Source organism: Hyla sarda, chromosome 11 (assembly GCF_029499605.1).
Source record: "Hyla sarda isolate aHylSar1 chromosome 11, aHylSar1.hap1, whole genome shotgun sequence".
Lineage (NCBI taxonomy): Eukaryota > Metazoa > Chordata > Amphibia > Anura > Hylidae > Hyla > Hyla sarda.
This window is the reverse complement of record NC_079199.1, coordinates 50265704-50409882: the sequence shown is the minus strand read 5'-3', so window position 1 is coordinate 50409882 and position 144179 is coordinate 50265704. Positions and strand designations below refer to the sequence as shown.

The 144179-nt window shown below is 43.2% G+C and overlaps 1 protein-coding gene across 2 annotated transcripts; it reads left to right on the top strand.

Annotated features, from left to right (window-relative positions):
* The first annotated feature begins 23312 nt into the window (after window positions 1–23312).
* INF2 (inverted formin 2) lies at window positions 23313–129074 on the top strand. Of its 2 annotated transcripts, none has more exons than XM_056544942.1 (23): window positions 23313–23699; window positions 65873–66266; window positions 67154–67269; window positions 83661–83820; window positions 94487–94520; window positions 95859–96000; window positions 102361–102502; window positions 102591–103496; window positions 103586–103728; window positions 103806–103867; window positions 104601–104703; window positions 105635–105720; window positions 107379–107479; window positions 108027–108097; window positions 108338–108445; window positions 109391–109461; window positions 111883–112003; window positions 113421–113585; window positions 113991–114093; window positions 115403–115549; window positions 117413–118528; window positions 121167–121220; window positions 126774–129074. In XM_056544942.1, exons 1-22 carry the CDS (start codon window positions 23673–23675, stop codon window positions 121217–121219), a joined length of 4371 nt encoding a protein of 1456 aa, XP_056400917.1. In that variant the 5' UTR covers window positions 23313–23672; the 3' UTR covers window position 121220; window positions 126774–129074. The 2 variants fall into 2 exon arrangements, with proteins under 2 accessions (XP_056400917.1, XP_056400918.1); XM_056544943.1 differs by lacking the exon at window positions 23313–23699 and adding an exon at window positions 59500–59549.
* The last annotated feature ends 15105 nt before the right edge of the window (window positions 129075–144179 follow it).

Below are 144179 nucleotides of genomic sequence, written 5' to 3'. Positions count from 1 at the left end.
GTGTCAGTGGACCGGTTCTAAGTTGCTACTGGTATTCACCAGAGCCCGCCGCAAAGCGGGATGGTCTTGCAGCGGCGGTAGCAACCAGGTCGTATCCACTGGCAACGGCTCAACCTCTCTGACTGCTGAGATAAGCGCGGTACAAGGGAGTAGACAAGAGCAAGGTCAGACGTACCAGAAGGTCGGGACAGGCGGCAAGGTTCGTAGTCAATGGAGGTCTGGAACACAGTATGGGTAACACAGTAAAGCTTTCTCAAGGCACAAGGCAACAAGATCCGGCCAGGGAGTGCAGGGGAAGTGAGGTATAAGTAGGGAGTGCACAGGTGGAAACTAATCAGGGTGATTGGGCCAGGCACCATCATTGGTGCACTGGCCCTTTAAATCTCAGAGCGCTGGCGCGCGCGCGCGCCCTAGAGAGCGGAGCCGCGCACGCCAGAGCATGACAGCCGGGGACCGGGACAGGTAAGTGACCTGGGGTGCGATTCGCGGGCGGGCGCGTCCCGCTATGCGAATCGCATCCCTGCCGGCCATGTCAGTGCAGCGCTCCCGGTCAGCGGGTCTGACCGGGGCGCTACAGGGAGAGAAACGCCGCGAGCGCTTCGGGGAGGAGCGGGGACCCGGAGCGCTCGGCGTAACAGTAATTTTTACCCATAAAAGGTACTGTGTAGAAACGGAAGCCCCCAAAAGTTACAAAATTGAGTTTTTTCTTCAATTTTGTCACACATTGATTTTCTTTCCATTTTGCCGTAGATTTTTGGGTAAAATGATTGATGTCATTACAAGGTAGAATTGGTGGTGCAAAAAATAGGCCATCATATGGATTTCCTAGGTGTAAAATTGAAATAATTATGATTTCTTAAAGATAAGTAGGAAAAAACGAAGGTGCAAAAACTGAAAAACCCTGAGTCCTTAAGGGGTTAATTCACTTCTTGGCAAGTGTTACTCGCACTAAAAAGGTGGCCCCACACAGGAAACGCTCCCTATTTCCAAATAAAAACCCTGTGAAATGGCAGTGTTTGTAGGTGGAAATAGGGAGAGGTTCCTGTTTCTAAGGGCGAGTAACATTTGCCAAGAAGGGAATTAATAATGTGAGAGTAGGGCCTTACAGGGGAAGTTTTTTACCCCCACTGGTCACAATGGACCATATGTTGTTCCCTTCCACCTTTTAGAGGTCTTTGCATCACATCATTACTTGGTGGTGTAGGTGGCATATGGTGTTTTTTGCACACCTTTCCTTTTGTTTGATTTCCAAAACATTTTGGGTACATATATTTTATCCTAAGAAAAGTTACGTTTTAGCTAATGCATATCCTCAATACTTACTTGTGGTCTGATGCGGAGGAATGTCTGTAACTGGGGAGTAGTACCTTAAATATGTTTTATGCTATCCATATTTGTGAAGTGTTGGTGTGGCACCATGGTCAATCTACTTTGATGCATCAGGCATTGGTGAGTGGAAATCCTGGCTGATTCATCTTCACAAAAGGTCAGTCTCTCCATATTTTTCGTGGACAGATGAGTTCTCCTTGGGGTGACTATGGCTCCCGCCACACTAAACACCCACTCTGATGGCACACTACTGGCCGGGCAGAACAGCTTTTTCAGGGCAAACTGCTAGTTGCGGCCACAAATCAAGTTTAGCTTCCCAGAAGTCCAGCGGATCTTCAAGGTGTGTTGGCATGGTATGCCATCACCTGCTGGTTCAGGTCCTGCTCCAGGTCTACCTGCTGCTGAAGAGTTGCTTCACTATGCAGGTGAAGAAAGCTACTCATCAACGACTGTAGACTCAGGCTGCTGCTGATGGAACTGGTACTGCTCCTGCCACCCCACCCCTCCCCAGCAGCCATGGCAATGGAAGGTGAGCGCAGAGGGGCCACCCCGAGTCAGACCTGCGAGAGGATGGACGATGGCGCAGATAGGCATCGGCCCACTGACTATGTAGGATGTCTCTGTAGTAGGTCAGTTTGTCCTCCCTCTCAGTGGGTATAAAAAAAGGCCCCCCATTTTGTGCCAGTAGCGAGGGTCCAATAAGGTGGAGAGACAGAAGTCATCCCTCAGCCAAATGGTGACAATTCGGTGTTCACTACGCAAGCAAGTAAGCATGCATCATGCCATTTGTGCAAGTGACTCGGAGGGACTCCCTGCCTGCGTCTCCACTGCATATTGCCACGGTGTGTCTGGGTCCTTTGTCTGATTTATAACCCTCTAGCTCCTCTGGTTGCTCCTGCTCCTCCCCTCCTGTCAGAGTACTAGAAAATCCACCCATCTCGCGAAACCTAAAAATTGCCCTCCTCCTCCAGTTCAGCCCCCACAGGGCTCATGTAGCAGTAAGATGTAGGCACCACGTCTCCATTGCCCTGACCAGCCATTGTTTCCAACACATGTTGTAGGAAATTAAGCAGTGGAATGACATTGTTCATCCAGTAATCCAGGCGACTTACTAATTATGTGGCTTCCTCAAAGGGCCTAACCAAACGGCAGGTGTCACATATGAGCTGCCACTGGTTTACATTGAAGTTACAAAAGGGGAGTGCCCCTAACCGCTTGGATCATCAAGAAATCTGTGATAGCTTTTCTCTGTTCGTATAGTTGGTCCAACATATGGAGGGTGGAATTGCAACGTGTGGAAACGTCACAAATCAGACTATGTTGATTGATACCGTTCTGATGCTGCAGCTCAAGGAGGGTGTGCTTTGTGGTGTACGAGTGGCGGAAGTGCATGCAAAGTTTCCTTCCCATTGTTAGGATGTTTTGCAGATGGGGTGAACACTTCAGGAACAGCTTGACAACCAGATTGAACATGTGTGCCATGCAGGACGCATGTCTCAGGCTTCCTTGTCGCAGCGCAGACAAGATGCTCTTCACATTATCGGTCACCATGGTTCCCATTTCCAGTTTTCGTGGAGTAAACCATGATTCAATTTCTTAATGAATGACTTAGCAGTTCCTTCCCTGTGTGAATCTATTCACCAAGGCAAACCATGTGAAGACCAGCGTGACACCGCTGTGCCCTGCACACATGGTATGCTGGAGGGGCACTGAGACTTGTCTGTGCAGTGGAAGCTGAGGACACGGTGAAGGATGAGGAGGCGGTGTTGTACACTGTTACAGGACCAATGGCCTGAGAGCGTGGAGGCGGATGTGGCGTGACATGTCCAAGTTGCTGTTGTGGCTGTGCAGAAACCACATTCACCCAGTGGACCGTAATGGACATGTATTGTCCCTGACCATAGTTACAGCTTTACACATCGGCACTGCCGTGCACTTTGGTACACATCAACAGGCTCAAGACTGGCCCACCTTCTGTTCCACAAAATTGTGCAGGGCTGGTACTGCCTTCTTCGGAAAGAAATGATGGCTCGGGACTCTCAACCTTGGCTTGGCAAAAGCCATCAGTTCTCTGAAAGGTGCAGAGTCCACCACTTGCAAAGGGAGGGACTGCAGCACCAACAACTTGGACAGGAGCACATTCAGCTTCTGCGCAGTTGAATGAATGGGTGCATACTGTTGTCTCTTGGACATGGCTTTGCCGATGGATTGCTGGTGGAATGACTGACTCAAAGTAGGAGGAGCAGGAGCATCTGGAGTGACAGAAGATGGGTATGACACACAGCTCCCTTCCATTGAGGTGGTGGAGCCTTGTCTGGCTGAAAGAGGGAGCAGCGTGCCACTGGGTTCCACTGCCGCAGGCTGGACCCCCACATCGGAGCCACAGTCCTCCCAGGCCGCTTTATGGTGACGCTACATATGTTGACGTAGGGCCGTGGTGCCAACATTGGGACCCTGGCCACGCTTCACCTTCTGCCGACACATCTTGCATGTGGCTATGTTAACCTACTCTGGATGCTTGATGAAAAACTGCCACACCGCTGAGTAGCTGTTTTTCCCACCAACAGTTTGCACTGATTGACTTCTACGGCCGCTGACTCCAGAAACCCCTGTTCGACTACTTCCCGGGAAGGTAGGCTGCTGCGAAGCAGGAGGTCTACCCCAGGCATGTTTGGCTCCAGACATTCCACTTCTGCCACCATGCTGACTGCCAATCATGCTACCACCTTGCTGGCTCAGCTGCTGCCTCACGGACAAACTGCAACCCTTTTCTCCTGATGATGATGAAGCCCCTTCCACACTCGGCTCCCAAGTGCGATCCTCTTTATCATCATCAGAGTTGTGTCTGCACGTCACTGATGTCCTCCTCAGGTTCCTCAACAGTGCCTGCTTCAGGACCCTGATCGTTGGCAACACCACCTCCCACGTCACTCTCCTCATCACTACTTGCTCGCCTAGCGGAGGAAGCGGTGGATGTCTCTCCACTTGTTGGCTGGGCAATAGCTGTTGACTGTCCTCTAGTAGAATGTCCTCACTGTCACGATGCCGGCTGGCAGGTAGTGGATCCTCTGTGCCAGAGAGGGATTGGCGTGGACCGTGCTAGTGGATCGGTTCTAAGTCACTACTGGTTTTCACCAGAGCCCGCCGCAAAGCGGGATGGTCTTGCTGCGGCGGTAGTGACCAGGTCGTATCCACTAGCAACGGCTCAACCTCTCTGACTGCTGAAGATAGGCGCGGTACAAGGGAGTAGACAGAAGCAAGGTCGGACGTAGCAGAAGGTCGGGGCAGGCAGCAAGGATCGTAGTCAGGGGCAACGGCAGGAGGTCTGGAACACAGGCTAGGAACACACAAGGAAACGCTTTCACTGGCACGATGGCAACAAGATCCGGCGAGGGAGTGAAGGGGAAGTGAGGTGATATAGGGAAGTGCACAGGTGATAACACTAATTGGAACCACTGCGCCAATCAGCGGCGCAGTGGCCCTTTAAATCGCAAAGACCCGGCGCGCGCGCGCCCTAGGGAGCGGGGCCGCGCGCGCCGGGACAGGACTGACGGAGAGCGAGTCAGGTACGGGAGCCGGGGTGCGCATCGCGAGCGGGCGCTACCCGCATCGCGAATCGCATCCCGGCTGGAGGCGGTATCGCAGCGCCCCGGGTCAGTGGAACTGACCGGAGCGCTGCAGTGAGGAGAGTGTAGCGAGCGCTCCGGGGAGGAGCGGGGACCCGGAGCGCTCGGCGTAACACTCACTAAAAAGTGTAGCTGAACCCACAGCATAAGATACTTCTGTGGGATAGTGAACAGCATAGGACAGAGGCAATGGGAGGACAAGGACTGCTCCCGGGCCATGCCAACTGAGATTGGTGTCTCAGGAACCCACAGACTGTTGACTGGGGGTGTCAGGCATCACTTATGAGGAAGTGGATGAAGTGGAAGTGATGTTCACCAATCGATGATGGCAGATGGGTTGCTGGTCAAGACACGACCGCTAGCTGATACCAGTAGCTCAGACCTCTCACTGGGACTCCTGCTGCCACTCGCGCCTAGTCTGCTGCGGCCTCTGCCTGAGGAATTTAGGCCTCTGCCACTCCTCTGTGCACATCCTGGCACTTCTCTGCCTGACACACGCTCCACTACGGGAGTACAATACGCTCCACTACGCGTAAAACAGAATTTGTCTACAACAGCAGCAGGTGTGTAATTTTTGCTGGCCTTTCACAGTATCTGTGCCTTTTTGACTTTATAAGGAACAAAATGGTACACCACTTAGATGTACGCACAGGATACACTTAATAGAGGACAATACGCTTTTAGTTGTTGTACACACCAGTGCTGTAGCATACAGTCGCTGTGTACTATACACAAAATTGCACTCTCTCTCTCTCTCACTCTCAATCTCACTCCCTTCCCTATCAGTGCTTCTAGGCTGGATTTGGGCTTGAGGTGAATCGCTGCTGTAAAAAAGCTTTTCTGTGCAACACACTGCCCTCTGTCCCTCTCTCTCTGCAATAGAACGCTGATGTGACTGGCCGCAAGATGGCTGCTGATTATATAGGTCTGTGACATCACAGGGGTGGCTGGCTGCTATGCGATTCAGGGTCATCCCGCCGACCCTTGTTCCCGCCTTCCCAAGATTCCTTGCCCCATGTCCTCACATGTGGATCCACCAATTTAGATGCCTGGCCCCTGGACTGCACTAAATAGAGTTTAATTTTAATGAAGCAATTTGCCCGATCGAATCGCGGTGATATTCTCATTTGTTGTAAATCAAATTTCTCCTGAAATTCGTAACAAATTCGGATTTGTCAGATTTGATTCGCCAATCCCTAGATAAGATGTATTGTAAAAAACTGATAAAGAAACATTATAAAGAGCTGTTCAAATTTCATAAAAAAAGTCATACAAATGTTACAAAAGAATACAGTATATGTCTACAAACGTGACAAGCCCTCACTTGATAGAACTGCGTAATATATCAGAGACATTTCCTCCTGACCCAAGTGCTGCCTTCCAAGCAAACCACAGCCAAAAATATCGTAACAGGAAACCTTTCTGCGAACTTTAAGAAAAGGAAAAAAGACAAATGTTGTGCAACCCTACTCAATGACCTAGATAGGGACATAGGGGGAGATTTATCAAATCCTGTCCAGAGGACAAGTTGCTGAGTTGCCAATAGCAACCAATCAGATCACTTCTTTCATTTCTGAAAAGGCTTCTGAATGAAAGAGGCAAACTGATTGGTTGTTATGGGCAACTCAGCAACTTTTCCTCTCGACAGGTTTTGATAAATATCCACCTATAGAAACCAATTCTTGTGCAAAAGTGCAAAAAAAAACTAAGAGCAAAAATGCTAAGGGCATTTGACATTAAAGGCCTTCAAGTCATGGATAACCAACCATACTGCACTATTTATTGGTAGTTAAGGTCACTTTCAAGGTCATAAGTACTTTAAAAGGCAACTTGTGCCCATGACTGATATTAGGAGCACTCTCTATAAGCAAGGGCTTTTAATCTTAGCTGGTTAGCTGTATAAAAGACCAGAGAGATAGTAATCTTGCTGATTGATAGGAGTTTTTTGTTGTTATTATGTCTCTTACTTTTCAAGTAAACCTACCATTTCTGCAATGATTGAGACCCCACAAGTTCTTACCACAGGTCTGATCTTTCCTCCATGTAATGAGTAAAAAGATCACTGTCTGCCCATCCCATTTCTAAATAAATCACAACCCCTTGTGGGGAATACGCAGCAGACATCATATTCACATGGTTCCTACTGTCCAATAGGTCATCTACCCTCACCCTGAGTCGGCTGGGAGATTCAAATGCGCCTGCGCACTGAACTCTCTGTCACTGTAAGCCACTGGACCAATGATCTCTATTACTGCTGTGTGCCAACCCGCCTTCTAGATGCCCATGAGTACAATACTAGATGACATGTGGAGGTAGAAGGGGTTATTGAAGCGCTGGGTGAGGAAGGTGCTATGTGCGCAGAAAAGGATAGAAACAGCAGCAGGATCACAGCAAAGAAAGTGTACTGTGGATACACAGCAGTAGATGTATTGCTATTTATGCAAGGGATATCTGCCCTGAGTTTTATGGGTAGTGAGAGATTAGAGGGAGGCATTGTTTTAACTTTGAGGAGCAGTGTTGATTATATTCAGCAAGCAGACTGGGTTAGTGTGCAAGTACACAGCCCAGGTTCTCTCCAGCACATGGCACCTTCTGCATCCAGTCCACCCTTTCTCTAATTTGTCCTGGTCTAGTTGTTACTAGAGACAGATTTCCCCTGACAACAAACAGGAAAAGCATTTTGCAGAGAAGTGAGACACTAAATTGGCAGTTTTTCTGGAGAAGAGCAATATTTTGGTAAATATGGTAATCTACAAATATGTAAGGAATCACATTAGCTATCAAATGGAGGGAAGCTGTTGAAATAGGGACCCTATAGCAAAAATAAGACCTATGTATGACACCTAGTGACACTATGAGGCTGCCAAAAACAATGGCAGCCACCAGCCTTGGCAAAGGGTGAAGCTGAAGAAAATCCTAAAACCCTCAGAGAAAAATACCTTTAAGATATTGCTTCTGTATTTCGTGGTAGTTCTAGGCATGTGATGGGGTTTATCAATGACAACTATTATATAGGTATTATTGTTACACCAATCTAATTTGATTAGAGTTGAACACATTATTTTTAAAGGCTATAATTTATCTGGAAATAGAAACAGGGCACAATCTGTAACTATGGCAGCCGTGCCAGTCTTACATAATATGAACAAGCAGCTAGTGTTTTAACAGCTCTTTCAGAATTGCCATTTCCCTGCGTATCTGGAAGTTTAAAGCACAATTGAAGCCTGTTCTGTCAGACAAAAAGGTAGTGTTTTATAGTAAGCCCCTATATAATTCACAGCCAACATAGGAGTGCAGAGTATTGTTGTTGCTGTCAGTGCTGGCTCAGTATTGCCATGCGATTGTTTACCCCAGTTTATTGGAATTGCAACATTTTTGTTTTGTGAGATATATAATTGTTTAAAATGAATAAATAAAAGTCAAATAACCTATTAGGAAATTCTAAATGAAGTAGGAAGGGAGGGTAGGGGGACAGACAGCAGCTGTAAAGAGTTTTTCACACTTTAGAGAACCCAACCTGTCCACAACTGACTTGGATTTTAATGGGCACCATTTAATACTTAATTTCCCCTGTAGAAGAGATGCAGGGAAATTAAGCACTTGGTGTCAGGTTCCTACAGTGGATCTCTGATAGTCCTAGAAGTTAAACACTGATTAGTTTTGGAGACGCTATCAAATTGGGATTGTGCAAAGCAGACGACTCCTAGGGGCTTTGGGAATCATGACTGACCACTGCCAATTTTTGGGCAATTCAAGATTTAGCCATCTGCGACCTGCCTTGGTATACATTCATATACAAATAGCAATTGAATTGCTTAAAAAATTATTCCACTACAGTGTCTACAATGCAAGATCAGTATGCTAAGCAACACCCACCTATGGCCTACAAAGATATAGAAGGACACATGTCAACTCTGCAGAATATTTTAGTTACGGGCTGAATTGGGACTGGACTGAGTGAGTCACTTAATTCACCTAAAAAATAATCAGTTCTCGGTAGCAAATAACACTAAAGCAACCCTATCAGCCGTCTGGTGTGAGGGTGGTAAAAGATAACAGGAACATAGCAGAGAATGATGATATATTTAGGCTGCTGCAGTATTTCAACTTCAATACAGTTTCAATTCTTGGTGGAATGAGAATGCACCTGTGACTCCAGCGTTCCCTATACATAAAGCTGCTGATCACTTGTATCACCATCTAGAATTTAAAGAGATCTTGTTTTTTTAAGAAACAGTCTTCAACTTTAGCTGAATCTGGAATCCTAACTTAGCCTCATTCAATTAGATGCTGCAATACCAGACACAGCCATGGGACAGGAGAGAAGCCATTTCTGGAAAGACCCTTTTTTAATGTCATAAACCCTTTGCAACACCAAAGTATGCTATCTCCATATCTTCATATTCTGAGGCATGTCATCTATTCTGTGTTACCTTCACATAGGACTGCAGACTGGCATTCTGTAAACTGGCTATACAGAGGGTTAAGTAAGGGAAAAGAATGACAATATGTTAGTAAATCTTTATTAAAGACTCCTTCATCTCATAAACAAGGATGGAATGAGACTCTCACAATTTGCCCAAGACCCCAAAGGGCAGGTAGATGTTTTTACAGTAGTGGGAAATTTGCCAATGTATTTCCACCGGTACTGAAATCCAGATTAGAGGATAATGTGGAATTTCTCTGGAATCTCAGGAATTTCAATCTACATGATTAAACTTGGCAGAGGTCTATGTCTGACTGGGATAGCCAGAGTACTGAATGGAAAGGCTTCATTCACATCACAACTCTGCCGCTTACGTTGTATACGTTGTGAAATTGTCAAAATGGGATGCCGATGTATAAGAGCACAGACAAGAATGGGCCCCTCAAAGATGAAACTGTCCACAAATAAGAAAATTTAATCTATGAGCTATAAGCAACAATTTGTTTTACTATTTACTAATGGTTGTGAAAATTGTGCACCATGACTTTTTAGGGCATAATTTACCCAAAAACTGGTGTAAACTGATAAAAAAAAAAAGTGTGTACAAGAAGTGACAAGAACCATACAACTGTTCACATTTTTTGGGATTCTAAATCTAAAATAATTCTAGATAGATAAAAATGTCAGTTTCTAATTCTTTCCTGTTCCTTAGAGCTATAGCACCAACATACTCCACACTGCTGTACAGAAAATGTCTTCATTCATGTCAGTTACTTTCCCTAGACATTGTCCTCTGTTAGGTGTTTCTGTCGGATTTTCTAAATAAAAGCAAGCTTTTACCCGCAAACCCAGCGCTGGACATTTCTTCTTTCTACTATTGTACAAAGCCAAGGGCGGGACCGGCGTGTCCTTACGCAGGTGCTCCGGATTTGTTTGAAGGGGTGAGCGGCATTACTTGTTGCTTTCTAATTTAAAAATCTGTTTAACTTTCTGGAGCCAGTTGATATATAAAGAAAAGTTTTTTCCTGGAATACCCCTTTAAGGACTGAGCCCTTTTTTGCAATTCTGACCACTGTCACTTTAAGCATTAATAACTCTGGGATGCTCTTACCGATTATTCTGATTCCGAGATAGTTTTTTCGTGACATATTCTACTTTAACATAGTGGTAAATTTTTGTAGTTACTTGCATCCTTTCTTGGTGAAAAATCCCAAAATTTCATGAAAATTTTGAAAATTTTGCATTTTTCTAACTTTGAAGTTCTCTACTTGAAAATTTATATTCCAAAAAAAATTATATATTGATTCACATATACAATATGTCTACTTTATATTTGCATCATATAGTTGACATGTTTTTACTTTTGGAAGACATCAGAGAGCTTCAAAGTTCAGCAGCAATTTTCAAATTTTTCACGTAATTTTCAAAATCAGATTTTTTTCAGGGACCAGTTAAATTTTGAAGTGGATTTGAGGGGTCTTATTAGTAATACCCCATAAATGACCCCGTTATAAAAGCCGATTCCCCCAAAGTATTCAAAATGACATTCAGAAAGTGTGTTAACCCTTTAAGTGTTTCACAGAAATAGCAGCAAGGTGAAGGAGAAAATTCAAAATCTTCATTTTTAACACTCGTATGTTCTTGTAGACCTAGTTTTTGAAATTTTACAAGGGGTGAAAGGAAAAAAGGCCCCCAACAAAATGTGTAACCCAATTTCTCTTGAATAAGGAAATACCTCATATGTGGATGTCAAGTGCTCTGTGGATGCACTACAAGGCTCAGAAGGGAAGGAGCAACAATGGGATTTTGGAGAGTAAGTTTTTCTGAAATGGTTTTTGGGGGGCATGTCAAATTTAGGAAGCCTCTATGGTGCCAGTAGAGAAAAAAAAACAACATGGCATACTATTTTGGAAACTACACCCCTCAAGGAACGTAACAAGGGATCCAGTAAACCTTGACACCCCACAGGTGTTTGATGACTTTTCCTTCAAGTCGAATGTGTAAATGAATTTTTTATACTGGTTTTCCCCCAAATCTTTTATTTTTACAAGGGGTTATAGGAGAAAATGCCCCCCAAAATGTGTTACCCCATCTCTTCTGAGTATGGAAATACCCCATGTGTGGACGTCAAGTGCACTGCGGGTGCACTACAATGCTCAGAAGAGAAGAAGTCACATTTGGCTTTTGGAAAGCAAATTTTGCTGAAATGGTTTTTGGGGGGCATGTCGCATTTAGGAAGCCCCTATGGTGCCAGTACCGCAAAAAAAAAAAAAAAAAAAAAACACACATGGCATACTATTTTGGAAAATACAGCCCTCAAGGAACATATCAAGGGGTATAGTGAGCCTTAAAACCCCACAGATGCTTGACAAATTTCCGCTAATGTTGGACGTGAAAATGAAAAAAATAATTTTTTTCACTAAAAATGCTGGTGTTACCCCAAATTTTTCATTTTCACAAGGGCTAAGTGGAGAAAAAGCCTCCCAAAATGTGTAACCCCATTTCTTCTGAGTATGGAAATGCCCCATATATGGATGTAAAGTGCTTTGCGGGCGAACTACAATGCTCAGAAGATAAGGAGCACCATTGAGCTTTTGGTGAGAGAATTTGGTTGGAATAGAAGTAGGAGGCCATGTGCATTTACAAAGCCCCCTGTGGTGTCAGAACAGTGGACCCCCCCACATGTGACCCCATTTTGGGAACTACACCCCGCACAGAATTTCATAAGGGGTACAGTGAACATTTACACCCCACTGGCGTTTGACAGATCTTTGGAACAGTGAGCTGTGCAAATGAAAAATAAAGTTTTTCATTTTCATGGACCACTGTTCCAAAAATCTGTCAGACACCTGTGGGGTGTAAATGCTCACTGTACCCCTTATTACATTATGTGAGGGGGTAGTTTCCAAAATGGGGTTACATGTGTGGGGGTCCACTGTTCTGGCAGTATGGGGGCTTTGTAAACACACATGGCATTCAATTTCGGACACATTCTCTCTCCAAAAGCCCAAATGCGCTCCTTCTCTTCTGAGCATTGTAGTTCGCCCACAGAGCACTTTACATCCATATATGGGGTATATTCTGACTCAGAAGAAATGGGGCTACAAATTTTGGGGGGATTTTTTCCTATTTTCCCTTGTGAAAATGAAAAATGTAGGGTAACACCAGCATTTTAGTGAAACATTTTTTTTTTCTTTCTTTCATTTTCACATTCAACTTTAACGAAAATTCGTCAAACACCTGTGGGGTGTTAAGGCTCACTATACCCCTTGTTATGTTCCATGAGGGGTGTAGTTTTGGGTTTATGTCAGAACCGCCACCCCTGTGCAAATCACCAATTTAGACCATGTTGTGTGCCCGCAGAGCACTTTACGCCCACATATGGGGTAGTTCTGTACTCAGGAGAAATTGCGTTACAAATTTGGGGGGTCTTTTTTTCCTTTTACCGCTTGTGAAAATTAAAAGTATGGGGCAACACCAGCATGTTAATGTAAAAATTTAAATTTTTTACACTAACATGCTGGTGTAGACCCCAACTTTACCTTTTCATAAGGGGTACAAGCCTTTTTTTTTTATTCGGGGGTGGGGGGAGGCTGTGTAGGGGTATATGTATATGCAGCGTTTTACTTTTTATTTTGTGTAGATGTAGTGTAGTGTAGTGTTTTTAGGGTACATTCACATGGGCGGGGGTTTACAGTGAGTTTCTGGGAGTTTAAGCTGCGGCAGAAAATTTGCCGTATCTCAAACTTGCAGCAGAAAACTAGCTGTAAGCCCACCTGTGTGAGTGTACCCTGTACATTCACATGGGGGGCGGGTACCCTTCAGCTGTTGCAAAACTACAACTCCCAGCATGCATTGACAGACCATACATTCTGGGAGTTGTAGTTATGCAACAGCTGGAGGCACATTGGTTGCGAAACACAGAGTTTGTTACTTAACTCAGTGTTTCCCAACCAGTGTGCCTCCAACTGTTGAAAAACTAGAACTCTTAGCATGAACAGTCTCTCAGTGCATGCTGGGAGTTATATTTCTGCAACAGCTGGAGGCACACTGGTTGCAAACTCTGTTTTGCAACCAATATGTCTCCAGCTGTTGCAAAACTGCAACAATCAGCATGCATTGACAGCCGAAGGGCATGCTGAGAGTTGTAGTTTTGCAACAGCTGGAGGCGCACTGCTACAACTCCCAGCATGCCTTTGGTAGTCTGTGCATGTTGGGATTTGTAGTTCTGCAACAGCTGGATGCACACTTTTTCATTTAAAAAAATGTTCCTCCAGCTGTTGCATAACTACAACCCCTAGCATGCACAGGCTACCACAGGGCATGCTGGGAGTTGTAGTTGGAACTCCAGCTGTTGCAAAACTACGACTCCCAGCATGCCCTTTAACTTTGTATGCTGAGAGTAGTTGCTAAACAACAGCAGGAGGTGAACAGGCCTCACCTCCTGCTGTATCCGGCCGCCGGGACCGCCGCTGCTGCTGCCACCGATCCTGCTGCTCCTGTTGCCTTCCCGCCAGACCAGGGAAAGATAGGAGACCCCCGCCGGCCCCGATCATCACCATGATCACCGTCCCGATCACTGCCCAGCAGGGTCATGATTGGTCGGTCGTTCAGACCGATCAATCACGTGATCATGAGGCGGCACCCGTGTCTTGGACAGCCCCATTCACCCTTTTTTTTCGGGTCACCAGACACCCGACTTACCCAGAATCGCTGCAAATTGCCGGTCTCAGGACCCCCCTGGGCGATATGCCGGGTCCTTATGGACTCGAAAACGGGGGCATATGGATACGCCTTAAGGACTCGAAAACGGGGGCATATGTATACGCCCTGCGTCCTTAAGGGATTTAAAAATTTTTATTCCACTAGTGTACCCCTTTAAGCATTCTCGGAAATAATGGGCACCATATAAAAGGAACCAGGTTGCCACATTATTGCTCATCAAAGTGGGCCTTTTAATTTTTACGTTGAACAAATGCTAAGCAGTGGGGAACTGGGAGCCCTTGGGAGAACACACACCGATTTAGCTGGACTCCTCATGTACTTCCATGATGGTCTGCCGTGCACTCGTTGCATTATAATAGAGAAGGATTTGCATGCCAATTTTCCATATCCTTTTTTCTTGTTTGGAGATAAAGAGGCCCCCATACATACACGATCATCAGCCAATCCTTCAGAAGTCAGTGAGTTCAGTCACTTATGATTGCTACATTAATAACATTTTTATATTTCACCAATCTACAGACTATAATAAAGGAATGATACGGCTATTAATGACCAGTAAAAGTATAGTAGTAACTGTATAGTTGATTAGTTGGATACTGTTCTCAAGAACAAAGTAACAAAGAATGGGAGGAGCACAACAACAACAAAAAATCACTATTAGGTTTGTAGCTAAATCATTGTGACAATAGAGCCTTGGTTCCACCCTGAATGCATTTCCAGATTTGGATTGTAGCCAGTAAAAGGTGAAATCCTTTGTGTAGTCATCGAGGTTGGTTGTGTGGAGAATATTAACACCCTGATAATCACATCTCCTGTTCTAATAACGAGATATAGATAGTGGTTTATTGCCTCCTTTACAACTCAACATGTTTTTTTTTTTGTAGAAGATACACAAACCATGACAACAATGTCAGGCAGTATAAGAAAATTATAAAAATTAGCAATTTATATACATTTCCAAGGGGAATAATAGAGGAACAAAGTTTTATGAGCAGTCCAGAACTTTTGTTATTTTATAGGAAACTCAAAATTCACCAAACAGATATGACAGGTCCTTTTCAACCCCTTAAAGGGTTATTCTGGAGGAAAACAATTTTTTCATATTAACTTGTACCAGTAAGTTAGACAGATTTGTAAATTACTTATAATTAAAAAATCTTAACTCTTCCGGTACTTATCAGCTGCTGTATACTACAGAGGAAGTAAAGTTTTTATTTTCTTTCTGACCACAGTGCTCTCTGCTGTCACCTCTTTCCATTTCAGGAACTGTCCAGAGTAGGAGCAAATCCTCACAGCAAACCTCTCCTGCTCTGGACAGTTCCTGACACGGACAGAGGGGGCAGCAGAGAGCACTGTGGTCAGGCAGAAAATAACTATACGACTTCCTCTGTAGTATACAGCAGCTGATAATCATTCCAGTACTTAAGTTTTTTTTAATAGAGGTAGGATGAAGCGCATGTGCGCGAAATAGCCGGTTATCGACTCTGAGCGCACACAGCTATATCGTCTCTCTGATCCCGTGGCAGCCCCCACGTAGGAACGTTTGATGCCAAACCCGGTGGTGAGTGGGGATATATCTTTGCCTTCTCCCAACAAATGATATTGCTAGCTATCCTCTCTGTCTGTCCTAGCACAGCTTCCCGGCCTGTTTCTAGTTGATTGGTTCAGCTGGGTCGGATACCTCACTGAAAATACGTGTATTCTAGTCACGGACCGGCAGGAAGGGTAGTGGATCCTCTAGACTAGAGAGGCGATGGCGCGGGTTGTACTGGAGGACCGGTTCTAAGCAGTTACTGGTCTTCACCAGAGCCTGCCGCAAAGCGGGATGGATTTGCTGCGGCGGTAACTATCAGGTCGTATCCCCCAGTAACAACTCGACCTCTCTGGCAGCTGATAAAGCGTGGTACACAGGGAGTAGGCAGGAGTGTAGTCGGACGTAGCAGAGGTCAGGACAGGCAGCAAAGGTTCGAGGATGAGGAGTAGGTAGCAACGGGTTCGGCAACAGGCTAGGCAATACAACACAGTAGGGAACGCTTTCTCAAAGGCACAAGGGCACAAAGATCCGTCAAGGGCAGGAAGGGGCAGGTAACCTTTATTGGGAAGTGGCCAGAGGTCAGGGACCAGCGCACCAATCAAAGGCGCGCTGGCCCTTTAAATTTACAGAAGGCGGCGCGCACGCGCCCTAGAGAGCGGGGCCATGCGTGCCGGGAGGCAGAGGCTGACGGCGCAGGGAGCCAGGTAAGCCAGACAGGGACGCGGTGCTTGAGCGGGGACCAGCCGCCACGGCAGCCGCGTGCCCGACACAAGTGAACCCGTGCTCCCGGTCAGCGCGTCTGACTGGGAGGTGCCGGGATCCCGAACAAGGAGGCTGGGGGAGCAGGCGCTCCAGTCCGGGGGAGGGGACCGGAGCGCACGCTGTGACAATTCTGACTCATTCATAATAGTTTGGTGTGATCCGTACCTCCTCTACCTACACGTATATAATTTACAAATCTGTCTAACTTTCTGGCACCAGTTGATTTGAAAAAAAAAAAAATAATTTTACACCAGAGTTTTTAGGTCATGTGAAGATGAAGGTTATATAGTTTAGGCTTGGGACTAAAAGCTGACAGCGGCATTTGAACAGACTTACTGCTCATTGGGGGTGCCGTGGTTTGGATAGTGTACCTGCAACCTGATCGGGGGGAGGAAAATCCTCCTTGGCTGCCAGGACTATGCTATTGATACAGCCTACCTAAGGCAGACTGTATCAATAGAGCACTGATCTAATGGATCAGTGAAGTATATATGTACCGCAGTGATCTGTATGAGCAAGGAGTGCTAGGGGGACTAAAAAATATAACTAAATTTCTGCTATAATAATAGAAAAAAAAAGTTTGAACAACCACCCCCTCAATTTATTCATTTTTTTAAATAGAAAAGAGAAGACAAAAAAATAAAATAAAAAACACAACAACAACAAATTTATAATGACATATAGTGGAAATGTTACTTGAAATGTAACTGTGAATGAAAAAAAAATTCATTTTTTTTTCCACATCACATCCGAGAGAAAATGAAATAAGAAATGATCAAAAAGTCCAAATACCAAAAAAATTGTAAAAATATTTAACTCCTTCACAACCTTTTTAATTTAAATTTGTGGCTTAGGTTACCCTCCTCTTCACCTTCTAGGACCCAGTGACATCAGACTTACATAATTAATAAAAATAGAAATAAATATTTTAAATATATATATATATATATATATATATATATATATATATATATATATATATATATACATACATATATATACACACACACACACACACACACACACACACACACACACACACATACATACAGTCATGGTCACACCAAACTCCAAAAATGGGCTGGACAAAATTATTGGCACCCTTAACTTAATATTTGGTTGCACACCCTTCGGAAAAAATTACTGAAATCAGTCGCTTCCTATAACCATCCATAAGCTTCTTACACCTCTCAGCCGGAATGTTGGACCACTCTTCCTTTGCAAACTGCTCCAGGTCTCTCTTATTGGAAGGACGTCTTTTCCCAACAGCAATTTTAACCTGTTAAGGACGTAGAGCGTACCTGTACACAGTGACCCCGCATCACACCGGGTCGGTCCCGGCTGCTAATGATAGCCAAGACCCTGGGCTAACATTGTGCCGCGTGCTATTAACCCTTCAGACGTGGCGATCAAAGTTGACCGCCGAGTCTTAAAGTGAAAGTAAACGCTTCCCGGCAGCTCAGTCGGGCTGATCGGGACATCGTGATAAAATCGCCATGTCCCGATCAGCTAGGATGCGAGCGGAGACCCCCCCTTACCTTGCTCCGTCGCATCCGATCGGTGTTTGATTGCTCCAAGCCTGAGCTACAGGCTTGAGCAATTGAGCGCCTATCTCGCTGATCCATGCAAAGCTATGGCTTTGCAGGGATCAGAGTAAAAGATCAGTGTGTGCAGTGTTATAGCTCCCTATGGGAGCTATAGCACTGCAAAAAAAAAAGTGAACACAAAAAAAAAGTTAACAAAAAGGTCATTTAACACCTTCCTTAATAAAAGTTTGAATCACCCCCTTTTCCCATAAAAAACAAAAAAAACAAAACTGTGTAAATAAAAATAAACATATGTGGTATCGCCGCGTGCATAAATGTCCGAACTATAAAAATGTATTGTTAATTAAACCGCGCGGTCAATTGCGTACGTTCCAAAAAATTCCAAAGTCCAACATAGCGTATTTTGGTCACTTTTTATATCATGAAAAAAATAAAAAGAGATCAAAAAGTCAATACAAAAATAGTACCGATACAAACTTCAGAACACTGCGCAAAAGTGAGCCCTCATACCGGCCCGTACGCGGAAAAAGAAAAAAAAGTTATAGGGGTCAGAAGATGAGAATTTTTAAACGTATACATTTTCCTGCATGTAGTTATGATTTTTTTCCGAAGTACGACAAAATCAAACCTATATAAGTAGGATATCATTTTAACCGTATGGGCCTACAGAATAAAGATAAAGTGTCATTTTTACCGACAAATGCACTGCGTAGAAACGGAAGCCCCCAAAATTTACAAAATGACATTTTTTCTTCAAATTTTGTCGCACATTGAATTTTTTTTCCATTTCGCCGTGGATTTTTTGGTAAAATGACTGATGTCATTACAAAGTAGAATTGGTGGTGCAAAAAATAAGCCATCATATGGCGTTATGATTTTTAGAAGGTGATCAGAAAAAAATGAAATTGCAAAATCGGAAAAACCCTGCGTCCTTAAGGGGTTAAGATCTCTCCACAAGTGTTCAACGAGATTTAGATCTGGACTCATTGCTGCCACTTCAGAATTCTCCAGTGCTTTATTGCCATCCATTTCTGGGTGATTTCTGACATATGTTTGGTGTCATTGTCCTGCTGGAAGATCCAAAATCTCGGACGCAAACCCAGCTTTCTGACACTGGGCTGTACAGTGAGACCCAAAATCCATTGGTAATCCTCAGATTTCATGATGCTTTGCACACATTCAAGGCCCCCAGTGCCAGAGGCAGCAAAACAACCCCAAAACATCATTGACCTCCACCATATTTCACTGTAGGTACTGTGTTCTTTTCTTTGTAGGCCTCATTCCATTTTTGGTAAACAGTAGAATGATGTGCTTTACCAAAAAGCTCTATCTTGGTCTCATCTGTCCACAAGACGTTTTTCCAGAAGGATTTTGGCTTACTCAAGTTCATTTTGGGAATATGTATTCTTGCTTTTTTAGGTCTCTGTGTTAGCAGTGGGGTTCTTCTGGGTCTCCTGCCATAGCCTTTCATTTCATTTAAATGTCGATGGATAGTTCGCGCTGACACGGATGCTCCCTGAGCCTGCAGGGCAGCTCGAATACCTTTGGAACTTGTTTGGGGCTGCTTATCCACCATCTGGACTATTCTGCGTTGAAACCTTTCATCCATTTTTCTCTTCCGTCCATGCCCAGGGAGATTAGCTACAGTGTCATGGGTTCCAAACTTCTTGATAATGTTGCACATTGTGGACAAATCTAGATCTCTGGAGATGGACTTGTAACCTTGAGATTGTTGATATTTTTCCACAATTTTGGTTCTCAAGTCCTCAGACAGTACTCTTCTCCTCTTTCTGTTGTCCATGCTTAGTGTGGCACACACAGACACACAATGCAAAGACTAAGTGAACTTCTCTCCTTTTTATCTGCTTTTTGGTGTAATTTTTATATTGCCCACACCTGTTATTTGTCCAGCCCATTTTTGGAGTTTGGTGTGACATCATGTCTAATTTGCTTTTTTCCCTCCCTTTTTTGGTTTAGCTCCAATACACACAAAGGGAATAAACGTGTATAGCAAAACATGTGTTACTGCAATCCTTTTCTGTGAGAAACACTTCATTTTCTTGAAAAATTTCAGGGGTGCCAACATTTACGGCCTGTGTGTGTGTGTATATATATATATATATATATATACTTAAATAAAATCTGTCATTGCCATGTCCTGACCCTTTTAACTGTGAGTGTTGCAATACCCTTGAAATGCATAGTCCATTGCACACTTCTCTAATAAACCTTTTGCTCTACAGGATGTCCACAGAATGACTCATCTTCTTTGTGTGGCTACATTGGGGAGCACCAGGCTGACAAGTATTTTTTCTTCTACGCCGAATTGACGTTTTTCCACAATGTCTAGGATTCAGTCAATGGTTAATGCTGGCTGCCCCCATCCATTTGTGTCAGATTTGACTGATTGTATGATGGCATTGTATGATGTTGTGCCCACAACACAGCACTCAGGTGAGCATTCTACCTGCTTCTCACATACACGGATTTTACCTGGATAATGGCACTTAGTGCGTCCTATAGTGTTCCCTTTTTTCTCCTTTTTTTAAAGAATAGGTTGTTCAGATGGTACAATGTCTGAAGGTGCTCATACTCTTTAGACTAACGTTGTTCAACCCCCTTTGAGATGTTGTGTAGAGAAGGGTCAGTCGTGTTGAAATTTCACTATTGTTCTCTGTGGCGTTTCTAGGGTTGGTGTCACCCGGTGTGGTAGAAAATGGTGTCACCCCATACCTACCCCCTCCCCCCAGTAAGTTTTTAGCCTGTTGTGACAGACACCACTGTTGTAGCGCATTGTGAGAAATTCCAGTATAATAATCAGATATACCGGTTGCCACAGAATAGGAAAGTGTTAAAGAAGTTTTCACCATTTAAATATACAGCTCCCAGAATTACTTAAAGGGGTACTCAACTGGAGGGGGGGGGGAAAGAGTGCTGACGGACGGGCGCATTGCACAGCGCAGGTGAAGGCGGGGGGGGGGGAGAGTATGCTGACGGACGGGAGGCCGGTCGGGCACAGATGGGGGGTGTCGGTGTAGCTAGGGAGAGGCGGGGTGGGTGCTGCGGAGCGTCTTGGGGTCACCCCATTAGGTTGGTGTCACCTGGTGCGGGCCGCACACCCCGCACCCGGGTCGCAACGCCACTGATTGTTCTGGGAGAGACAAGCCAACACCAGCACTGTCTGGCTATGACTTACCCCTTGCCTCCCCGTATTGGATACATGAACGTTTGACCATGACGAAGATTCTTGTATAGGGAGGTCAGGAGAGATGACCACCGGCTGACCGTTATTGGAAGTTTATGGCCATCATTAGAAACCCGTTATAGTGGCACCCCTGATCACTACTTTTAAGAACATGACATACTATCTGTAGTAAATAAGACTTTTTGTATGCTTCTTATTAAAATGACAGGCTCAGATCTCATTTAGATTTGCAGGCAATAAACATACCATCTGTCCACCTCACCGTGTCATGTGCTGATAAATATCAGAGGCTATTATCACACAAGCAATTTTTCATGTCACGTTTAATAGTCAAGAAGATGATAAAATGATATCATAGTGACAAAAAGCAGCAAATGGGAATCAGCGTCACCTGCCATGGGGTTAATACAAAATACAGTTAAGAAAACAGCACTTTCACAACTAATACTTTTTATTCTAACATTAGGGATTGAGTGCATAAACTTACATTAAAGGAAGACTCCGCCCCAAGACATCTTATCCCCTATCCCAGCGGCTGGACCCCCGTGATCTCAGGGCCGGCATCACGCCATTCTAAACACGGAAGCTCCATGCTTCCGCAAACATCACACCACGCCCTTCCATTCATGTTTATGGGAGGGGGCGTGTCAGCTGTAGTATCCCGTCACCCTGAGACAAGACATCTTATCCCCTATACTTTATATAGGGGATAAGATGTCTCAGGGCCAGAGTACCCCTTTAAGCTGATCACAGCAGAAAGTGTTTAATTTCTCTACAGCACCACAGGAGGACAAATGAAGCATTACACAGACCCCATTAATATAATAGACTGTTAATATAATGCACAGGTCCTCCAAGAGGAATTTTGCTTTTGCAGCCATCCTTCTCTCGAGCTCAGTATTTCCCAACCAGTGTGCCTCCAGCTGTTTCAAAATGACAACTTTCAGCATACTGGGAGTTGTAGTTTTGCAACAGCTGGAGGCAACTTGGTTAGGAAACACTATTGTGGATGTTGTCTTTTGTACATTACCACTGCTCTTTTTCTAACTCCATAAAAATAATATATATGATATTCTCTCCAGTAGCCTAAGGCAGGCCATATAAGACAGATAGCTGTCGGCCAACATCGCTCTCTCAATCATGTCTTAAAGATGAATGCTCAGCTCGGCAGAGGGTGCATATTTTCTGAATAGGCTGAGAGGGGATAAAGCAACTGATGGGTACCTCTGTCAGCAACTTATTTCTCCGGGAAGTATTGGGCACATTGAAATCCAATCGCCACGTAGAAAGACTCAGGAGCCCAAATATATATAGCCCCCCCAGTCTGAGTGCTGGGGCCCCCCACAATCACCAGGAAAGGACCCGGCGTTCAGTGAGGAGCTCCTGTTGCAGCCGACACACACTCCATTTATTTCTATGGGAGTGCAGAAAAGACAGTACAGCTCTCGGGCATCATCAGTGTTCCCATAGAAATTAATGGAGTGTGTGCCATCTAGCGGTTGACTACACGCCCTCCTCACTGAGAGCGCTGGGGGGGGGGGGGGGGGGCAGCAATCAGACATATGCGGTCAGCTACTTATCCCTTATCCTGTGGATAGGGTATAAGTTCAATTTCACCGGAGAACTCCTTTAACCTACACAACAAGAGGGCTTGTTACAGTTTATTAGAACTCTGTCTTGTAACACACCGAAGGGTGTAGCTATAGGGGGTGTAGAGGTAGCAGTCGCACCGGGGCCCTGGTACCTAAGGGGGCCCCAAAGCACATCTCAGTATTATAATGGAGTCCCGTTGCAGATTTTGCATCGGGGCCCAGAAGCTCCAAGCTACACCTCTCAACACACCATGCATCTATATACACAGGATTACGTCAGTATCATTTTTTAGTCTCTGGCTTTAACATCAAGCAGAAATCTTAGAAATGTGAGCGACGAGAACATGACGTTCTTAAGAAAGTTGCAAAACTTCTCATTATGCAATCAAAAATCCCTTTTTTTTTTCTCTTTTACGTTCAGTTGCCATAGCAAAAAAAGAAATCCCTACGAGATGCATGGATGATGTATATACCGCTCTACCCTGTGCACATCTGTACGTGCACCCTAGCGTTGCTGCTGGCGGAGGCATTGCTTGCTTTAGGCAAGTTACCAGTTGAAGAAGTTTTGATGTCGCCTTCTTGGTGTCCTGAGCCCAGGCCTATCCCAAGAGGAAAAGGGGGAATGAACAGAGATTGGGAGCAGGGGAGGGAGAGCTGCTGCTGCTGCTGCTTTGGGCGGAACTCTCCAGTCTGCTGACACAAGCAATGTGTGATTCACTCTCACACCCACTATGCAATACATTCCTAAGGCTCTGAGCATTGCTGTCTCCAGTGGATCACTCTCGTGTCACTTGTTGATCAGGAAGCCACACGGTACGCTACGACAGGACCAATTTCTCTTTGGATACCTTAATACCGCACAGCTACCATTGAAGAGAATGAGAAGCAAGACTTAATAGCTCAAAAAAAAAAATAAGTACAAAATTATGGAGAAAAACGACAGTGAATCTGCGGTAAGTCAGCAATGCAATCTAGCGGAGACAAAATTATAATAATAATAATAATTATTATTATTAATAATAAGTTCTATACTTTTATGCTGCCAACTTCCTATCATTCATTCCATTCTGGATTTGGCTCATCTTTGCTTTATTCTGGGGGCCAGATAAACATTTGATCTGGTTTTACGCAAAGATACAGATGTAGCAGAGCTGAAATTGTAACTGAATGCGTCGCTGCTGTGATATTTAACTACTCTTGTAAAAGCAAGAGTGACAGATTCGGCTCTGCTACATGTGACGTTGTGGTGGGGAATTGGGTACATTATGTTCGGAGATGATAAGGGGTTTGGGAAGGAAAGTGCCCATTGGAATAAGAATGTGGATAAGTGTTTCCTGACCAGGGTGCTTCCAGCTGTTGCAAAACTACAACTCCCAGCATGCCCGGACAGCCGTTGGCTGTCCGGGCATGCTGGGAGTTGTAGTTTTGCAACAGCTGGAGGAGCCCTGGTCAAGAAACACTGTTGTGGGTGTTGTCTATTACACTCCAGTTATATAGCAAAATAGTCTTAAACTTTCATTCCTGAGAATAGATTAGGATAGTTAATAATGAGTTAAATAATGTACTTTTACATGATATAGTTAAGATGAGAAAAATCCAAAAAGAACAGGCTTTTAAAGATGTACATAGAGCGTTTTCCCCATTATACGGGTTTGGGTTTTTTAAGAGGACGACGACAACTTTGTAGGGCAGTGCTTTCCAGCCAGTTGCAAAAACAGGCTGCAACTGTCAGGGCATGATGGGAGTTGTAGTTTTGCAAAATCTGGAGAGCCACGGGACAAGGAATTCTTCTGCGGACCCCCTGCAGTAGTGTTCCCCATCCAGTGGCTTTTGCATAACTATAACTCCCATCATGCCCTGAAAGGAAGTGTTTGTTTACTAGCAGGTGTCTATAAGGCTATTGTGTGTGTCCTGCCCAAATGACCAATTGTATGGACGTGCATTTATAAACAAACTATGCTCCTCCCCCTTCATCAGTATATAAGTAAGTAGAAATATTGTAGCATTGTTTACCTACACTTTTAACACCTGGGGCCCATTACAATATGCTCCGGTTTTGTGTCCGATGGTTGCATACGGTATTATTTATTAACTGTACTGCACTTTTTTTTTTATATTCTTATATATTCATTGTATGGCACTGCTATGTAGACACCTTGGGGGAGATTTATCAATACCTGTGCAGAGGAAAATTTGCCTAGTTGCCCATAGAAACCAATCAGATCACTTCTTTCATTTTGCAAAGGCCTTGTTAAAAATGAAAGAAGAAATCTAATTGGTTGCTATGGGCAACTGGGCAATTTTACCTCTGCACAGGTTTTTGATAAATCTCCCCCTTATGGTTGTGTTATAGGACAGCGTATGGACGGTATTTTATATACATTATGGGGAAGATTTATCAAAACCTGTGCAAAGGAAAAGTTGCTGAGTTGCCCATAGCAACCAATCAGATCGCTTCGTTCATTTATGAAAAGGCCTCTGACAAAATGAAACAAGCGATGGGATTCGTTGCTATGGGCAACTCAGCAACCTTTTCTCTGGACAGGTTTGATAAATCTTCCCCTATATGACACTGTTTTTTAGGGCAGTATTTTAGCATTATTAAACACTTAAGCACCAGGGCGTTGAGGCGTACCTGTACCCCCTGGGTTCCTAAGGACGCCCATGGGAATTTTGGTCCCCGTCGCGCAGGACCGGTCCAGCATGACTGCTGATATCTATCAGCAGGCATCCCGTGCAAACCCCTGAGGGGGTCCTGAGACAGTCAGTAAATTCAGACTGGCGATCTTCGGCGATTCCGGGTGAGCTGGAAAATAAGCGGGGTTGGGGCTGTCTAAGACACCCACGATCCCCCTGAAGGGATAGGAGTGAGGTGGCAGGGGTGCCACCCCTCCTATCCCTGCTATTGGTCGGTCAGAAGCGACCGACCATTAGCAGGACGGGGGGGTTAAAATTCGGTTCACCCGTTCTGCCCACCCACAGTAGTCCGGGTAGAACAAGGGAACTGTCCTGTGACTGGCGCTGGAGGTTACTTGCCATCAGCAGTGGCAGCAGCGGGTGGCGATAATGTACGGCTGGCTCCCTGGTGCAGACTATGGAAGCCGGTGAGTTGCCTAGCAACAGCTGGAGGGCTGCAGTTTGGAGACCACTATACAGAGGCCTCTAAACTGTAGCCCTCCAGATGTTGCAAAACTACAACTCCCAGCATACCCAGACAGCTGGAGGGCTACAGTTTGGAGATCACTGTGCGGTGGTTTCTTAACTGTGGCCCTCTAAATCTTGCAAAACTACAACTCCCAGCATGCACGAACAGCAAACTGCCATGCTGGGAGTTGTAGTTGCGTACCTCCAGCTGTATAACTACATCTCCCAGAATGCCCTTCGGTGATCAGTACATGCTGGGAGTTGTAGTTTTGCAAAAGCTGGAGGCACACTGGTTGGAAAATACTGAGTTAGGTAACAGAACCTAACTGAAGGTTTTTCAATCATGGTGCCTCCAGCTGTTGCAAAAGTACAACTCCCAGCATGCACGGTCTGTCAAAACACTACATATACACCCCCTTACACTCCCCCCCCCCCACCCCCAATAAAAATGAAAAATATATTGTACTGCAGTGTTTCCAAAACGGAGCCTCCAGCTGTTGCATTCACGGGAGTTTAGCAACAGCTGGAGGCACCCTGTTTGGGAATTACTGGTGTAGAATACCCCTATGTAATCCCTAATTTAGTCCTCAAATGCGCATGGTGCTCTCTCACTTTAGAGGCCTGTTGTGTTTCAAGGAAACTGTTTAGGGCCACATGAGGTATTTCCATACTCGGGAGAAATTGAGTTACAAATTTTGGGGGGCTTTTTCTCCTTTTACCCCGTATGAAAAGGTAAAGTTGGGGTCTACACCAGCCTGTTAGTGTAAAAAAATTTAAAAAAATTACACTAACATGCTTGTGCTGCCCCATACTTTACATATTCGCAAGAGGTAAAAGGAAAAAAAAAGACCCCCAAAATTTGTAACGCAATTTCTCCTGAGTACGGAAATAACCCATATGTGGCCGTAACATACTCTGCGGACGCACAACAAGGCTCAGAAGTGAGAGCGCACTATGTACATTTGAGGCCTAAATGGGTGATTTGCACAGGGGTGGCTGATTTTACAGCGATTCTGACAAACGCAAAATAATAAATACTCACATGTGACCCCATTTTGGAAACTACACCCCTCACAGAACTGAACAAGGGGTACAGGGAGCCTTAACACCCCACCGGTGTTTGACAAATTTTTGTTAAAGTTGGTTGGGAAAATGAAAAAAATATATATATTTTTTTAACTAAAATGCTGGTGTTACCCTAAATTTTTAATTTTCACAAGGGGAAAAAAGGCCCCCCAAAATTTAACCCCATCTCCTCTGAGTAAGAACATACCCCATATGGAGATTTAAAGTGCTCTGCGGGCAAACTACAATGCTGAGAAGAGAGTGTGCGGCATTGGGCTTTTGGAGAGAAAATGTGTCCGGAATTGAAGGCCATGTGTGTTTACAAAGCCCCCATAGTGCAAGAACAATGGACCCCCCCCACATGTGACCCCATTTTGGAAACTACACCCCTCACGTAATGTAATATGGTGTAAATGGTCCGTGTCATTTTTCATTTGCTCAGCCCACTGTTCCAAAGATCTTTCAAATGCCAGTGGGGTGTAAATGCTCACTGCACCCCTTATTAAATTCTGTGAGGAGTGTAGTTTTAAAAATGCGTTCACATGTGGGGGGGTCCACGGTTCTGGCACCACGGGGACCCCGCTTTGTAAACGCACAAGGCCCCCGACTTCTATTCCAACCAAATTCTCTCTCCAAAAGCTCAATGGCGCTCCTTCTCTTCTGAGCCCTGTAGTGCGCCAGCAGAGCACTTGAAGTCCACACATGGGGTTACTTATTTTGGGTGGAATTTTCTCCTATTAGCCCTTGTAAAAATTTACAATTTGGGGAAAAACCCTTAGTGAAAAAAAAAATTTCTCTCAATAACACATCTGACTTTAACGAAAAGTCGTCAAACACCTGTGGGGTGCAATCATCAGATTTTACCCTATATAATGTCCTCACCATCCCCGGGGGACGCTCCTGCCCCAGGGATGGTGAAGATATGTAGTTATAAACTAGTCACTGCCACGGCCGTAAGTAGTCACCTGGGCGGGCAGCTCTTCTCACCTACTCCCGCTCTTCGGCCGGCAGCGACACCCCCTCCGCTTGATTGATGGGCCGCGTCATTGTTCCGCTCACTGAACAGACGGAGCAGAGCGATGACGCTGCCCATCAATCAAGCGGAGGGGGCGTCGCTCCCGGACGAAGAACGGGAGTAGGTGAGAAGAGCTCCCCGCCCAGGTGACTACTTACGGCAGCGGAGGTGACTAGTTTATAACATCATATCTTCACCATCCCTGGGGGCAGGAGCGTCCCCGGGAATGGTGAAAATAAAGATTTTACCCTACGTAACGCTTTGCCAAGCGTTATATAGTGTAAAATCTGATGATTGGTTCCCTTTAAGGCTCACTGTACCCTTTGTTACGTACCTTGAGGGATGTAGTTTCCCAAATAGTGTGCCATGTGTTTTTTTTTTATTTTATTTTTTTTGCTGTTCTGGGACCATAGGAGCTTCCTAGATGTGACATGCCCCCCAAGAACCATTTCAGCAAAATTTGCTTTTCCTCCTCTTCTGAGCATTGTAGTACGCCCGCAGTGCACGTGATGTCCACACATGGGGTATTTCCATACTCAGAAGAGAAGAGGTTACAAATTTTGGGGGGCATTTTCTCCTATTACCCCTTGTAAAAATTTTAAATTTGGGGGGAAAAAACTGCATTTTTGTGAAAAAGAAAAAAAAAATATTTACACATCCGAATTTAACGAAAAGTCGTCAAACACCTGTGGGTGTTAAGGCTCACTGGACCCCTTGTTACGTTCTTTGAGGGGTGTAGTTTCCAAAATAGTATGCCATGTGGGTTGTTGTTTTTTTTGTTTTTTTTTGCTGTTCTGGCACCATAAGGGCTTCCTAAATGTGACATATCCCACCCAGAAAACTTTTCAGATAAACTCACTCTCCAAGATCCCATTGTCGCACCTTCCCTTCGGAGCCTTGTCGTGCACCCACAGAGCACTTGACATCCACATGTGAGGTATTTCCTTACTCAAGAGAAATTGGGTTACAAATGTTAGGGTGATTTCTCTCCTTTTACCCCTTGTAAATGCAAAAACTGGGTCTACAAGAACATGAGAGTGTAAAAAATGAAGATTTTGAATTTTCGCCTTCACTTTGCTGCTATTCCTGAAACACCTGAAGGGTTAAACACAATTACTGAATGTTATTTTGAATACTTTGGAGGGGTGCAGTTTTTATAACGGGGTCATTTATGGGGTATTTCTAATATGAAGGCCCCTCAAATCCACTTAAAAACTGATCTGGTCCCTGAAAAATTCCGATTTTGAAAATTTTGTGAAAAATTGGAAAATTGCTGCTGAACTTTGAAGCCCTCTGATGTCTTCCAAAAGTAAAAACTTTATGATGCAAACATAAAGTAGACATATTCTATATGTGAATCAATATATAATTTATTTGGGATGTCCATTTTTCTTATAAGCAGAGAGTTTCAAAGTAAAAAAAAAAAAGCTAAATTTTCATCAAGAAATGATGCAGGTATCGACGAAAATTTACCACTAACATAAAAGTAGAATGTCACGATCACACCCTATAGGTCCAGCCAAGAAATTAGAGAGAGTGTGATGGTGCAAGGGTTAAGGCCACCAGACCTCTGGGTGTCCACTACTAGTCCCAGCAAGTCACCAAATTAACCCTTAGATAAACGTGTATACACCAGAGCTGCCTTCAGAAAGGTGAGCTCATATATTTTGAGATCAAAGACCAGAGCTGATTAATTAAACATTTAATCTGATAAAAGGTATCAGTGCTATGCATAAAAATTAACAAATGACATACAGGTACAAAAATATATAAAATAGTTTTGCAAGACAAGTTCAGAAAACAAAAGATGAAGTTCTTACAGCATTATGGTATAGCCGTCCTTTGTGAGTGAGAGTCCAGCTCTTGTCAGCTTTGGGCAAAGCCTTGAACACCCTGAGTCTAGCATTGTTAAGTATTATATATCTGCCTTTTTGGAGGGAGACTCCATTCCCCCTCCCCTCTGATCCCACCAGGGGGGCATCTCTGTTCCTGGCCCTCTTCTCTGGTTGATTATATGATGGGACCAGAGTCCCCTTACATCCTGCTGCTTCAAAGGGCCTCTGACTTCAAAGGAGATACGAACAAACAGCCAGACCCCCAATAAAATGCAATACACAAAAAGGATACACCGTCTGAATGACCCCTCACCCATGTCTTGGATAAGTGATTACACAGTTACAGTTATAATAAACATATAGGATTTTAATAATCAGGCCTTGGGCCTGACATAGAATATGTCAAGAAAAAACTCTCTCTGAATCAGAATGAAAAGTAAAAGCATCCCAGAGTTATTAATGCTTAACCTGTTCAGGACGCCGGACGTATGCATACACCCTGCATCCCGAGTCCTTAAGGATCTGGGGCGTATGCATAAGCCCGTGGGAATTCCGGTCCCCGCCGCTAGCCGGTAGGGGACCGGACCGGGATGCCTGCTGAAATCATTCAGCAGGCACCTCGGCACATTGCCCAGGGGATCCTGAGACCCCCCCCCCCCCCCATGTCGGCGATCACAGATGTCAATTCAGAATTGAAAGTGAAAGTAAAACGATCTTTACTGTGGCAACCACTAGGAAGGCCAAACTGCAACTCCCAGCATGCCCAGACAGCTTAAGGCTGTCTGGGCATGCTGGGAGTTGTAGTTTTGCTACATCTGGAGGGTCACAGTTTGGAGACCACTGTTACAGTGGTGCCCAAACGGTAGCCCTCCAGATGTTGCCAAACTACAACTCTCAGCATGCCTGGACTGCCCAGGCATGCTGGGAGCTGTAGTTCTGTAACATCTGTGACATCGGAAAATTGCTGCTCTACTTTGAAGCCCTCTAATTTTTTCAAAAAGCAAAAATATGTCCATTTTATGATGCCAACATAAGTGAAGAAAAATTAAATGTATTGGGAATATCCATTTTCCTTACAAGCAGAGAGCTTCAAAGTTAGAAAAATGCTAAAAAAGGATGCAAGTAACGCCAAAAATTTACAACCAAAATAAAGTAGAATATGTCACGAAAAAACTCTCAGAATCAGAATATTCGGTAAAAGCGTTTTCGCGTTATTAATTTGTAAAGCAACGGTGGTAAAAATTGCGAAAAAGGGTTCAGTCCTTTAGGTGAAAAAGGGCTGCGTCCTTAAGGGGTTAAAGGGACAGTGGTCAGATGTGTAAAAAAATGCCCAGTTCCTTAAGGTGAAAAAGGGCTGGGTTCTTAAGGGGTTAAACCATGTTCATGCGCTACAACAATGTGCATAATGTCCACCCAGACAACAGGGGCGGACATTTTGCACATTTAAAGAATACCACGGGCGCTAGGAATCCTCAGGAATGCGTCTAATAGATGGCAATGCATTTCAAAGCAAAATCTGGAATTTCCTTGCGGAATTCTGCACAGAGATTCTGCAGCAGTAGAGTCCCGTTGAATTCAAGGGGATGCTGCTGCGCTGTGCACACAGCAGAATTTCCATGCCAGATGTTTCTGGCACAGAACTTCAGAATTCCGTGTCTACAGAAAGAATGAACTGGATAAATTTTTTACAGCAGACTCCATATGGAATGCATAGCCATCTATGAGATGGCGCATTCCTGTGCGGTCCTAGTGCCAGCATATTATGACGGCACCCACAGTCTGCCAAATGTCTGCACAGAGATTTTCCATGCGAACATTCCGAAATGTGAATATTGCCTTACTCTCAATTTCCTTACATTCAGAAATAAAATAGCATGCCTGTAGATAGACAAACCTTAATTGATTCCTGATTCATATTCATATTACAGAATGAGTGCTGGGGCTAATCCATGTTCTGGCTACAAGACGTCACTTTTCCACAGCACAGATTTGTCAAATCATGGTGTAAAAAGTCTGAGCCATATGGAACTAAAGCTCAAATTCTTAAATAAATAATGGAACATGGTTTGCAGGCAAAATTCACATTCAGAGAATTTAGAGGGGATTCCATGCCAAGATCCACATAGAAGTCCACTGTGTAATTGGAACCCAATCTCATGAGTATAGGATATCTCCGATCAGGGAAATTAAGAATTATATAAGGTCTGAGTTTTATTTATCTGATGTTTTGGTTCTTCAGAAATAAGCAGTGACAGTGGTGCCTGACAGATGCTTATCTCCCTCACTCATTATATCCAGTATATTCTGTAGTGGGATTGAGTCCTAACTGTCACCCAACCAGGAGCAAGTTCCATTGACCCCAATCCTCTGCTAGAGCCAGTGCTAACCCATTTACATATATCCTCCCCTAGTCCCAGCATTCTCATTTAATGTACCAACCTTTTATGTGGCACAGTATCAAATGCCTTAGAAAAGTCCAGATATATATTATCCACAGTTTCACCCTGGTCCAGTCCATAATTGACCTCCTCATAGAAGCTGATCAGATTAGTCTGACAGACCCGATCCCGCATAAACCCATGTTGGTACTGTGTTAGAAGGTTATTTTTATTAGGATACTCGAAAAAAGCAGAAATCCCTCAAAAAAAATTGTACCCACAACAGGATGTTAAACTTACAGGCCTACAGTACCCAGGATCCCTTTAGAAAGAAAGAAAAACATTTAATAAAAAGTTTGTTACAAAGGGCCTAAGAAAATACGTTTATGACAGGGAGTCCTGGTACTGCGATCCTCAAAGATCTGCAGGGAGTTATGTAAGAAAGCCGTTGAATCCATGACATGAAAATAATCTAATGGAGCCCATTGTTTTCAAGGTCTGGTTATGTTAAGAGATCCCAGGTCCTCCAACACTCTTGACAGTCACTTTCCACTTCAGCTGACTGATGGAGAGCCCAAATCCTCTTTGTGAACATAAAAATCCCTTAATAGGCTATCGGAAAATTGGTTTTATAAACAGGACAACTCATTTAACTCCTCAACAGAACTTCAAACCGAAGGCAGTTTTTTTCTTCTTGTAATACTCAGGTCTTTAGCAACAAGGGAGTTAAAGCAGTTTGCTTGCTTTCTACATGAGTGTGTTATAGAGCACTCCCGGCTTGGTATGTGAGCTCTGCTTTGTGTATTCACAACTAGCTATTATGTCTGAAGTGCCAGAGCGATGAGCAAGAAGAGCAGATGGAAAAAAAATATAATCAACTCTAAAAGCTGAAGAAGTTTCCAAAATCCTAGTGGTATACCCTAGGAGGCAGTCCAGTGTTCTCTCCTCTGAGTCACTTTTCCATGTGGTTGAATGATGGCCCAAGAAAGGGAAAAAGCTTGACACATTAATGTCATCCTTAGAATTATGGAAGGAGAACTCTAGAATCAAGTATTGGCTGTACAACATGGGTATAAATTTGAATATCTTAAAAAAAGGTACACTGATGTATCCTGTGGTGCGCCGGTGTGTACCAGTAGCGTTCAATAGTCTGGAAAACTGTATTTACACTTTATAGTTGTGCAAAGAAATATAGCTCTGATATCTGGTACTTGGTAAACTCTACAGATTATCAGTGTAGGCTGGGACTTCTGGTCCCATTAGAGGAAAACAGCTACAGCTATAGAAGGGCTACCAGAAGTGTTATTTAAAATACTCTCTAGGTTAAAAGTGTACTTAAGAGGATAGATATGGGGTTAAAAGCGCCTCCTTCTACACTAACTCCTTCTGGCTCCTCTCCAGCTCTCCTTCTAGGGCTGTTAGGCTGGGTTCACACCACGTTTTTCAAATACGGTAACCGTATACAGTTTTCCACAAAAAAACGTATACGACCGTATCCAAAACCGTATGCATAGAGAATGCATTGTAAACCATATTCCAAATGTTGTGTACGGTTGCATCCGTTTTGCCTCGGATACGGTTTTGTCGATTTTTCAACCGTAGGCAAAAACGCTGTCGACCACGTTTTTGCCTCCGGTTGGAAAACCGTATGCGAACAGTATGCGGTTCTTTTAACATTGTTGTCTATGAGAACCATACACAGAATCTCAGAATACGGTTGCACATGGTTTTTCTAATCCGTTTTTGGAGTTGACACATGCGCAGATTGGAATTTCAATAGAACAATAGTAACTTTATTAAATTGCTGGAAAACTAATTCCAACAAAATAGCAAAACCGTTGGCAAAAACTGATGCAAACGGATAGAACCGTTGGAACTGTATACGGGGAAAAACCGTATGTGTTTTAATTTGGAGTCATACGGTTGCATACGGTTTTTGCCATACGTTTTTTAGCGGAAAACCTTATACGGTAACCGTATTTGAAAAACGTGGTGTGAACCCAGCCTTAGTTGGACAGTGGATGCCTGTCTGCTGTCTGAAAAGTAAACATAGCATTAAAGAGAGGGTTACCTTAGACCAGCGGATGGTAGACAACAGTGGAGTGTTCATCACTGCTGGCTGGAACAGTCTTGTTCTGCTGTGCCCAGTCATCTCTATAAAGCATATATGGCAAGTATAGGACTGCTGGGAAATGTTTTGTCTCATAAACGGCAATGCATTTTTGTGAGGAGTCCGCAGAAAGAATAGACATGTCTATTCCTTCTGCGAACACCGGAATCCGAAATTTCGCACCAGATGTTTCCGGCAAGGAAATTACGCTACGTTAACAGTACAGCAGAATCCCATTGCTGCTGTGGAATGTCTGTGCGGAATTCCAATGCAGAATTATGCACAGAAATTCCATTGTGTGAACATAGCCTAATATATGTTGGTGTGTGTATACACAGTATGTGTGTGGGTTTGTGTAAATTGAAATAGTAGTCCAGGATTCCAAAGCATCATAAAATCATTATATACCTTTAAAACATCAAAATACAGATGTCTCAAGCAGAAAACAAAGACTAACGCGTTTCAAGGTTCCGCTATGAAACCTCTGATTCGTTCAGGAGCTAGGAAAGTTTGTGATTATTAGGGGAATCTGTATTTGTTTAGGGTCAGGTCTGGGGGTACAATAAAATTTGCCATATGTACTATTTAATTTTCAAATTTAGCTTAGGAGCATCTGCTTTGTAAATGGGCAGACTGCCAGTTTCTCTCTAGCAAATATTACCAGCGCCAGCATTGTCCAGGGCTAGGGAATGAAAAGTAAAATGAATTTCTATGGCATGGGTCTACAGTCTGCTAAAACAGCTGTTCAGCCTGAAGATCCTGCCAAACAGCAGCTGGTATCTCAGCTCCCCCCATGTCAGCCTTTGATAAACCATTAAGAACTATATCCTAGGATAATAATAATAATAATAATAATAATCCATTAATAAGGAATTGATAGCCTAGAGATACAGGTTTGATTTCTCATGGGTCTGACACATTGTAGGATTACCGGCATATCTAAATACACATTGGCTTGTGTAGGGTGGGGCTCATGTACTTAACTGCATATTAGTCAGCATAAACAAACAGTGAGCATAGCCTCCTGAGAAACGACCCACAGACATTAACTTCCTATGCAGAAGCTATTGTCATCCGCTGGATTTCCTCCATGAGTCAGCTGCCGCCTGCGTCCTCTTCATATATTACAGAATGATGGTTGCATGGATGGCTGTAATATTGAGTCTTAATACCTCCCGCAGTGATATAATCATGGATGTTACCAGACCATATACAGACCAATATCCCCTCATACAGTGGTAGATAGCAGCTCTACACAGTTTCTAAAGACCATATCAGTGATTACAGTGCAGTTACATCCAGATGATGTCTCCTCTGATCATCTTGAGGTTGTCCATTCAGTTAAAATGGGCCCCAAGTGTGTGTGTGTGTGTGTGTGTGTGTGTTTAAAACAATGAAAATGGCTCCTTATGTATGCCCTTATTTTAATATTCCAGAATATACAGCCTGAAATGCATCCTGTAAGACATTTCACAAAAGAAATCAGAATGCAGAAAAGTTCATTATCATAAATATTTATATGTAGTGACAGCTCCGAGAGTTCTGTCTTTACCTGAATCTTCACAAAAATGTCTCTAAATTAGTCAATTATAACTCACTTCCTGTGATTCAGCAGGTGAGATGCATCTCCTACAATGACAATTAAATGGATTATCCAATGGAATTATTTAATTTGCTAAAGTCTCCACTTACTTACCTTCCTCCAGCTTACCTCCCTCATAGCTCTGGTTTTGGGGTGCCCCTCTCCAGACAGTCTGCTTTATCAGAGTTAGCTAGAGTTGTAGATGTGACGTCACAACACCACTCCACCAACCACTGGCTTCACCAGGACTCTCAGTTCCCCCAGCTATAGATGCTACACTCTGCAGCTCGGGAGACAGCAGAGCCACCAGACATGGACAGGGCACCCTGATACCCAGAGCACCGGAAGGTTAGTGAAACTGTTTATTTATTTTTAGGCTGGCTTTGTACAGTAACGACTAGCTCTAAAAAGGTGCAAAGACCTCTAAAAAGGTGGAAGGGAACAACGTATGGTCCATTGTAACAGGTGGGGGTAAAAACTTCCCCTGTAAGGCCCTACTCTCGCACTATTAATTCCCTTCTTGGCAAATGTTGCTCACCTTAAAATGGCGACCCCATACAGGAACCTCTCCTTATTTCCACCAAAACCACAGCCATTTCCCAGGGTTTTTAGTTGGAAATAGGGAGAGTTTCCTGTGTGGGGCAGCCCTTTTCAGGGCAAGTAACATTTGCCAAGAAAGGAATTAATAGGGCGAGAGTAGGGCCTTACAGGGGAAGTCTTCACCCCCACCTGCTACAATGGACAATACGTTGTTCCCTTCCACATTTTGGAGGCAAGTATTACTCGTCCTAAAAAGGGCAGCCCCACACAGGAAACTTTTTCCAACTAAAAACCCTGGGAAATGGCAGTGTTTGAAGGTGGAAATAGGGAGAGGTTGCTGTGTGGGGCTGCCCTTTTAGGGCGAGTAACACTTGCCAAGAAGGGAGTTAATAATGCGATAGTAGGGCCTTACAGGGGAAGTTTTTACCCCCACCAGTTACAATGGACCGTACGTTGTTCCCTTCCACCTTTAAGAGGTCTTTGTATCACATCAATACTTGGTGGTGTAGGTGGCACATGTTTTTTTTTTTGCACACCTTTTCTTCTGCTAAATAAAAAAAATATATATATTTGGGTACATATATTTTATCCTAAGAATAATATTAAAAGTTAAGTTTTGCGTAATACATATCCTCAATACTTACTTGAGCACACTAACACTTTTACAAAAGAGACCGTTTTCTTCTACCTACCTGCCTCAACTGCTATTCTTATCCTGACACCCGCCTGATGCCACACATCTGATGCCAAGTTCTCCTTTCACCCACCTTCGTCGACGGGTCCTGGTATTGCCACCCACCTCCCCACTCTGTCACCGGGTCACTTTCTGGACTCCTGATGCCAGTATTCAGGCTGTCTCATTCTGCCACCATATGTTCTCCTCATGCTGATGCCAGCTCCAGGTTGTCTCATTCTGCCACCATGTGTTCTTTTCATGCTGTTGCCACCTCCAGGCTGTGTTATTCAGCCACTATATGGTCTCCTCATGATGCTGGCACATTCAATAAAACTTTTTAGGTCCATCTATTTGAAATCTTCAATTTAAATGTTAAAAAAATATCTTTATTCTTTTCAGTTGTGAGGCCCTATGGTCTAGTCAGGCTGTTGCCAACTCAAAGCTGTGTCATCAGCCACTATTTTGTCTCCTCTTGCTGCCACCTCCAGGCTGTGACCCTGTGCTGCCACGTGGTCTGCTCATGCTGCTGACACATTAACCCCTTAAGGACCAGGGCTTTTTCCGCTTTTTCATTTTCAATTTTTCCTCAACTTTAAAAAATCATAACTTTTTAAAATTTTCACCTAAAATTCTATATGATGGCTTATTTTTTGCGCCACCAATTCTACTTTGTAATGACATCAGTCATTTTACCCAAAAATCTACGGCAAAACGGGAAAAAAAAATCATTGTGCGACAAAATTGAAAAAAAATATGCCATTTTGTAACTTTTAGGGGCTTCCATTTCTACGTATTACATTTTTCAGTAAAGATGACACCTTATCTTTATTCTCTAGGTCCATATGGTTAAAATGATATCCTACTTATATAGGTTTGATTTTGTATTACTACTGAAAAAAAATCAAATACATGCAGGAAAATTTATACGTTTAAAATTGTCATTTTCTGAGCCCTATAACTTTTTTATTTTTCCATGTTCAGGGGGCTATGAGGGCTAATTTTTTGCGCCGTGATCTGATGTTTTTGTTGGTATCATTTATGCATTGATTGGACTTTTTGATCGCTTTTTATTCATCTTTTCATGATATAAAAAGTGACCAAAAATACGCTATTTTGGACTTTGGAATTTTTTTGTGCGTACGCCATTGAACGTGCGGTTTAAAAAGGCGGTATATTTTTATAATTCGGACATTTCCGCACGCGGCGATACCACATAGGTTTATTTTTATTTACACTGTTCTTTTCTTAATTCTTGGAAATGCTGGGTGATTCAAACTTTTATTAGGGGAAGGGATCATTGAAAGGGTTAGTGATTTTTTTACACCATATTTTCTTATGCCATATTATAGCCCCTAGGGGGGGCTATAACATGGCATGTACTGATCTTTAACAATGATTGATGCATCTCCTTAGGAATGCATCAGTGTTTTCGGCGATTGAATGCTCAAGCCTGGATCTCAGGCTTGAATCATTCAATCGGCGATCGGACTTCAGGAAGCTGTTCGGGATGCCGCAATTTTACCGCGGCGATCCCGAACAGCTTCCTGAGATAACTGGCACATTTTACTTTCACTTTTAGCCGCGCGGCTCAGCTTTGAGCGCGCGGCTAAAGGGTTAATAGCGCGCGGCGCCGCGATCGGTGCCACGCGCTATTAGCAGCGGGTCCCGGCTTCACTATGACGCCGGGCCCACCGTGATATGATGCGGGGTTACCGTGTAACCCTGCGTTATATCACGGGAGCGGGACCAAGGGCGCAAGTTTACACCCTTGGTCCTTAACCTGTTGGGGACGAAAGGCGCATGCATACGCCCTTGCGTCCTGGTACTTAAGGACGAAGGGCGTATCCATACGCCCGTGGGAATTTCGGTCCCCGCCGCGCGCCGGGCGGGGACCAGACCGGGGTGACTGCTGATATCTATCAGCAGGCACCCCGTGCACATGCCCAGGGAGGTCATTAGACCCCCCCATGTCGGCGATCGGCGCAAATCGCAAGTGAATTCACACTTGCGATTTGTGCCGATTCTGGGTCATTATGGGTCTATTGTTGTCTAAGACACCCACGATCCCCCTGAAGCGATAGGAGTGAGGTGGCAGGGGTGCCACCCCTCCTATCCCTGCTATTTGTGGTCTAGACGCGACCACCAATAGCAGATCGGGGGCGGGGGGGGGCTTTACTTTCGTTTTCCCCGTCCTGTCCACCCACAATAGGCGGGGCAAAATGGGAAAAATGAAGAGGAAAGGGCGCCGACGTCCACTTACCCGTCCGGAGGCTGCGGAGCGACGGTGATCGGCGTGCGGCAGAAGAGGACGGCTCTGGATGTGACGGAAGCCGGTGAGTTGCCTAGCAACATCTAGAGGGCTACAGTCTGAGACCACTATAGTGGTCTCTAGACTGTAGCCCTCCAGAGGTTGCAAAACTATAACTCCCAGCATGCCCAGACAGCTGTTTGCTGTGCGGGCATGCTGGGATTTGTAATTTTGCAACATCTGGAGTGCTACAATTTAGAGACCACTGAACAGTGATCTCCAAACTGTGGACCTCCAGATGTTGCAAACTACAACTCCTAGCATGCCCACACAGCTGTTTGCTGTCTGGGCATGCTGGGAGTTGTAGTTTGCAACATCTGGAGGTCCACAGTTTGGAGATCACTGTTCAGTGGTCTCTAAATTGTAGCACTCCAGATGTTGCAAAACTGCAAATCGAAGCATGCCCAAACAGCAAACAGCTGTCTCGGCATGCTGGGAGTTGTAGTTGCGTACCTCCAGCTGTTGCATAACTACATCTCCCAGCATGCCCTTCTGTGATCAGTACATGCTGGGAATTGTAGTTTTGCAACAGCTGGAGACACGCTGGTTGGAAAATACTGAGTTAGGTAACAGGACCTAACTGAAGGTTTTCCAACCAGTGTGCCTCCAGCTGTTGCAAAACTACAACTCCCAGCATGCACAGTCTGTCAGTACATGCTGGGAGTTGTAGTTTTGCAACAGCTGGAGACACGCTGGTTGGAAAATACTGAGTTAGGTAACAGAACCTAACTGAAGGTTTCCCAAACAGTGTGCCTCCACCTGTTGCAAAACTACAACTCCCAGCATGCATGGTCTGTCAGTACATGCTGGGAGTTGTAGTTTTGAAACAGCTGGAGGTTTGCCCCCCCCCCCATATGAACGTACAGGGTACATTCACATAGGCGGGTTTACAGTAAGTTTCCTGCTTCAAGTATGAGCTGCGGCAAATTTTTCGCCGCAGCGCAAATTCCTAGCGGGAAACTCACCGTAACCCGCCACTGTGAATGTACCCTAAAAACACTACACTACACTAACACCTAATAAAGAGTAAAACACTACATATACACCCCCTTACACTGTCGTCGTCCCCCCCCCCCCCCCCCAATAAAAATGAAAACCGTATTGTACGGCAGTGTTTCCGAAACGGAGCCTCCAGCTGTTGCAAAACAACAACTCCACGCATTTCTGGACAGCCACTGACTGTCCAGGCATGCTGGGAGTTTAGCAACAGCTGGAGGAAACCTGTTTGGGAATCACTGGCGTAGAATACCCCTATGTCAACCCCTATGCAATCCCTAATTTAGTCCTCAAATGCGCATGGCGCTCTCTCACTTCGGAGCCCTGTCGTATTTCAAGGAAACAGTTTAGGGCCACATATGGGGTATCTCCGTACTTGGGAGAAATTACACTACAATTTATTTATTTTTTTCTCCTTTTACCCCATATGAAAAGGAAAAGTTGGGGTCTACACCAGCCTGTTAGTGTAAAAAAAAAATTTTTTACACTAACATGCTGGTGTTGCCCTTTACTTTTTATTTTCACAAGATGTAAAAGGAAAAAAAAGACCCCCAAAATTTGTAACGCAATTTCTCCTGAGTACGGAAATACCCCATATGTGGGCGTAAAATGTTCTGCGGGCGCACAAAAAGGCTCAGGAGTGAGAGCGCACCATGTGCCTTTGAGGCCTATATTGGTGATTTGCACAGGGGGTGGACGATTTTACAGCGGTTCCGACATAAACCCAAAAAAAGAAATAGCCACATGTGACCCCATTTTGGAAACTATACCTCTCACGGAATGTAACAAGGGGTACAGTGAGCATTTACGCCCCACAGGTGTCTGACAGATTTTTGGAACAGTGTTCAGTGAAAATGAAAATTATTTTTTTTTTTTTTGTTTGCACAGATCACTGTTCTGGCACCACGGGGGGCTTTGTAAATGCACATGGCCCCCGACTTCCATTCCAAACAAATTATCTCTATAAAAGCTCAATGGCGCTCCTTCTCTTCTGAGCATTGTAGTTCGCTCGCAGTGCACTTAATGTCCAAACATGGGGTATTTCCATACTCAGAAGAAATGGGGTCACAAATTTTGGGGGGCATTTTCTCCTGTTACCCCTTGTAAAAAAGTAACATTTGGGGAAAAAAAACAGTATTTTAATGAAAACATTTTTTTTTTTCATTTACACATGCGACTTTAACAAAAAGTTGTCAAACACCTGTGGGGTGTTAAGGCTCACCGTACCCCTTGTTATGTTCCTTGAGGGGTGTAGTTTCCATAATTGTGTGCGATGTGGGGTATGTGAATGTCATTTGGAATACTTTGAGGGGTGCAGTTTTTATAATGGGGTAATTTATGGGGTATTTTAAACCAGAAGACCCTTCAAATCCACTTCAAACCTGAACTGGTCCCTGAAAAATTCCGTTTTACAAAATTTTGCGAAAAATTGGAAAATTGCTTCTGAACTTTGAAGCCCTCTGATGTCTTCCAAAAGTAAAAACATGTCAATTTTATGATGCAAACGTAAAGTAGACATATTGTATTTGTGAATCAATATATAATTTATTTGGAATGTCTATTTTCCTTTCAAGCAGAGAGCTTCAAAGTTAGAAAAATGCAAAATTTTAATCAAATTTTTTAATTTTTCACCAAAAAATGATGCAAGTATCGACGAAAATGTACCACTATCATAAAGTAGAATATGTCACGAAAAAACAATCTCGGAATCAAATTTATAAGTAAAAGCATCCCAGAGTTATTAATGCTTAAAGTAACAGTGGTCAGATTTGCAAAAAATGCTCCCGTCCTTAGGGTCATAATGGGCTCTGTCCCCAAGGCGTTAAGGGGTTAAATAAAACTTTTTAGGTTCATAAATTTGAAATCTTCAATTTAAATGTTAAAAAATATCTTTATCCTTTTCAATTGTGAAGCCCTATGGTCTCGTCATGCTACCTCCACCTCCATGCTGTGTCATTCAGCCACTATATGATCTCCTCATGCTTCTGCCACCTAAAGGCTGTGTCATTCTTCCACTATATGGTCTCCCCATGCTGTCGCTACCTCCAGGCTGTGGGCAGGCTCCAGGCTCTGTCATTGTGCAGCTCTGCTACAGTGATTCTAATAGCGATGCCTGTAATCTGCATGTCATATTGAAATAATACTGTTATTCAGTAACACAGCACATTTCCTATGAGTGTTACCTATTGAAGCTCTCTGTAGCCCAGAAATAGCTCTTTTTAAAAGCGAATCGCCACAAATAAATTCAGACTGAACCAAATTCTTAAGAAGATTCGGCGAATCAGCTGAATCGAATTTTTCAAAAATTTGCTCATGTCTAGCAGTAACACATTAAATTATCCCACTGGATAACCCCTTTATTTATTTCATGCTGGTTATTTAAATACTAGACTAACCAGAGCTAATAGAAAAGGTAACTCAAGCAGGGCATCTTTTTCTATGATATCCATATGCCCTATGGTCTATCTGGACACAATCCCTAATAAAGGGGTTGGCCAGGTTCTAAGGCCTTTTATTATACATTCATTCTATTAATTGACTATGCATCAATACAGGGTGGGGTCCTCTTTACAGAATACTTATTTGTCCAAAGTGGAAAGAGGTTACAAAGAGTATCTCTTTCTGTAGAGGACCTGCTCTGTCCTGTTGATTTGAATGAGCACTGAGCAGTTTCACTTGTGGTGGCGCTGACAAGAAATTGAACACTTAGACTATGTTCACACCTCAAAATTTCCATGCAAAATTTAGTATTGGAATTCTGCATGGAGATTCTGGAGCAGCAGAGTCCCATTGAAATCACACAGAGGAATGTCTGTGCCAGGGGTTTCTGGCATGGAAATTCCAATTTCCATGTCTGCAGAAAGAATGAACCTATTCATTCTTTCAGCAGACTCCACACAGAATGTAAAGCCATCTATAAGATGGTGCAATCCTGTGCGGCCATAGTTCCCCCCAGTTTTCGGAATATCCACACAGATTTTCCGTGCGGACATTCTGAGGTGTGAACATAGCCTTACTTTTATATCTACTTACAGGTTACAGCTGATCCCTGGTTTTTCGTGCAGGAGAACATTGTCATAAGACCCCTCTAAAAGTAGGGATTCTCTAAAGTGGAGAACCCCATCAAGGGAGAAGGAACGTCCACATTCACTCTAATCAAAATGCTAAATTGCTATTGCAAAAAGTCATATTAGATCTGTTGGCTGGGATTTAAAACAGGGTTGTGGTACTGCAACTCAGCCCCATTTACCTTAATATAGCTGAACTGCATGGCTGTACAGTGATCCCTCAACTTACAATGGCCTCAACATACAATAGTTTCAACATACAATGGTCTTTTCTGGACCATTGTAAATTGAAACCAGACTCAACATACAATGCTACAGACAGTTCAGATCTGTGATACCTGTCAATGGCTGGAAGAACCGACCAATCTGAATGGATATTTCACTGGTAAAACCAGTGTATTCCTAAAGTGCATGCAGTGACTGGTGTCTGGTAGCGCCCCCTACAGTACAGGGAGGCATTACATGTTCTGTACACTTTACCTGTGCCAGGGTTAGCTGCTCCTTTGGCCATCAGGTGAGGGTGGCTCCATTTTCCTTTTTTTTTTTTAGGACACTGTGTACTGTACAGGACCCTGAAGAAGCTCCTGTCCTCTACATAAACCATTGTTTCCCAAAGAGGTTGCCTCAAGCTTTTGCAAAACTTTTGCAACAGCTGGAGGCACCCTGGTTGGGAAACACTGAAATAGACAGTGATTTACAGCTCCCAGCAGCTCTTTATTACTTTTATATGTAAGGATTTGCTTTATCTATATCAGTTATCTACTTATTTTGGTTTAATCTTCACATTTTCCTATTTTTGGATGACATTTTGGTGGCTTCAGAACCAATTACCAGGTTTCCATAGAGTTATGGTCTCAACATACAATGGTTTCAACATACAATGGTCGTCCTGGAACCAATTAATATTGTAACTTGAGGAACCACTGTACTTGGAATTTGATGGTTTTCCTCCAGCAAACAAGGATGAAATTTTGATAAAATTCTTTTGCCATTATTTCTGTTGTTCTTCCGTTAAAGTTATGTTGTTTTCATGATACAAGTTAATCTTTACACATTTATGTGGAAACTTTTATTCACTGTATATGTAGTACCCTTAGCGACAGGTCAGTGGCCTGGAAAATTCAGCTCCTTGTCAATCTCTATGAAAGAATCCTATATGCAGAACACATGAGACTACGACCTCCTGACATTGGTGGTTTGACTGGCATGTTATCTGCTAGGACCATGTGTGAGTGTTACTTGTATTTGATCCATTCAAAAGGAAACAGATTGCATAATATAAGTCCTGTTTATTGCAAGGAAACAATGTAACACAATGTCCCCTCAATGCCACAGACAGCAGTGTATGTAATAAAACCAGTATGTAGCGGGACAAAAAGGATCCTATACTTCTAGAAGAAGAAAACTATCACTCTAGCCGTCACTTCAGATAAGTCAACAAATTATAATATATATATTGTAGCCTGGTAGTCTTCAATATGTGACTCTCCAGATGTTACATAGTTAGTATGGTCGAAAAAAGACATATGTCCATCAAGTTCAACCAGGGAATTGAAGGGTAGGGGTGTGGCGCGATATTGGGGAAGGGATGGGATTTTATATTTCTTCATAAGCATTAATGTTATTTTGTTCCAGGAATGTATCTTTTTTTTTATTTTTTATATGATTTTTTTTTTTTTATTTTACATCACAAAACAGAACAGACAAAATGACAAACCATACAGTTATACAAAACAAGACAGAAATATAAAATACAGGGTTCTATTTATTATCCTATATCTCTCTATATTATTTATTAACAGCATAGAACCCAAAGGATACCTGTCTTATAGTTACCTATGTACATACCCACTTCATACCCCACCCACCCACCCCTTCCACACAATCCTTATTCTAGTGCCACACACACACACACACACACACACACACACACACACACACACTTCGTTCTCTTCCCTTGAGGATATTATACATCATTAAGCCAGCCTGACCATATTTGAGAAAACAAATCACTACATCCTCGCTTAAGATACATCGCCCGCTCCCAAGATATAGCTCTCTCCATTTTTTTATCGGAATTCCTCTATGGTTGGAGCTTTTGCTTCTTTCCAGTTCCTAGCTATAAGAACTCTAGCATTGAATAGTAATCTGCTTAAAATAGTTTGTGTAAATTGGCCTAGCTCATGAATATCAATACAACCCAAAACACAAATTTTTATATCTACCGGGACTTTAATTTAAATTTTTTGCTCAATAAATTCCAATATTTGCCTCCAATAACTCTGTATCTCTGGGCAATTCTAAAACATATGCTCAATGTCCGCGTTGCTGGCAGAACAACGCGGACATTTAGAATCTAAACCTGCAGCATACTTAGCTACCATAGAGGGGGTCTGGTAGGCTCTATATAGAATATATAACTGGGATAGCCGAGGGCCCTCACCTATCGACTGTAAAGTTACAGAACCCAAGACAGACCTCCATGCGACTTGATCCAGGCCCAAACTTATTTGCCATTTAGAGAAAGCGGGCACACTATACGCCTGAAGAATATATACCATCAGATTTTTATATATCTTTGATATCACCCCATTGGCACCATTTCTACCCACAATTAAATCTAACATAGGCTCTCTCTTAATTTCTAAGGGTATCTCTTTATTTTGAGAATGTATCTAATCCTGTTTTAAAGCTGTTAATTTTTCCTGCTGTGACCAGTTCTTGAGGTAGACTGTTCCATAAGTTCACAGTTCTCATGGTAAAGAAGGTGTGTCGCCCCTTGAGACTAAACTTTTTCTTCTCCAGACGGAGGGAGTGCCCCCTCGTCCTTTGGGGGGGGGGGGGGGGTTTAACCTGGAACAGTTTTTCTCCATATTTTTTGTATGGGCCATTAATATACTTATATACGTTTATCATATCCCCCCCTTAAACGTCTCTTCTCAAGACTAAACAATTGTAACCCCTAGTAGGGCTATAGCTACACAGAAGGCAAATGTGGCAGATGTACCCAAGCCTTGGTGCCTAAGGTGGCCCACAAGTCCTCTTTTTGCAAGACCCAGTAATATAAATAGCAAATGGTAGGTGGGGAGCCCTGCTTGACACTTTTCATGGGGACTAAATCTGGCACTACATTTCAGGTAGCAGCTATCTCTTCCAGTTCTTATATACAGATGCACGCTATGCGAATTCTAAAAAGACAGGAGGGGAAAAGGGGCAGCCTGTTACCCAGAGAACAAGAACATCTGTCTGATGTTGGGAGAGAGGAGCCCACCATACAATACCTGGCCTTCTGATCCTGTCAGAATTGGTGACCCACTTTGATCTAATGTGTATGACTATCTAAAGGGGTTATCCAGAATTATAAAAACAGCACAACGCCTGTCCTCAGGTTGTGTGAATTATTGCAGCTCAGTTCCATTGAAGTGAATTAAGCCAAGTTGTAATCCCGCAAACAACCCGAGGACAGGTGTGGGGCTGTTTTCGGAAAAAGTTAGCTCTGATTATGTATTCCTGTATATTCCCTCCAGAAAGTTAAACAGATTTGTAAATTACTTCTATAAAAAAATCTTAATCCTTCCAATAATTATCAGCTGCTGAAGTTGAGTTGTTCATTTCTGTCTGGCAACAGTGCTCTCTGCTGACATCTCTGCTTGTCTCAGGAACTGCACAGAGTAGAAGAGGTTTGCTATGGGGATTTGCTTCCACTCTGGACAGTTCCCGAGACACGTGTCATCAGAGAGCACTTAGACAGAAAAGAACAACTCAACTTCAGCAGCTCATAAGTACTGAAAGGAAAGATTGAAAGATTTTTTAATAGAAGTAATTTACAAATCTGTTTAACCTTCTGGAGCCAGTTGATTATATAAAGTTTTTTCCTCGATAACCCCTGCAATGGAGGTCCCAGTGGTTGGACCTCAAGGCCCACCAATAAGTTCTACTGTGCTTGGTTTTTACCTACTGTATTGTAATAGAAGAGAAAGGAAGAAATTAAATCCTGGACTGTTAGTGGGCCTTAAAGACTGGGTCGAGAACCTCTGATCTAACCTATAGATAGGGGATTACCCCTTTAAATATGGATGTCACTTTTCCCCTTAGATGAAACATACAGATCTGTCTGAACTAACATTTATCTCTTGCTCTGACAAGTCCTCCATGAGATTGTACTGGCAGAAACAGAGGAAATCTAATTAAAGTCGAGCAGCAGATGCAAGATGTAATTTAATGTACTCTTCAAGATTCAGCTTGTGTTATGAGCATGTGTGATGTACTTACTGGAAGCTGAGGAATGACATCCAAAAAAATCAAGACTCTTAAAAAACTATTTCTAAGGGCTTATGCACCCAAATCTGTGATTTGGCATCTGTAGACACCTATTTGCCCACATGATACCTCCCAATATTTGGTCTATTGTGCTCACTACATTAAGGGAGAGGAATGGCACCATATACCAGCCAAATATTAGTAAATTCCCTTCTACATGTCAGTATGAAAACTATTTCTAAGGGCTTACCCCTCCGAATCTGTGATGTGGCACTGTAGACACCTATGAGTCCACATTATACCTCCCAGTATCAGGTCCACTATGCTCAATACATTAAGTGAAAGGTGTGGCACCGTATACCAGCAAAACACATAGTGTTATGGCAAATGCTTTGCTATTGATAGTCTATAGGCAGGTAAGTTATAGATATACAGTGATCCCTCAACTTACAATGGCCTTAACATACAATAGTTTCAACATACAATGTTTTTTTCTGGACCATTGTAACTTGAAACCAGACTCAACATACAATGCTATGGACAGTCTAGATCTGTGAAACCTGTCACAACTGGAGTAACTGACCAATCAGAATGGGCATTTTACTGGTAAATCACCTGTATTACTGAAGTGTATGCACTGACTGTTGTCTGGTAAAGCCCCCTACAGTACAAGGAGGTATTACATGTTCTGTACTCTTTACCTGCATTACTGAAGCGTATGCACTGACTGTTGTCTGGTAGCGCCCCCTACAGTACAGGGAGGTATTACATGTTCTGTACTCTTTACCTGTGCCAGGGTTAGCTGCTCTTTTGGACACCAAGTAAGCTCCATTTGGGACACTGTGTGTTCTGTATAGGACCCTGAAGAAGCTCCAGTCCTCTACATAAACCATTGTTTCCCAACCAGGGTGCCTCCAGCTGTTGCAAAACTACAACTCCCAGCATCCCCGGACAGCCGACGACTGTCTGGGCATGCTGGGAGTTGTAGTTTTACAACAGCTGGAGGCACTCTGGTTGGGAAACACTGACATAAACAGTGATTATAGCTCCCAGCAGATCTTTCTTTTATATGTAAGGATTTGCTTTATCTGTATTAGTTATCTACTTATTTTTCTTTAATTCTCACCTTTTCCTCTTTTTGGATGACATTTTGGTGGCTTCAGAACCAATTACCAGTTTTCCATAGAGTTGTGGTCTCAACATACAATGGTTTCAACATACAATGGTCATCCTGGAACCGATTAATATTTTAACTTGAGGGACCACTGTATATATGTGTGTATATACTGAACATAAATTTAAGGTTTCAAGTAGTTAGCTGGATCTTGCTTTGCACCCAGTATATACAGTGGTGCAATACTGAAATATATATATATATATATATATATATATATATATATATATATATATATATATATATATATATATATATATATATATATATATATATATATATATATATATATATATATATATGAGAGGGCCCTGTAGTGGGGAACTGTAGCAGATAATTGGGCATTCCTGACTCAGGTTTACAAGTTTAATGCCAATTTTTTCAGCTGTAATTTTGCCCTGTTTTTCTGTAGTCTTTTAGCAGGTTTTCTGGACATTTTTTGAGCTATTTTACAATTTGCCGGTTTTCTGGCTGTATTCAGTTGTTTTTTTTTTTGTTTTGTTTTCTATAGCAGTTTTTTTAAATGTATTTTGGGGGGTATTTTGGACATTTTTGCAACTTATGCTGTTTTAAACACCATCCAACAATAATATGTGAACAATTGGGTTCCAAAATAGTAACACAAAAAAAATACACCACACACACAATGCAGTCGGCATGTGAGACAAGAGTACATTCCGTTCTGCATGTGAACATTAAAAAATATTTAAAAAATCTGACTAGACATAGAGCTCCAAAATGATGCGTGACATAGCCTCAGGCCATAAAACAAAGTATAATGGGGGTTGATTTATCAAAACCCGTGTAGAGAAAAGTTGACCAGTTGCCCATAGCAACCAGTCAGAATTTTTTTTAAATTTTTTTTTTTTTTTTAAAGACCTCTGCAAAATAAAACAACCAAACTGATTGGTTGTCCCAAGCAATTGGTTGACTTTTCCTCTGCATGGGTTTTGATAAATCTCCCAAATGGTGTTTTTCGTTTGCCAGCTGCGAATGGCCCAAAAAACATTCTAATTAAAAACAGACATCTTTGAGCTTTTGCTGTAGCCCAAAAATATGGCTTCAAAAATGGCCACAAAAACTGCAAAAAATAAAAAAAAAAAAGCCTGAAAATATGGCTACAATTTCACACTTTTTTTAAACCATAGATTAAAAAAAATGCCCAAAATACTGTGTGTGAACATAGCCTTATTGTTTATGTCTGAGAAAGCAGCTTCCCCATGGATATTGTAATTTTGCCCATATTGGTTGACACCCAGCTTTCTCATAAGCTAAGCAATTATTGTATATTGCTGCTAATAATATGACATTTATAGCGAACATATTTTCTGGTATTAATTATTCATTTTTTTGTGGAGCCTCAAAAAAATAAGCCACAATACCGATCATACACCACACGATCTGCTTTTTCAGCTGTATTTTATTTACTTTATGACTATTTTAGGGTAGAGTCACACATACTGCATCCGCAGTATATTTCAAGCAAGAGGACACACAAGCAGTATGCAGTAAAGTTTGGAGGCTGGCGCGCAAGCCAACAAATTTTATTTTTTGTTTTTTGTTTTTTTTTGTCCACAGCAAATGCTATTATGTATTTTGCAAGCAAACCATCGTTTGGAATGAAAACACTTGAATAACATAAAAAAAATAATAATTTTCTCAAAGAACAGGGCAAAATACAGTGCATTCATTGGCATCCTGCCAAAAAAACAAGATGACATGTACTCTTAATATTAGCTGCAGACCCCATTGCTTTCTATGACTTTCTAGTCAAATAGGATTTGCACTATTTTCAATGGACTCAAAAACACGGACTGCTGCACTTTTGAAATAGCACATATGTCCTGAACTGAGTCACCGAACGGCAGTAGAAAGCAATGGGATTCACTACTCCAGTTTATAATATACATCGTCATACCATTTTTGCCAGAATGCTGTTGGATACGACTAACGGGAGCATTAACATAGTGGGAACCTACTCTTAGGGTACGTTCACACGCGCAGATTTTGGTCGACATTTATCATTGTCTTTAGACAGTTTTTTGTGTCTACAAGAGGCACAAAAAGGCGCAAGCAGGGTTTATTTGCGCCTTTTTGTTTACACATTTCTGCTGATTTTGAGTTGCAATCCACTGATTTTGGTAATACACCTGATATGGAAGGGATTTATGAACTGCACCTTTTGTAAAAAGGCGCAAAAAAGGCGCAAAGCCACTGAAAAGTCTCTAAAACTACACCAGCACAGACATGGCGTAGCTTTTTAGTGTATGTGAAGAGAGAAATTTTTGAAAATGTGACCTGCACAAAATTTATCAAATGTCATGTGAACATTTAATAAATTTGGTAATCCTACGCATTATCAGCACACAAAAAAAAAGGTGTAATAAATGCTTCACTTACAATGATAAATGTGGGCCTTTCAGCGTATTTTATGCTACAGATCCGCTGGTGAAGGCCCGCTCTATGCTGGCTTTACATGTGCCTGCTCGTAGCGGCAATACACCGCTACCAGCAGGCACACTGCGATGTGAGAGTCGCAGTATACTCGCACATCGCGGGAGCTCTCTGCCTAGCTCAGAGCAGGGAGAGTGGCCGCGATGTGCCAGTACGCCGCGCACATCGCTTCAGTGTGTCTGCTCATAGCGGCTTATTGTCGCTACCAGCAGGCACATGTAAAGACAGCATAGAGCGGAGCCTTCACCAGCGGATCCGCAGCCAAATACTCTGCGAAAATCCGCGCGTGTGAACGTAACCTTATAGGTAGAAATGTCCAGAAATAATTACGTTCACAAACATTGCATTCAAACCAAATCGTAACTTAAAGCTCCAGGGTCCTGATGCAAAATCTGTAAATCAGGCACCAGGGCCTGGGAGACGCTGCCACCTTTGAACTCCATATAGATATGGCCCTGCATTCAATAGTAAAGTCATGGTAAAATGTTACCTGAGCTGTAATGATTCTGCCTCCATGCACCTCCCTTGACATACAGGGCTCTTTAAATGAAAAGCTTGGAGTCAATGGCAATGAACCTGAAGGACACCTGAGGGTGCAGGCGCTGGGTTTCCCAAGCTGTGTCTTCATCCTAATCCCAATACAATAAGTTCTACTGTGGTAAGATCGTTATTTCAGATACGGTAAAGCTCCTACAAGAAGATCGTTGTTTTACTAGGAAACTTGTACTTTAGGATATATTCTGAAGAGGTTACAATGAATGTAAAGTGCCAAAGGGAAGATTAAGTGCAGATCCTCAACTACATCAATAAAGTCATTGGGGAGATATAGGAAAACCTGTGCAGGGCAAAAGTGGTGCTGTCACCTATATTAACCAATCAGATTCATTCTTTTAATCTTCAGAGGCCTTTTTAAAAATAAAGAAGCAATCTGATTGGTTGCTATGGGCAACTGGTCAACTTTTCCTCTGCACAGGTTTTGATAAATCAACCCCATTATACTCATTTTTGACTTAAAGATAGTCTTATGATAGAGCAGTGGTCTTCAACCTGCAAACCTCCAGATGTTGCAAAACTACAACTCCCAGCATGCCCGGACAGCCGTTGGCTGTCCGGGCATGCTGGGAGTTGTAGTTTTGCAACATCTGGAGGTCCGCAGGTTGAAGACCACTGCGATAGAGGATCCACATGCTGCAGAGCTCAGACTGATGTCGGGGACGCTACCTGTAACATGTGAGGACATTAAAGGGTTACAGCTTATTGATTACAGTCCAGCAGGTCTGCTCTCCTAACTCACTAAAAAAGTGTTTCCCAACCAGGGTGCCACCAGCTATTGCAAAACTACAACTCCCAGCATCCTCGGACAGCCAAAGGCACTTTGCAGTGCAATATTGAATGTTATTGCAGCACACATGTTCTCCAAATCGCTGCGTCCATAAACGCTGTTTTAGGTGGACTGGGCAAGGCACCAAACCATGCACCTGAGTCCAACTAAACTAGTGTTTATGGCCTAAGGCTAGATTCAGACTATGGAATTTCCGCCTGCAATTCCGCTTTGAAATTGCAGGTGGAAATTCCGCTTGGTAAAATGTATAGTGTAGTGAATGGGTTTCCGTTCACAAATTCACACTTCGGAATTTGTGAAGCGGAATTTGTGAACGGAAAATCCGCTTGGAAATTTCTGCCTGAAGAATGGCGTTGCTCTTTCTTCAGGCGGAAATCCGCGCGGAACACATTGCAGTCTATTGGAGACTGCAGTGTCCGCGCGGTCCTAGCGCCGACTGATTCAGTCGTTGTTGGCCGCACTCGGAATCTCCGGGCGGAAATTTTCTGCCCGGAGATTCCGTAGTCTGAACCTAGCCTTACAGTTACAAGGTGACTCCATTACACCACTGAAATGAAAGGCATTAGAGATGAGCGAACTTACAGTAAATTCGATTCGTCACAAACTTCTCGGCTCGGCAGTTGATGACTTTTCCTGCGTAAATTAGTTCAGCCTTCAGGTGCTCCGGTGGGCTGGAAAAGGTGGATACATTGGGACGGATGAATACCTGTGACGAAAAACCTTGCCTTATCACCATGCACCAAATCAACACAAAATCTGGTTCAAATGGAGACAGGATCTTAGACTATTTGCATGCACCCCTTTTTTGAAACATGGTTAAAAAAAAAAAGGCTGTGTTTTTAAAACTTTAATTTTTGTGATCATTTCCCAGATGTTTTATCAAAAACTTATTTTATTTTGCAGTATTTTTAGATTTTTTTCTTTTCCGCTGACTAAAGAATGGACATTTTTTATTTAGTTTACAAATCAAATCAGATGAAAGAAAGTCCATATTTTGGGCAATAAACCAGAAATTCAGAAGTGTGAATGGGAGTGCGGAACTCCATAGAAGTCTATGGGGGAGATTTATCAAAACCTGTGCAGAGGAAAAGTTGCTCATATCAACCAATCAGATTGCTTCTTTCATTTTTGACAAGGTCTCTGCAAAATGAAAGAAGCAAGCTGATTGGTTGCTATGGTCAACTTTTCCTCAGCACAGGTTTTGATAAATCTCCCAATATGTGCTTTCATTTGAGGCGGAATTCAGCAAGCGGAAATTTTGACGTGTGAATAGACCCTTATTCCGCTTAGAAATTACACTTGAAACTTCCAGTGCAGCAGAATCCCATTGTCGTCTATGGGGCGACAATGTATGCACTGGTCACACTCGGAAACTCTGGCTGTCATTTTTTGGCCTGAAGAATGAACGTAGCCTACACACACACACAAAAAATTCAGGGCGGATATTCGACAGTGGGCATTGGCAAAACATGCTGGCGCTAGGATCGCTCAGAAATGCTTTTTTTTTTCTGCGGACGCCAGAATCAGGATTTTTTGGCTTGTGCACAGTGCAGCAGAATCCCATTAAAACCAATGGGACTCTGCTGCAGTGGAATGTCCATGCGGAATGTGTTTGTGGACATTCTTCCGTGTGAACATGGCCTAAGGGTACATTCACATGTGCATATTTTTATTCATATTTTGCTGCTGATTTTGCACTGCAGATTTGATTTCAGTGGGTAGCAAAATCTGCTGCAGAAAAAATACAGCAAACTCTGCAGGAAAATACGCGCGTGTGAATGTACCCTTAATTTTATGGCCATTTTACAGTTCAACAAACAGTCCAAAAACATCTAAATCAGTAATAAAATAGCTTACTTGTACAAACATATTAATTTTACAGTTGTAAAATTTAAATGTCGGTCTCTTTTCTGGGCATTTTGGGGGAGACTTATCAAAAACTGTGCAGAGGAAGAGTGGTGCAGTTGCCCATGGCAACCAATTAGATTGCTTTTTTTTTTTTCATTTTTAAAGAGACCTGGGAAAAATGAAATAAGCAATCTGATTGGTTGCCATGGGCAACCGCACCACTCTTCCTCTACACAGGTTTTGTCGTGCGGTAATAATTTAATTATGAATTATAAATTATGGTCATAAACGTATTGATTAAAATTATAAATTCATTAAAATTATAAGTTATGGTCATAAATGTAAAATTAAAATTTTTGAAAATTATCAAAATTATGACCTGGTAAATTGTGGACAAGCCTAATCAATACAATTCACATGTGTGTCCGACTATTTCCTCAGATGTCAAGTTCTTTTTATGACGGGAAGACATTAACACTTAAGAATGTAGTATTGCAATATACAATAATACAAAGGTACACTGCTCAAAAAAATAAAGGGAACACTAGATAGCACATCCTAGATCTGAATGAATGAATGAATGAACTAATCATATGAAATGCTTTCGTCTTTATATAGTTGAATGCGCTGACAACAAAATCACACAAAAATTATCAATGGAAATCAAATTTATCAACCCATGGAGGTCTGGATATGGAGTCACATTCTAAATCAAAGTGGAAAACCGCACTACAGACTGATCCAACTTTGATGTAATGTCCTTAAAACAAGTCAAAATGAGGCTCAGTAGTGTGTGTGTGGCCTCCACGTACCTGTATGACCTCCCTACAAAGCCTGGGCATGCTCCTGATGAGGTGGCATATGGTCTCCTGAGGGATGTCCTCCCAGACCTGGACTAAAGGATCCACTAACTTCTGGACAGTCTGGTGCAATGTGGCGTTGGTGGATGGAGCGAGACATGATGTCCCAGATGTGCTCAATCGGATTCAGGTCTGGGGAACGGGCGGGCCAGTCCATAGCATCAATGCCTTCCTCTTGCAGGAATTGCTGACATACTCCAGCCACATGAGGTCTAGCATTGTCTTGCATTATGAGGAACCCAGGGCCAACCGCACCCTCATATGGTCTCACAAGACTTCTGAGGATCTCATCTCAGTACCTAATGGTAGTCAGGCTACCATTGGCAATCACATGAAGGGCTGTGTGGCCCCCCAAAGAATAGCCACCGCACACCATTACTGACCCACCGCCAAACTGGTAATGCTGGGGGATGTTGTAGGCAGCAGAACGTTCTCCACGGCGTCTCCAGACTCTGTCACATGTGCTCAGTGTGAACCTGTTTCATCTGTGAAGAGCACAGGGCACCAGTGGCAAATTTGCCAATCTTGGTGTTCTCCTGCACGTTGTTGGTCTGTAAGCACAACCCCCACCTGTGGACGTCGGGCCCTCATGGAGTCGATTTCTGACCATTTGAGTGGACACATGCACATTTGTGGCCTGCTGGAGGTCATTTTGCAGGGCTCTGACAGTGCTCCTCCTTGCACAAAGGTGGAGGTAGCGGTCCTGCTGCTGTGTTGTTGCCCTCCTACGGCCTCCACCACATCTCCTGATGTACTGGCCTGTCTCCTGGTAGCGCCTCCATACTCTGGACACAACGCTGTCAGACACAGAAAACCTTCTTGCCACAGCTCACATTGATGTGCCATCCTGGATGAACTGCACTACCTGAGCCACTTGTGTGGGTTGTAGACTCCGTCTCATGCTACCACTAGAGTGAAAGCACCGCCAGCATTCAAAAGTGACCAAAACATCAGCCAGGAAGCATAGGGACTGAGAAGTGGTCTGTGGTCACCACCTTAAGAACCACTCCTTTATTGGTGGGTCTTGCTAATTTATAATTTCCACCTGTTGTCTATTTCATTTTCACAACAGCATGTGAAATTGATTGTCAATCAGTGTTGCTTCCTGAGTGGACAGTGTGATTTCACAGTAGTGTGATGGACTTGAAGTTACATTGTGTTGTTTAAGTGTTCCCTTAGTTTTTTTTGAGCAGTGTATTATAAAAGTATACAGATTTATTGGTTATAAACATAAATGAGTAATAAACACAATGATATATACAAATGAATATCAATTAGATATATTAGTAAACATTACAAGCTTGTTAATTGACTACATATAGTAGAACAATACATGTGAGTAGTGAGCAACTATGTTAACATACAACAGGAGCTACTAGGTTAGGATATCATATAAGAAAAAGGTTTATACATCACTCTTTCTAGAGGAAACCTCATGATATCAAGATATGCAATATCTAATAATAGACATATCAATATGGAATGCTAAATACACCCCGCCCCTTCTAACCAATTACATATCACATCACTCAAAGAATGGGCAATTCCATCTAAGGATATAAACATGGAAGAAATGTGATATACTTCAGCCATATTCTGTACTATTTTCTATATATAAAAAAAAAAAATGTGGGAGCTCAACGTAAAAAGAGGAAACCTATACCGAGGATACTGCGTTGCACATACCCATGTGCCAAGAAAGAGTACTAAGAAAGACTAGTTCCCCTTTTTACACTATTAGTACTATTTTCTATATATGACTTTGGTAAGATTATTAAGACAGATAGCAGAGATATATGACCTCGCTAGACTATATTTTAGGAGGAAGAACTTGAAGCAAGTTTCCTGTGTGGGAAATTTACTTATAACACTCAGCTTGGTGAAAATAGAATTTCTATCAATGGCTATAAGCAGTAATAGTAACATGTGGTTTAATACAATGTTCTAATCAGTTAGATATACCCTTCTAAATTGGAATTACCTAATGAATGTAGGTTGGGCGTGTACATATGGTAATAACTATGACATCACTATAATACCCAGAATGCATTTCTGGTTGGTGTAATGTCAACTACCCCTACGCTAGGGGGTGCTATTGTATAGGAAATCATTACCATTAAGGGTTAACTGTCCAAAGTTGGTTTCAAACCCACATTCCACACATGATGTATGGAGCCCTAAATAAGAGGTATAGGGATTAACTGTGACACATATAAGTAATCAACTATGGTGGATCCACAAACATAGAGTCACCAGTTAGACATTTTCCCAAACTATCACATTTATGGGAAAGATATATATATATATATATATATATATATATATATATATATATATATATAATGGAAGCTTCTTTAACACAGACATGTGAAATGTCTCTCCATTCACCCCCTTAACTTGGGTGAAATGTGTCAGTGTTGTCTGGAGAATAGGTCTAACTCTCCCTCTCATGTCTTATCTCAACATTCATAAACATCTAAGGAGACAACATATTCTTCTCCCAGACTGGCACATTTGTAGAGATGAAAATTTAGAATTGTGGCCTACTTAGAATATACACAAAAGGGCGGACACATACAATAATGTCCGACATCATTAGTGATTCATTTTTGAGGCATACAAGAAGTACGACAGTTTTGATAAATCTCTCCCTTTATGCCATATTTTAGGCCCAAAATACATCAAATTAGAAAACCCCTTTTTTATTTATTTTTTTATTTTTAAGCTATAAATTTTGCTACAGCCATATAAAACAGCTACAAAATAGTAAAGAAAAGGGGCCAAACAATTGCCCAAAACCTAAAAACACATCTGTAATTTTAGACATTTATTGATGATGAAAAAGTGATTTAAAAAAAAAGCCAAAAAAACACTCCAAAAGAGTCTGACACTTCATTTTTATGGACTTAAAAATTACAGCAAGAAAATGGATAAATATGTGCACAAACAAGCCATTTTATTATTTAGTGCTATAGAACTCAATGATAAAAACATTATTCTGATTTGTGAAACAGGCTTTTTCTAGTCATTTTATTGTTTAAAAAATAGTGCAAAATACTGTGTAGAACATGACCTAAAGCAAAGGTCTTCAACCTGTGGCCCTTCAGTTGGTGTGAAATTACCAGTACCAGCATTCCCTGGCCATAAAATGATGTTGAATGCTCCATCAGAAGTCGTATTTGTCGATGCTGAGCTTTTCTCCCCTAAAAACCTTGATTCAGGGACAGATTATGGACCTCAGCGGCACTGTAGCTGTATACAGGACCCTATTTGCAGCAACCTCCATGTCAGGTGTATAAGGCCTTAGGTGAATAGACATGACCCCCCTCCGTACCAGTTTTCTTCCTGTGCACCAGTCTCTTATACAGCTCAATTGAAGAAATAAATCTTCTTCTGAACCATAAAGTTTCCTTTACACCCGTTGACTCCTGTCTGAGCTGGGAACAGTCCAATCACCAGGTTTTATAAGCAGTTTTATTGCAACTACTTTCTTTTTATAAGCCATATATTTTATCACCAATGGTGACTAAGTTATACCTAATATATTTCCTTGTCAGATATTACCCAGCCTTGGATCCCAGATTATAATGCTGTTAGTAATATTTCAGTTTATGGCATAGCTGTGTTTATAGAACCTTTAAAGGAGTATTCCAGGCAAAACCTTTTTTAATATATATCAACTGGCTCCGGAAAGTTAAACAGATTTGTAAATGACTTCTATTAAAAAATCTTAATCCTTCCAATAGTTATTAGCTTCTGAAGTTTTCTGTCAAACTGCTCAATGATGATGTCACGTCCCGGGACGTGAGTCATCAGAGAGCAGTTAGACAGAAAACTCAACTTCAGAAGCTAATAACTATTGGAAGGATTAAGATTTTTTTATAGAAGTAATTTACAAATCTGTTTAACTTTCCAGAGCCAGTTGATATATATAAAAAAAAGTTTTGGCCTGGAATACCCCTTTAAAGAGTACCTGTCATCAACGAAAACTTTTAATATGTTGTTCATAATCATTAATGAAGAGATATTGTAATATATCTTCATTAAAATATATTAATATTTATACCAGTTTTTTCATTTTATACTTTTGGCCACTAGGGGTCACTCTTCTATGCCTGGTCTGCAAGCAGCATCCTATGCTTTTCATAGTAAGTATACAGCTTTTAGGACTAATGCTGAAGGGCTCTGGTCCTTCCACCGGAAGTTCAGTACTGTGAGCTACAAGCCTACACATGCCTCTCATATAACAGCCAGTCACCTCCCCCTCCCCCTGCTCTGTGTTCTCCCTGCTCCTCACCACATGTTATCTTATACATTGTATTATCTCACTGCACTCCCTGCTCTGTGCCCCCCCCCCCCCCCCCCCCCTGACATTCATCTTAATCACTGCCTCTGTAATTGCTCCCTCAGCCCCTGGTTCTCAGCATTGACTTTTTAGTGCAGAGAGACACAGGAGGGAGAGAGACAGGCTGCAATCCATCCACTGTACTTTGTATGCACACTGCAGAGCAGTGTTTCCCAACCAGGGTGCCTCCAGCTGTTGCAAAACTACAACTCCCAGCATGTCACGACAGCTGTTGGCTGTCTGGGCATGCTGGGAGTTGTAGTTTTGCAACAGCTGGAGGTGCCCTGGTTGGTAAACACTGCTGCAGAGGGAGAATAGCATACAGGAAGACTGGCAGAAACAGAGTCCCAGCCAGGCTTCATGTGACATCATGCCTGCCAGGACCCGCCTCCTTCCACCCCTCAGAAAGACAGTGTTCCTGAGATAATGAAGAGGGATGAAAAAAGGTATTTCCACAGTGTTTTAAACCTCAATAAACACAGGGATAGGCATAGTTAGAGAAGGGAACAGATGGGAAGGGGGATCAGGGAAAGTATAGATGATGACAGGTACTCTTTAAGGAGGAACTTGGAGTTTTTATACTTCATTTCAGAGCCATTAGATATTCTTTGGTGGTCCGTTTGGCACAGTGTTATGTACAAGAGGCAAAATTTCTATGCAAAATTTATCTGTAATATGCTGTCCAATGGGACACACCTAGGGCCAGATAAAGGTTAGACAAAGGCTTAGGGGGCCATTAGGGGAGCTTTCCCCAACCCTGAACCTATTCCTAATATACAGTCTGTTAGACTGGTTGGATTTCAAAGCCCAAGACTATAAGCTGGTGTACAGACTTATATGAAGCCTAAAGATGTTTGCTTACGAATGGTTAAAGGGGAACACAAGAATTATCACTTTCCCATATAAAATTCCTTCCAAACCAAAACACATCGGGGGAGATTTATCAAAATCTGTGCAAAGGAAAAGTTGCTCAGATGACAATAGCAACCAATCAGATGGCTTCCTTTATTTTTAAAAAAGCCTCTGAAAAATAAAAGATGCAATCTAATTTCCTCTGCACTGGTTTTGATAAATCTCCCCCATGGACCTCAGATATTTCCAAAATTGTGAACTGACCTTCCTTAAAACATCACTGTCCTTTAAATGGAAACTGTCATCAATTTCATCTACACTAACCTGTTGGTACAGGTGTGCAGTGCGGTTGACACTGATGATCACAATACTTACCTACTCCTGATCGGTGGTCTCGTTCGGCCGTTATCTTCCTCGTTCAGGCAGCAGGCTTAGTGTGCAGTTGGAGCTTTAGGAGCTTGCTGACATCACCGCTGCTGCTTCTTCACTTGGCACGACTTGAGGAAGCAGCAGTGGTGACATCAGGGTCCTCATAAAGCACCCCACGCGAACCAAGGCTGCCGGCCAAGCAAGGAGGATAACGGGACCACAGATCAGAAGTAGGTAAGTATTGATATCATTAATGTCACTCTCACTACACACCTGTACCAACTAAAAAATTAACTTTTCACATGTTATTCAGACTAACTCTTGAGACCTCTGCAATCACAAGTTACAGCCAGGTGAAGGGTACAGCAGCATGCGCCTTACTCCCGACCAGATACTCTGTCCAGTGGGTTTAAGTGACGGCTATAGCACTGTTGCAAACGTCACAGGATAGTAACTCAGAGGTCTCAGAGATGAAACCTGATGCGATCTAAACTTTTTACATGTTTGTACAACATGTTAAAAGTTCATGCAAATGACAGAGACAGCGATTTAAGAAAGAAATCTCGGCTGGAAATAAATTTACTGCACAGATTTCTTACTCTTGTTTTGCACAATTCACCCTGCTGTGCTCGTATAAACTGGAAATGAAAGGACTTTTATGTTGGTGCCCATTGTGAAGAAACTAGCATTTCCTTCCTCTTAGGCTTTAAGCTTGGAATGAACATGTTTGCCAGTGAACGTCTACATGGTGTTATAAATTATACATAACATTTGGAAGAAAAGAGAACAAAAATATCACATTTTTTGGACATCACGCCATCTCCTACAGTACATTATTGCCAGGGTATATGCTGCCATTGTTTTTTTTTTATATACAAAATCTTATAATCCCTCTGTCAGACCCACATCCAAAAGACGTATTTATTATCAATGGGAAATAGACATGATATAATTGTAGAGGCTACCAACATTACCGGCGGCACATTACTCTGGTTCAGTGGCATGCTCTGCTATAGGTGTAGCATACCCCACTCATTGCACCCATTGACAGTAACTGGGCCTCTCTAGCACCCAGCCCAACACATCTGGATTACACAATGTACTGTAGCTCCGCTGTGATGGTGTTTTCGTGCACTATATCGGTAGGATGAGTGTCTTAAATCTTTCACATGTATAAGTGGGTTCACTGCAATGTTAGGGTACTGTACCATAGAGGTACAGGCTAACAAAGAAAGAAGTCAGGTTTTATACAAGAAGTCTCATTGTGCACCCTCTTAAAGGGGTACTCTCGTGGAAACATTTTATTTTTATTTTTATTTTTTTTAAATCAACTGGTGCCAGAAAGCTAAACAGATTTGTAAATCACTTCTATTCAAAAATCGTAATCCTTCCAGTACTTTTTAGGGGCTGTATACTAAAGAGAAATCCAAAAAAGAAATGCATTTCCTCTGATGTCATGACCACAGTGCTCTCTGCTGACCTCTGCTGTCCATTTTAGGAACTGTCCAGAGCAGCATATGTTTGCTATGGGGATTTTCCTCTGCTCTGGAAAGTTCCTAAAATGGACAGCAGTGGTCAGCAGAGAGTACTGTGGTCATGACATCAGAGGAAATGCATTTCTTTTTTGGATTTCTCTTTAGTATACAGCTCCTTAAAAGTACTGGAAGGATTAAGATTTTTTAATAGAAGTGATATACAAATCTGTTTAACTTTCTGGCACCAGTTGATTTAAAAAAAAAAAAAAATGTTTTCCACGGGAGTACCCCTTTAAAGCATAACTCTGATGCTGCTGCTCCGGTGGCAGGATATCTGTTTAAATTTCCTGGAAACTTCAAAGCTCAAGATTATAGTGATGGGAAACGGATTTGCCAATCGTTGTAAACTCTGGGTATTCCAGTCTTAGACAACTTATCCCCTATCCAAAGAATAGGGGAAAAGATGTCTAAGGCCGGAATACCCCTTTAAACAGATATCCTGCCACCATAGCATCATCAGAGTTATGCTTTAAATCTCTCTAAAGTAATTGTGAGCAATGAAATTCCCGTACAATGTTATAGACAGTATCAAGTTGCTTTTCAGGTGGCAGTGATCCCTTATCTTCACCAACTAGGCACCGGTGCAGCTGAAGAGGCTGCATGTACTGTATATCTGCTTTTGCACAGAGGCAACCAATGCAATTGATTTTAGGCCATGGAAGAGGGCACAGAATATATTGATTTATATATGCTTTCTTAATGGATGATGAAAACCCAATAAAGACCCTATCAGGGAGCTACGACATTAATGGGGTACTCCGGTGGTTTTTTTAAATTTATTGGTGCCAGAAAGTTAATCAGATGTGTAAATGACTTCTATTTAAAAATCCTAATTCTTCCAGTACTTTTCAGCTGCTGTGTGTTCCAGAGGAAGTTCTTTTCTTTTAGAATTTATTTTCTGTTTTACCACAGTGCTCTCTGCTGACACCTCTGTCCATTTTAGGAACTGTCCTGTGCAGGAGAGGTTTGCTATGGGGATTTGCTTGAACTCTGGACAGTTCCTGACTTAAAACAGAGATGTCTGCACAGAGAACTGTGGTCAGATAGAAAAGAAATTAAAAAACAAAAGAACTTCCTCTGTAGTATACAACAGCACTGTACTGGAATACAAGTACTGGAAGGATTAAGAATTTTAAATAGTAGTAATTTACAAATATGTTTAACTTTCTACCTCCGGAGTACTCGTTTAACCCTTCTGTTCTACAAGGCAGACAGGCGCAAACAAGCGCAAGGCCCTTCATGTCCTATATGGAACAATGTTTGGGTGTGAACCAGAATTATTTTGCCATGAGGTTCACTCTGTTTTAATCACAACAATATAAGTCAATGAGGGAGGACTGGACATAGTCCATCAAAATCCCTGCCAAATCAATACAATTCCTGATTTCACATATGTCCAGTCCACAGAAACATCTGCCCATAACAGCTGACTTTTCAGTCTAGTGCCCCTTAAATACCTAATATTTTAGCTTTCTTTCTCAGGGCTGTTGCCAAGTTTCTTTGAAAGCATTTTCAGCCCTCTGAGAAATCTGCTGGATGACTAATCCTGAACATTTGTATGAAGGTTTTGCAAGAATGTGTACTGACAAACTCCAATTGGGATAATTCCCTACATTACTGCACTACCCACATTGAGATCCATTTAATATTATTACACATCATTTTTATTCTTATTGGAATAAGTACAGAATAAAGTATTTGCAGGCAGTGGGTGAGAAAAGTAAATTAATATGTACAATGAGTAATGTATTTGCTGCTTAGAAGAACACTTTGTGTTACAGGGGACTATGCATGGCATTATGGCATTCCTTTGTGTTCTTTGAATCCCTGTGTCATGCTCCGCTCCCTTAATGACCGACACTAGGTATAACACAGTCCACCGGTACTGCATTACTTTGGCCCTTTTTTCCAGAGGCTTCTCTCCATCCCAGCAGCCTTCATTAATAGATCTTTCCCTGCTTTAGTATAAGGAAAAATCCACCAATTAAAGGGGTAGTCCAGTGGTGAAAAACTTATCCCCTATCCTAAAGATAGGGGATAAGTTTGAGATTGCGGGGGGTCCGACCGCTGGGGCCCCCTGCGATCTCTCTGTACGGGAGCCAGGCTCTCCGGCCAGATAGCGGGTGTCGACCACCGCACGAACTGGCTGCCGACACGCCCCCTCAATACATCGCTATGGCAGAGCCGGAGATTGCCGAAGGCAGCGCTCCGGCTCTGCCATAGAGTTGTATTGAGGGGGCGTGTCAGCTGCCGATTCGCGCAGAGGTCGACACGCCCCCTTCCCGCGGGCTGTCGGGGCTCCGTACAGGAGATCGTGGGGGGCCCCAGCGGTCGGACCCCCGCGATCTGCAACTTAAGTTGTTCACCACTGGACTACTCCTTTAAGGCTAAGAGAAGCCACTGAGGAAAGGGCCAATAACTCATTGTTCAGGCAGCATGAACCAGATACTCCCTTTTCTTTCTACATTGCAAAAACATAGATAGGTTATAGGACTTTATACGATATTGACCACAGTGTGTGTCTGAGATGTGGAAATTAGGTTGCTAAATCCATTGGCGGAAAAGCAGTGATGTGAATATAAGCATATGCAAAATATGTTGGCACTATATAAGCAATGGGAAAAAGGGGTTGTCTGTAAAGCAGAAACATCATCAACATTGTGCGGCTATAAACCCTCACATGCAGATGTGGTTTCCCCTTGATAACCATACCTGCCCCATATCATCTCGAAAGGAAGGATACCAAGCTGAAATTGGAGTGTCAGGGAGCAAAACAACAGTAATACCTTTTCTGCTCCTGGGACAACCCCTTTATTTGTATGATTCAGTAGCACAATGAGGGTGTATGGAACCACAGACCCTCCATATGATGCTATTTTAGGGCCTATATACCTCATCATTTTGTGAACATATTCTATCCTTGAAGTACTAAAGGGTAGATTTCTGTTGATCATAACTTTTACAGATCAGAGCCTGTACATAGCCCAATATGATTAAGTGCCCTATTACCTTCAAAACCAGGTGGGGCTGAATTTCACACCCAGCTCTTCATATCAGATTCTGAACTGATTGTATCCGTTTCTTTTCCCAATATACATTTATTTCTGAGTAATCATGACCCTTTTCTGCTACCCATCCATTCAGGGGTGTACAGAGTTTGTACCAATTCAGTAACTGGAACATGCTGTCATCTGCGCTCCATATTAGTAACATAGTAACATAGTTCATAGGGTTGAAAAAAGACCAAAGACCATCAAGTTCAACCTATATCCCTAATGAGTCCCTACTGAGTTGAGTTGATATTGGTGTATAAAAAAATTATATCAGTTATCCATTTTTCAAACTTTATATATTTTGTCTTTTCCTACAGGAAAAAGCACCCAAAATGTCACTAAGCAAAAAATGGGCCTCTCTGAAGGAGAAACTTTCACCTCAAGAATCAGACCAGAGTGAAGCCAATTTGGAGAATGCAGATCCCGAGCTATGCATCCGCCTCTTGCAAATCCCATCCGTGGTGAACTATTCTGGCCTTAAGAAGAGACTTGAGAGCAGCGATGACAATTGGATGGTGCAGTTCTTAGAGCTCAGTGGCTTGGACCTTCTGCTGGAGGCCTTGGACAGGTTGTCAGGGCGAGGGGTTTCCAGAATATCTGATGCTCTCCTCCAGCTCACTTGCATAAACTGCGTCCGGACGTTAATGAATTCCCATAAGGGGATTGAGTACATTGTCAACAATGAAGGTTATGTCCGAAAACTATCTCGGGGTAAGAATGTCAAGACATATGCCTTAATTTTCTACACTCAAGTAAAAGTGACTATTTTTCTTATCAGCATATTTAAATAATGAGAGACAATATATTTAAGAAATGTTTTGATTGCATGGATGTGATGTGTGTGATACATCCATAGAGATCTATGTACACAGCCTATCTGGGCATTAGGTTACTATATTCCGGGACATAGCTATAAAGGTAGCAGTCGCATCGGGGCCCTAGTGCCTAAGGGGGCCCGAAGCATGTCTTCCCCATTTGATTCAGGGCCCAGAAGCTACAAGCTACACCTCTGACTATACCCCTACCCATAAGCATTGCTTATTAAGATTGGCACTTGAGTTTAGAATTTTCTAAGCAGAGTCCATTAACAGGGATTGTCTAGGATTAGAAAACAGCATCACCAAAGCTTGAGGAGTGTGCCTGATTTTACAGAATGGCCTAATTAACTAAGGTGCTTTTAATTTTCTTGATCCATAAATAGTACAGGACTTTTAGGGTCCTTTTCTATGACCTGCAGTGCTCAGGCCAAAAAGAAGGATCCAGTTATAGTGGGTCATTCAAACCTTTGGAGATTTGTTATACCCCTTAAGGCAGCAGAAGAGTTCAATTTGATCCTATTGAAAGCTCCTGGTCCAAATACACAATAGGTAACAAAGCCTCCACCAAACAGTGCTATTTATAATCCTAGTATCTTTTGTGGCAAGGGGAATATATGGCCCCCTTTGGCACTAAGTCTGGGTGTGACTGCCACCTCCACAACCCCTGAAGCTACATCCTTGATCAATAGTGAGGGAACCACTGATATCTGATAGAATGGATTATATATGTATATATTAATCTTCATGTTGCACTGAATTGTTTCAACATTTTTATTCTAGCTCTTGACACATCCAACGTGATGGTGAAAAAGCAAGTATTTGAACTGATTGCAGCCCTGTGTATCTACTCCCCCGAGGGCCATGCATTGGCTTTGGATGCACTTGAGCATTACAAGGTAAATCATTCATTAAGTGTATTATATCTTTATTGCTATGAAAGCCATGAATTTTAGACCATCCATGAGGTTCCATGATCTGTAGCTTCTCCTCAATTTGGCATAGACCTATATAGTTCTCTAAGCAAGCTAAATAAGTGTGGAGAAAGAGGGGGGGGGGGGGGCGAAAAGTGACCTATGGGATCCTTGCTAAGCTCCTCTATAAAAACCAGGGGAGGGGCTGTAATCTTTCTCTTGGAGCTCTTAGATTTTGTTCCTGAAGTCCAGTTCATCTCATAGTGTGTCCAGAGCACTGGAAGCCTCAAGCCTAATGTCTGCGGCCACAAAGTCAGCTCAAGTAAGCCCAAAGTCATTTTCATGTCAATTGTTGAGTCAGTCAAGTCAAGTCTTCTATATAGTTACCGTGGCCTGCACTAAAGTGTCCCTACATACTGCAAGTCCCAGCAAGCCTGCAAGGTCCCCTGTGTCACTGGTCACCTCCTTGGGATATTGGCTGTACTGCATAGACTGTATCACCTGTCTACCCTCAGTAAAGCTACTGTTATCTGTTACTTGGCATCTGAGTCTTCATTGCCCCAAAGCCTAGCCCAGGACCATTGGTATTACCTTCGGGTGGTTAAGGCTAAACCAAGCCCTGTCATCATGACAAGAAGGGGTTAATAACATCTTCCCCAGGGTTAAAGCATCTGCCCTGCATTGCACCCCGCTATACTACAACTTTTGGTGTCCTACGAACAGGATACTGGTGTGTGCCATAAGCCACAAGTCCCCCCCTAGTCTGAACTGTGTCCAATGCTGTTTGCAAAAATTGCATGCCAATGCGACAGAAGTTTGCACCAGAAAGTGTACAGGACTTTGTCATTGAGAAGTCTTTTACTAGTGGCGCTTGTGAAATAGAGGGGGAGGTGAAGGAAAGACTGTTGTTTGCTGCGGTCGAGTGTAAAGAGTTGGTATCTGAAAGGTTAAATTGTTCTGGTCCTTCCCGCGCCCACGAGCGGTTGCAGCTCCGCCTCGTCAGTCCCCAGTGGTGACGCCTCTTCAGTTTTGCGAGGAGGAACCAAAGATCCGCCCTATGTTGCACATGGGAAGACTTTACTGGTCGGACCAAAACAGGAAGTTCCCTGGGCGCAGCCAAATTGGAGGTTCCAACGGCTGCGTCCAGCTCTGCTGTCTACTACCCGGCATCTGCTGCAGCGCAGACTCTGCAAATACCTGCGGGCATCAGTATCCAGTCTCCGGTGCCGATAACTAGCCAAGTTAACCCCCTAGCGTCCAACAGTATTTCCGAGTACCTGCAAAATAGAGAGGGAGCGCCCCCCCCAGAGTGCTCCCATCAGCCAAGACTAGGCCACTGCAGCACCTCAACCAGCATCTTAAAGTGACAGCACACTCAAAAATTCTACAGGATGTCGTCACCCAGCTCTATGGATCAACCAGGTGACAGTGCCCCTTCATCTCCAGTAGCTGGATCATCTGCTCCATTAGGTATTTGATTCACATTCTCCATCAGAGGTACGTATCCGGCTGTATGAAAGGCGACAGAAGCCAGGTGAGACTTATGCCGTAGCCCTACAGAATGCCCTAGAGACTGTCCAAAAACTAGATTGAATAACTCCCGAGCAGGGCAACAAGGTGTTAATGGACAGATTTATCAATGGGGCTCCTAATAAGTGGGACAAAGAGAATGTTAGCAGTCCAAAACCCTAATTTGTCCTTCCCCGCTTTTAAGAGACTGGTTGTTCAAGTGATTGAGTCCGGGACTGAGTTAGAGGAAGTTTGTACCCCTGTCCAAGAGCCACAAAGGGCAGTAGTGAGGCCCATACCACCACCATCACTGGCCCCTGCCCAAGTATCCTCTGCTTTACCAGTCACCACAGCCTCTGACCTACAAAGTGTTAAGCAGGACATTGAACAGGTGACTAAGGCGGAAAAAGGAGCTTGCCACCCGGGCCGCTCCACCTGACCGTGAACAGCCCCCACATAGGAAACCTGTTCCTGCTCCCAACAATTTCAACCCTCTGCCCAATAGGCCCTCGGGGACTCAAAGGCCCTTTTGTACTTACTGCAATAAGTCAGGACATTGGAAAATGCAGTGTTGGGATTTAAACGGATTTCCCCTGAAGTTGCAGACCGGCCCTCAGAAAAACAGTCACCAGGTTCAAACCCCGAACGACCTAAGTCAGGACTCACACTTTATGTCGCCTCCTGCCCCTATGTAAAAATATTGTAGAGGGTGTACAGTTGGAGGCGCTGATAGATACGGGGTCACAAGTGTCTACCATACCTAAAAATTATTTCTATCAGCATTGGGATGCTAGTTTATTGTGTGAGCCTGATGTTGACTTTAGAGTAGTGGCGGGTAACGGGCAACCAATACCCAGACATGGATAGTGGAGCCAACTAGTCAGTTGGGAAAGCATGTACTTACCGGGCAGGGAGTGATTGTAACTAATGTGTCAGATAAGGGGTCTGCTGAGTTTATAATGGGGATGAACATTATGAAAAACTGTTTTGCTGAAATAGTAGATTCCTTGCATGCCTCTCTCCCCTACATGTCCCCTTCAGGCCAGTGGGCTGCGCAGCACCAATTGAGAAATTCTACAGGCGGAGAAGAAGTTTGCCAACAAGCAAGGTGAAATCTGCAGAGTGCGAGTACAAGACATCAGGTCGTTGACCTTGCAATCCAACACAGAGACCCTCATCTGGTGTTGTGCACATCCTGGAGTAAGGAACAAGGACTATCAAGCCCTGCTGGAACCTATGCAACAGGATTATCATCCTCTTGTCCGAGCTGAGAGAAACCTTGTCACAGTTACCAACGGGAGAGTCCAAGTCCAGTTAGTCAATCTTTCTGATGCTGCTACTGTGTTACCTAAATACACACCAGTCACCCAGCTGTATCTCCTAGAGTCAAGGGACATCCTAACAGAATGCAAGGTGGCTCGACAGCGTGCGGCCCAAGTGGCTCCAAGTAGGAAGCGATACTACCCCAAGGGATCAAGTCGTCAAAATTGCCAAAAGGTACCACGAGGCTTTTAGTAAACACCCTACAGACTTTGGACATACGTCCGTGATCCAACACAGAATCCTCACCAGGGACAGCCCACCTATTAAAGAACGGCATCGTCCGGTCGTGCCAGGCATGTTTCAGACTGTCAAGAAGATGCTAGCCAACATGAAAGAGGCGGACTTCATTCAAGAAAGTAAGAAAGTCAGAGACCCTTGGCGGCGCCACTTGTTCTGGTCAAGAAAAAAGATGGTACTATCCACTTTTGTGTTGACTACATGAAGTTTAACAATGTCACACATAAGAATGCTTATCCTCTACCCAGAATCGAAGAGTCACAGTAATTACCCTGCCACATACCAGCATCTCATATAACGGTGCCTGTGCCATCTGAATTTTCAAAGTGTCCTATTGTACCTAGACGATATCATGTATTCCAAGTCCTACCAAGAGCACCTCAGTCATCTGTCAGACGTCTTCCAAGTCCTTATCAAACATGGGTTGAAGATTAAGCCGTTGAAGTGTCATTTGTTTAAACCTCAGGTACACTACCTAGGTCATGTTGCCAGCACCAAGGGAGTCCAGCCCAATCCTGAAAAGGTGGAGGTTGTCAAGAACTGGCCTACCCTGCGCATGGTGAAAGTTGTCAGAAGATTCCTGGGATTTGCCGGCTACTACCGCAACTTCATTACCCACTTTGCCCAGATTGCAGAACCCCTCAAAGCTCTCCTGCTGGGAATGGCGAAGAAGAACTACACTGGAAGACTACCTGTTGAATGGGTCGAAGAGCAAGAGACCGTGTTCCAAGCTCTTAAAAGTCTGCTGACAGAACCCCAATCCTGGCGTATCCAGACTACAGTCAGCCGTTCCAGCTATATACTGATGCCAGCTTTGAAGGTCTTGGAGCTGTCCTGTCCCAAGTGAAAGAAGGGCAAGAGCATGTGATAGCCTATGCCAGTCGTAACCTGCGAGGAGCAGAAAAAAATTATGCAAACTACAGCTCCTTCAAGCTGGAAGTTCTCACCCTCGTATGGGCGTGACTGAACAGTTTAAAGACTACTTGGCTGCCACGCCATTCACTGTCTACACTGATGATAACCCGTTGGCCCATCTCAATACTGCCAAGTTGGGTGCCATCGAGCAGCGTTGGGCCTTAAGATTGGCCAATTACAGTTTCACCATCAAGTACTGGAGCAGCAAGCCAAATGTCAACGCCGATGTACTGTCTCGGATGACCCCCGGCGAAGAACCACCTGTCGAAGACAAGTGGGAAGACATGGAGATGCCCCCATTTTACCAGAAGTTTGTGAATCAGAATGTTGTGACCATCCTTGAGGACGGTGAACCCAGGTCCAAGAAGACCTATACACCTAGAAGACCCTACAAGACGAAAGTCTAGTCATGGGGGATCTGTTGGACTACCTTTTGAGGAAAAAGGTACCAACCCGTCTACGCCGGGTCCAGTGTGACTACGAGTTGAAACTTCTGTGGGTGACAGAGGAAGCGACTGTTCGTCCACAAGGGATTGTTGTACCGAAATTCTCTGGTGATCGACTTCATCAGATTCTGGTTCCCCGAAGAGACGCAGAGATGGTCCTCAACACATATCATGATCAGTCAGGACACTTTGGAGTCCACAAGACCAAGGCTACTGTCAGGCGAAGATTCTACTGGATTGGGATGCGTAGCGACATCGAGAAATGGTGCAGTGAGTGTGCAGTCTGCAACGTCACCAAGAATGTGCGCAAGGACGCAAGAGCACCCCTCCATTACATCCAGAGTGAAAGACCGAATCAGTTGGTCATGCTAGACCATGTCAAGTTGTCTCCTACCCGATATGGGTACACACATGCTCTCACCATGGTGGGTCACTACTCCAAATGGGTTGTCGTGGTATCCGTTAAAGACCTCACAACCAAGACAGTGGCCCAGATGTTCTACTCCAATTGGGTGCAAACCCTTGGGTGTCCGGAGTCTGTCCCAACGGATTGTGGAACGGCCTTTGAGGCCCAACTCTTCCCGGAGCTGTGTCCGTTTCATGCCTGTAAGAAACTTTGGACTACAGCTTACCACCCTCAAGGGAACGGGCTCTGAGAGCGCATCAATCAAGTCTTCATCCACATGTTACGAGCAGCTTCTGTATCCAAGCAACAAGAGTGGCCCCGATTGTTGCCTGAATTGTTGGAGATTTATAACATTACAGTCCATTGTTCTACCAGGTACATCCCTTTCTATCTGATGATGGGACGGCATGGGCAGCTGCCGAAGGACCGGACGCTTTGGCTTCAGGCCCCATTCAATAACTCCCCGCAAGCCTCCATGGAGTGGGTCTCTGACCATCAAAGAAGGATCCTAAAAGCAAAAGAGATTGTTGGCAAAAAGATGGGCAAGGCTCAACAAAGACAACTGCAAGATTATAGTCATCACGCCTCCGATTATAATGGCAGATATAGTGGAAGAAAAGCTGGGTATAGTTGTGTATTTCTCTACATGATAAATTTAAAGGGGTTGTCTCTCATCAAGATTCATCCCCTATCCATAGCATAAGGAGTAAGTTTATGATCATGTTGGGGTCCTTCTTAGTCGCATACATTTAGAGTAGGGGTCTCCAAACTTTGGATCTCCAGCTGTTGTAGCTGTGGGCTGTCCGGCTATGCTAGGAGCTGTAGTTTTGCAACAGCTGGAGGTCGACAGTTTGGGACCAATGGTATAGAGCAATGAATGGGAATTAGCACTATCTGTGAAATGCACAAAGTGGCACATTTCCCCTTTAGATTATACACAGTGTATACAGTTAACACTGTGTCAGAATAGACCGTCTCCATATACTTGTATTGTGTCACTGAATATTTATGAAATGTTTATTTCCATCCCGGAAAATTTTTCCTTTAGAAGTTAATGGCTGAACACAAAGCAGTGTAAAGGAAACAGCAAAACATGAATAAATGAATTAGCAAAATATTATGTTACTGCTTATTACGCTCTGTAAATTGGGACCTGGGATTTCTCAGCACATCCTAATTAAATACAACATGTGTTCTTGAATCCGACATCGATCTTAGCATAATACATCGGGAAACAACCGGGAGACATTGTATCTCCACCAGAGCAGCTGGCAGCTGCCGCGCATAGTTTCCTTTATCAGGCGTCTCAATCTGCAACCAAACCGCAGCACCAACAGCCTTGTTCACACAGTACAGTTTCATTTTACACTTTTTTGGGGTGTTTTGAGTTTCATAAATCTGCCCCGCCGGGTTCACACGGCCGAAAATATGTGGAATGTCAGCTCAGAAAACACAGGCGGACATTCTGCACATTTGAATGGTTTTGCAGGTGCTAGGACCGTTCGATAATGCGCCACAGACAGCAATGCATTTCTGAGTGGAATTTGTTAAAAGAATAGACACGTTTTATCCTTGCTGCGGTCATCAGTATTGGGATTTCAGCGGCTGAAATATCTGCCGCAGAATTTCCGCCATGTGCACAGTGCAGCAGAATCTCATTGAAATAAATGGGAATTCCGGTAAAGTTTTACACAGACATTCTGCCGTGTGAACATAGCTTAAGGCTGTAGTGTGAACCCAGCCTTAGTATTCCAAATCATATGCATTAATTTCATGTTAAATTAGGTTAAAAAGTTTATTAAAAATAAAGGGGAGATAATCATGGACTGTCTATTTGTGCCTATAGCAACCAGAGCTCAGTTTTCATTTTACCAGAGCTTGTTAAGATATGAAACCCAAGCTCCGATTGGTTGCTGTGGGCAACAAAGACTATTTTACTATTAGAAGGTATTTGATTATGTCCTCTTTGTTTTTATTAAGGTTTGTTAATTTATCTTAAAGTTACAATCATTGGACCAAATGGACACACTGCAGATTTTTTTAGTGGAATTCTGCTCCTAAATTTCGCTTAGAAAATACAGTGCAGTAGAATCCCAATGGGGAAAATGTATCAAAACCTGAGAGAGAGCGGTGCAGTAGCCCATAGCAACCAATCAGATTGCTTCTTTCATTTTCACCTTAAGGACCAGAGCATTTTTTGCACATCTGACCACGGTCACTTTAAGCATTAATAACTCTGGGATGCCTTTACTTATGAATTTGATTCCGAGATATTTTTTTGTGACATATTCTACTTTAATATAGTGATAAATGCTTGTCGATACTTGCATCATTTCTTGGTGAAAAATTCCAAAATTTCATTAAAAATTTTAAAATTTAGCATTTTTCTAACTTTGAAGCTCTCTGCCTGAAAGGAAAATAGACATTACAAATAAATTATATATTGATTCACAAATACAATATATCTGCTTTATGTGTGCATCATAAAGTTGATATGTTTTTACTTTTGGAAGACATCAGAGGGCTTCAAATTTCAGTAGCAATTTTAACATTTTTCACAAAATTTTCAAAATCGGAATTTTTCAGGGACCAGTTCATTTTTGAAGTGGATTTGAAGGGCCTTCATATTATAAATACCCAATAAATGACCCCATTATAGAAACTACACCCCTCAAAGTATTCAAAATGACATTAAGAAAGTTGAACCCTTTAGGTGTTTCACAGGAATACCAGCAAAGTGAAGGAAAAAATTAAAATTTTTTACACTCGCATGTTCTTGTAGACCCAGTTTTTGAATTTTTACAAGGGGTAATAGGAGAAAAAGACCCCCAAAATTTGTAACCCAATTTCTCTCGAGTAAGGAAATATCTCATATGTGTATGTCAAGTGCTCTGTGGGTGCACTAGAGGGCTCAGAAGGGAAGGAGTGACAATGGGATTTTGGAGAGTGAATTTTGCTGAAATGGTTTTTTGGGGGCATGTTGCATTTAGGAAGCCCCTATGGTGCCAGAACCGCAAAAAAAAAAAAAAAAAAACACATGGCATACCATTTTGGAAACTACACCCCTTAAGGAACATAACAAGGGGTACAGTGAGCCTTAACACCCCACAGGTGTTTGACGACTTTTCGTTAAAGTCGGATGTGTAAATGAAAAAAAAGATTTCACTTAAATGTTGGTTTTTCCCCCAATTTTACATTTTTACAAATGGTAATAGGAGAAAATTCCCCCCAAAATTTGTAATCTCATGGAAATACCCCATGTGTGGCTGTCAAGTGCTCTGCTGGCACACTACATTGCTCAGAAGAGAAGGAGCGCCATTGAGCTTTTGGAGAGAGAATTTGTTTGGAATGGAAGTCTTGTAAATGCAGGGGGGCCTTGTGCATTTACAAAGCCCCGCGTGGTGCCAGAACAGTAGACTCCCCCACATGTGACCCCATTTTGAAAACTACACCCCTCACAGAATTTAATAAGGGGTGCAGTGAGCAGTTACGCCCCACTGGCATTTGACAGATCATTGGAACAGGGGTCAGACACCTGTGAGGTGCACTGACAGACCATACATGCTGGGAGTTGTAGTTATGCAACAGATGGAGGCACATTGGTTGCACAACACTGAGAGTTTGTTACTTGACTCAGTGTTTCGCAAGCAGTGTGCCACCAGCTGTTGCAAAACTAGAACTCCCAGCATGTACAGTCTCTCAGTGCATACTGGGAGTTGTATTTTTGACACAGCTGGAGGCACAAACTGGTTGCGAAACACTGAGTTAGGACACAAACTCTGTTTCACAACCAATGTGTCTCCAGCTGTTGCAAAACTGCAACACTCAGCATGCATTGACAGTCGAAGGGCATGCTGGGAGTTGTAGTTTTGCAACAGCTGGAGGCACACTGCTACAACTCCCAGCATGCCCTTTATAGTCTGTGCATGCTGGGAGTTGTAGTTATGCAACAGCTGGATGCACACTTCACAGAAAAAATGGGCCTCCAGCTGTTGCATAACTACAACCCCCAGCATGCATAGACTACCAAAAGGCATGCTAGGAGTTGTAGTTGGAACTTCAGCTGTTGCACAACTACAATTCCCAGCATGCCCTTTGGCTGTGCATGCTGCGAGTTGTTGCTAAGCAACAGCAGGAGGTGAACAGGCCTCACCTCCTGCTGTATCCTGCAGCCGCTGGGACTGCTGCTGGGACCGCCGCCGCCGCTCCTGAGGAGACCCTCACCGGACCAGGAAGAGGTAAGAGACCCCCTGCTGGCCCCAATCACTGCCCAGCACGACAGTGATTAGTTGGTCGTTCCGACCGATAAATCACGTGATCGTGAGGTGGCACCTGTGCCACCTCACTCCTGCTGGGTAAGGGTGAATGGGGCTGTCTCTGACAGCCCCATTCACCCTTTTTTTCAGGTCATCGGGTCACCAGAGACCTGATTGACCTGGAATCGCCGCAAATCGCCAGTCTGAAATGGGGGGGGTCTCAGGACCCGCCAGGGGTTTGCACTGGGTGCCTGCTGATAGAAATCAGCAGTTACCCCAGTCTGGTCCCTGCCCGGCAAGCGGCGGGGACCGAAATTCCCACGGGCATACAGGTACGCACTGGGTCCTTAAGTTCCAGGACATCAGGGCGTACCTGTACGCCCTGGGTCCCTAAGTGGTTAAGAATGCCTCTGAAAAACTATAGAAGTGATCTGATTGGTTGCTATGGGCAATTGTACCACTCTTCCTGTACACAGGTTTTCACAAATCTTCCCCATTGTTCTTAACAGGATTCTGCTGCACCATTCACACTACGGAAATTCCAGACCACAGAATGAAAATCTGCTGTGAAATGCATTACCATCTATTGAGAGAGAACATTTCGGAGCGGTCCTAGCACTGGCTTGTTTTGCTAGCACCCACTCCAGACACTCCAATCTCTGGAGATTCCGTAGTGTGAATGTGGGACAGATTTAAGAAACTGTCAAACTGTTTTGGTTGCCCATAGCAAGCAATCACATCACAGCTTTTATTTACATTTTTCAAAAGCACTATAACAATAAAAGCAGAGGTGTGCTGTAATTGGTTGCCAAGAACAACAAAAACTGATTTTCCCCTACCCTTAAATAAAAAAAATAAAAAAAAAATTCCGAGCTCTAAAAAGCTCTGTATCATACCTTTCCCCTTGCTCACATTGTCTGAGCTACCGGCAGGAGAAAGTGGCTGTTCCCCAGGTGCGGCATCACTGAAGCCGTGCCCCACACGCACTTCCTGAATTTGGACTTCTGCAAGTCCGGGTGGAGGCCTCCACCCACAGGAAACAGAACAGAGCCACCTAGTGGCCATTTTTTCAATCACATTAAAGACATATAAAGGTTGAGAATTTTAACAGCAAGTAAATAGCAAAGTGTCTTATAATTGCATAAGGAACAATATATTCAAAGTTTAGTTTGGTGACAGGTAAACCGTTTCTTAAATTCCCTCATGGTGTTCCTGAAGGCAAACTATCTAACAAACACAATAAAAAAGATTTCTGAAACTGTAAGGGTAGGGTCACACGTAACGGATCAACAGCGTAAAATACTGTGGATCTGTTATGTGTGACCCTACCCTAAAACTGTAAAACAAACAAAGTCTTTGTCCTGATCGCGGGGTCCCGCCGCTGGGGGCCCCTGTGATATTTCACGTGGCACCCCGTTACCATCAGCCCCCGGAGCATGTTCACTCCGGGTCTGATGACTGGCGATCAGGCATCTTATCCCCTATCTTTTGGACAGGATGTCTTAGTGCCGGAGTACCCCTTAGATATAATAATCAGGATGGGGTCAAAAGGACCTGAGAGTACCCACTAAATGCATTCATTCCTTGTAGCCTATTGTACCTATGTTCTTCAGGGGCTTCGTCAGAAAATCATAATTTCATTCTGGAATTAATTCCAGAATTCCTGATGCAATTACCCAGCGTCTTGCATGAATAGGGTCCGTCTGGTCACTTGAATATGATTATAATATTACAGTCACAACACGCAATTTCTGAACTTCTAGTCCCTGAGCGCACAGCTCTGCTAAGCGATGGCTCCATGTCTATACATCACAAGGAGTTTGTAATTAGTCGGGATAAAACATTTGCTGTTTTTAATTAATTGGGAAATGCCACTCAACTATGGAGGTAAATCAGAAGTTTTATTTTTACCGATAATTTATTTGACATTTAACAAGTACAAAGTATTTGTGATAATTCCCTCTAGCTTTTATGGGAAGAAATAAAACTAATGAGTTTAAGTTATAAAGTAACTGATAATGATGGTTCTATGAATAGTGATTAGATATCAACAGAGATAGTTGAGGGCGGCTGTCGGCTTTGTAGAGTTTATTAGTTTTCATGGGCCAATTAACTGCAAAGATCACAGTGGGTCTTATTAATTGCAACGGCCATGTAGTGACTCTGCTTGTGACAACACAGAAAACTGCACTTTGGATTCCATCACAAACTGAGTCACTAGGGGATTACATTTGGCCATTGAAATTATTAGCAACTGCCTCCACAATCACCTATTGGAGCTCCAAAATGACCTATGTACAGCTCTCGGGCAGGAGTTGTTCAGTATTTGAAAAATGTTGCTTCTTTTTTTGCAAAAAAAAAAACACTACAAAAAGACAGGTTGTGTCTGGTATTGCAGCTCCACGTTCACCTTTTGGAGACCCAAAATGACCTGAGTACAGCTCTCGGGCATCATTGGCGCTCCCATAGATATGAATGGAGCGCGTGCCATCTACCGGTGGACGACATGCACTCCTGACTGAGAGTGCAGGGGTCCCGTCCCTGTGATCAAGGGGTGCCCCAGTGGTCAGACCCCCTGCTATCAGCTACTTATTCCCTATTCTGTGGATAGAGGATAAGTTAATTTTCGCCGGAGTACTCCTTTAACCCCTTAAGGACGCAGGACGTAAATGTACGTCCTGGTGAGGTGGTACTTAACGCACCAGGACGTACATTTACGTCCTAAGCATAACCGCGGGCATCGGAGCGATGCCCGTGTCATGCGCGGCTGATCCCGGCTGCTGATCGCAGCCAGGGACCCGCCGGCAATGGCCGACGCCCGCGATCTCGCGGGCGTCCGCCATTAACCCCTCAGGTGCCGGGATCAATACAGATCCCGGCATCTGCGGGAGTTCGCGATTAAAATGAACGATCGGATCGCCCGCAGCGCTGCTGCGGGGATCCGATCATTCATAACGCCGCACGGAGGTCCCCTCTCCTTCCTCCGTGCGGCTCCCGGCGTCTCCTGCTCTGGTCTGAGATCGAGCAGACCAGAGCAGGAGATGACCGATAATACTGATCTGTTCTATGTCCTATACATAGAACAGATCAGTATTCGCAATCATGGTATTGCTATGAATAGTCCCCTATGGGGACTATTCAAGTGTAAAAAAAAATGTAAAAAAATGTAAAAGTGAAAAATCCCCTCCCCCAATAAAAAAGTAAAACGTCCGTTTTTTCCTATTTTACCCCCAAAAAGCGTAAAAAACATTTTTTATAGACATATTTGGTATCCCCGCGTGCGTAAATGTCCGAACTATTAAAATAAAATGTTAATGATCCCGTACGGTGAACGGCGTGAACGAAAAAAAATTAAAAAAGTCCAAAATTCCTACTTTTTTAATACATTTTATTAAAAAAAAAATTATAAAAAATGTATTAAAAGTTTTTTATATACAAATGTGGTATCAAAAAAAAGTACAGATCATGGCGCAAAAAATGAGCCCCCATACCGCCGCTTATACGGAAAAATAAAAAAGTTATAGGTCATCAAAATAAAGGGATTATAAACGTACTAATTTGGTTAAAAAGTTTGTGATTTTTTTTAAGCGCAACAATAATATAAAAGTATATAATAATGGGTATCATTTTAATCGTATTGACCCTCAGAATAAAGAACACATGTCATTTTTACCAGAAATTGTACGGCGTGAAAACAAAACCTTCCAAAATTAGCAAAATTGCGTTTTTCGTTTTAATTTCCCCACAAAAATAGTGTTTTTTGGTTGCGCCATACATTTTATGATATAATGAGTGATGTCATTACAAAGGACAACTGGTCGCGCAAAAAACAAGCCCTCATACTAGTCTGTGGATGAAAATATAAAAGAGTTATGATTTTTAGAAGGCGAGGAGGAAAAAATGAAAACGTAAAAATTAAATTGTCTGAGTCCTTAAGGCCAAAATGGGCTGAGTCCTTAAGGGGTTAAAGGGGTACTCCGGTGAAAACCTTTTTTCTTTTAAATCAACTGGTGTCAGAAAGTTAAATATATTTGTAAATTACTTCTATTAAAAAATCTTAATCCTTCCAGCACTTATTAGCTGCTGAATGCTACAGATGAAATTCCATTCTTTTTGGAACACTGATGACTCCCCCTTTATAAAGCATTGGTACGGCCTCACCTGGAATATGCTGTTCAGTTTTGGGCACCTGTCCATAAAAGGGACACTGCGGAGTTGGAAAGGGTGCAGAGACGCGCGACTAAACTAATATGGGGCATGGAACATCTTAGCTATGAGGAGCGATTAAAGGAGTTACAATTGTTTAGTCTTGAGAAGAGACGTTTAAGGGGGAATATAATAAACGTATATAAGTATATTAATGGCCCATACAAAAAATATGGAGAAAAACTGTTCCAGGTTAAACCCCCCCAAAGGACGAGGGGGCACTCCCTCCGTCTGGAGAAGAAAAAGTTTAGTCTCAAGGGGCGACACGCCTTCTTTACCGTGAGGACTGTGAATTTATGGAACGGTCTACCTCAGGAACTGGTCACAGCTGGAACAATTTACAGCTTTAAAACAGGATTAGATACATTCCTGGAACAAAATAACATTAATGCTTATGAAGAAATATAAAATCTCATCCCTTCCCCAATATCGCGCCACACCCCTACCCCTTAATTCCCTGGTTGAACTTGATGGACATATGTCTTTTTTCGACCGTACTAACTATGTAACTATGTAACTATGACATCACGAGCACAGTGCTCTCTGCTGACATCTCTGTCCATTTTAGCAACCATGCATAGCAATACAACAATACATAAAGTGTTATTGTTATTATTGTAATAATGTCAGCAAAGAGAACTGTGCTCGTGATCAGAGAGCATTCCAAAAAGAAAAGAATTTCCTCTGTAGTATTCAGCAGCTAATAAGTACAGGAAGGATTAAGATTTTTTAATAGAAGTAATTTACAAATATGTTTAACTTTCTGCCACCAGTTGATTTAAAAGAAAAAAGGTTTTCACCGGAGTACTCCTTTAAAGGAGTTGTTCAATATTTGAAAAATGCAGCTTCTTTTTTTGCCCAAAAAAACACTACTCCTGTGTCTGGTATTGCAGCTCAGCTTCATTGAAGTGAAGGGGACCGAGCTGCAGTACTAAACACAACCTATGGATAGGAGTGGTGCTGTTTTTGCAAAGAAAAATAAAGATGATATAGGTGCTCCCAACCAAAGACCAGAAAGAGGGGCACCCTGGTTACAGCGCTCTTTCACCTAACTGTAGTGGTTACACTAATAGATTTTATGTTAAAGGAGTACTCCGGCAAAAACTTACTTATCCCCTATTCACAGGATAGGGGATAAGTAGCTGATCACCGGGACGGACCCCTGCACTCTGAGGGCGCATTCACACACCATTTGTTCTTGCGGGTTTTCGGCTGCGTATTTGAAAGTGGGCGGGCTCTTCTTGGCTGTCCGAAGCAGATTTTCCGCGGCGGAATTTACGCTGGGGAAAACCTGTTGCAGTCCCTACTGACTTCAATGGGGCTTGCGGCGGATTTTCTGCAGCGCAAATTCCTCCGTGGAAAATCTGTTGCAGACAGCCGAGAAGAGCCTGCCCCCTTTCAAATACGCAGCAGAAAACCCGCAAAAACAAAGCGTGTGTGAACGCACCCTCAGTCAGGAGTACTTGTCGTCTGCCAGTAGATGGCACGCGCTTCATTCATTCCTATGGAAGCATTGATGATGCCCGAGAGCTGTACTCTGGTCATTTTGGGGCTCCAATAGGTGATCGTGGAGGCAGTTGATGATAATTTCAATGGCCAAATGTAATCCCCTAGTGACTCAATTCGTGATGGAATCAAAACTGCAGTCTGCTGTGTTGTCACAAACAGGGTCACTACATGGCCATTGAAATGAATGAGACCCACTGCTCTCTGTTACATTATATGTTGGCATCCTATTTTCGGCATGATGCTGATGGACAGACAGCTAAGGGTATGATCACACTGCATTCCTGCCCCTGTAAATTGTTTCCTGTTAACGGAGCAGCGGACTCCAATCCTTTCTATGTCCGAACGGAGTCACCTAGGGGGAGATTTATCAAAATCTGTCCAGAGGAAAAGTTGCCCAGTTGCCCATAGCAACCAATCAGATCACTTTTATTTTTAACAAGTCCTCTGCAAAATGAAAGAAGCAATCTGATTGGTTGCTATGGGCGACTGGGCAACTTTTCCTTTGCACAGGTTTTGATAAATCTTCCCCTAGGCTAGTGACTACTTTCTTAAAGGGGTACTCCAAAGGATAGGGGATAAGATGCCTGATCGCGGGGGTCCTGCCCAGTTAAAATCAGTCCCCGGAGCGTGTTAGCTCCGGGTCTGATTACCGGCGACCCCTCAGTGCAAACCTATGGGAGGGGGCGTGACAGCTGTCACGCCCCCTCCCATAGGCTTGTATTGAGGAGCAGAGCGTGACGTCACATGGGGGCGGAGGTGTGACATCACACGCCGCCTGCCCCGTGGTCGCCTGTAATCAGACCCGGAGCGAATATGCTCCGGGGACTGATTTTAACTGTGGTGCCAGAATACCCCTTTAATGTCTGTTCTTTTAGTGGATACATTCCAAACGGAGTCACTAGGGGAGTTCAGCCATAGAAGTGAACAGGGTCCAATGCTCCCGTGAACAGTATACCATTTTCAGCGGGTCGGCATGAACACAGTGTGATTTTACCCTCATGCTGGATAAGAAAAAAATTTCTGTTCTCTTCCAAAAACGCCACAACTATCAAGGTGCTTTGCAGCTCAACTTCAATGAAGTATATGGAGCTGAGCTGCAATACCGCACATAACCTTTGGACAGGTGGGGTGCTGTTTTTGAAAGAAGCCATATTTTTTAATCCTGGTTGGCTTTTTAGCAGCAGCACTGGTAAAGCCTTGCTAGTCCTTCATAGTCCAGTAGCGCCCACTGTGCAGGAATTGGACTACTCTCTTTCAAAAACAGTACCCCACCAGTTTACAGGATGTGTCTGGTACTGCAGCTCTGCGACATTTATTTTAATAGAGCTGAGCTGCAATACCCAACACAATCCATGGGCAGGTACGGCATGGTTTCTGATAAAAAGCAGCCATGTTTTTCTAACCCTGGACAATGTCTGAATTATCAGAAGTTTTTTCCTGTATAATTATGAATTCCTTCTCTGCAATAAGACATGTAAAAAAATAAAAAATTTAAAAAATTTAAAAAAAAACAATGCAGTAATGGACTGTGTAACATAATAGTCTTGTTTCACTCATTTCCCCTCGCAGGCCGTGAAGAATCAGCAATATCGATTTAGTGTCATCATAAATGAGCTCTCGGCAACGGATAATGTTCCTTACATGGTCACGCTGCTCAGCGTCATCAATGCTATCATACTCGGAACGGAGGAGCTGAGGCTGCGCGGACAGCTAAGAAACGAATTCATAGGTATTTATTGTTACATAAAATACTCTCTGCATGTTCTTTCTGTGCTATTTTATACATAGAGGCTATATCTTCCCTTAGAGAGCCGGGTGACAGTAGAAAACCTGGCTGCTTCTTTCCACAAACAATGGTACAGTGCAATACTTGTTCACGGGCTGTATCTGGTATTGCAGCTTAATCTCATTTATGTGAATGCTGCAATACCAGCCACAGCCGCTGGATATGAGTGGCGCTGTTCTTAAAGTGAACCCATGCAGAAGAAAAATTGAGCCCATAGCAACCAATCAGATTGCTTTTTTTTATTTATTTTTTTAAATAAAAACAAAACAAAAGGTGTTTTGATAACTCTCCACCTTTGACTTGAGCGATCTCTCTTTATTTGGGTATAGGGAGAGATCTATTTATCAAGGTTGGGGGGTGCAGGGACATCTCTGTCCATTTTAGGAACTGTCCAGGATAAAAGGAAATCCCCATAGCAAACATATGCTGTTCTGGACAGTTCATAAAATGGACAGAGATGTCAGCAGAGAGCACTGTGCTCGTGATATCAGCAGACAGTTCTGTGTTTCACAAAGAAAAGAGTTTCCACTGAAGTATTCAGCAGCTAATAAGTACAGGAAGGATTAAGATTTTTTAATAGAAGTAATTTACAAATTTGTTTAACTTTCTGGCACCAGTTGATTTTTAAAAAAAAAAATGAAAATTTTTTTTCACTGGAGTACCCCAAATGGCATCCATTACCATGCATAACAGTATATGTCGGCATCCCATTTTTGGCAGGATGCAGATAGATACGTCTGACAGAAGCACTAACATATAGCATGGAGCTAGCCTTACTACAGCATTATCCCACTCACCCAAAGGGAAAGGTCAGATGTAACGGATCTGGATATTTTACGCTGCGGATCTACTGATGACTGACCTTAGACTGTGCCTACTGCTTTGCCTGCTCGTAGCAACAATCCACCACTATGAGCAGACACACAGGGACCTGCGACTCGCAGCACATTTGCGCAGTGTACTAAGACATTGCAACTGCTCTTGGCCTAGCTTAGGGAGCAAGGGATGCAACTGCGATGTCTGTAACTAAACTGCGTGTGTGCGGCGACTGGCAGCTCCCTGTGTGTCTGCTTGTAGTGGCTGATTGCAAGCACAGCAGGAGGCACACTCCAGGGTCGCTCATCGGTGGATCTGCAGCGTAAAATACGCCACAGATCCGTTATGTGTGACCCTACCCAAAGGCAGTGTTTCACAACCAGGTGCCTGTAACCGGGCATGCTGGGAGCTGTAGTTTTGTAACAGCTGGAGGCACCTAATTTCCAGACATATGCACTATTTAAAAAGCACAACAGCCCCCATTATGAGTCTGCTTAAAATAGTGAATACATTCCGAACTGAGTCACTTTGGGTGACTCTGTTTGGCGGTATACGTGGTTTTCTAAACCTTTCTCAGTTCACCAATTCCTTTGAAAGCAAAATATCTCCCCCTAGTGGTGAGCTGGAGGTAAATGCTGAGTTGGATTCCAATTAATCAGATCACATTCACATCACCTGGTAAATGAATCCAGGACCAGATCCCATGAGACTCCCTGAGCCCCAGCAAACACCAACAGATCGGGTCTGTAGAATAAAACATTGTTACTTCTTATAACTTCACAGTTTTGAAATTTAAAAAAGGAAAAACAAAGTTAAAAACATTATTAAAAATTATGATGACTTCTTATTAAACCGTGAATGATGCAACAGATTGGGCTCCATCCATCAACTTTAAAACCAAACATCTCACCTGCAATCTGTAACCCAGCTCCAGGTGTGTGAGGGTCATGGGCTGAGAGTGGGGCCGGTCAGTCCAGGGTTGGTTGTGTCTGCCGCTGCAGGCCTCTGTCATTTCTATGTCATGAGTAATTTGCTTCTGTGGTCGATGCTGCCTACTGATGAATTCTGGTCAGAGTAAGTGATTGATGCATTTTGTATTAAGGTATAAGTAACATTTTAGCAAAACTCAATAATAACCACATTTTGGACATAAGGTGTTTGTCTATAGGGTGTAAAAAAAAATCTGTTTGGTTGTTCCTTGTTTTCTGTATGACACTTAAGGATTCATGCACACCACGTTTTTGCAATACAGTTCCCATATCAGGTTTTTGATGAAAAACAGATTCCTCAAAACCTGACTAAACTGTATCAAAACAGGTGTACAATTTTTAACCCATGTACGGTTGAAAACTGTAAACAGTTTGAAAAATGATGTCCGGTTGCATCCGTTTTTTTAAGAAAAAAGTATGTTTTTAACTTTTTTCCCCATTCTGAATTAAGTTTCCCTTGTTTGATTGAAATTCCAAGAAAAAAAAAACTGTGCAAAGTCAAAAACCTTAAGGAGAAAACCGGATGGAACTGGACGCACATACAGTTCTGTACAGTTCCCATTGACTCCCATGTTTAAAAAAAAAAAAAAAAAAAAAAAACGTATACAGTTTTTCACAAAAAAAACATGGTAGACTACAGTTTTTGGTACGGGTAAAAAAACGGACAAAACCGTATGTGATGCAAAACGGACTTAACCGGATCATGCCTTTGACATATGGTTTACAATGTTAAGTCAATGCGTATGGTTTTCTATACAGTTCCATACGGTTTTTAACTTGAAACCGTATACGGGAACTGTAGAGCAAAAACATGGTGTGCATGCAGCTCAACACGGCTAACACTAGTGCTTGTAGGGGAGCGGCAAGGGGATGTATCGCTCTGTAGTTTTGCCATTCAGGACTATAGGAAAGATGGATGATGAGTGTTGCGGAAGCTGTAAGGGCAGGCATATTGTCACCCATAGGCTCCTTAGTATAATAAATAACTTGTTTTTCACTTCATATTTCTGTGTGAAGAAGCAGTCTATAGAGTCCGATCACATTGACACAGCAGAAAGAAACAATGTTTAAACAGGTGCTTCTCCTTGTTCTAGGATCTGTAGGGGTCTTCACTTCTGGGCCCCCAACAATAAAATCTTTTGACATGTCTCTATGACATGTCTAAAGTTTGGTGAAGTGACAATTACACTTTAATGATATTCTATATCTAACCTGCGACTATGGCTGCAACACCGGTCACAGGGCCAAAGGTCATCGTGCCTAAATCGCAGCTAGTGGGATTGACTGCAACTCGAACATTGCCATTAACCCATCCAAGAAAAGTTACTGGTTGCATTCACTTTCATTAGATGCAATGTCATGTAACAAACAATCACTGGTGCACTACTCCAAATCCATATGTAATGCCAGGCACCCATAGAATACAATTCAGTTGCTAGAAAGCAAACAAACCATGGCAGACCAGTGTTTCCTTAGGTTACTAACACCCTGGGGGGCATTTATCATTGTAGGTGTAAGTGAAGCATTTATCATTGTAGGTGTAAGTGAAGCATTTAGCATTGTAGGTGTAAGTGAAGCATGTTTTCTGCACCCTTTTTTGTGTGCTGGTAATGTGTAGGAGCACCAAATTTATTAAAAGGTCGCAGAACATTTGATACATTTTGTGCCAGTGCACATTTTCTGAAATTTTACTCTTCACATACACCAAAAAGCTAAGTCTGGGCTGGTGTAGTTTAGAGACTTTTTGGTGGCTTTATTTATTTCCACTGATTTTGGCAATACGCATGATATGGACGGGTTTTATGAACTGCACCTTTTTGTGAAAAGGCACAGTTCATAAAACCCGTCCATATCATGCGTATTGCCAAAATCAATGGATTACAACTCAAAATCAGCAGAAATGTGTAAGCCAAAAGGCAAAAAAAAGACACAAAATAGCGCCAAATATAGATGGGGAAAAAAAAAGGGTAAACACAATGATAAATGCTGGCCACGGTGTTTAATGTTTCCATTAGAGGTACCCATTCTTGGGTAGATGTCGATATGTACTGTGGTTGGTAGCAGCGGTTACCATTTAGTTCAATGGGTTGTCACTTCTAATTGGGCAGTTCTCCTCTAGGATACACTATTTTAAAAGGACACAATACCATGGTCTGCTGTAACATGGAGTCCAGTTGTAATAATGTATACTAGTAGAAAACTGCTGGAAATAAATGCGGCCCACCACTGACTGCCACAGTGTTCGCCAGAATCCTTTATTTGGCAGGATGTCGACGGATAACTCTTGTTGGAAACACTAAACAAGGTGTGTTCCTAGTCATAGCTTTCGGCTGCACACTCATTGGATTAATAGCTACAGCATGTCTCCCAACCCCCTTATATACTTGCATGCTTGGCTGAGTGTGCATCCTTTCCAAATGGGGGTATAGAGTAGTAAGCTTAAGACTATGTTCACACGATAGAATGTCCGCACATCCGTGAGGACGTTCCGGACACTGCGGAGCACGGGCATGATATGCCAGCACATGGACTGCACAGGAATGCGCTGTCTTATAGACCTGAATGAATGTGTTCATTCTTTGTGCCAACACGGAAAATGGAATTTCCATGCGGGAAACATTTGGCAACTGTGCACAGTGCAGCAGAATCCCATTAAATTCAACGGCACTCTGCTGCAGCGGAATCTCTTCTGTGTGAACATGGCTTCAGGGAGGAGAGTCAAGAGGCTACAATGCACATTAGATGATCAGTGGGTACCTGGCACTAAGCACTCTGGGCACACGCCCCACCAGACCTTTAAAGTTACATCCAATATTGCCATATTGGTTTTCTTGAAACAGTGGGAGAAGAATATACAAGACCAAGAAAAATGAAAGGGCAGCAGGGTTGTCAAGCATCCATACATTCCTGGACAGTCCATAAAAACTGGGGACTTCTTTACCGTGTCCTTGAAAAAAGTTTACACATCTGTAATTTTCTTAAAGTGATTGTACAACTTGTTGCAATTGCAGCTATCATTTAACACAACGGTGTCTGTGATTTTTTGGTAAATTTTGTCCAGAAATTGAAAAAAAAAAAAAAAACTGGTTGACGACCCTTAGGCCATGTTCACACAACAGAGTTTCTAAGCAGAATCTGGCAAAAACTTTGTCTTGAAAATTCTGTTCCAGTCCTAGTACCGGCATATTCTGCCGGTGCTTGCTATTTGCAGAATTTTCTGCCAGGTCCACACAGCCTTAGGGGGAGTGCATATTTATTTTACTCCAGGGCCCTACCTACCTAGAGTCCTTCCCTACCATTAGGATTCCTCATTCACCATCCAGGTATCGTTCCCTTCGTATAGTTTATAGTAATGTCCCCGTTTGCTCTGTGACATGGGGTGCAGGATATGATTATTTCCCTGCACATCCTGTATTATCGCAGCCTCTCAATGTCATGTAACAAACAATCACTGAGCAGAAGAGACTCTTGAGACTGGTGTAAGCAGATGTTTCCTTCTCCTTAATGAAGTTTACAAGCAAATATTTTAATAGTTTGATAGCGCTACCGATCAGAAGACATGGAGGAAGCCTCTAGTATAAATCTAGCACAGACAGGGCGGGATTCTTGTAGATTGTAAATCCTTGCGAGCGGGTCCTCTCTCCCTCTGTCCCAGCCTGTCATTTACTTTGTTCATGTCATGTATACTTGACTTTATGTTGTTTCATGTATTTTAAAGGGGTACTCCGCCCCTAGACATCTTATCCCCTATCCAAAGGATAGGGGATAAGATGTCAGATCGCCGCGGTCCTGCTGCTGGGGAGCCCCGGGATCCCGCTGCGGCACTGCGCTCTCATTACAGCACAGAGCGCGTTCGCTCTGTGCGTAATGACGGGCAATATGGGGGAAGGAGCAGCGTGACATCATGGCTCCGCCCCTCGTGACATCACGGCCCGTCCTCTTAATGCAAGTCTATGGGAGGGGGCGTGACGACCGCCGCGTCCCCTCCCATAGACTTGTATTGAAAGGGGCGGGCCGTGACGTCACGAGGGGTGGAGCCGTGACGTAACGATGCTCCGGCCCCTGTACTGCCCGTCATTACGTGCAGAGCGAACTCGCTCTGTGCTGTAATGATAGCGGGGTGCCGCAGCGGGGATCCCTTGGCTCCCCAGCAGCAGGACCGCGGTCATCTGACATCTTATCCCCTATCCTTTGGATAGGGGATAAGATGTCTAGAAGCGGAGTACCCCTTTAAGCTCTGATCATATGTACCGCACCCTGGAATCAAATGTGCTCTACGAATAAATAATAATTTTAAGTGTTAAGTACAGTAATCCCTCAACTTACAATGGCCTCAACATACAATAGTTTCAACATACAATGTTCTTTTCTGGACCATCGTAAGTTGAAACCAGACTCAACATACAATGCTACAGACAGTCCAGATCTGTGATACCTGTCAATGGCTGGAAGAACCAACCAATCAAAATGGGCATTCGCTGGTAAAACCCCTGTATTACTGAAGCGTATGCACTGACTGGTGTCTGGTTGCGCCCCCTACAGTACAGGGAGGTATTACATGTTCTATTCACTTTACCTTTACCAGGGTTAGCTTCTCCTTTGGACACCAGGTGAGGGCGACTCCATTACTTTTTTAGGACACTGTGTACTGTACAGGACCCTGAAGAAGCTCCTGTCCTCTACATAGACCAGTGTTTCCCAGGCAGGGTGGCCCCAGCTGTTGCAAAACTACAACTCCCAGCATGCCCGGACAGCCTTTGGCTGTCCAGGCATGCTGGGAGTTGTAGTTTTGCCACAGCTGGAGGCTTGGAAGTTGTAGTTTTGCAATAGCTGGAGGCTCCCTGCTTGGGAAACACTGACATAGACAGTGATTTACAGCTCCCAGCAGTTCTTTCTTTCTTTTATATGTAAGGATTTGCTCTATCTATATTAGTTATCTACTTATTTTTCTTTAATTCTCACTTTTTTCCTATTTTTGGATGACATTTTGGGGCTTTAGAGCCAATTACCAGTTTTCCATAGAGTTATGGTCTCAACATACAATGGTCGTCCTGGAACCAATTAATATTGTAACTTGAGGGACCACTGTGTAACACTTTGGCAGTGCTTTGTAGGTATACAAATCACAAAGGCATACTGATTAGAGAGGAGCGAACTTACAGTAAATTCGATTCGTCACAAACTTCTCGGCTCGGCAGTTGATGACTTATCCTGCATAAATTAGTTCAGCTTTCAGGTGCTCCGGTGGGCTGGAAAAGGTGGATACAGTCCTAGGAGACACTTTCCTAGGAATGTATCCACCTTTTCCAGCCCACCGGAGCACCTGAAGGCTGAACTAATTTATGCAGGATAAGACATCAACTGCCGAGCCGAGAAGTTCGTGACAAATCGAATTTACTGTAAGTTCGCTCATCTCTAATACTGATATATACCAAGTCAAATCTCATAGTAACTACACTTGGTCTATTTCACAAACATATGTGTTTATTTTGCAGGAATCAAAAGTTTAGCAAGGAGAAAAAAAGTATTTCAGGAAAAGACTAAATGTAGTTACCAGGACACTACGTTTGGTAAATGGGCCTGGCATGGCACACATGAGCATATTTTGCCAATATACCAGCAACATTCAGCCCAAAAGTGAAGTAGATCCAGCCTAAGAACAGTAAGACTGTTACATAGGCAATTTGTTTTCCTACATTGGTTCTGGGGCTAACACAATGTTGATACATTTAGGTTTATTGGACTATTACATGGAACACACTAAGACCAAAATTAGCACTGGACCAAAATAACCCCAAGCTTGATAACCTGTCTTGGTCCTGAAATCCTCCCATACCATCAATTAACTTTGTTGCCCTCCTCTGCACCCTCTCCAGTTCAGTAAATAGGAGCAATACTCCATGGGGGGCATGTATCATTAGGTGTCTATTGTAGACACAGATCTACCCCCTTTACACTTCTTGTCTAATTTACACTCTTGCTCAAGATTTACAAAAGTTGTGCACGTCCTTTGATAAATTTTGTGCAAATATAGAAACGCGCCCTCCCCCCCCCCCCCCCCCCTCGCTCTGGAGGAAGTGCTGGAGCAGCAGTGTGCGCCGAACAAAACTCTGTCCAATAGTAAAATCATAAATCTTTACACAGGAGGAATTTCTCAAAGAATTTTGCACCCAAAAGAAATAAAATAAAAAATAGTTTGGCGCAAAAAGTGTCGACTACATTTTTAAAGAGCTTTGTGCTGCGGTTTACGCTGTTCACGTCAGTTTTGTAAAAGTGGGCGTGTCCACGTATTTTGTCTGCTTTACAGGATATTTTCAAAGGGGTGAGAGTCCAGTTTACATCAAAAATTTCACACCAGCTTTTTGATAGTGTAGATTGTTGTTTTATTTTAGTTTTCTTCTCATTTTAGATACGTAAATGAGGGAACCACACAGTTTTTTTTGTTTTTTTTTTAAACGGATAGGGTTCCCCCTATTTTCAGTATCAGCCAGATACCAACCAATCAGCAACAGCCTGATGTTACCAGGGTGGGCGAGGACCATTGTTCCTGGCCCTCCCCAGCCTAAATAATGCCAGCCTTTTACCGCCTGGGCCCAGGAGCACCATTTTTGACGCTCCGGACCTGTTGGTACCAGCGCTAACCCCAGCAGGTAATAATTTGGGGTTAGCGCTAGCTGATTTTGTGGCTAACACTAAGCCCCTGCTTAGTAATGGATTCCGTCTATAAGAAGGCTTCCACTGCTAAGTCTGAAAATTCAATTATAAAAAACACAACACATTGAAATTTTTTTTTATGTAAACCCTTCCCCCCCCCCCCAACCCTTCTTAACCATGTTATTGTAATAAAAAAAAAACGCTGGTCATCATCGCAGTCCACCGAATCTGAAATAGTCCTCCGCATTCAGTTATCTGAAATAAGAAAAGAAAAACAAGAAACATGGGTTAGTACGTTTTTTGTGCTCTCCCCTGGGGAGAGTGCATATAATGCAGTGTGTTCATAAACGGGGAGCCTCCAATTGTTGCTAAACTACAACTCCCATCATGGGGGCTGTAGTTTAGCAACAGCTGGAGTCTCCCTGTTTGGGAACACACTGCCAGAAAGGCTCTGTTCCCATAATGCAAAACGCATAATGAGAACTGAGTCAGGCCTGGACTGTGTTGCTCGATCTGTCCCCCTGCTCTTGGACTACTACTCCCATCGTGGGAGTAGTTGTAGTACGGGGATTATGAAATGTGACAGCTGTATACAGGAGCCGGCGGGCAGCGTAGTGTAGCCGCATGTGCCGCCGATTTTACAGTTAATAAATGCTAATCGCAGCTGGTCTCTGGAGAATGACCTGCTGCAATCTGCCCCTCAGCCCCTGGACTATTACTCCCATCATGGACGGAGTATGTCCATGATGGGAGTAGTAGTCCAAAAAGTCCCGCAGCCGGGGGATGTGCTAGTGCTGCAGTACTGCAACTACTCCCATCATGGGACAGACTCTGCCCGTGATGGGAGTTATAGTCCAGTGCCTGAGGGGCAGATCGCAGCAGGTCATTCTCCAGAGACCCGCTGCGACCCGCTGCAATCCGCATTTATTATGTTAACAAGCCGGCAGCACATGCAGCTACACTGCGCTCCCCGGCAGCTCCAGGCGGGGAATACTGTATACACTGTCATAATTTCATAATCTTCGCCGCCGGGAGATGAGAGCTCTGATTGGTGAACAGCTATTCACCAATCAGAGCTCCTGTCGGTGACGATTATGAATTATGAGCAGTATACAGGAGCCGGCGGGGAGCGCAGTGTAGCCGCATGTGCGGCTTGTTTGTTAACTTAATAAATGCGGATCGTTGGAGTCTCAGCAGAATGACCTCAGCCCCTGGACTATAACTCCAATCACTGACTAAGTCTGTCCATGATGGGAGTAGTAGTCCTAAAATTCCCGCACCCGGGGGATGTGTAAGTGCCATCCCTCAGCGCTGCGGTACTGCAACTACTCCCATCATGGGACAGACTCTGTCCATGATGGGCGTTTGTAGTATAGGGGCTGAAGGGCAGATCGCAGCAGGTCATTCCCCAGAGACCCACTGCGATCCGCATCTATTAACTGTAAAAGCCGGCAGACCATGCGGCTACACTGCGCTGCCCGTTGGCTCCTGTATACAATGTCACATTTCATTATTCCCCCCCCCCCCCCCAGGAGACAGGAGCTCTGATTTGTGAATTGCTATTCACCAATCAGAGCTCCCGTCTCCCGGGCGGGGATTATGAAATGTGACAGTGTATACAGGAGCCGACGGGCAGCGCAGTGTAGCCGCATGGTCTGCCGGCTTTTACAGTTAATAGATGCGGATCGCAGTGGGTCTCTGGAGAATGACTCAGTGTGATCTTCCCCTCAGCCCCTGGACTATAACTCCCATCATGGGCAGAATCTGTCCATGATGGGAGTAGTAGTCCAAAAAAGTTGTATATATTATGTTTCCAGAATGCAAAGGGGAACACAAGTTTCACATTCTCAGATGCTTTCTGACACGTGTCCTCCGAGGTGGTGTATATTTGTGCAAGAAAAGTGCTTTTGCGCATTTTTTTGCGTTAAAAAAACACACTTAATCCGATTCTACAGTAGAAAGTGCTCTATGGTAAACTTAACCGTAGACATGGCTATGAAGAATTCTATCAGATTTTGCGCAAAAAAACGCAAAAAAAACCTTGCTTAAATTTTTGTATAAAAAAAAATACACAAAAAAAAGCTCTAAATACAATGCTAAATTCCCCTCCATATGTAGTCTGAGTAGTAACATTGTTATCCTTATTACAGGTCTTCAGCTACTGGATGTGTTAACAAAATTAAGGTAATAAACATTCAATCCACCTCATTTATAAATGATGTAAAAAGTCTGACAGCTGTAGCCATGAAAAGAATGCTAAATATCTAACAAATATTGGAGAAATTTATCAATGCTTTGCACCAATATTTTGGTGTAATTTGCACAATTTTTCCTTCACATGCTGGGGGTGTGGCTTAGCTAAAGTAAGGGTTTTAGACATAATCATTATTTATGACTTTTTAAAAATTCACAAAGTTATTGTGCAATCTTGCTTCACTTGATGTGAGTGACATCAAAGTCCACAGGGCAAAAAAGTGACTAAGTTATTAAAATGTATGACGATGACAAATTAAAGGGGTACTCCGGTGCTTACACATCTTATCCCCTATCCAAAGGATAGGGGATAAGATGCCTGATCGTGGTAGTCCCGCAGCTGGGGACGCCCGTGATCATGCACACGGCACCCCGTTTGTAATCAGTGCCTGTAGCGTGCTCGCTCCGGGTCTGATTACGGGCGACTACAGGGCCGGCGGCGTGTGACATCATGCCTCCGCCCCGTGTGACGTCACGCTCCGCCCCTATTCGCAAGCCTTCGGGAGGGGGCTATTCTGCTACATCTGTATGGTAAATTTATAAGAAATGTGCCACAAATGTGAACAGGGACAAGGGTGACAGGCCAACATTAGCTGTGCTTGGCTATCTCCGGCAGCTCCAATGTATGGAGCAGCAGTGTACACAGCATCCACTACTCCTTTCTGATGAGACCCAATAGAGAAAAAGAAACGCAGCCGCACATCCACAATTTGTATTTTGATCTACTAGCTAACAGATTGTTAGTGTACATTTTGATCAAAAAGTACAAGCCCACTCGCCACGTCAAGGCGACCTATTTAGAGTGGGTCCCTAACCCAACACTGGTGTAGTGCCGGGCGGCGGCCACCACCACCGCAACACCATGCGCAATAAACTCCCCTACCCTAGCACCAGCTAATATCTTCCTAAAACAGCACCACACCTGTCCTCAGGTTGTGGGTGGTATTACAATTTGGCTCCATTCCCTTTAATGGAACTGTGTTGCAATACCACACATATCCTGAGGGCAGGTGTGGTGCTGTTTTGAAAGAAAAGCAGCTCTGATTTCTTAGTCCTAGACAATCCCTTTACTGAATTGACACTATGGCTGTACAAGCCAATAACATCAACAGAAAAAAGCACAGGACAGCATATCCTATTTAGTGGTCGCCCTCCATGTCTGCACTGTGAAACCCTGAGCTAAATATTGCTATAAGGAATGTTAGTCAGATGTATGAAATTATACAATATACATTGACTTCTTGTTGATTTCCTTTTCTTTTGGTTCAGGGATCAGGAGGATGATGACTTGTTAGTTCAAGCCTCTGTGTTTGAGGAAGCCAAGTCGGAGGATGATGAAGAACTTCTTAAGATTTATGGAGGGATTGATATGAACAATCATCAAGAGGTTTTCACGACGCTCTTTAACAAAGTATGTGTGTCGTTCCATGTAGTGGACAGTCTTGTACAAAAAGACCCAAGGGTCATTGCTGATATGGCAAATGATTTCCATAGATCTCATTATTGCCCCTTTATAAGATGGGGCTTCAAGTATTATTACTGTTGTAAGATTTCTAGTGGAGGAGTAGTATAATGTCCATATGAAAAGCAGAGTAGCCTCAAGCTTTCTTTAGTCTACATGAGAGCACATATATACTAGTCATGATCCAGTTGTTCTCTTAGGTGGCAGATGCAGCGCTGACTGTTTGGGTCATAAATAAAAAAAAATTTAAGGTGTTAAAATTGTCTATTGTCTATTGGGTTACCCCTTGGAAAGTGTTGGGGCTACTCAACTGGTAAAATGTGTAATTTAGTAGGCACATGTAAAATATTGACGCACATAGAAAGTTCTCTCCTTTTATTTCGGAGCACAAAGCCAGACTTCAAGAGGATTTAGGAATTCAGCGGCACTGACTGGGACGGACACAAGTCAGGTGCAACGACTTGAGGTAAAATACTTTTTATTTTGAGATGTAACTCGTTTCACTGCTCAGGTGCAGCTTCCTCAGGCATGTCAAGTAGGGATAAACCTTGTGGTTATATACATGAAAGTTAAAGGAGTATTCCAGGGAAAAACTTTTTTTACATATCAACTGGCTCCAGAAAGTTAAACAGATTTGTAAATGACTTCTATTAAAATTTTTTATCATTCCAATAATTATCAGCTGCTGAAGTTGAGTTGTTCTTTTCTGTTTGGCAACAGTGCTCTCTGCTGACATCTCTTCTTGTCTTGGGAACTGCACAGAGTAGAAGAGGTTTGCTATGGGGATTTGCTTCTACTCTGGACAGTTCCCGAGACAGGTGCTATCAGAGAGCATTTAGACAGAAAATAACAACTCAACTTCAGCAGCTCATAAGTACTGAAAGCATTAAGATTTTTAATAGAAATAATGTACAAATCTGTTTAACTTTCTAGAGCCAGTTGAGATATATAGATATATATATATATATATATATCTCTATATATCTATCTATCTGATTTTTTTTTTCCTGGATAACCCCTTTTAACCCTTCATATATCTAATACAAAAAAATTCATTAAAATACATATACGAAAGTAACATAAAAGTACAATTATGTGCATCTATTGTAAATAAAAATGACAGTCAGAATAATCATATAATTTTTATCTGTTATAAAAAAGGTTTATTAAAGAATAAGAGACGCAGTGGAAAATGCTGGTCGATATTCACATTAAAGGGGTACTCCACCCCTAGACATCTTATCCCCTTTCCAAAGGATAGGGGATAAGATGTCAGATCGCCGGGGTCCCACTGCTGGGGACCCCCGGGATCTCCGCTGCGGCTCCCCGCTATCATTACTGCACAGAACGAGTTCGCTCTGTGCGTAATGACGGGCGATACAGGGGACGGAGCAGCGTGACGTCATGGCTCTGCCCCTCGTGACATCACGGTCCGCCCCCCTTTATGCAAGTCTATGGCAGGGGACGTGATGACCGCCACGCCCCCTCCCATAGACTTGTATTGAGGGGGCGGGATGTGATGTCACGAGGGGCGGAGCCATAACGTAACTATGCTCCGGACCCTGTATTGCCCGTCATTACGCGCAGAGCGAACTCGTTCTGTGCAGTAATGATAGCGGGGAGCCGCAGCGGCGATCCCCGGGGGTCCCCAGCAGCGAGACCATGGCGATCTGACATCTTATCGCCTATCCTTTGGATAGGGGATAAGATGTCTAGAGGCGGAGTACCCCTTTAACTCAATCGCACAAAAATTTGGGTCCTGTACACGACCAATATACTGTATCCTTTTTGCTCTAATGATCTAGTATAACACCAGCTGACAATACCAGTGTGAAGAGGTGCCTAGAAATTACCTTTTATTGGTTCCATTAAATTATAAAGCAAACGCAGTGTCTCAAGTGCTGTATATACAGGTATGGTTATTCTAGTTACAATCATAAGAACTGTTAAAAAGTTAATGATTACGCTAATCTGGAGTGCTAATATTGAGTCAAAAGCACACCTCGGGTAGCATAGAATGTCTCATAAAGACAATCTACTAGAAACACTCCCTCAGTCATCCAAGATAGATGCCTGGACCTCCCAACGCATTTCTGTCACCTCTTTCTGCAATGTCCTCAGGGGAGTTTAGAGCATAAGGAGTATAAATTGCGCTATCAGGATCTGTTAGTCAACACCCTAACACGACCAGAAACCAGACATATATTATAAATCACAAGTTATGTTCAATTCCCCAGTTAGCTCATTTGTTGGAGTCAGCTCCCAGCAAGGGTCCGTCCTGTAAAGAGAAACATACAGAGGGGCAGCATCATAATTGTGCCCAATCCAGATAGTTTGTATCCATATGTTAAGGCATCTCTGCTCACTCATGCCCTCCGGCTGGTTACCCTGCAAGAAAAGAACAATAACCCTACTCAGAATACATAGATAGAGGTATACCTGCAGGGAGAAAAGTCTGCTCCTTCTGGAGAGTACTTACAGTTCTGTGACTCCTAACTGGCAGCGAAGCTGGCATCTGGAATATCTGCTCAGGAACGCTACGTCACATCCGACACGCCCACCCTGCTTCCTCGGGTGACGCGTCCACGGGCAGTGCATAGTTTCATGCCCTATCCGCTCCGTGGATATTGCCAGGTATGTCTGTTAATAGTCTGTTAGCCTTACCCGTGTATCCAGACCTTCCGTTACGTTCTTAGACTCCTTACCTTTGCCACATGCCTTGACCTTCTGCTACGTTTGACTACGCTACTGCCTTATTCTACGGTACCTTGCCTTGCCCAGCTACCTGTGTGGTCGAGCCGTGTCGGGGGTAGCGGCCTGCGTGTCATCTGCTACAGCAAGCCCATCTTGCATTGCGGCAGGCTCTGGTGAAGACCAGCGGCACCTTAGACTCCGCTCCCCAATACTGTCCGAGCCATCTGCCACACAGGTTAGAGGATCTACATCCAGCTTTGTTACAAAAGTAGTTCCTTGTTAGTACGAAGTTCAGTAAACCAAGAAGCAGCCTATTGTGCTCTTCCAAAAATGCCCCCCCCCCCGAATGATAGATAATAGGATACTGCTTGTAAACCCACACAGTGGGGTATGGAAGAGTACAAAGCCTCGACATCAATACTTGCCATGATCATATCGTCATCCAGACTAAGTCCCTCAATCTTATTAAGAGGGTCCATAGTATCTCTCAGATACAACAGGAGGGACAAAACAAACTGCCATGTGGTACGGGGACTATTAAAGTGTAAAAATAAAAGTATTAAAAAATTGAAAAATCCCCTCCCCCAATAACAATTTTAAATGTCCCTTTTTTCCATTTTGCCCACATAAAGTGTTAAAAATAAATAATTAATACACATATTTGGTATTGCCACATGCATAAATGTCCGAACTATTAAAATATAATATTATTGATCCCATTCAGTAAATGTTAAAAAAAGTGCAAAATTGCTGCTTTTTTTGTCACATTTTATAAAAAAAAATTAAAAGAAACTTTGTTTTATACACACGTGGTATCAATAAAAAGTTGGTGATCAAGAGCGTGCATGCGCTCGAAGCGCGTGCATGCGCTCGAAGCGCGTCCATGTTGCTGTGTATCACTGGCTAGGCTGTGAATGTTATGCATGCAGAATATTTTATGCTGCTGAATAACAAATAAATCGATGTTTTATTGGAATTGCTGGATCAATTTTCCTCTTTCTCAACACTGTGTATCAAACCAGGCCAGGCTGAGGATCTGTGCAAGACCAGTGGGAGGTGAGCTGAAGATTTCTACTTTTTCTCCTTTGTTGCATCAATAAAAAGTACAGATCATGGTGCAAAAAATGAACCCTCATACCGCACTTATACGAAAAAATTTTAAACATACTAATTTGGTTAAAAAATGTGTGATTTTTTTTTTTTGCGCAACTGGTTCTTGAGGTCAAAATGGGCTTTGTCCTTAAAGGGTTAATGAGCACACAGCACAAGCAGTGGCTTTTAGACAACCAGCGCACAACCAGGATCTGTCTGAACAGTGTCATGCGGTATTTTCTTAAGTCTACCCGGGGCAATTAAATTATGAAGATTTTTGGGACTTCTAAATGTAATACTAGGGGTACAAGGTACCAGATCTTATAAAACCGGGTCACCAAGAATAATAAGCCAGTTTGTCTGTATTTTTATTTATTTTTTTATATTTACTGCTTCAGTAGTTAGTTATAAAGTAAAATCTAAAGTTGTGATTAAATGTATTTTTCATGTTGTTAATTTTTTTTGTTTTCTTGTAATAACTAATAAATAAAATGACTAAATAAAAATGAACAACTCAAAAAATACATTTAATCACAATTTTTGAGTTAACTTTATAACTAACTATAATAATGAAGCGGTAAATATTTTTAAAAAATTGCAGAAAAACTGGCCTATTATTCTTGGTGATCCAGTTTTAAAGGATCCGGTACCTTGTACCTCTAGTATAATGTTTAGACATTCCAAAAATCTTCATTTGACACTGTTGAGACAGATCCTGGTTGTGCCCCATGCGGTAAAAGCCACTGAGATTTTCGTACAGCAACAAATCACAGCTCAGCTAACGAGCTCTGGTAAAGTGAAAGCTGAGCTGTGATTGGTTACTGTGGGAAAATCCCTCCATTTTTTTTTCTCACAGTTTGATAAAACTGGGCCAGTGTCAAATTTTGCTTCCTTTCAGACACAAAAAACATTTAAAATTAAGGGTAACCTTAAATGTGAGACAAATTATGCGATCTATTTGTTATCTTGCAGTTGCGATTTACAATATGTGGGCCGCACTGTTCAAATGGTCCGGTCCTGCATTAATAAACATAGGTGGAACATGAAACATGGTTTCATGTTCCATAGTGTCTCAAGACACTTCACAACTGTTCATCACGGTTTGTTGGATTCGTTGTGCTTAAAAATTAGAATCCATTCCGAGTGACGCTCCTAATAGAGACCAGCGGCTAATAAAGAATCATTTTGGATTCACAAACTTGTTACTTTAGTGCTCCAAGGTCTTAATAAAACAATAGAAAATATTTGGTGATTTAATATCTATTTTAATATATATGCAAAATAGAAAATATTTGATGGTTTTGCATTCATTGCTACTATCGAAGCAAAATTATTCAGATCCTTCTATATGTAGTGGTTTAAGTGAAACATAGTTTTAGGTTTTCATATAAGTGTCCATCAGCAAAGATGATAGATGACCGGGCACTGCTTGCATCTCTAGCGAATGGACATAAAATAGAAACAGTATCGGTTTGTAGCAGATGGGGGTGGGTGCGGTAATTTCACAGTTCCGTAGTGGTGCTGCACGGTAAAGTAAGAGTCTGTATACAATGGATAGAAAGGGAAAGGAACGGAGCACACACCTGGTGGACTTGCTGTGTAGATTTATTCATGGATTACATCCAAACAAATCAGCATCCCATCACCGTGTGGTCCGGGCAGAGCTGGAGCGGCAGGAGCTTTACACCTGGATGACAACGCTGTTTCACGCTCAGAGGCGTTTCCTCAGGTCCCTAAGTGTATTGCCTCCAACCATTGTTCTTTTAATATATGTGTATATAGTTTTGAAGTAATTTTATATTTACAATGTATCCGTGGAACATTAGGAAAAACTAAATTGATATTAAAATATGAATATTGACCAGCGTTTTCCCGCTGCGTCTTTGTTCTTATATAAACCTTCTTTATGATAGATAAAAATGATGGTTATTTTGACTGGCATATGTAATTTTTGTTACAATAGATGCACATAATGATACTTTTATGTTACTTTTGTATATGTATTTTAATGGATTGTTTTGTATTGGATATATGAAGGGTTAACTCTCGTGTACATATCTACAAGGTTTTCCCCCTACTAGACATGCCTGAGGAAGCTGCACCTGTGCAGTGAAACGCGTTGCATCTTGAAATAAAAAGTATTTTACCTCAAGTCGTCGCACCTGAGTTGTCAGTTTAGGTCAGTGCCGCTGAATTCCTAAATCCTCTTGAAGTCTGGCTTTGTGCTCCATGTTTACAGGAAAGGCTGCAGACGGGACAACTGATAACTTTACAAAGTGTTGTCCATTGTTGTGTATGCAGGTACACAACCTGAGTTGGTAAGTCACTGCCTACCCCCTCCCTCTTCTTCACTAGATTGCGGGTGATACACCACATGGAGTGCCTTTGTTTTCTCTTTTTAGATTTCCTTTTTGTTTTGGTCAGTGCATTCTGTTGATACATTTCCTTGGCTAATGATCCAAATTTTCTTCATTATACAACTTTTTGAAGTGTTTGTTTTGTGTATTCTTTGGTATTTTGCAGGTGAGTTGTTCACCATTATCGGTCCAGCTACTCTCCATATTGCAAGGTTTATTGCACTTTGATGTGTCACATCCTTCCAGTCCATTACTGTGGGAAGCTTTGGAATTCCTGGTGAACAGAGCTGTATTGCTCGCAGATGACTGTACGTAACACCTTTTAAACCCAGAGATTTTTTTTTTTATACTTTAGTTTGTCTAATTAAAATGTATTTTCTTCACTCCTATGAACAGGCAAAAGTAACAACCTTGAGGAGGTCATGAATAGACTTATAGCTTCCAAAAAACAAAGTAAACAAAAGACCAAAGATCAAAATATTGAGATAGTGCACAAAAGTATACAGACAGACAAACCCAAAGATGAGACTTTTAAGGACAGTTTATCTGGTCATAAAACAGCTGAATCCTCAAATGGTTCTCAGGAGATTTCAGTGATTGAAAAGACTTCACCAGGCCTTTTATCTGGAAGCCCTCCCTCTCTATATCCATTGCCTGGGAGCCAGTCTACACAATCACCACCTCCTCCTCCTCCTCCTTCCATGGAGGGTTTACCACCTCTTCCTGGCAAGGGTGGATTTCCATCTCCTCCTCCTCCAATTCCAGGTGCTTTGGCATCACCACCACCACCTCCTCCACTTTCTAATATGGGGGTATTATCTCCACCACCACCCCCACCACCTCCTCTTTTTGATGGAATGCCACCTCCCCCTCCACCACTTCCTGGTCATTCTCCTTCTCTTCCAGGGATGGGTGGTTTTCCTCCTCCACCACCTCCTCTTCCAGGGATGGGTGGTTTTCCTCCTCCACCACCTCCTCTTCCAGGGATGGGTGGTTTTCCTCCTCCACCACCTCCTCTTCCAGGGATGGGTGGTTTTCCTCCTCCACCACCACCTCTTCCAGGGATGGGTGGATGTCCACCCCCTTTTCCAGGTACTGGTGGCCCACCTCCACCACCGCCTCTTCCAGGAATGATGCCGCCACCACCACCACCTCCAGGGGGCTTCTTGGGTGAAGAAGTTGTTGTTGCACATTCTGCGTATTCTTTGGGTTACGCAAGACCATCCTGCATTAACGTCAATAGGCCATCGTTAAAGATGAAAAAACTGAACTGGCAAAAATTGCCTCCTAATGTTACCAAAGGTATGCCCCATCCTTAATTTCTCCATTTATATACATAATTATCTGTTATACAAATGTAAGGAGTCTCAATGTGACTTCTTCTCTTTAAGATGGACAGTCTATGTGGTCTTCAACAAGCACCATTGAAGAAACTCCAGAACCTAATTACTCCAGCATTGAGCAGCTCTTCTGTCTTCCACAAACTACCGTCAAAGACAAAGCAGCGGCACCAGCAAAGAAACCTCCAAAAGAGGTATAGTATAATCATTCCTTATGCGTCACAATCACGTCACATTGATTTCTTACAGTTATATGCTTTGTTTTTTCTAGATTTCATTTTTGGACCCTAAAAAAAACCTCAACTTAAACATATTTTTAAAGCAGTTTAAATGGTAAGTCAGTGGTGTATGATTTAATGGATGACCGTGGATTCTATTGCAGTCAGGTGTTGAAGACCTGATTGATAGCAAACATGCAGCTCCAGGGTTGAAGCTATAGTGTTGTAGTAGTGGCAACCAACCCCTGATGTCTACAGAACCCCAAAAGCCTTCTAACGCACCAGTAATATAACTGGCACGTGCTTGGTAGGGGATCTGCATTAGGCCCCAGAAGCTTTACATAACACCAATGATCATCTCCATTATGATATAACTGTGGCTTAGTATGGCTAAAAGAATATTGTTTTCTGAGCTTCAGTCATCTTCCAATGCTAACTTTTTCAAAATTGCTAGACAAATAAAGGTCAACATAATGAGGGGATTAACTAAGGCTGGTAGTTATAAGCTGGTCTTAATAAATCCTCACCAGAATTTGAGAGATGCACACCTTTCAATAAATCCGGGCACATCTGTGGTTGCCCTGTGCTCCTTTCTGAGATCCATAGCTAATAGATGGTGTAGATTTCATTTACAACCAGATCTGCTGGTGCGAGAGACTACACATCCCTTTACACTGAACCCAACCCACGTTTTGAAAAAATGTTGCGGCTGGTGTAAAGAAACCAAAAAGTCACAAAATTTTGCCCAAGATCCGGTCTTTTGCACCTTTTCTATGCGTAAACATTGACTCACAGACTTGATCAATTCCACTTTGTGTTTTTTTTTTTTTTTTTTTCGTTTTTTTTAGTCCCAATGAAGAAATAATTGGTCTGATTGAAAAAGGAGATCGCTCCAAGTTTGATATTGAGGTTCTAAAACAATTCCTCAAGCTGCTTCCCGAAAAACATGAGGTAAGTGCAAACTATTTATAACCTAATCTATTCATGGATGTAAAAAAAAAAATTGCAATAGATTTGAAGGAACTTGTGTTGTCTTTTGGGGAGTTATTTATAGAAGTTTACACCATTTTATTATAGACATGGGGGGAGATTTAGATTTATAAAGGATATCAGACTGGTTTTTCCCTTCTAAAATTGTCGCACAGAAAGTCGCAGTCTAAATACATGTGACTTTTTCGCGACTTTTGCTTTAAAGGATTTTTAGAACATGATGTATTCTAGTCTATTTTTTAGATGGAAAAATGCATTGGTGCTGAATTTATCAATAGCGACTTTTCAGCAAAAAGTCGCATTGGCCGAAAGTACGCTGAAATGTCAGACCATGCTGGAGCAGGTTTAAATACAGTATAAAGTGTAGATCCCGAAGTCTGTGCGCAGAATTTATCAAGAGCCGTGCGCCTTTTAATAAATTAAGCACACAATACACCAGCCTTAAACTTTGTAGGTTGGTCTATATTGATGCGTGAAATAGACAACTTTGATAAATTCCCCCCCCCCCCAATGGACTCCCACAGACTACCTGCATAAGTCACACAAGGAACCCCCAGGAACTCCCATAGACTTGCACTGAGGGAGCGTGGCCATGGTGTCACGAGCCTGAACGTTCTAAACGAATGCAGCAGGGAGATTGCGGGGGACCCTAGCAGCGGGACCCCAGTGATCAGACATCTTATCACCTATCCTTTGGAGGAGTAACCCTTTAAACTCCCCACCCAAAAAAAATAAAAATAAAAGTTTTGTCTATATACGAAGACATGTAATTTTGATTTGCCTTAATCTGTAACAGCTGACCTTATAGGGGACAATACTCTAAATTATAAAATGTGTGATGTTAATTCTATTGCCCACATGCATAAATATAGACAGTCATTTTTGCTTTTAGGTGGAAAATATAAAGGCTTTCCAAGAAGATATATCCAAGCTTTCAAATGCCGATCGGTTTTACTTGTTGCTTCTTGGTGTTTCAAAGTAAGTGGTTTAGGAATTTCCCTTGTGTACAATAAGCTAAAGATATCCAGAAGTAAATGTGAGAAAATGCCACATTGGTCATCCCATAAGGCCAATCACCCATAACATTAAAACAACTAACAGGTTAACTAATTTAACATGAATTGTCTAGTGACAAAGGTTCTTGCCAGGTGGAGGGAGATGTCAGGTAGCAAGTGATCAGTCAGGTCTTGAAGTTGATTTGCTGGAAAAATAGGTAAGTGTAAGTATGTAAGCATCTGATCATTGGCCACATTGTGATGGCTAGACAACTGGGTTGGAGCATCTACAAAAGGGCAGGTCTTGTGGGGTGTTCCTGGTATTACATGCTTATTAACTACCAAAAGTGATCAAAGAAAGAGCTCTTGGTGACCTGGCAATAGGGTCATGGGCACCAAAGGCTCATTGATTCGTGTGGGAAGCAAAGGCTAGCTGTCTGGTCTGATCTAAAGAACTACTATAGAGCAAAATGCAAAAAATACTATAGAGCAAAACGAAAAAGTTCCAGCTATGATATAAAGGTGTAAACACACAGGGCATTGTGTAGCTGCATACCATTGAGAGTGCCCATTTTGATTTCTGTCCACCACCAAAAGTACCTACAGTGGGCATGTGAGCATCACAACTGGACCATGGAGCAATGGAACAACTTAAAGGGGTACTCCGCTGCTCAGCGTTCGGAACAAAATGTTATGAACGCTTAGAGCCAGCTCCGGGGCTCGTGGCATCACACCCCCACCCCTCGTGACGTCATGCCCCACTCCATCAATCCAAGTCTATGGGGTGGGGCTTGACATCAGGAGGGGGCGGGGTCATGACATCACGAGCCCCGGAGCCAGCTCTAAGCGTTGGGAACAAAATGTTCCAAACGCTGAGCAGTGGAGTACCCCTTTAAGTCAACCTGGTCTGATCATACTGTTTTTAGCATGTATGGACAGCCAGGTATGTTTGTGGTGTTTCCCTGGGGAAGAGAGGGCACCAGGATGCACTAAGGAAGAAGATAAGCTAGTGAATGCGATGTGATGCTTGTGGCAATGTTCTGCAGGAAAATCTGGGGGTTCTGGCATAAATTCTGTTGTTAGACTCTGTACATATTGCATTCTAGACTTACATTTTGGCATACATGGTAAAGCTCACAGCATATATGTCATTGGACACCATTCACCTGAAAAGGCATTATTTTAGCCTCCATCGCAGTCGTAGGTGTATGAATACTTTTTTTAAATTGTTATAGGAATTCATACATACAGAGAGACATTGTGGAATGCATAGTGTGTAGTATAGGGTTATACACACCCCCTCTCATAGACTTGCATTGAGGGGGCATGGCCATGACATTACGAGCAGAGCATGACCGTGATGTCACAAGCCTCTGCCACGCATCGCCAGTCGTCCGGCATGGAGCAAAGTTTGCTCTGTGCACCGGATGTCTGGGGTGCCGCAGTAGAAATCGCGGGGGTCCCCAACGGCGGGACCCCCGCAATCAGACATCTTATCCTCTATCCCTGGCTTCATTCAGCAGGATAATGTACCCTGCACACTGCAAAAAAAATAAAAATGTTGGCGTGGGGGACATCAATTTTATTATATAGTAACCACTAAGAATACACTCTATTCAGCCTTTCCAATTCTGTTTTCAGCTATCAGCTCCGCATAGAATGCATGCTGGCTTGTGAAGAATGCAACCTCCTACTGGAAATGCTACGACCAAAGGCAGAAATTGTCAGCAAGGCTTGTGATGGTAATTGTTTGTTTGTGCTGTTTTTCCAGTTACCTAGTGTCTGTATAGTGCTACATCTTCTAATTTTAAAGGAAAACGGTCACCCTTTCACCCACACTAAACCCAATACACCGGATAATAGTGTGAGTGAACAGGAGACCGATGCAGGGTTTCTGACCGATATATGTACCTGCTGTCCGGCGCCCAGTCCTTCTGAAGTCTGGCTTCTTCCAGTGCTGAATTGTGTGCTGAAGGCAGGCCCACCAGCTGGATTTGAATATTCCTGGGCGCTGGTCACGTGAACGCTTGTGCCTACTGAGCGCTCACATGACCAGCGCCCATGAATATTCAAATCCAGCCGGCGGGCCCGCCTCCAGTGTGCAATTCAGGGCTGGAAGAAGCCGAATTTCAGAGGGACCGGGTGCCGGACTACAGGTATGTTTATCAATCAGAAACCCTGCATTGGTCTCCTTTTCACCAACACTATAACCCGGTGTATAGGGTTTAGTGTAGGTGAACGGGTGACAGCTTTCCTTTAAATAACTTTTTTTTTTTTTTTTTTTTTCAGATATTGTTGTCAGCCATAGGCTACCAATCTTTTGTCAGCTTGTCTTGAAAGTTGGGAACTTCTTGAACTATGTAGGTATCAAAAATATAATAATTATAGTGTCTATAGAAATGTGTAATGAGACCTTAATTATTGTATATTTCAGTAAATCTTTTATTATGTTGTTCCATAGTATTGGTATATGGCTTCATCTCTATGGGCAATTTTTGCCTTCACATACCCTTACAGTTCAATGAGCACAATGGTATAATGATAAAAAGTGGAAAAATCTGGTAATTCTTTTATTGAGTGACAAATGTATCTTCATCTAGGGAAGTCACACTGGCAATGCCAATGGCTTTAAGATAAGCACCTTACTGAAGCTGACTGAGACAAAAGCCAATCAAACCCGGATTACTCTACTGCACCATATCCTAGAGGTAACCTACTCCTGTGTTCACACATACATGCTACTGTACAAAAATCTGCAGGTAATCTCATAGGCCCAGATTTATTAAACTGCGTGGGAGAAAAATAGAGAGATTTTCCCACAAGAACCAATCACAGCTCAGCTTTCACTTTACCAGAACTCATTAGCTGAGCTGTAATTGGTTGCTGGGGGAAAATGACTCTAGTTTTTCTCTCACACAGAGAGGCAGGCAGGGGGCATGCAGGGGGGTGGCAACTAGTTTCGCGCACGTGGGTGCTTCCTCTGGCTAGCCAGAGGAAGCGCCCATGTGCGCGAAACTAGTTGCCGTCCCCTGCCTGTTTCCATCCACAGCTCCTTGTGTAGGTTTTGTACCTGTTGATTTCCTGCACTACTTGCTTCAATAAACAGAAATGTATTCATCCCTGCAAGATTCGTGGTGAGTGCGTTTTCCATTCTGCCTCTTTATACAGTTTGTAAGTGTAAACATACCCTAGTATTTATTTATAACAATCTTCTCATTACATACACTATGGGGGAGATTTATCATTGCCTTCCTGACATTTTGACTGAAATTTAGCCAAAATGAGCAGTCATTTTTGTGCAAAAATTTTGCGCAACTTCAAAATAGGCAAAACTTTTGACTGTGACTGTGAAATGCAGCGCTTCATTCTTGACTACGCATTGGACGAGATTTATTAACTGCATCTTTTTAAAATGGCGCAAAAATATTGTGCAAACTTTTTTTAATTTTTTTTTTTTTTTAATTAGATAATTTATACCACCTCTGCCTTGCCTTAGAAAAATGACATCCTACAGCAAGTTCTGAATTGATTTTTCATTTGTGCAAAAAAAAAAGGTTGTGAAGTGGAGATAAATATTGATAAATCTCCCCTATACACATATGTATATACACATATTAACAATCTTATGTTCATATTGTATTGTCTTATTAAAGGAAATTGAAGGAAATTATACTGATCTTCTTGAACTTCCAAATGACCTGGAGAAAGTATCAAAAGCTGCTGGGTAAGGACCAAAGAATTCACTGGTTTTTCTTGAGTATATCCTCCTCTAGCTTTGGACATGTGAAATACAAATACACTGCTCAATAAAATAAAGTAAAATAGAAAATAGACAGCGCTCCGTGGTGCACAATTTAGGCTCGAGGTAAAAGAGCGCTTACCGCAAATGGTTGCACTCAGCCAAGTGCAACAATGGATGAAGGCATCAATAGTGAGGCGTCTGCAGCTACTCCACATCCGGAAGAATACCGCAAAAACAGGAACTCCAATGTGGTGACGGGATTGAGAGCGCAAGACACCCAGGTTAAAGGAAATGAGGTTTATTAACCCATGATGCAACGCTTTCACAGACTGCTTCATCAGTCTATCTGTGAAACGTGTTGCATCATGGGTGAATATATCTCATTTCCTTTAACCTGGGTGTCTTGCGCTCTCAATCCCGTCACCACATTGGAGTTCCTGTTTTTGCCAAAAAAAATAAAGGGAACACTTAAACAACACAATGTAACTCCAAGTCAATCACACTTCTGTGAAATCACACTGTCCACTTAGGAAGCAACACTGATCGACAATCAGTTTCACATTCTGTTGTGCAAATGGAACAGATAACAGGTGGAAATAATAGGCAATTAGCAAGAAACACCCAATAAAGGAGTTGTTCTGCAGGAGGTGACCACAGACCACTTCTCAGTTCCTCTGCTTCCTGGCTGATGTTTTGGTCACTTTGAATGCTGGCGGTGCTTTCAATCTAGTGGTAACATGAGACAGAGTCTTCAACCCACACAAGTGGCTCAGGTAGTGCAGCTCATCCAGGATGGCACATCAATGCGAGCTGTGGTAAGAAGGTTTGCTCTGTCTGTCAGTGTAGTGTCCAGAGCATGAAGGTGCTACCAGGAGACAGGCCAGTACATCAGGAGACCTGGAGGAGGCCATAGGAGGGCATCAACCTCACAGCAGGACCGCTACCTCCGCCTTTGTGCAAGGAGGAGCAGGAGGAGCACTGCCAGAGCCCTGCAAATTGACCTCCAGCAGGCCATAAATGTGCATGTGTCCACTCAGATGGTCCGAAACAGACTCTATGAGGCTGGTATGAGTGCCCGATGTCCACAGGTGGGGGTTTTGCTTACAGCCCAACACCGTGCAGGATGTTTGGCATTTGCCAGAGAACACCAAGATTGGCAAATTTGCCACTGGCGCCCTGTGCTCTTCACAGATGAAAGCCGGTTCACACTGAGCACAGAGTCTGGAGATGCCGTGGAGAACGTTCTGCAGCTTGCAACATCCTTCAGCATGACCAGTTTGGTGGTGGGTCAGTAATGGTGTGTGATGGTATTTCTTTGGGGGCCACACAGCCATGTGCTTGCCAGAAGTAGCCTTACTGCCATTAGGTACTGAGATCCTCAGACCAATTGTGAGACCATATGCTGGTGCGGTTGGCCATGGACCTCATGTGATTGGAGTGTCAGCAGTTCCTCCAAGAGGAAGGCATTGATGCTATGGACTGGCCTGCCCCTTCCCCAGACCTTAATCCGATTGAGCACATCTGGGACATCATGTCTCGCTCCATCCACCAACGTCACGTTGCACCACAGACTGTGTAGGAGTTTGCAGATGTTTTAGTCCAGGTCTGGGAGGACATCCCTCAGGAGACCATCTGCCACCTCATTAGGAGCATGCCCAGGCATTGTAGGGAGGTCATACGGGCACATGGAGGCCACACACACACTACTGAGCCTCATTGAGACTTGTTTTAAGGACATTACATCAAAGTTGGATCAGCCTGTAGTGTGATTTTCCACTGATTTTGAGTGTGACTCCATATCCAGACCTCCATGGGTTGATAAATTTGATTTCCATTGATGATTTTTGTGTGATTTTGTTGTCAGCACATTCAACTATGTAAAGACAAAAGTATTTCATACAATTTGTTCATTCAGATCTAGGATGTGTTATCTTAGTGTTTACTTTTTTTTTTTTTTTTTTTGGGCAGTGTATAATGAAATTTATAAACTAACTGAACACATGTGAATGAGGCCTAATATATAATTTGTCCTTTGAAACTGCTTATAGTTGGACACTTATAAGGATATGTATCAGCTCTCCAGTTGTGGAGTAGCTATAGGGGGTACAGAACAGTGGTGGATCCAGAGTCTCGGGAGGGGCACTATCGGGCTATGTTCACAGGGGGAAATGTTGGTACGGAAAATAGTATATATTATTACACATAGTATAGTGGTGGAGGTCCGTGGGGGCACAATTTCCCAGTACAGTCTTACCTAGGTTCTGGTTCGTGTGGGGGCCCAAAGGTACCTTAGCTAAATAAGAAAGAAATGGCACATAGTAGGTGGGGGCCCTGTTATAGATTTTGCATTGAGGTCCCAGAGCTTAATCCTCCAAAAAGTCACTTTTTTTTTTCCTTTTACAGAATTAACATAGAAAATATTTACTCTGAAACCAGTAGTAATTTTAAAAAATTAAAAGAACTGCTAAATAAGTTGTCCAAGTCGTCTAATGATGTGAAAGAGCAATACGAAAAATGTGTTCAGGTGAGTTTTTACCACAATGTTACAAGTCAAATACATATTAAAGCACACTATATAGGTAATAAAATAATCTTAATTTTTTTTTACTGTGTTGCCTGTTTTTAGGTGGGCTTTGGTTATTTGTGATCAGATTTCCAGGTTTTACCTTCAGTTCTACTTTCCCCATTTTTAATATTATATATCTGCCTGTGCACCGAACACTGAGGAATTACTTATTTTCTCCACATATGTTTTTTTTTTTGCTCTAAAAATACTATAAAGGTGTTCTTTGCGGTTTTATTACAAGTCCAGTATGCTTATTTACCCCTCTAACCATTGCCTTAAACACAATAACAGGGTAGTTTAGTGTATAGGTGACTGACTGTAACTGTTTTGTGTATGCTACTACTAGTGTCATTTGGGGGTTAAATATAGAGTATATGTGGTGAGCTTGTGGGGATGTAGGGTAGGTAGGGTGTAGCTGTGCAGTGATGAAAGGGTATTGGATTAACCCTTAGCTGTCGTGACGCCAGGGTGCGGGTTCTTACTCTATATATTTCCTACCACCACCCGCCCCAGGAACGATAGGGAGGAATAAAGGATTGTCCACAACCGGAGGTTTAGTAAACTGGAAATAACTTTACTGCAACTTTTATGCAGGTTAACAGTAGTAACAGTCTTTACAGAGGACCAGACTTTAGGTTCCTGACAGTTGGTTGGGACCTTGTAGGGAAATAAGCTCTGAGGCTTGCTTTACGCTGTTCCCCTGAATTTATGGTTTGGTTTTAGGTTCAGTAGTCACGTAGATTTAGGATTGAGTTTAGTTGAAATCACGGTTCTGTATTCGGCTGAAGTTAGCAGGCTTCAGGCCTAGATTTGTCTTGAAGGTATGCATGGAGCTTCTCTCTCTCTGCTAGTCCGGAACCCAAGAGAGCGATGATTGGGTAACAGCGCCCTTATAAGGCAAGGGGGCAGGCTCATAGCTTATTGGTTCCCACCAACTGTCAGTCCTTTCACATAGCATTGTGGTACATCAAGTGACCCACTCATGTGACCTGGAAGGTCCTTAAGCTTAACCTAACAGTAGACTTAGTAGTCATGTAACCTAAGGTCCTGGAAGTACTATACAGATATATAAATTATACAAATTATATACATCAAACACATAACATTAAAGAAGGAAGAGGTGACAAGGGGTTATCCCACTAGGAGGATCCTACCGGTACGCAGGAACTCTGACTTTGGGGACTTAGCACACAAGGTACGGTACAACGTACGATACTGGGACACCACATATATAGTATTCATTATTATTGAAATCTGCAGTCTGAGTATACAACCAGAAGCCTACTGTCATATGATCAGTGGTTTGCACATTGTTGTAAAAAGTCTTACAAAAATAATATATATTACTAATTATGATATACAATGTCATGTGTAGGACTGTATTGATGCACTTAAGAGCTTAGAACAACAACTGGAAGATATTTCACAGAAGAAAAAGAAACTAGCAGATTATTTATGCGAAGACCTAGCAAAACTTTCACTAGAAGATACTTTTGGAACCATGAAAACATTTAGGGACCTCTTTTTGAAAGCAAGAAAGGTTAGTAGCCTCATGATATCCTATAGATAAACTTAGATATTGGTGAATTCAGTGGAACGTGATCAATAACCCCTATGGGCGTTGTTGTGGTTACTCAAAAGTAACATGGTACATCAGCAACATGAATCGGGGACCTCCATGTATTCTGAGATATTCTTATTAAAGCTCGTAAACTGAGGGAAAATATTCTGGGAATCTAACAATTTGTTTAACAAGAATTTGAAGATTTTTCTCAGCTATGGTGGAAAGATCAATCATGGCCCCACTTTCTGTGCTTTTGTGACAGTATTATATTATTTGTAATGGGGAATACACCTTCATAGAGTAGCTGTCACTGTATCAGTTGTCTGTAACCCTGATTATTCAAATTTTTTTGTATGATAAATAATTTTTATTTTTTATTAGGAAAATAAGGATAGAAAAGAGCAAGCAGTAAAGGCAGAAAAGAGGAAAAAGCAACTTGAGGAGGAAGAAGCAAAAAGACAGAAAGGAGATAATGGAAAAATCAGTAAGTTACACTACAACAAAAAATAGGCATATGCATAAGATAGCGGCCAGCTGAGCAAGCTAGTTGGTCCCCAACCTCAACATACACCTGCTCACACTACACTTTTTAACCTCTTAACTGCTGATATGTCTCTTCATGGTGGCCATTGGGATACTTAGGCTAGCCCGCCTTACTTTTAGAGCAGGACAATACAGCTTGCTGCGGCTCTCCCATGCAGGGATTGCAGGAGCTCGGACAGCAATATGATAGCCAGGCTCCTGTTGTAACTGCCCCTTGTCAAATCATTTCTGCATGTGAGGATCATCTGTGTGCCGTTTACCCCCATTGGTATCGCTGTAATCATACTGACCCAGAGAATAAAGCTATAATGTTATTATTGTCTAACGGTGAATGGCATATATTTAAGATGCAAAAAAAAATGCTAATAATTGAAGCTGGACAGCAACCCTTCTTAATACACATCATCCTTACAAATTGTAGACAGATGAATTTTAATCAAAACTTTGAGGAGACATCTATATAATTAATAATTGCCAACACTTTCAATTTGGGGGCATTCTTAGGCATAACAGAGCTGTTATTTGGGTGGGTTTGAAGCTTATTAAATATACTTTTTTATCCATATACACAAACAAAGATTGAACAGCCTTTAGAAAAAAATCGAATATTAATCATACAGTTTTCATGAGATATATACTTTTTTGATCTTTATTTTGTCTAAAAGGTGCCTATCATGTTAAAGGGGTATTCCGGGCAAAAACATTTTATCCTTTGGATAGGGCATAAGATGTCTGATCGCGGGGAGCCTGCTGCTGAGACCCCCGCCAGCTCCCTGCAGCACCTCTTTGGTTTCCGGGACTGGGGATGTGACGTCACGCCACGCCCCCTCTATTCATGTCTATGGGAGGAGGCGTGACTGCCTTTGGATAGGGGATAAAATGTTTTTGCCTGGAATACCCCTTTAATCAACTTTTGACATATCATAGCATCATGTCAGAAGTTTTGATGGTTGAGGGTCTCCACATCTGGGAATTGAAAGTCTATAAACTTCTTATATTGCTACCCATGCAGAGCTGAGTCGTGTCTTATATAAATGAATTAGTAGAGAATCATTGGGGGTATTGGCCCGTGGACCACCACCAATCAAAACTTCTGGCCTGTCAGAAGTTTTTCAATGTGATAGGTATCCTAAAAGAGAGAGAACAAATTTTGGTTATTTTATGAAATTATTTAATTGTATGGAATTTACATTTTTTTAAAAGAGAGAAAGAAAAAACAATTTTAATATTTTTTTTGTAATTTTTTTTAGTTCGGAAAGGAGCAGCAAAGATAGAAGAAGGTTGTATCATTGATGCTTTACTGGCCGATATAAAAAAAGGCTTTCAACTCCGTAAGACTGCGAAAAGCAAACCAGAATCTGAGGACGCTCAAAGGAACTCCAGTAATGAACTAAATGGTAAAGTTACTACAGCTTTTTCCCGGAGGCCAACGCGGTCTCCTATGCGAATGCATCTCTCAAGCTTTGCTTTCTCAAAAGACTAACCAATATGGCTTTGGCCCTAAATAATTTGGACTGCATGCCTTCCATTCCACTACTATTTTTTTTTCTTGCTTTGCTTTGTTAAAAAAAAATGAAAAAGATGTTTATGAGGAAAGTATTTCAGAAAAAATACTTTATCATCTGCATATATATATTTTTTTTGCTTTCTTGCTCCTATTTTATACATGCTAATCGTGTAATGCTGCATGAAGAGAATGTGCATGTGATTGAATTTTTGTTTTCTTAAAAAAAAAAAAAAACATTTTGGGGTCAAGAGCACTTATGTTTTCAAAAAAATTTTTTTTATTCATTGTCAAATTGCTACATGCTGCCTTTCAATATGTCCTAATGTTACTATGGAATGTATGAATTATTGATATCCTCTGTGTCCTACAGTCACAGACTAGCTAGCTTAAGTCTTAGCCTGGTTTCTGACAGCTGTAGTATGAGGGTATTTTCATTTCCATATTACGGCCACAGTGCCTAGATGTCCACATTCAACTGGACATGGATCACCATAGGACCCTATAGTACTCTAAGTTCAGTTTAATTGACTTCAAGGGTCCTCGTCTTATCCAGTATTAGAAAAAAAAGTCTTTCTTTCTTCCTAAGATAGTGCCCTACCTGCCCATTTGTTAAATAAGATCTGTTCCAGTGAACTTAATGGTGTGTTCAACTGTAATACCCCACATGACCTATGGACAGGAGTGGCGCTATCTTTGGAAGAAGGCAGCTATGTTTTTCCAAACAAGGACATCCTCTTTAATATGGACTCAAAAATGGGGCAATAGAATAGTCACCTCAATTGGACCTCATAGACTCTTTTTTACCTCCTTATTTCTTACCAACATTATCTATACCATTAAGAAGGGAAAACTTTTTTCAAAGTTCTGCTTTTCCTCCTTCCTATGGATAGGAATACAAACATACATTAAATACACTCTAAAGGATTTATTTTAGACTTTATTTTTCACATGTAGAAGAATATATTGACAAATGGGATGTGAAGTGCGTATTTTGCATGACAAAATGTTTTTTCAGGATATTAATTATTATAGACCAGATATTGGTGAGGGCCCCTCAATTGTTTACACAGGTTCAATGCTGGACATTGCTGGACATTGTTGGGGCTGTTTTCACTGCAGCTTTGTGAATAGTACCAAGTTGCGGCACTGGACACAGCCACAACCATGTTGATGGCACGGTGCCTGTGTAAACAGTGAATAGGATGCAGTTCTTTTAATTTGCTTCTTTCTAAGGGTGTGGGAAGTCGGACCCCCATGATGACATTTTGAAATCCTAGATACAAAATACAACTTTCTGCTTTACCAGACACTTTTGTAGAAGTCAAATGACAATGGGAACCATAAGTGTAAAAATGCTTATACGTATTGAAAGTAAATGCTGTGTAAAAAATAGAAAAATATAAGATTGTAAGCTATGGGTAGTCTTTATAGATTAAGGATTTTTGGTTAATTTATTATAATGTAGGCTAGACCTTCTATGCAAAAAAAGGAATAAAATTTTTGCTACCTGGCCCTTCCTTTTTTTCTTTTTCTTTTCTTGCTACACAACCTCATTTCATGTGTTTTCTGCTTGCATGTTATAAGATGTTCTGCATAAAGGCAAATTAATCTACTTGTTATACAAATAGCGAATGCTCTGCATGACTAACAGACATATTTGCTAACCCACTGGAGACATGCAAGTTCTTAATGTGCTTGTGTTGCTTTTGATATGAATCCATGTAAAAGTAGTGTCTGATCCTATTTTACAAAGGCAAACCTGACCAAGTGAAGGATGGAAACTCAAATAAGTTGGGTACAATAAAAGAGACTACAACTTCTAATGGTGAAGATAACTCAAGCCCCTCTGCTGCTATCGAGGGAAACAAAGACCAGGACGACTTGCCTCCGAATAAGCCAGCAGATAACGGAGGAACAGAGGGAAATACGTGTATGGCCACCCAAACTGCACAAACTTGTGATAAAAAAGAGTTATCAACCGCAACTGCTGCCTCAAGTATGACGACAGAGGCCTTAAACATCAATAATGGAGACAAAGATGGTCCTTCTGAAAATGCTAAGCAGGGACTTCCTAGTGATTCCAATGCCCCAAAGAATAGCAGTGTTGCAGCAATAAATACTGCATGTCCTCAGGATGTTGCACAAACTCATGGGGTGCCCCAGAATTCCACATGTGACTTTGATAAATCTCAGGGTCAACCAGATGAAGTAGACTCCAAAAACACTACATTTTTAAAAGACCTTCCTTATGACCAAATTACTAAAACCATTGAATGCTCAAATATAAACCAAGGAACATTGGTTGATTCTTTACCAGAGAAGCAAGGGCCATTTGATGTTTCTTCAAAGGTAACCTCATTGGATCAAAATTCTCATTTGGTTCAAGAAAACATTGAGCATCAGCCGTCGCCAACAGATGAGAAGACGACAATGGATGATCCCCCACTTGATGGGAAAGCTGAGGCTGCTACTGGTTCCACACCAACAGAACAGATAAAGACCTCAGACAATCTATCACCAGTACAAATTAATGAGAACACTGAATCCCCATCAATGCCAAACGTTGGCACCAATGATAAATTCCCACCAGTCCAGAAGATTGGAGTCACTAAGGCCCTGTTATCAGTTCAGAGTGAAGGATCCACAGATGTTTCCCAGCCAGCTCAAAAAAATAGGTCACTTGAAGGAACTCTACCAAATACCAGCCAAGGGTCAGCTGAAGGGATCCCACAAACCAAGGAACATGTATTAAGCGACGGCTCCATTTATAAATCTTTGGAGACAACACGTTTACAAACTTCAGATAGCTCAAAGGTCAAAAGGAGCTCAACAAAAAGTAAAAAGAAAAGGAACTCGAAAAGTGGAGAAGGTAAATTATTTTTGTTACTCTCCTAGATCACTTATCTAAGCTCCAAAGCATAAAAAAGTCATTATCTAACAAATATTACTACTTTATTATATGTTCCAAACTTTTTGAAACTGTATTAATCTGTGCATGGTCATATTATGGGTCCATCTTTTGTTGGCAGGGCAGAGTTAGCCCGGCACTACTGGTGTAGAATATTTTGGAAACTTTACTGTGACAGCAGGGCTTCTGATTTAACTACCAGGAGCAGAAAATCCCTTACCCCAGTATTGTAACCTAATATGCCTTGGTCAAATTGTGATTGAGGCAAGTGGTTTCTGGGCATCTTTCAGCACCCGGGTGACACAACTGCCAAGACTCGGATGGGTTTCCATGGCACCAGGAGATTTATTGAAGGCCCCTCGGTATGCCATGTATATGTGCCTTACAAAATATGTTTTTGTATAAATAAAATTTTAAAAATACATTGGGTACATAACAACTTAAACTATAAAATTATCACATTTTTTATCCTAAGTAGCAAATAGTGCGAAAAGAAAAAAATTTTTTAGAAACTACCCCAGAATTGCTGTATTTTTTATCTGCCTCCCCAAAAAACTAAAAAGAAAACAATCAAAAAGTCATATGTACCCCCTAAATGGTGCCATTATGAAATATTTTACCCCCTACAATAAAAATTACACAATTATATTTACCTCAAAACAATAAACCCCACAACTCTTCCTGCAAAAAAATCCATATATATACACACACACACACACACAGGGGGAGATTTATCAAAACCTGTGTAGAGAAAAAATTGCCCAGTTGCCCAAAGCAACCAATCAGATCGCTTCTTTCATTTTGAAAAAAGCCTGTGATTAATTAAAGTTGCTATGGGCAACTGGTCAACTTTTATTCTGGACAGGTTTTGATAAATCTCCCACATAGGGCTATGTTTATAAAATAGTTTGGCTTTCAGCAAACTTTTTTCCCCTATATATTTTCATTGTTCAAACCTACTAAATGTAAACATTCCCTCCTAAAATATATGAAATGTAATAAATTATATGTACCAAAAAATGTTGGGGGCTTTGCTGCTCCCATCAACTTCCTGCTTCCAAGTTGAGAGCTCGGTGCAGGACCTGCCTGCTCATTCAATCACTGGCTGCAGTTGTGTTCCTTCTCAGCCAGTGATAAGCTAACTGGGCAGGTCCTGCACTGAGTTCTCATCTCGAAAGCAGAAAAAAGACAGGTGCATCGGGGACTGGAAGGAGACAAAAGGGGAGCTGCAGGGGGACCGAGGGTAGGCAAGCATTGCTTTATTATTAGTTTTTCTTTCATTTCACCACATCCTTAGCATTATCTTAATGAATTGTTTTGCCCACCCTGGAATACTCCTTTAAGTGATATACAGATCTTATAGGCCTGGTTGTTAAAGAGTTAAAAGTTTTTATTATGCCTGAAGATCGCTGTGCATCTTGGGTTGTCTTAATTCCAGAAAATTAGCTTTTATGTTTAATAAATGAGCTTAAGGGGATACCCCGGCCCTAAGACATCTTATCCTCTATCCAAAGGATAGGAGATAAGATGCCTGACCGCGGGGGTCCCGCCACTCGGAACCCCTGCAATCTTGCATTCGGCACCCATCTCATTGAGCTGCATGCCACGCTGCCAGCTCACAAACTGCCGTGTGCCGACCACGGGGCTGGAGTATCATGATGTCATGACTCCGACCCGTGTGATGGCACACCCCACCCCCGCTATGCAAGTATATGGGAGGTGGCGTCATGGCCATCACGCCCCCTCCCATAGACTTGCATAGGGGGGGCATCACATCACATGGGGGCGGAGTCGTGATCTCACGATACGCCCCTCCCATAGAATTGCATAGCGGGGGCGGGGTGTGACATCACACATGGGCGGAGTCGTGACGTCACGATACTCCAGCCCCGGGTGGGTGCCGAATGCAAGATTGTGGCGGTCCTCAGCGGTGGGACCACCGCAATCAGACCTCTTATCCCCTATCCTTAGAATAGAGGATAAGATGTCTTAGGGCCGGAATACCCCTTTTAACATTTAACCATTTTTTCTAACTGTGATGCCTGCTAAAAGGAACTAACCCATCAGGTGCTTTCAAGGAGTATCTTCTAGTTATTGGATTTCTGTATGGTCTAATATTCTGGGTTTTGCTCCCATTATTATATAGTGTCAAGTCAAACTGCCTTGCTATGCACTCTCAAAGGCCACTTTAAGGCAGAGTTCATACTGAGGAATCTTTGGCCAGGATTGAATCAGTCAGCGCTAGGACGGCACGGACATTGCTGTCCCTCTGCTGCACCAGAAGTTCTTAGTGAAATTACATTCTGAAATTCCTCTGTATGAACCTAGCCTAAGACTTCCATTATACAGCCGCCCTTGTATTGCTGTATGGCCGTAATACTTGGATCTTCTGCAGCTATACTGAACCAAACTTAGATCTCCAAAGGGTTTTAGGGTAATTGAAGTACAGTTCAGCAGAACTGCAGGAGGTCCAAATATTGTGACTACATGTTGTTATACATTGATATAGTCTAGTATGTTATACCTGGACGGTTTACCTAACACCTCTATGCAGTAATTGTGTCTATAGCAATATTCCATTTTGTCTCTTGCAAAACAGAGCTTGGAGTTGAGTCTGGCACACACAAAACAAAGAGTTGTGTGGTACAGTAAGGTAGGTACAGAAGTCCAGCAGGCTCTATGTCAACTGTCGTGTACATCCACAAAACCTCACTCCATGCCCCTTCTCCAGATTGAATTACAAAACTAATCATACCCTCAAGTGTTCGCCTACCTGTATTCTATGTGTCTTATGTGACTTACAAAATAATCAATGCTTATATCTATCTCCTGCTCCCAGTCCAATGATGATTCCTCAGGAGTGGAACAGCCAGTGGGTGTGACTCCATCTCTATCTGTGAAGAGGCAGCGATGTTATGTCTGGTACGGGTATTCATGTAAATGACTTGAATTCATTTGGAATTGCCAAATGAATGGACAAACTTCATGAATATCAACTGACAATGGTTGCCTTTCCAATATCTAGGGGGTGAGGGGTAAAACTTTAGGCTTTTTTAAATTGTGCTTGGGTTATGAATAGTAGAAATTGGTTATATCCAATGGAACAAGGTTGGACATCCTAATGGTACTGGGCAGTCATGTGTTGTCTAGATTTTATGAAATCTTTTCACAGTTCACCAGATGTAAACTTCCATGATTACAGAACACTATGATAACAGCACAGAAAATCAGTGTTACCTCCATAACACAGGCATTAAAAGGGTCCCTGTTAGGCCATGCAAAGTTGGCCTTCAAGTCATCTAATCATAGACTCTTGACATGTCCTTGTTCCTGTTCACTGCCATTTTATTGGTAAAGTGGCCTCCATACACAGCATCGTGAAAACCATGCTGGGACCTGTTCTTACTCAATGTTGACGGGCGACCCAGGCAGAGGTTCCCCACAGACTTTTATGACATACATGATTGGCACGTCATAAAGTCTGTTTCTGCTCACCTCACTGGCTTGTTCAACTACTGTACATACTATGTCAAATTAAAGATGATTGTTTCCCTTTGCTTATACTTTCCAAAAAGTTGTGTCTACATTATATGTTTACCTGCAACAGTATCTTATGTTTTTTGTCTTTTGTACTATCTGTAACATCCAAGCATTGAAACTATATTAACGGTTACATTTATATGGAATTGTAACTATAGCTGGTTATAACGTCAATCAACCATATCATGATGTAGACTTCCAATGCCACCTTATAAATCCTGCACCGCATAGACTCCTGAAGTGAATGAATATGATCTAAAACTATTAGTATTAACAAAAGGGGGAGAGATATTTTTTAATATCAATTTTTTGGGTGTTTAAAGGGGTTGTGCGCTGCCCTAATTTTCGGAGCTCTGCTCACAGCGTCTGGAAGTTCATTACTCCGAACGCTGTGTGCGGGCTTCCGTGTTCGCGGCCGCCGGGCGTGATGTCACGCCCGCCCCCTCGCGACGTCTCGCCCGCCCCCTCGTGACGTCTCGCCCGCCCCCTCTACCAAAGTCTATGGGAAGGGGGCGTGAAAGCGGTCGCGCCCCCTTCCCATACTTTTGTTGAGGGGGTGGGCGAGACGTCGTGAGGGGCCGGGTGGGACGTCACGTCCGGCGGCCGCGAACACAGAAGCCCGCACACAGCATTCGGAGTAATGAACTTCCAAACGCTGTGAGCGGAGCTCCGAAAGTCAGGGCAGTGCACAACCCCTTTAAAAGGATTATAACTTGGAGACAGAAGTGATGGTCACCTAAATTGTACAATTTAAAGGGGGTACTTTGGCATTAGGTTAAAACACACACACATGCTGCAGAAACATATAGCATTGCTTACCTTTCTACCCTATTTCTAAAAACAACAAAAATCCATTTGTTGTTGGGGGTCTTAGTCCTGTACTTCCTGAATGAGCAGTTTCTCAGTACTACAATTCCCAGAATGCACTGCGTTGCGCTCCTACCAGTTCCCTGCCCAGAGCTGTTGCAGAACATCTATTTTCACAGCAGACTATTGCTCTCAATCACAGTCAGTAATCACATTCAGAGCTCAGGCCAGTCAGTAATCACTTCAACATCACTCAGTTTTGATCATGCATATCCCCCACCCTAGCAGTAATCACTTTCAGCTATCGCATATACAGCCCAGCAGTAATCAGTTTTAGTCATAAGAGCCCCCTAAGCAGTAATCTTCCCATGTACATGTATCTGCTCTAGCAGCAATAAACAAAGCACTTGCCATCCTACCATGGCTGATTCCACAAGCTCCATCCCACAGGAAGTGTCCTGCATAGTAGAAGTTACTACTATGGACAATATGCAAAAAGCTGCTCTGATGAGTAATGGGGAGTTAGCCTGGGTTGACACTATGGAATTTTCAAGTTGAATTCCACTCAGAACTTCAGATTCAGCAGATTCAGCAATGGGATTCCGCTAGACATTGCACACTATGGAATTTCAGCGGTGGACATTCCGCCACTATAATTCAACCGCCGAAAGAATGATCTTGCTTATACTTTTGGTGGCATCTGCCTGGAATACATTACCAACCATGGGGGCGGCAATGTTCCTGAGGTCCTAGTGCCGACTAAATTTTTCCAGCAAGAAATTTCATAGAGTGAACCCTCTAGAAGTGAACACTGTAAAAACTACACAAAGTAGTAATGTGTATTTTATCTCTCTCTCTCTCTCTCTCTCTCTCTCTCTCTCTCTCTCTCTCTGTTCCAGCATCACGTCCAAACGGCTAAAGATATTAACATGAAACTTGGCACACATGTTACTTATATGTCAACAACAAATATAGGATAGATGATTTAACCCTTACTCACCCTCATTTGCCAGGGGCGGGGTTTATGTTTAAAGTCCCATACAAGTCAATGGGAAATATATGTTACTGCATAACTTCCAAACGGCTGGAGATATTTCGATAATACTTGGTCACGTTACTTATATATCCACTTAAAATATAGGATAGTTAATTTAACCCTTAACTACCCCCATTTGTGAGGGTCAGGGTTTTTGTTCCCATGCAAATCAATGCAATCAATGCAAATCAATGTTCCCACATAACTTCCGTACGTCTGGAGATATTTCAATACCTGGTACACATATTATGGGTCAGGATAGGAGGTCGGGATAGGAGGAAGAGATAGGTCAGCATAGTAGGTCGGGATAGGAGGAAGAGATAGGTCAGCATAGTAGGTCGGGATAGGAGGAAGAGATAGGAGGTCGGGATAGGAGGACGGGATATGAGGTCAAAAGCTTCCTCCTTTGTTTATTTTCCTCCCCAACAAGGATTAGGAAGGAAATACCGGGCAACGCCGGGTACTCAGCTTGTTTATCTATCTATATATAATATATCTCTCAACGTGTGTGTATGTATGTGTGTATGTTCCAGCATCACGTTCAAACGGCTAAAGATATTAACATGAAACTTGGCACACATGTTACTTATATGTCAACAACAAACATAGGATAGGTGATTTAACCCCCATTTGCCAGGGCCGGGGTTTATGTTTAAAGACCCATACAAGTCAATGGGAAAATACATGTTACTACATAACTTCCAAACGGCTGGAGATATTTCGATAATACTTGGTCACATGTTACTTATATATCCACTTAAAATATAGGATAGTTAATTTAACCCTTAACTACACCCATTTCTGAGGGTCAGGGTTTTTGTTAACTAGTCCCATGCAAATCAATGGGAAATGTATGTTCCCACATAACTTCTGCACGGCTGGAGATATTTCAATAACTGGTACACATATTACGGGTCGGGATAGGAGGACCGGGATAGGAGGACCGGCATAGGAGGTTGAGATAGGAGGACTGGATAGGAGGTCGGGATAGTAGGACGGGAAAGGAGGTCGAGAAAGGAGGACGGGATAGGAGGTCGGGATAGGAGGACGGGATATGAAGTCAAAATCTTCCTCCTTTGTTTATTTTCCTCCCCAACAAGGATTAGGAAGGAAAAACCGGGCAACGCCGGGTACTCAGCTAGTAGTTAAATAACTTATAAATTTCTAACTAGAGACACAACCTGTAAAGTGGTGCACAGTTGTGAATATTGCGTAGCTAGACAATTACAATATCAGGACATTAGTTCTGTCGAGATTCTGTTAAGTCAAAGAAATTTCAGAGTTAAATTTGTCATTTAACCCCTATCACCTATCGATAGTGTAGGACAGTGTTTCCCTACCAGGGTCCCTTCAGCTGTTGCAAAACTACAACTTCCAACATGCTTGGACAGCCTTTGGCCATGCCGAGAGTTGTAGTTTTGAAAAAGCTGGAGAAACCCTGGTTGAGAAACGCTGAGATAGAAGATGACATCGGGGAGCTGCAGCGAGGGGGGGCGGGCAGGAAATGATCCGACAGCTGGGACCACAGTGATATCCTGTACAGGGCCCTAGCTCTGCTCGGGCAGGAGGCGTGTCAGTTGAAAAATGGTTCGTGTTTGTTGACCTCTCAGCGAGGTCGACGACATGAGCATTAGACGTGCATTAGTCACCGCAGTGCCAGGTCCCGTATGGGAGATTGCGAGGGGGTCATTCACGATTAAACACTTATCCCCCCTGTGGATAGGGGATAAGTTATACACCGCTGCAGATTCTTTAATTGGTCAAGATCCCAGAGGTCAGACTCCCACCAATCAGATAGTTATTGCCTATAGTGTGGAGAATGGAAGTCAAATGTACCCCAAGCGAATAGAACCATAGTGTGCCTGCTTGCCTATCGCTCCATTCACAAGAGTGCTGAACTCAGCTCTGTGAATGGAGAGGTAGTTGCTGCAGCTCCATTCACTCAGGGGACATTTGACCTCCATTCTCACTTTCTCACATTCTCAGTGGGGTCCCAGTGGTCAGATCCCCACCAATCAGCTAGTTGTATCCTATCCTGTATATAGGAGATATTTAAATCTCAGATAACCCCTTTAACCCTTAAGCATTGTGGTAATTCTGACACAAGGAACTTCATTCTCCTGGAGTTTCTTATAAAGCCACATATAACACCTGATTTTGTGCATAAATGGCAATTTTCAAGCCAAAATCACCATTTAAATAGAAACATTTGGAACATGTGCTTCCCATCAAGGGAGAATGAAGGAGGGATAAAGAAAGCTGACTCAGCCTTTCATGGCGCAGGTCTGTTCTTCTCGCATGTGACTTTCAGGCTAACTTGCGACACTGATGGTCGCAGAAATATACACTAGCTCCTGGCTGGCTTCTATTTCTGTGTCAGGCGCAAGTAGCCACAGCACTACTGGATTTACTTACTAATGTGCGTTATACCAAGATGGCGCAGTTAGTAAATGTCCCCTAGATTTTGCTAAACCTACTAAATCAGCTCTGCGGCATCTGTGAGGGGCTGAAAAAAATATCCAATTGTAACTGGCTACAGCTTTTGTACAGGTTTCTGTTCAGTCTATAGATGGCGCCAGAGAGAGAAATAGTGCAAAATAAAACAATCCCGTCACATGTTTTGACCTATGACCTGAGTGAATTTACAGATTATTGGGTTAATCTAGCTACACGTCCAGCTCCATATCATTTTTCATCTTTCTTGTCTTCAGTTTAACCAAACATCTGTCAAAATGGATGTATCGGATGTTTTGTGCAACTTGGGTCATCTGAACCCAAATAGTTCAAAGCTTTTTTTCCTGATTTGTCTTTATTCCATTGTAGGTTTCAGAACAAGGAAGATCCCCAAGCAATGAAGACCTTGGAGAAAACTGTTCCATTTGCTTCCTGTATAAATTAGTATTACTTTATGCTTCTTGGACAATGTGCTGTATATAACAATTTGTTTCTTGACTTTCAACTTTTTGCATATAGCGTTTAATGTTCTTGCTGTATAAAACTTGTTACATACAGATCTCTTTATAAGGGGATTTCACATATGGATATTCTCTGCCCTACATGTATAAGCACACAGCCCCCTTTACTACTGTTACTGGGGCTTTAAAGATAAGGATTCTCTCTAATGAAAAGATAGACATGGGCGGACCTTTTCCACATTGATCATTAAACCTTTTGATCAAAATGTATAACTACCCCCCCCCCCCCCACCCCCCCTTCCCTTTATGGTGATCGCTTTCAAGTGCATCCCAATATTCACAGCACTGCATGGTGAAGCAACAGCGCCCACTGGGGCTAATGACCGGAGGTAATTAGATAATGACTGGAAATTTTCATTAAGATTTCAGAATTGGTCCTTAGTATTGATATTAGCGCAATGGTCATCTATCCATTAGATGAGCTGCAGGGGAATTAGTGCTTCTTGTGGTTATATTACCCCAGAACTAGGGTTAAAGGGGCACTGTCAGATGCCAAAACTTTCTATATGTTGTACATCCTGGAAAAACATTAACCTTTCTAATATATACTTAAACAACACAATTTAACTCCAAGTCAATCAAATGTCTGTGAAATCACACTGTCCACTCAGGAAGCAACACTGATTGACAATCAATTTCACATGCTGTTGTGCAAATGGAACAGACAACAAGTGGAAATTATAGGCAATTAGCAATACACCCCCAATAAAGGAGTGGTTCTGCAGGTGGTGATCACAGACCACTTCTCAGTTCCTATGCTTCCTGGCTGATGTTTTGGTCACTTTTGAGTGCTGTCGGTGCTTTCACTCTAGTGGTAGCAGGAGACTACAACCCACACAAGTGGCTTAGGTAGTGCAGCTCTAGCAGGATGGCACATCAATGCGAGCTGTGGCAAGAAGGGTGGCTGTGTCTATCAGCGTAGTGTCCAGAGCATGGAGGCACTACCAGGGGACAAGCCAGTACATCAGGAGACGTGGAGGAGGCTGTAGAAGGGCAACAACCCAGCAGCAGGACTGCTATCTCCGCCTTTGTGCAAGGAGGAGCACTGCCAGAGCCCTGAAAAATGACCTCCAGCAGCCCACAAATGTGCATATGTCCACTCAAACGGTCAGAAACAGACTCCATGAGGGTGGTATGAGGGCCCGACGTCCACAGGTGGGGGTTGTGCTTACAGCCCAACACCGTGCAGGATGTTTGGCATTTGCCAGAGAACACCAAGATTTTGCACTGATGCCCTGTGCTTTTCACAGATGAAACAGATTAACATTGAACACATGTGACAGATGTGACAGAGTCTGGAGGTACCGTGGAAAATGTTCTGCTGTCTGAAACATCCTCCAGCATGACTGGTTTGGCGATGGGTCAGTAACGGTGTGGGGTGGCATTTCTTTGAGGGGCTGTACAGCCCTTCATGTGCTTGCCAGAGGTAGCCTGACTGCCATTAGGTACCGAGATGAGATCCTCAGACCCCTTGTGAGACCATATGCTGGTGCGGTTGGCCCTGGACCTCATGTGACTGGAGTGTGTCAGCAGTTCCTGCAAGAGGAAGGCATTGATGCTATGGACTGGCCCGCTTGTTCTCCAGACCTGAATCCGATTGAGCACATCTGGGATATCATGTCTTGTTCCATCCACCACAGACTGTCGAGGAGTTGGTGGATGCTTTAATCTAGGTCTGGGAGGACATCTCTTAGACCATCCACCCCCTCATCAGGAGCATGCCCAGGCGTTGTAGGGAGGTCATACGGGCACATGGAGGCCACACACACTAGTGAGCCTCATTTTGACTTGTTTTAAGGACATTACATGAAAGTTGGATCAGCTTGTAGTGAGGTTTTCCACTTTGATTTTGAGTGTGACTCCATATCCAGACCTCCATGGGTTGATAAATTTGATTTCCATTGATCATTTTTGTGTGATTTTGTTGTCAGTAGATTCAACTATGTAAAGACAAAAGTATTTCATACGATTAGTTCATTCATTCAGATCTAGGATGTGTTATCTTAGTGTTCCCTTTATTTTTTTGAGCAGTGTACTTCAAAAGAAAATGTTATTTCCTTTTTATAGAAATCATGGCTTTGTCTAAACTGGAGCACAGGCATGGACAAAGTCCAGTAAGTGAGGGTGGACTAGCACTCTTCAGTGCTGTCTGATAGGACAGTAGTGAGCACAGAGGAGTGCTATCAGACAGGAGAGAGCACAGAGGAGTGCTATCAGACAGGAGAGAGCACAGAGGAGTCCTATCAGACAGGAGAGAGCACAGATGAGTGTTATCAGACAGGAGAGGGCTCAGAGGAATACTATCAGACAGGAGAGAGCACAGAGGAGTGCTATCAGACAGGAGAGAGCACAGAGGAGTGCTATCAGACAGGAAAGAGCACAGAGGAGTGCTATCAGACAGGAGAGAGCGCAGAGAAGTCCTATCAGACAGGAGAGAGCACAGAGGAGTCCTATCAGACAGGAGAGAGCACAGATGAGTGTTATAAGACAGGAGAGGGCTCAGGAATACTATCAGACAGGAGAGAGCACAGCGGAGTCCTATCAGACAGGAGAGAGCACAGAGGAGTGCTATCAGACAGGAGAGAGCACAGAGGAGTGCTATCAGACAGGAGAGAGCACAGAGGAGTCCTATCAGACAGGAGAGAGCACAGAGGAGTCCTATCAGACTGGAGAGCACAGAGGCGTGCTATCAGACAGGAGAGAGCTCGGAGGAATACTATCAGACAGGAGAGAGCACAGAGGAGTGCTATCAGACAGGAGAGAGCACAGAGGAGTATTATCAGACAGGAGAGAGCACAGCGGAGTATTATCAGACAGGAGAGAGCACAGCGGAGTCCTGTCAGACAGGAGAGAGCACAACGGAGTCCTATCAGACAGAAGAGAGCACAGAGGAGTATTATCAGACAGGAGAGAGCACAGAGGAGTGCTATCAGACAGGAGAGAGCACAGAGGAGTGCTATCAGACAGGAGAGAACACAGAGGAGTGCTATCAGACAGGAGAGAGCACAGAGGAGTGCTATCAGACAGGAAAGAGCACAGAGGAGTATTATCAGACCGGAGAGAGCACAGCGGAGTGCTATCAGACAGGAGAGAGCACAGAGGAGTGCTATCAGACAGGAGAGAGCACAGAGGAGTGCTATCAGACAGGAGAGAGCACAGAGGAGTCCTATCAGATAGGAGAGAGCACAGAGGAGTGCTATCAGACAGGAGAGAGCACAGAGGAGGGCTATCCGAAGAGTGCTAGCCCACCCTCACTTATCGAACATTGTCCATGCCTGTGCTTCAGCTTAGACAAAGCCATGCTTTCATAAGCCATGATTTCTATAAAAAGGAAACAACATTTTCTTATAAAGTATATTTAAAAAGAAAAACTGCATGTGGAGTATCACCAGTAATCCAGTGGAGGGGGATAGACAGCTGCTTACCAACTTAGGTTGTTTACCTGCATACTCAACAATGGGGAGCGTTTGTATGGGAAGCAGATATCCCATGTGCAGCCTTCCTGATGTGGACATATATTCTAGAGTAGAACAAGACTTCAGAGAAGTTCAGGAGTTAGCCAGCGCTGACCAGGATAGAAACAATGGGATTTGCCGGTCAGCACTGGCTAATTCCCGAACTTCTACTCTACAATATATGAATTATATTAGAAAGGTTAATGTTTTGCCAAGATGTACAACATATAAAAAGTTTTTGAATCTGACAGTGCCCATTTAAGGAAGCTGCAAGTGGTTTTTAGCAGTATGTCCAGGATGGCTTCATTCTAAGGCATTGTTTCCCAACCAGGGTGCTTCCAGCTGTTGCAAATCTACAACTCCCAGCATGCCTGTAGCTGTCCAGGCTGCTGGAAAATCCAGTTTTGCAACAGCTGGAGGCACCCTGGTTGGGACACACTGTTTTTAGGAAATGTCCAGGTGATCCTATGCCCTACCTCAGTTTTTTCCAATCAGTGTGCCTCCAGCTGTTAAAAGACTACAACTCCCAGCATGCTGGGACCTCCAAATACTATCCCTTTATACAGTGTTTTCCAAATTGTGTGCCTCCATGCTGGGAGTTGTAATTTTGCAACAGCTGGAGACACACTGTTTGGAAAACACTGCTTTTTTGTTGTAAATTTTTCCTATTTATTGAGGAAGCATTATTTAGCAATAGCTTAATAACATAATTTTTACTTTCCCTTTTGTTTGCTTGTATCAACTTCGGTTATGGGGAAAAATCACGGAAGGAGGTAATGTCTTCCAATACAAATATAAAGAAGAAAATATTGACCCTATAAAGCTATGTTCACATGACAAAAGACATGTCTATTCTTTCTGTGTACTCCACAGGTTAATGCATTGCCGTCTGGTGTTAGATCGCGGGGAGTCTGACCGCTGGGGCCCCCCGCGATCTCCCGCATGGTGCCCCGGCTCCCTGCATGAAATGAGTGTTTTCAACCACAGCACGAAGCAGTGGCCGACATGCCCCCTCCATGCGGTTCTATAACAGAGCCGGAGATTGCCGAAAGCAGCGCTACGGCTCTCCCATAGAGCTGCATGAAGGGGGCGTGTCAGCCGTCGCTTCATGCTATGGTCGACACGCCCCATTCACGCTGAGAACTGGGGCGCCGTTCGGGAGATCGCGGCAGCCCCAGCGGTCGGACCCCCCATGATCTAACACTTCTCCCCTATCCTTAGGGTAGGGGATAAGTTGTACATCCCGAAGTTATCCTTTAAGGCAGGAGTTTAATGTGTTGAAATACAATTGGGTAGAATTATCAAAACCTATGCAAATAGCGTGGTGCAGTTGCCCATAGCAACTAATCTTATTTTTTTTTCAAATGACCTCTAAAAAAAATGAAAGAAGGAATCTGATTGGTTGCTATGGGCAACTGCACCACTCTTCCTCTCTTCCTCTGTTCAGGTTTTGATAAATCTCCCCCAATATATTTGGCATATGCATGTAATGCATTTGTTGTTTGATACTTTATAACTATCACCACACTGTGACCTTGGAAAGAAATCCAACCTTCAAAGAAACTTGAACAATAATCTTCATACGTTAATGAGCAAAACATGATCAAACCGAAAGACACCAGACATTAATCTTTCTAAATGTCACCTGAACAATACTGCTTTTTGTGCACGCCGTCCTGAGATGTTTATGACATACGCTGAGTGCCCTCCGGACATGGTATATATATATCATATTCTGCTAACTTCAAAAGTATATGTAATTATTATGCGTTAATATGTAATATAATTGCTTGTTCTGTATATATCAGTATTTTGGAAAAGATCTTTTTGATTCTTCTGTAATTGTTTTTCAAAGTGCAAACGGCCTACTTAATAAATTATTTTATTTGCAGTAAATTGGTGTGGAATTGTCATTGTATTGTATGTAGACCTATAAGATAAACAGACCGATGCATAGTATACATAGTGAAGTAGACAGAGCAATAGATGTGGCATAGATATCATATACAGTAGAGAAGTGAAAAACTTGAAAAAGGTAGCGTGAGGCTACCGAAACGTTGTCTTTGATATATCATGGAATAAACCACTCACCATGATTGCAACTTTTTGGTGTACTGCATCTGTTCTTATTATTTGGATTGGGAACTGGAGGACCAAGGCTCTAGATATGGTGGCACCCTATTGTCACGATGCCGGCTGGCAGGTAGTGGGTCCTCTGTGCCAGAGAGGGATTGGCGTGGACCGTGCTAGTGGATCGGTTCTAAGTCACTACTGGTTTTCACCAGAGCCCGCCGCAAAGCGGGATGGTCTTGCTGCGGCGGTAGTGACCAGGTCGTATCCACTAGCAACGGCTCAACCTCTCTGACTGCTGAAGATAGGCGCGGTACAAGGGAGTAGACAGAAGCAAGGTCGGACGTAGCAGAAGGTCGGGGCAGGCAGCAAGGATCGTAGTCGGGGGCAACGGCAGGAGGTCTGGAACACAGGCTAGGAACACACAAGGAAACGCTTTCACTGGCACAATGGCAACAAGATCCGGCGAGGGAGTGAAGGGGAAGTGAGGTATAAATAGGGAGTGCACAGGTGAACACACTAATTGGAACCACTGCGCCAATCAGCGGCGCAGTGGCCCTTTAAATCGCAGAGACCCGGCGCGCGCGCGCCCTAGGGAGCGGGGCCGCGCGCGCCGGGACAGGACAGACGGAGAGCGAGTCAGGTACGGGAGCCGGGATGCGCATCGCGAGCGGGCGCTACCCGCATCGCGAATCGCATCCCGGCTGGAGACGGTATCGCAGCGCACCGGGTCAGTGGAGCTGCCCGGAGCGCTGCGGTAGCGAGAGAGAAGCGAGCGCTCCGGGGAGGAGCGGGGACCCGGAGCGCTCGGCGTAACACCTATCACTTGCTTACTTTTCTACTTGATATGCTGTTTATATTACATAGTAACATAATTCATAAGGTTGAAAAAGACCAGAGTCCATCAAGTTCAACCTATATCCCTACTGAGTCCTAATGAGTTGATCCAGAGGAAGACAAAAAAAAAACCTCATACTCGAGGTAAAAATTCCTTCCCGACTAAAATATGGCAGTCGTAATAAATCCCTTCTGACTTATAGATCTTGAATCTATAACCTGTAATGTTATTACTCTCCAAAAATGCATACAGACACCTGCTCTTACAGTAAAGAACCCCCGTCTGTGCTGGTGTAGAAACCTTCTTTCCTCAAGACGTAGAGGATGCCCTCTTGTTGTAGATACAGTCCTGGGTATAAATAGATCATGGGAGAGATCTCTATAAGGTCTCCTGATATATTTATACATAGTTATTAGGTCTCCCCTCAGCCTTCTTTTTTTCTAAACTTAATAACCCTAATTCTGATAATCTTTATGGGTACTGTAGTCCTCCCATTCCCCGTATTACTCTGGTTGCCCGTCTTTGAACCCTCTCCAGCTCCACTATATATTTCTTGTACACTGGTGCCCAGTACTGTACACAGTATTCTATGTGTGGTCTGACTAGTGATTTGTACAGCGGAAGAATTATTTCCTTGTCGTGGGCATCTATGCCCCTATTGATGCACCCCATGATTTTATTTGCCTTGGCCGCAGCTGGCTGACACTGGTCACTACAGCTAATTTTACAGTTAATGAAGACTCCCCAGTCCTTTCCCATGTCAGTCATCCCAAGTGTTCTCCCATTTAATAAATGTTTCTTCCCCATGTGCATAACCTTACATTTATCAGTGTTGAACCTCATCTGCCACTTCCCAGTTCAAACCTCCAACCTATCCAGATCCATTTGTAACAGTGCACTGTCCTCTATAGTGTTTACCACTTTACAGAGTTTAGTATCATCTGCAAAGATTGCTACTTTACTATTCAACCCCTCTACAAGGTCATTAATGAATATATTAAATAGGACAGGACCCAAGACTGACCCCTGTGGTAACAGTCACCCAATCAGAACAAGTACCATTATTAACCACCCTCTGATTCCTATCACTGAGCCAGTTACTTACCCACTTACACACATTATCCTCCCAGCCCAATCCCTCTCATTTTATGCACCAATCTTTTATGTGGAACCGTATCAAATGCCTTGGAAAAATCCAGATATACGACATCCAGTGATTGCCCCTGGTCCAGTCTGGAAGACTCATATCTGGTGTCACAAAAACTTGCATTAAAAAAAAAAATTTAAAAAATTTAAAAAAAAAGTTTGTTTTGCAACAGCTGGAAGCACCCTGGTTAGGAACCACTGGTTAAAAGGGGTACTCTGGTGGAAAACTTTTTTTCTTTCAATCAACTACAGTATTTAGTGTCCACAAAAGTCCTGAAGTACTCATCTGATCTCTACTGTAAGGACAGCACTCAAAAAAGCCCATTTTATGGCTCAAACATGTCTGCATTTTACCCCCCTGTGTAATCTAATAGCATTTGCCTGCCTTGCAGCGTGTGGCAGGCTCACAGCGTATATTGTGCCCACTTGCCCAGTGCCACCACTCATATCTGGTGTCACAATAGCTTGCATTTAGAAAAAACAAACACTTTTTTTTCCCCTCAAAATAAATGTTTATTAAGTTTTCATAGACATACAAAATAAACAAGAAGTGATAGTTCAGCAGCTAATCGAGCTAGTATAATAATATTGTTGAGCAATATGCGTGCCACCGAACTGTAATCGACAAATTAACCGCAGATAAGTAAAGAATAAACAGGGTGCATTTTAATCTAGTGCAGCACAACATCAACTATACAAGGGAAGTGAGGGAGGGGGGGGAGGGAAAGGGAGGAAAGAGAGGAAGAAGAGAAAAGGTAGAGAAGGCTAGTAAAGGATTAGGCAGAGGGGGGCAGGAGAAAAGACAGAATGATGAGAGGAGAGAGGGAGGAGAAAGAGAAGAGCAAGATCCACAATGCACACTAAAGCGATGTACTCACCATCCCGTGCCGGTCCCGACCCCGAGTCCCCCAATCCCCATACCAGATCTCGATGTTCGTTATGTACCACGGTCAGCCCAGCTTGAGTTGAGACGGGTTAGGGAAGAGAAGACTGTGAGGGTATGTGCAGGGATGTAAAATCAGGTGAATGAAGAAGTGCCAGCCATGGGGACCATGTTGACGTGTATTTGCGGAGGGAGCCACGAGAGTCCGCAATGAGTTCCTCCATTCTATGTAAATAAACCACTTCCTGAAGCCAAGACGAAAGGGACGGTGGGACTGTTGATCTCCAGAGACGGGGTATTACTGTGCAGGCAGCTAGTAGTAAACCTAATAAGGGTCTGGTGTGTCTGGGTATCGTGTCATGGAAGATAGAGAGGAGCAGTGTGGCCGGGTCGCACGTCAGGTGAATCTCTGTGATGCGGTGGATAGTGTCTAGTACTTGGGACCAGTAGGAGGACATAGACAGGCAGTCAATCCAGATGTGCAAGATAGTTCCCCCGGGGGCCCCACACCTCCAGCATACGTTTGGCACAGTGGGATAAAAGCGTGAAAGGAGTTCTGGTACCCTGTACCACCTCATGAGTAGTTTATAATTTGTTTCCTGCGCCTTGTAAGAGGTGGATGTAGAGTGGCACCATCTGATGGCCGCTGACCACTCAACATCTGTGAACGGGCATCCCACTGAAGACTCCCAGGAACGTCTAAAGGGGAGTTGTGATTCATCGAGTGAGTCCATACAAATACCATACACTGTCCTGATCGGGTGACAGACCGGGGAAGAGGATGCACAGAGTCGCTCGAAAGGGGTGAGGGAGCGGTGTAGCTGCAGAGACTGCCCAGATGTCCTAAAGAAATGACTCAGTTGTGCATACTGGAAACCATCCATGGCGGAAGGGGCAGTGCCCTCTAAAATCACTTCTAGTGGTTTTAAGCCCGAGGCATAAAACAAACACTTTTTTGTCTGTGAAATAATAACAGTCACTTTCCTTCATACAAGTGCATTTCAGGGCCTGCAAGGCCACAGTGTCACACCAGTGCAACTCATATCTGGTGTAACAGTAGTGTACATTTAAAAAAATTTTTTTTTTTTGATTGTAATAGATTGTATAGCAGTTAGTTGTCTGCAAGCATGTGTGTCAGCCCTACAATGTCTTCTCTGCCAGTGCACAGTGCCACTTATATCTGTTGTCACAGTAGCTTGCACTGCTAGTACCACTAATCAGAAAAAAAATGACAGGCAGAGGCAGGCCACCCCGCAGGGGCCGTCGTGGTCATGGTGCTGGGATTCCCTTTGGCCCTAGAATAATGCCCAGTGTTCAGAGGCCACGTACTCTGAACTCGAAAAGTTCTGAGGGCATAGTTGGCTGGCTAACACAGGACACCCAATCTTCTATATCTTCCGCTCGGAACCTTGACGCACCATCCTTCTCCTCTAGCTTAGCTTTGGGCACCTCTCAAGTTTCCACTTGCCCACCTGCCGCCACCACCAACACTAGCACCACAGCAGCTTTACTTGATCCGTCAGAGGAGTTATTTACACATCAGTTGGAAGAAATGAGTGATGCGCAACCATTATTGCCAGAGGATGTAGATAACAGGGATATGTCTCAGTCAGGCAGCATCGTACCGTGTGATAATGATGATGTTGTACCCGCTGCTGCTTCCTTTGCTGAGTTGTCAGATACAAGTGAAGCAGTTGATGATGACGATGCATCTGTGGATGACACGTGGGTGCCCGCTAGAAGAGAAGAAGAACAGGGGGAAAGTTCAGATGGGGAGATAGAGAGGAGGAGGAGATGAGTTGTAAGCAGGGGGAGGTTGTCATAAGGAGCTAGTGGCACAGTCAGACAGCATGCATCGGCACAAGGGGTCAGCCAGACAGCACGCCAATCAACGCATGCTGTTGCTACCACCAGAATGCCGTCATTGCAGAGCTCAGCAGTGTGGCATTTTTTTAGTGTGTCTGCCTCTGACAACAGCGATGCCATTTGCAACCTGTGCCAAAAGAAACTGAATCGTGGAAAGTCCAACACCCACCTAGGTACAACTGCTTTGCGAAGGCACATGATCTCACATCACAAACGCCTATGGAATCAACACATGAGTACAAGCAGCACAAAAACTCAAAGCCGCCATCCTCCTGGTCCAGCATCTTCAGCCACGTCAACCACTGCTGTCCTCCTTTCCCCCTCTCAACCATCCGCCACTCCATCTCTCTCCTTGTGTAAAACATGTGTAAAAACGGCTCTGATGGGCATTATAGCTAGCTAGCTAACTACCTGCCTATCTACGTACCTGGCTAGCTACCTACATGGCTACCTAGCTAGCTACTTACCTAACTACTTACCCAGCAAGCTTACAACCGACCCAGCTACCCATCTAGCCAGCCAACAACCCAATTAAATACCTACCTACTCTGTGTATCATACTGTTTGCACATAATGTAAGTAAATGGCATTGCACTTAAACCCACAAATAGCTGCAACCCAGCTGTTATGTCATGTCAACTTTAGGCACACCAAAATCTTCAGCACCAGGCCCATGATGCTCTTAATCCGGCCCTGGCTGAGAGGGAGGACAAACTGACCTACTACAGAGGCATCCTATATAGTCAGTTGTCCAGTGCCTATCGGCGCCATCGTCAATCCTCTCCCAGGTCTTAATCAGGGGGGCCCTCTTCTCTCACCTTCCACTGCCATGGCTGCTGAGGAGGGGTGGGGTGGTTGGAGCGGTACCAGCTCCATCAGCAGTAGCCTGAGTCTACAGTCGCTGATGAGTAGCTTTCTTCACTCGCATAGTGAAGCAACTCATCAGCAGCAGGTCGACCTGGAGCAGGACCTGAACCAGCAGGTGGTAGAATACCTTGACATGCCCATGCCAACACACCATGAAGATCCGCTAGACTTCTAGTAGTGTGCCATCAGAGCGGGGGTTTAGTCTGTCAGGGGCCATAGTCACCCCAAGGAGAACTCATCTGTCCACGAAAAATGTGGAGAGACTGACCTTTGTGAAGATTAATCAGGCATGGATCAGCTAGGATTTCCACCCACCAAAGCCTGATGCATCAGAGTAGATTGACCATGGTGTCACACCAACACTTCACAAATATGGATAGTGTCAAACAGATTTAAAGCGCTGCTCCCCAGTTACAAACATTCCTCCGCATCAGACCTTTTTTCACCGACCTTCATCACCGGGTACTGGTATTGCCACCCACCGCACCACTTTATCACCAGGTCACTTTCAGGACTCCTGATGCTACTGCTGCTGCCACCTCCAGGCATGTCTCATTCAGCCATTATATTGTCTCTTCATGCTTCTGCCAACTCCACGCTGTGCCATGCAGCCACGATATGGTCTCCTCATGCTTCACCACCTCCAGGCTCTGCCATTCAGCCACTATATGGTCTCCTCATGCTTCAGCCAACTCCAGGCTGCACCATTCATCCACTATATGGTCTCCTCATGCTTCAGCCACCACCAGGCTGTGCCATTCAGCCACTATATGGTCTCCTCATGCTTCACCACCTCCAGGCTGTGCCATTCAGCCACTATATGGTCTCCTCATGCTTCAAACTCAAGGCAGTGCCATTCAGCTACTATATGTTCTACTCATGCTGCCGCCAACTCCAGGCTGTGCCATTCAGCCACTATATGGTCTCCTCATGCTTCAGCCACCTCCAGGCTGTGCCAATCAGACACTATATGGTCTCATCATGCTGCCGCAAACTCCAGGTTGTGCCATTCAGCCACTATATGTTCTACTCATGCTGCCGCCAACTCCAGGCTGTGCGGCACGGGCTGGAACAGGTGGTAGCTCACCTCGTGGCAAACCGCCAGCTCGATGCTCACCAGAATGGGTACTCAAAAAAATGTAAATACATTCAAATTAAATGAAATAAAAATTTTATTCAAAAAATCTATTTACTCTCTTCAATTTTGTTGCCATATGGTCTCCCTGCTGCCACATTCAGACACTCTGCAGCAGTGATTCTAATAGCAATGCCTATAATCTGCATGTCATACTGAATAATAGTATTATTTCACTGACATAGCGCACTTCATATGCGTTTTAGAACAAAGCAAAGTGTTCTACACCCCTATTGAGCCACTATGTAGGCCAGAAATAGCTGTTTTTAATAGCAATTTGCCATGAATACATTCGGACCAAACTGAATTTTTTCAGAAAATTCGACGACTCGGCAAAATCAAATTTTTCAAAAGTTCACTCATCTCTAGTTATAATGTATTATATTATGAACACTATTTCCTAGGTGTCCTTCTACTTACACATTAGTTACTCTATCAGGTCTGTTGGTTAATATTAAGTTTAGTAGGGCACTCCCTCTGGTCGGGCCCTGAACAATTTGGGACAGATAATTGTCTTTAGCTATAGTCAGAAACCTTTTTCTTTCATGGGATTCACAGGTCTCAGTCTCCCAGTTTATTTCTGGATAGTTAAAGTCCCCCATTATTATCACATCATTTTGATTTGCTGCCTTGTTTATTTGCCTCAGTAATTGATCTTTTGTCTCTTCCATTATGTTTGGTGGCTTATAACAAACCCCTATCAGATTTTTTTTTTTTATCTCTATATATTTCTACCCATAATGACTTCACATTATCATTTCCCTCCCATATATCCTCCTGCAGTGCGGCCTTCAGACTCGATTTCACATAAAGACAAACTCCTCCCCCTTTTCTTTCCTGAATAGACTATAACCCTGTATGTTGACCGCCCCGTCACAGCTATCGTCCAACAATCCATGTTATACCCACTATGTCATAATCTTCCTCTGACATTATCAACTCCAGTTCCTCTTTTTTATTGGACAGACTTCTGAAGTGGGGCAGTGCACAGGCATACAGCCTCCAGAAATACACTGTATATGGCTGAAGGCTGTAAGTCTGTGGGGGGAACTATACTGCACCTAATGTAGGGGAACTATACTACACCTAATGTGGGGGATCTACACTGCACTTAATATGGAGAACTATACTGCACCTAATATGGGGGAACTATACTGCTCCTAATGTGGGGGAACTATATTGTACCTAGTGTGGGGGTAACTATACTGCACCTAATATGGGGGGGGGACTATACTGCACCTAATGTGGGGGGAACTATATTGCACCTAATGTGGGGAACTATACTGCACCTAATGTGGGGGAACTATACTGCACCTAATGTGGGGGGAACTTTACTGCACCTAATGTGGGGGAACTATACTGCACCTAATGTGAGGGGAACTTTACTGCACCTAATGTGGGGGAACTATACTGCACCTAATGTGGGGGAACTATACTGCACCTAATGTGGGGGAACTATACTGCACCTAATGTGGGTGAACTATACTGCACCTAATGTGGGGGGAACTATACTGCACCTAATGTGGGGGGGAACTATACTGCACCTAATGTGGGGGAACTATACTGCACCTAATGTGGGGGGAACTATACTGCACCCAATGTGGGGGGGAATTATACTGCACCTAATGTGGGGAACTTTACTGTACTTAATGTGGGGGAACTCTACTGCACCTAATGTGGGGAACTACAACCTAATATGGGGGAACTACAACCTAATGTGGAGAACTATACTGCACCTAATGTGGGGGAACTATACTGCACTTAATGTGGGGGAACTATACTTCACTTAATGTGGGGGAACTACACTGCAACTAATGTGGGGGAAATATACCTCAATTAATGTGGGGGGGAACTATACTGCACCTAATGTGGGGGGAACTATATTGCACCTAATGTGGGGGGAACTATACTGCACCTAATGTGGGGGAACTTTACTGCACCTAATGTGGGTGGAACTATACTGCACCCAATGTGGGGGGAACTATACTGCACCAAATGTGGGTGGAACTATACTGCACCTAATGTGGGGGGAACTATACTGCACCTAACGGGGGGGACTATAGTGCACCTAATGGGGGGGAACTATACTGCACCTAACGGGTGGGAACTATGCTACACCTAACTCGGGGGGGGGGGGGGAACTATACTGCACCTAACGTGGGGGGAACTATACTTCACCTTACGTGAGGGGAACTATACTGCACCTAACGTTGGGGAACTATACTGCACCTAACGTGGGAGGAACTATACTGCATTTAATGTGGGGGAACTATATTGCACTTAACGTGGGGGAACTATACTGCACTTAATGTGGGGGAACTATACTGCACCTAATGTGGGGAAACTATACTGCACCTAATGTGGGGGAACTATACTGCACCTAATGTGGGGAACTATACTGCACCTAATGTGGGTGAACTACAACCTAATTTGGGTGAACTATACTGCACCTAATGTGGGGGAACTATACTGCACTCAATGTGGGGGAACTATATGGCACCTAATGTGGGGGAACTATACTGCACCTAATTTGGGGGAACTTTACTGCACCTAATGTGGGTGAACTACAACCTAATTTGGGGGAACTACACTGCACCTAATTTGGGGGGAACTATACTGCACCTAATGTGGGGAACTGTACTGCACCTAATGTGGGTGAACTACAACCTAATTTGGTGGAACTATACTGCACCTAATGTGGGGAACTATACTGCACCTAATGTGGGGGAACTATACAGCACCTAATGTGGGGTAACTATACTGCACTTTATGAGGGGGAACTATACTGCACCTAATAGGGAAACTATACTGCACCTAATATTGTGGGGGAACTACAACCTAATGTGGGGAACTATACTGCACCTAATGTGGGGGAACTACAACCTAATGTGGGGAACTATACTGCACCTAATGTGGGGGAACTATACTGCACCTAATGTGGGGGAACTATACAAAAACATAAAATTGTACTATTCTGATCCCTATAACTCTTTAATTTTTCTGTATATGGGGATGTATGAGGGTAATTTTTGCACTGTGATTTGTAGTTTTTATCGGTACCATTTTTGTTTTGATGGGACTTCCAGTGACCAAAAATTTGCAAATCTGGTTAGTGCACTATTACGTCTTTTGGGGCCCCACTTTTGATTTTGCCCAGGGCCATGCTAAGCCTAAAACCAGGCCTAAGTCTCTGAAATCATTTTTAAGGACACTCCACCTACCTCTTACTTTGTCATTGGTGCCAATATGTACCATGACTGCTGGGTCCTCTCCAGCCCCACCCGGCAACCTGTGAACTCGAACTAAACCAAAAAAGGGAGGAAAAAAGCAAATTGGACATAATGTCACACTAAACTCCAAAAATGGGCTGGACAAAATTATTGGAACCCTTTTAAAATTGTCGAAAAATAAGATTGTTTCCAGCATGTGATGCTCCTTAACCAGTTGGGAACGAAGGGCGTATGCATACACCCTTGCGTCCTGGTACTTAAGGATGAAGGGCGTATCCATACGCACATGGGAATTTCGGTCCCCACGGCGCGCCGGGCGGGGACCGGACCGGGGTGACTGCTGATATCAATCAGAAGGCACCCCGTGCAAATGCCCGTCATTAGAACCCCCCATGTTGGCGATCGGCGCAAATCGCAAGTGAATTCACACTTGCGATTTGCGCCAATTCCGGGTCATTCCGGGTCTATGGTGACCCGGAGACCCGGAATATAAGGGGGATCGCGCTTGTCTAAGACACCTACGATCCCCTTGAAGGGATAGGAGTGAGGTGGCAGGGGTGCCACACGTCCTATCCCTGCTATTGGTGGTCTAGACGCGACCACCAATAGCAGATCGGGGGCGGGGGGGTTAACTTTCATTTTCCCCGTCCTGCCCACCCACAATAGGCGGGGCGGGGAGCGGCGCCGAAGATCCACTTACTGATCCGGAGGCTGTGGGCAACGGAGATCGGCGGGCGGCGACGTCGTGCGGCAGAAGAGGACGGCTCCCTGGATCCTACGGAAGCCGGTATGTTGCCTAGCAACATCTGGAGGGCTACAGTCTGAGACCATTATACAGTGGTCTCTAACCTGTTGCAAAACTACAACTCCCAGCATGCCCAGACAGCTGTTTGGGCATGCTGGAATATGTAGTTTTGCAACAGCTGGAGGGCTACAATTTGAGACCATTATACAGTGGTCTCTAAACTGTATCCCTCCAGATCTTGCAAAACTACAACTCCTAGCATTCCCAAACAGCTGTTTGCTGTCTGGGCATGCTGGGATTTGTAGTTTTGCAACATCTGGAGGGTCACAGTTTGGAGCAGTAGTCTATAAACTGTAGCCCTCCAGATGTTGCAAAACTGCAAATCCCAGCATGCCCAAACAGCTGTCTCAGCATGCTGGGAGTTGTAGTTAAGTACCTCCAGCTGTTGCATAACTACATCTCCCAGCATGCCCTTCGGCGATCAGTACATGCTGGGAGTTGTAGTTTAGCAACAGTTGGAAGCACAATGGTTGGAAAATATTGAGTTAGGTAACAGAACCTAACTGAAGGTTTTCCAACCAGTGTGACTCCAGCTGCTGCAAAAGTACAACTCCCAGCATGCATGGTCTGTCAGTACATGCTGGGAGTTGTAGTTTTTAAACAGCTGGAGGTTTCCCCCCCATGTAAACGTAAAGGGTACATTCACAAGGGCAGGTTTACAGTGTTTCCTGCTTCAAGTTTGGGCTGCGGCAAATTTTTCGCCGCAGCGCAAACTCCTAGCGGGAAACTCACCGTAACACGCCAGTGCGAATGTACCCTAAAAACACTACACTAACATATAATAAAGAGTAAAACACTACACTACACTACACATAATAAAGGATAAAACACTACATATACACCCCTTACACTGTCCCCCCACAAAAATGAAAAACGTATTGTACGGAAGCCTTCAGCTGTTGCAAAACAACAACTCCCAGCATTTCTGGACAGCCACTGACTGTCCAGGCATGCTGGGA

Bases quoted from the DNA above. Each gene is read 5' to 3' on its own strand.
- INF2 (XM_056544942.1), top strand. From the start codon at position 23,673: ATGGAGAAAAACGACAGTGAATCTGCG. The intron at 83,821-94,486 runs GTATTTATTGTT...TCCTTATTACAG, and splicing joins GCTAAGAAACGAATTCATAG to GTCTTCAGCTACTGGATGTG. The intron at 94,521-95,858 runs GTAATAAACATT...CTTTTGGTTCAG, and splicing joins GATGTGTTAACAAAATTAAG to GGATCAGGAGGATGATGACT.